Here is a 144,179-nt window from a genome sequence, read left to right on the forward strand (position 1 = left end):
AGGCACAGTGACAAATTGTGTTGCTTTAAAGTTGCACTGATCATTATTCTTATAGCAATAAAGCAAGGAATGTCTGTCGGTCTGTCTGTGTGTCCTTTGCATATCTTGAGAACCGTTCATCCAATTTACTTCACACTTGGTGGGTGTTTTGCTGGGGACCCAATGGAGTGCTGTGTCAAATTTGGTGTAATTTGGATATGGGACACTTCATTAGTAATAAACTATGAATAAAACAAAACGCTCATTGACTGCAGTTGACTTTTGCTGCTGGATGCCGTACGTAGTCATGTTACAATCAAACTCTTCTTCACTTCCCTTGAGTCAACAAGCGTTGAGGGGGTTGCCTCCAAGCAATTAGCCCGCTCCAAATGAATCCTGCACTAGTATTAACAATGTAATAAATTACTATGTATAAAAGGGAAAGTTTTTGGTGATAGAGCCACATATAATTATCACACAACTCTGTAGATCCCCTCGGCTCTACAAAGGTTTAGGTAATTGCTAAATAAGAAAGCTTGAATGTTCACTTTCGCGCCTCTCATCAGCATCATTCCCAGACACTGCAGGCCACTGAAGTCATTGGAAAAGCTCTGGTAATGTATACGTGACCATCACCAAACATCAGACAGACAGTGTACAGTATATGGTAACAACGTACAGAGAATTCTCCAAAAAGGCTCACAGACTCAGCGTCCAACTGTTGAGGGAAATTGACAGGTGTCATTCTGAAGAAGCCTTGAGTAGTTACATATGTGATACTTTTCCAATTTGAAAAATGAAAAGCATCAGGTGTAGTTTTTATTTTTTGTCACGTTGTTCTCATCAGCATTACTCTCTTTATCACCGTTTTTCTCTCTCAGTGAGTCCCCTGTCTCATCAGTTTGATAGTAGTGTATTGAGCAAAGCATTTCCACAGGTGGTCTCCCTGGGCCAGAACCCAACCCCACTGTCCCTGGTCCAATTACAGTAAGAAGGAGAACATTTTTATTGGTGTGTGAGGGGAAATTTCCATGGCAGCCATCATCTCCAGCAGTAGAGTCGTCTAGCGCTCAATTACTCCTCCATCCTGAACTGACAAGGGAGAGGAAACGTCCCCCGCTGAGACCCGGTGAGTCCCAGCGCATTACCAGTACAGAATTTCTGACCTACTTCAAACACAAAAAAAGCCACAACTTATTTTCACTGCCACCTAGAGTATATGATTGAATATGTGACGATTAATATTTTCTTGGATTTTTGGTAGAGAGACCAACAACTCTTTTATAACATATTTTCCATACAAAACATTTTACATTTAAAGAAATTCCAATACCACTTGAGTGCAAAGATGCCAGAAGAATGAATTATGTCCTAAGGTACATTAATAAACATGTGAAAGACAATTTAGTAACAATAATTTATATAATCTGTAAAGCACTTTACACAATGACATAGGCCTACAATGTGCTTTATATTCAAACGAACAAAATGAATGAGTCCATACCAAACTGGAATTCTTTTGTTTGCAAATTATTTGGTTATGTTTTGTCCCTATAGTCCTGGTTCCCAACAGTATGTGTACAGTACTAACACATTCTCACTCACAACTAAAATACCGCTGCAAACTATGGTGCTCTACTCCTCTAGCATCAGATTTGGACGTGTCAGGGACGGTGTGTCGGTTTTCACACGTTACATGCATAGTGTCTTTTCAAAATAAACCTCTGTGCTCCCAGGAAACATACACTTTCTGTTTGTTACATGCATACAGTCTCTTTCAAAATAAACTTCCAACGTAGATTTACTTAGTTGTTAGTTATTTACGCAACACAACTACACGGTTAGGCTACAAAACTATTTGTGTTAAGGTTGTGGTCTTGGGTTTCCGAGCCAAAGTAGAGCCGATCGCTGCGCACCGCTGCAGAGACTGACCCGTTGAGTTTTAAGAGATGTTCGGTTCATTATGAAACTGTGGTTGTACAAAATAGACTTTGGCGGGCCGCCACAGTTAGGTAATTAATGGGAAACACAGATTGACGTCACTGAGGCCTGAAGGATTCATACTGTTAAAAGTCCCAAAACAGGGGTTCATGTTTAAGCTGACACTTCGACAGCTGATCACAGAGCTAGAAACAAAAAAAAGCAGACTCAAGAGACAAGAGCACCCATGGTAAAAAATAGTCCTCACCTTGTTGAGAGGCAGGCTCACGGTTGGCAGCGGGAAGGCTGTCAGGACAAGCAAACAAATCGAAAGGGCTATAACAAGCAAGCAGGTCATAACAACAGGCAGAGGCAAAACATGACTACGGCTCCAATGCCAAGAAAACATACAGAATCTGGCAGAGTACGACCACATATATACACTGTGATTTACCACAGACACACACATAGTTTGCCAAAATATCGAACCCAACCTCATCCTTAAGACTTTATAGAGCGGTATAATGTCACAATACTTCTGCTTTTGCTTCTGATTATAAACATAAACACCAGTGAAATAAAAAAAATGGCCCAATTAAAGAAGAGTGAAGTGTGTCAGTGACTAACCGACTTGAATTTGCCTCTTGATGAAAATGAGCAAGTAATTAGGAATGTGACAGCAAAAATCATTTAGATTTATGGCTATGAAATAACAATTTGCGTCTGTGTTTTCCTCATAGAGTTCGCACTGACATGTAAGCCTGTATTCTCCCAGGATCTGCTGACAGTAAAAAAAAAGGCTGAAGGTAAAGCCTAAAAGGTTTATGTGTGGAGAACTGTATATCCACTAACCTTACCTCTCACACTTAAAATTACAAATCGACAATATCCTCAATGCCGGGTCCCCTCAGTAATGAACACCTGTGAGCAGAAGCAGGAAAAAGAATGCTCTGATAAATGTGAAATAAATTATTTCTACAGATCAGGCTCCTTCGTTTTATTAATCATCTTCTTCTCTTTTCCATCCACCACTGAGCAAGAGTTGCCGCTGCATACTTCTTCCAAATTCATTTTCTCTCCCTGCCTTAATCTTTCTCGCTATTCCTCCCACCCCCCCACCTCCCCTCTCTGCCTCCCTGTGTCACTCTACCTTTTTTCTCTGACAGGATGTTTTATGGAGCGAGTGTCTATGGAGAGTAGGTTTACTAACACAACGATTCCCCTCATCAGATGAAGAAATGCTTGGTTCGCTCCAGTGAGAAACGTTGAGACATATGTCGGAATAATAGTGGACAAGGGCTCATTTTTTTAAAAGAAGAAAGCAGAAAGCTGGCTGTGTGGGGGGGATTTTAAATGGTATTTTTGTACTGCTAGCAGGTGCATATTGATGCTTGTTGGCTACACTGGAAGGAAGAATTGTATTAGCCAGAGGGAGAAAGAGAAAGAAAGAGAACGATAGAATGGGAAAGAAAGACGGAGAGCGAAAAAGCGATATTGGCGAACCCTGCTGTTTAACAGGGCTGCCCAGATCCAAACACAGAGTTGGCCAGTGATTGGTCGGTCGTGGTTATGTCTTGGCATGGGCTGCAGCGACAGCTGTTTGGAAATGATGGAAGCCCCTGAGAAGGGAGACAGGAAAGAGCGGGACCACAAACAACAATCCAGAATTACTGTGAAATTGTGTTGTCCCAATCCATCCTCCCAACACAGCTCACACTGTGTCTGAATGAAAAACAGGAGACCTCAACAAATCAACAAAAGGAAAAAATTAAGATACAAATGGGAGACTTGTGTTGGTGCTGCACGTTGCTGAAAGGAACAATTAGTAATTGGATGCCTTCAATTTGAAGTTCTCCTCTGAGGCATTGGTGCGGGGCCTGTTTCATTTCAAACCTTCATCTCAGTCCAATGGGACAGATCTTAGAGACATTAAGCTCTGAAGACAAAATGAAATTCAAGCCTGAATGTATTAATGCTCCTTACAAAAGGAAATAACAACTATGCACAAACACAAATAACCCGATTTGTTGGTAATCAAGGCATTTGGTGCCAATATAGCTTGACAGCGTAGAAGCACTAATCAATGCGGTAATTACTCTGCAGTTCCCGCTTAATGTGAATCTGGTCACTTAACAAGTGGCGTGCTTTAACCCAACAGAGATCCAGATGGCAGCTTCACTATTCAAAACAGCATTCGCAATAGATTATTACAGAACTATGTGAGTACAAAGGACGCAGTCCAAAGGCAAAAACAAATCACTGCATGGTTTAAAAGGGGAATAACAAACACTCTTATTCCTAAACCATGTTTTCTACATCTCCTCCTCTGTTTTACACTGTTTCTCTACATTCAGCCCCTTTCTCCCCTGCAGATTGTAACTCTGTGGGTCCGTGCACATCTGGCTGTCAAATCCTATGGTGCATAAAGAACGAGCACAGGTGATAGCATCAGCAGCATGTGGCATGGCACAGTGACACAGCAATTAAGGGCTTATTAACCATCTCAACAACTCTGCCTACTGTAGATAACTGCATGCCAACAACCAGGAAGCTGATAACATTGCACTGTGGTTCTCTGAGACGCACGCCGACAATACATAAACCATAGCATGCAAAGAAATCAGGGCGCAGCTACAGCTCTGAGACAAAGTTTTCACAGATATTCATCATCAGGTTCATCTGTCTGTACTCCCCCACAGCACCTCACTGTCTGCCAGCCTATTGAGCCCCTCAGCTGTGTATTGCCGTGAGTAGCATAAGGTTACTTTTCTGTGAAAGGTCAGACTGTGAGCGAGTCAGCCGTGGCAGGTGCGTGGGATTGGCATATACTGTAAATCTCTGGTTAACAATATAATGACTTAAAGAGGAGCTCCTCCACATGGAAGGTAATGTGTTGGAGGAAAACATACTCCACCCAGGCAAAGACCACCTGCCTGCATGGCTCAAGCGCGGTGGAAACACACACTGGCGTACACCCACACTGGCGTACACCCACACAGAAGACAATGAAACACACACAGGCGTGCACCCACACGAGAAGACAATGGATGCCGCTCGGGTTCGCTTTGCGAGCATGTGACGGAAGGATGCTCACATGCTCCATCAGGCTGTCGCTGCCAATGCAACTTTGTTTTGGTGATGGGGAAAGCATCCAAAAAAAGGGCAGGCTGCAAAAAAAAAAATAAAAAAATCCCTGCTTATCACCACAACAACAGGTAAGAAGAGCCGGCTCGTAATAGATACTATGGTGATGGTGGCGCTCTGATGAGGCACTCTGCCTTCTATTAAAAGTGCTGCGCTTGGAGCATGTTTCACTCTCAGCCCTCAAACGCTGGCGGGCGATGTCTAAAAAAGGCACATTCAGTCACCCTCCCTGCACACTCTCTCCAACTCGCACACATACATGCGCAGATGGATACGCTCAGACACATTCACAAGTGAGCTGAAGGCTATACTCGCGTGTCTCCTGACATTGTGGGATAAAATAAAAGGCTGGGATGTAAAGAGGGGTGGGTTAATAAAGCATTCTTCAATTGCTGATGAAGTCTTGATGCAGAAGTGGGCAGTCTTGCTTTAAGACATGTGATCTGACTCTCTCTCAGCTCTCTCAGCTCTCTCTCTCTCTCTCTCTTTCCAGCTGGGCTACATTGTAATACACACACACGCTCACTCACACACTCGCTCTGCCTCCCTGACACAGACTCTCTACTTAGTGCGTTGGAGAGAGGACTGAGGCTCACACTATCAGCACAGCTTCTCAATGGGGGGAGGCAGCCAAGAGCGGACAGAGCAGTCATTCCACTGGAGCCTTCCGCTGCCCGTGTGAGAAGGAGCTGACAAGTGAAAGGAGGTAAATTAGCCCCCTGTCATCACAACAAAAGGAGTTTCTACAGACGCAGAAGAGACACGGACTGGAGGAAGGAGAGGACAGGAGATTTTGCGCGCATTTGGCCGATACAGCAGTGACATGATCAGCCTCCCATCACCTCAAATCCTGGGCAGTTTGTGACACAGACCCCCGGGTGTTTTGCTGTTGGTGACTGTGTTGCCAAGGATTTCAAAAGGAACTGAGCAGCGTGGGGTCCACAGGAGAGAATACTGAGAGAGAGAAAGGGGGGGAGTGGGTTGGAGAAACAGAATATTTGCCCCTTTTGCGCCGCTGTTCCACTTCTCTGGTGCTGGAATTTCAGGAGGGAATCCCTGGCTTCACAATATGGATGGATTTAAGACAGAGGAGTGAGTCTGCTGGGCAGGCAGGCAGTGATTCTGACTGAGCTCCTTTCCTTCTGAACACACTGCTCAGGTAAGGGTGTGGGACTTTCGAGGAATACCTCCGGTGTTTTGGGGCCGGGACGGGTGGGGTGGGGTGCTGAAAACTATCTTAGAGAGACAGAGAAATGTGTCTGAGTTGAGTGAGGATGATACGACTTGATTGGGAGACTGTGTGCATGTAGAAAAATAGGAAAAACAGCTTTTGCTACAAACACCCTGTATGTCATCAAACAGCGTTGTGTTTGATGTTTCATAAGGTTTAAATGTATTTGAAACAAACATGGTGGCAACACTGCATTGCATTTTATAGGATGCAAAAGAAAGTTCAGCTATAAGATGGCAACCACCAGTAATGTTGTGACACCTCGATCATCCCGAGTGGTCGCCTCCTGCTGTATGACGATCAGACACATGCGTTTCTGGGAGTCAGCGCTGAAGTTGTGTGTGAAGTGTGAGCTGCAAGAGACAAAAACAGGTCTAATTTTGTTAAATCAACGTTTCACGCAGGTGCGTCTGTGGGTTGGCGCCTGCAGGTGTGTGTCTGCTGTTTGTGCTCCTCGACCGCATTCACTGTCTCGTGCTGTTTTTTTTTTTTTTACGTGACACTACTAAATTGAGAGTAAAGGAAAACAAGACGGCTGTTTATTTAAAAGCTCTCGTGCTCTGTGGAAACGAGGCTGCAGCAGCGACTAGAGAAGAGTTGGGTTCTGTTTTCTCCACAGCTGCTTTCTCTTCCTCTGAAGTTGCTTTAAAATGATGCCCATGCTTGTTCCTTGTTCCTTGTCATTTAAAGTCTGAAAGTCTTCACCTCCGGTGAAAACGCTGCTGGTAAGAACCACATTTTATTTTCAGCAAGAATGCCTTCCGATAACCGGGGGGGGAGCTCAGAGTCTCTATGCAATATGCAGCTAACCATGAAGGCGCAACGACGCTTATGAATATGAAGCCAGCTCGGTGAACAGAAATACTGTGTGGTTAAAAAAAAAAAAAGAAGAAGAGGAAAACACTTCCATGGGAGCAGTTCACATTTCCTCAAAACCGCGGATTATGGTGGATTTAGGGCAGGGGTGGGGATTTACAATGTGCTGTTCATAATTATATGCTTAATTTTCAAAAAATATTAAGCAGTCTCAATGACACTGAGGGCACAGAGCATTTTAGTAGCCTGATGGCTTTAATCTCTGATGCACATCAAAACACAAAGTGGTCTAGTTGGAGCAAAGCAAGCAAGCAAGCGTGTGGCTTTGGTGCTTTGTGGAAACAACGTAGCGCATCAGGCCCGCTTTCATTCTTCAGACATTTGACACACGTCTGCCTATACAGAGTCCTTATTGAAATGTAAAATTTCCATGGTTTGAAGTTCATATTGAAGAGACTCCCTGGGGCTCAGAGTCTGCTTTATATTCTCCCGTGTATTGAGATATGGCAGAATCAAGCATTAAAGGAGTGTCAGATTCACACTGTCACATTAGAGCATCTGATTCACTCAGAAAGTCACCACCTCAGTGAAAAATGACAAATACGGCCAGTGCCTGTGATATCTCAGTGATACAGCGAGTGACTCGGGTGAAATATATTCAACTCAAAACTGCACTGATCAGTCCAGGGATTACTCAACACGCAAAGCCACATTTTGGTTTCTAAGAGGTGGGATGCCGCTTTCAAATTTCTAAATGGAGATGAGCGCGAACAACACCTGGAAAGGAGGAGAGCCTCGTTATTCAATGAGGGCTAAGGCGTGTCTCCATATGCTGGCCCTCACCAGCCATTAGGCAGTCGCTGAACAAGTCTGCATAGGGGCTGTTTGTGCTTGGAAATGCAATCTTTTATGAACCTTAAGGATATTTAAGGCTTTAATGTTGCTCTTGCTGTTGTTGTTGTTGTTGTTGTTGCTGTTAATGGAACTGTAATGTTAAAGGAGTGACATAGATCATTATGCAACTATTACAGTGTAACAAAGGCTCTTTCCCTTGTTCTGCATTTCATCATATATTTTTGTGTGGTATACTGACAGATATTGACAAGATTAACTTTTACTTTTTTTCTGCAGGTTTTCCTAAAAATTGTTTTTAAAGCCTCTGTCTTCTCTTTTTCTTTTCATTCATAGTGTTATTGTAAGAAAACACCTTTGCACATACCTTTAAATACATCTTACCAGTATTGATATTTGTTTAAACATAACAAACAGGTTATATCAGAAGATCTATCAGCATACTATATTGTTTCTTTTGTTTGGCACATTAAAGTAAACATGATGTGTGTGTGCCTTGTAAATATGTATGTATGGAGACACGCTGTAATACCGTTTTTTCCTGTTTCTCTCCCGCCGTGTGCCGCCATGCAGACTCGGCCTTACCATGTCCTGGTTGTTGGCCATGTGGATTAGCCTCGGCTTGCTGCTGTTGTGCCAGGCCACACTCTACCAGACCATCCAGCAGCACCATGTGGCCCGGCCCGGTCGCACCGACATTCTCACCCTGGGTACGTGCACCTCTTTGTCAGATTTTGGCTTCAGAGCACAGCGCTACAGTGCGAGACGTTGCCCTCTCGATGGGACAGCGTTTCTTCGCTTTGGCTGTTTTAAAAGCGAGAGACTGCTGCAGTATGTCAGAAGGATTTACCACCGTACTGTATCAAGAGGATTCACCCCCATGATTCACCACTAAGTGTGCTTGTAATTGCATGTTACATACATGTATTTAGTCACACTCTACCGATCGACTCGTACACATTTGATCCATTTAAGGAAGAAATATGTAGACTGTCAATACTTTGGTTGTGAGGCTGAGCTGCAAGTTTCTGTTTTAATCTGAACATGGAAACCCTGTAAGACAAAGAGCATCTTCAGACATGCTCAGACAGTTTGTCGGTAGGGAGGTGATTTGTGTTTGCAGCGAAGAATTCTCGACTACTACACCCTGAATCTTGCTGGCAGACTGTTACGAGTAGGACAAGCTATGAGCAAAAATCCCTATTACTGTGCTGGTAGTCAGGGGAGCTTTGATCACTGTGGCTTAGATGGAAATGACAATTATGTTTCCCTCTCTTGCACTAGGAGCGTTTGGCAATTAAGCCCGACGCCTTCTGCACCGTAGGGGCAGAAGAGGAGGGTAGACGCCAAGGCGGATCTAATTCTCTTATTATGGAAAAGCTTACCAGCATTGCTTATGGTGTATGTTGGAGTGTTACGGAGAAGGCAACGGTTTTCTTGAGCAAAGCATAGGCTTTCTTTAAGCTTCTAACAATGAGGGTGACTCCCAAGCTGAACCGTCGTTCAGAGTGGGGATCTCTCCAGAAGCCAAGCGGCTGTTAAACATTGATGCTATCTTCTGCTTGCATCCCTGTTGTGTGTGTGTGTGTGTGTGTGTGTGTGTGTGTGTGTGTGTCGCATTGACAAGCAAAACAGACTGTAATTGAAGCACAGCAAGAGAAAAAGAAACAAAAAAAACTCCAGCATTGAATTCACCATGCCAGTGTTGAACATTGGTGACTTTAAGCAGCATGTCGGAGAATTGGCTTACTTTTGCTTTGGAACCGCTGACACAGTAAAATCCCGGCTATGATAGATAGAAAGTTCTCAAAGTATCCTGGTCCCGATAATTGGAACAAAAGGGTGAGGGATGAGCGACAGAGAGATCCCGATGAATTTTTAAAGGCTGGCTTCCAGTTTTTCAGTTTTTTTTTTTCTTTTTTCTTTTTGACTGGTTGGCAAGTCGAGCTTGGTGCCAAAGATGTACAAGGAAGTGCAAGGTTCAGTAAGTGTCTTTTGAATAATGCAGAGTTCCCAAAGGGAAAGAGAGGGGGGAAAAAAACAAGACCCACCACCCCCGGCGCACATCTAGAAGAGTCATCCAGGCCAAAGATATGGCTGAGGGTTCTCTGGAAGGTGTCCTATCAGACAAATCAACTCACACACTTTCAACTCACAACAGTCATGCACATGCTCACACATTTACACACCATTTTCTCACTGAAGCCGTTATGGTGTGTTGTTTTCATGGGCCCTCTGGGGATACTGGAGCTGTGTTCAGGACACATCATGTCTGAGAAGATGCACGCTGCAGATGGTTGATAAACACACACACTGTTGATTTGATCTTTCAAAGTCTCAGATTTCCTTTACGTTGTTAAGCAACAATAACGTCACCAAGATCTAATCAAAAGACAGATGTAATAAAGCTGAAGGGCCTTTCACACATGCGCACTGAACCCAGCGGCGAGCGCAGCGCAAATTCTGGAGTGCTGTACAAATCAGATTGAACTTTGGGCTCACACTTTGCTCGGAGCAAGGAAATGCCGTCGTGGCACCGTCCAAGCAATTGGAAATAAGGGTTTTCAGAGCGCAGTGGCACCGTTGCTGCTTTCTGTGTGAAAGGCCCCGTGAGACAGATGGTGGGTTAAAGTGTTATTTTAACATGAGTACTCTCCAGAAAACTTATAAAATGATACAAACTGTGATGGATGACAACCATAATTGGTGCTGGCAATCAAAATCTGAGGATATGTTAACATATTTTACTGTCCTAATCAGCAGGCTTCCCAGGGATAATGGTCTATCACAACTGGGCGCTCGAAGAGAACACTGTCTGTCTGTTTATTTTTCTCTCTCTCTCTGCTGCTCAGTAACTGTACAATTCACAGTATATCATGTTTTTTTAAGAGGATTAAGTTGACATCAATCTTACTCAGCCGTGGAGTGGCGTTAACCGATCTAACCAGAACTGCTCTCTCAGAATTGAAATGCTATGATGAATATTTGAATTAGAATTGATTTTATAATTTGAGGAGCTCTCTGGTTTCATTGAGGCCAGAACCCTCAGATATAAATAGATATGGCTATGTAGGACATAGCGGGGGGGGGGGGGGAAGAAAAGAAATCTTGGCTTTCATGCTTTGCTGTTTTTTCATAATCAAATAATGTTTCTGTGTTTCTAAAGGATGATGAAAAAATGTGTGATATACTCTCTGACATACAGAGCATCTAGTTGTAAAATGGTTTTGTTAATGAAGCATGAGAAATACAAGATTCAAAATGTCTGTGCAGATAAACTGATTAATAGAAATAGCGTTTTATCTTAGATTCGCACATGCCTTCCATCTGCTGAGATTATTGAATCATTATCTTTTTATTGCTTGATGAAGATAGGCGAAGCTGTTATTCTGCTTTGCAGCTGCATTGTCTTCTGAACAGTCATCATCCAAGTTTTGAAGTGAAATAGGGGGTCGGTATTTTTTGTAAGAAAACATATATTTGTGTTGAAATTGGCATGAAGCCCTGCTGACTGTCTGAGCGACTGAGTGGTACCAATACTCACAAACCATCCCACATAGACAGAGATACACAGACAAGGGGCTGTGCTGATATATGAGGAGGTGGTGAAGGTCATGTTGAGCTAGTTACACATGTAATTCTCCAGCCTGTTGAAGCTTTGAAAAATGTTTTGATGAATCTGCTCAAATCTGCAACAGTGAGCTGGCGGTGCATACCAAAAAAAAAAAAGCGACTGCTGAGATAAAGTTTCAAGATCGCATTTATTTATTTTTTGCAAACGTTTCCGTGACAAATGGCCATAGTCACCGCCGAGGCGGAGATTGAGTAACGAGTTGCCTGACTGCTTCGTCACCTGCTCAGGAAGCGCCGCCGCTCTCCTTCCCATGAGCCTCTGCATCACACAGCCTCCCCTGCGTCCTGCTGGTGCGGCTGAAGATTGATGGCGGCCTGATTCCGGGCAGCCAATTCTGGTCTCTCAAGAAATAATCCACTACATTGACAGATGAGCTGAATGTGACATGACACCCACGCACACACACACACACACACACACACACACGCACACACACACACACACACACACACACACACACACACACGGTCCGGTTCGGCACTCTCTCCACCTGCCAGCACAGCAAGCAGAAGTGCTCACTGCCAGACTGCCGCTGCACAAACCAGGCCACTGTTGACAGCACATTGTATTGGACTCCATCACCAGTCAGTGGAAGTGTAACCGATTTACATTGTCAGTGCATTGCCGAAGTTGCTGTAGATTCGGCGTTGAAATTGAAAGCGCTCCCTAATGTGTTGTCTACTCAGTGTAGCACAGTGTTATCACACTCAGCAGGTACTGTATTTTGTCTACCCTTGCTCAGCTGCATATAGCCATGTTTATAATGTATCAATACCCTGGAGGGGCAGCCTGAATATAACAACACTTTAGCTGCTGCTTTGTTTCATTATGACTCTGACAGGGTAGTTTAAGAGAGTCTCAGATCTAATGGAAGAACATGATTCCTGTTCCAGGTGCAGCTGTAAAACTAACACTCTCTAAACTGCACTCTCTGACGTTACTCTTTGATAGCAGTCTGTTGCTGACGTTTTGTTTGACCTTTTCTTTTTGGCAGCCATGATGACGAGGCAGTACAGTGTATATGTGCACTATAATCACAGAACTGTACTTCACATACTTAAACTTATTAAGTAAAGCATTCACTGTTCATTGAAAAAAATATATATATATATCATAATCAAATAATCAAAGGCTGAAAGGAAATGATCCAACTGTGAGTGGCAGCCACCGGTGTTTTTGCATGTACATGGAGAGTCATGGAAAAGGCTAAGAACGAGCACAGCGGCGGTGCTGCTGCTATATTTTCAGCCACTGATTTGAAATGACTTGTATAATCTAATCCCAAATGATAAGAAGGCATCTTAATGAGCTCATTGTTCAATGTGCCATAATGCTCCCTCTGTGTAAAAGAAATAAACGCTTTGAGGTGGAAGAAAACTAGTACTGTAATTACTTTGATTAGCCAAGATGCATCATATGGTCAAACAAGAGCTCATCAGCGAGGATGTGTTTGGTAGATTAAGAAATGCATTTTCCACTTTACGAAGAAAACAACCTGTCGAAATACTGTAGTCCTCAACTTCAGCTTTATGCATCTATTTATTTCGATTTTTGAACTTCAGATCTAAGGGTCAAGGTTCTTTAGAAACAGGAAAATCTGACAAGATACAGGGTGTTGAAATAAATCTTGAGCCTGATTTAGGATGGCTGTCTTTCGGTAAATGAGGATGAGGTAGAAATCTGGATGCCATACATACACACAGTATAAATTGATTTATTTTCCCCTTATTTTCATTGCTGAACGGATGGCTGCTTCAGAAGATTGGTGATTTTTCTGGCAGTGTTTGGGAATGTGAAGAAGTTAGCTTCCCGGGCTCACAAACTGAATGCACACAGCGTTTTCATCTCGGAACTCATTTCCATACAGTTCTCCGACTCCTCATAACAAATAGCTCGGCGTTGAAAGTGAACATGCACATCTTTTTACGCAGTCATCTTCAAAGTGCTAATCTCGCTGCTTCGCCTCTTCTGTGGAGGTGTAAGAGCTTTATTGAACGGCACATCCATCCATACTACACCGAGGAACAGCTATAGGCTTTCTGTTTTTTTGTTTGGCCATTAAATCAGCTTTATTCACACCCCCATTAAACTGTGGGGAATAATTACTGTGAGAATTGATGGTGAAAGAAAATTCAATTAAAGTACAGTCACTTGAATGGATGACGACTTAATCCGTTTTTTTTAACACATCCGAGTCATTATGGTCCAGGATTGTGGAATAGCCTTTTATGTGGTTTCACTAGGCGTGTTTTCATCTTTGCTATTTTCTTTGACTAAATATTCACTTGTGCGTATATCATGTAAAACACCTCTTTAAGAGCCTTATCAAACTACTGTGTGATTGAAATCAAAAATTCTATACGACACAGATTTAATTAGAAACATTAATTTCTTGAACATGGACATCTGCAAATCCTGCAAACAAAGGAAGTGAAATCCTATAATCTATCTCCACATGGGATTATAATTGCTTTGAAAACTGTGGGTTTAGGTAGAGAGCTATGTGATCTCACTTTCTATCACACAGCGTGGCCTTTGAGGTAATGAAAGCAACCTTTCTAAATAACTGCCTGATCATTCAGGTGCCGAACTGCTCTTTTTCCTCTCTCCGTGCCTATCCCTCCCCTAGTCCTCCATCGTCTTGCCCCCTCCCACCATCCTCTCCCTCCCTCCATCTCCTCCTCTCTAGCGGCCCCTCAGACGATTTGTCATGGATCAGATGAGACAATTTGTCATGGATTAGTGCACTTAAATGTCTGTGTGATAGTGGAAGCAGTCACTGGAAAAGCTTAGGAATCCTATTACATTGCGTTTTATGGCCGGCGAGAGGGGAGGTAGGAGTGGAGGTTGAATTGGCACTTTCTATGGCCTGCGTGCCGTTTCTTCACTTTTTCCTCCACACATAATCAGATATTCACTTAGAGGTGAGCTCCATTGATGTGTCCTAAACTGGGAAAGTAGAACAGAAGTTATATATCCCTTCCTGAGTCACCACTTGCTCAATATCTTGCCATTTAATTGACTGTTCGCTAAACCCCGCTAAGCCTGTCAAGCCTTCTGTTCTCGCACAGCACATAAGCAGTTTACGGTGATAACAGCGGCAGATGAATCACTCAAGATTCCTGGTGACTTTTGAAACTATGGGTTCTTTATTTCAAACAGAAGTGAACAAAAGTAGGCTAAATATCTAACTATGTTGGATTTTGTCAGCTGAATTGTCGCTAGCTAATTCGATCTAGCTAGTAAGCTAGTTGCCTTTGGAAAGCAATGCTAGGTTACTGATTAGCTAGTGTATGCTAACATTTGCAACTCACGTTAGAGCTCACAAACGCACAATTAAATAAATTCCTTATAAGTTTGCTCTTCTCACTGTCCAAACTGTTTGGATAGAGAGTATGCCTTTCATTAGAGGCTCCAGAGGCGAATGTTTAAATGCCCAACTTCAAAGCAGAAATACACATGTTTACAGCCTGGTATAAGAAATGATTTTAGTCCCTATTGTTAATTTCCACCTTCGTGAATTTTAATACAACTCACAACTCACAAATTATATTAAGGCTTACAATTATGCATAATTAAGGTTACAGCTAATGCAGCCCCACCCTCTCGTCCAAATATGGTCACGTCTGGCTCTACAAAAACAAGAAGTCATTGGCCAAAATTATAAGCTGAAGGCCAAAGCACTTGCAATGATAAGAAGTTACAGCTAATTGATTGTTCCATTGCATCAGTAGCAAAAAGCAGAAAATATAATCCTCTGCCATTTTGGGCTGAAAGCAACTACTCTACAAAGTGCCTTAAAAAAGTAAAACTAAATTCTTTCTCTTCTATTGTCATATATTTAATTCAAACATCACAGAGCCCGCACAAATAGAATACAGTAATCATTCACAGAATTAGTATTTGTCATGTATACAGGGATACGGAGAAGCTGTTTTTTCTGTGCTCACGTAAACATCATATCCAGATTATAATCATAACCGGGATAATCCTAACAAACACGTTATTGATATCCATGTAAACACAGTCACCAGTTCATATTCTGTCTTGGCAAACACATTCCGATTCACATGTGGCATCATTGAATCAATATCATTAGTATTTATTTACTCAGCCGCCTTACTCATCTCAAGCCTTTTACTGGCGTGTACTCTGGTGCATTGTCTTCCTCCTCAAGTGAAATTTGATTGTAGCAGATTAGATCCTATTCTTCTCTAATGCGAGCTAATTGTATCAGACAGAGTGCACAGGTGCTATTTAACACAGGTGGCTCGTTCTCCCAAATATTTACAATAAAAGGAAGAACAGGAAATATACAGAGTGTTTCATCAAGCCATCTGTCTAGCAATACCTTGAGATACACGTCTGTGTGTCACAGGTAGTATTTTCATTCTGTTTTAATTAGTCCTCCATGTGTACTTTTGTTTCGTCTGATTTGATTCATTCCAGCCCCGTGCTTTGCATCTATTTTATTCATACTAAACAAAGCAGCAGAAAGTTACTGCATCACACATTATTACGTATCTTTATTCATACAATATCTTATGCAGCTTCTCTATCACCTCTAGGCCCCTCTAGCAGCGTCTCACATAAGTGGAATGCTTTGCTCATGTTAATGGCGCAAAGAGACACACTGCCAGGTAATTGAGATGCAGCAGAGCTACTTTGTGGCATCATTTAGAACCACTGCAGGGGACAAATGTTACTCATTGAGTGTTTTGTTTGCAGAGGACTCACTTTGCTCCAGCAACTCATTTACCCAGTGGCAGTCAAATTAGGTTGTCTTAACCATACTCCTAATTTACTTTCTTAATCACTTCACTTTGCTGCGTTGCACTCTTTTCTTTAATCAAGAACACTTCCATGTATATTTTATAAATAAAACAGATTACTTTTATCATAGTGTGTTTAGTGTGCGTATTTAAGTTACAATTGAGGAAATATGAACAAACCCGCTGGTTATTAGAGTGCCGTGTTTTTCTCTTCGCCGACTTCACTTCTGACGTGTTGAAACAGATACGGATAAATTATTGATTCTGAATGTGAGCTCATGACTCTAGATTGATCAAATGCTTGTTCGTTGACATTCTAGCCTCTGAAATATGTGTGATTAAAGCCCGTTTTTTGCAAAATCCCTTCATGCAGGTTTTAAGTTTGCATCTTTTACTTTTCACCATCATGTCAACCCTCTAAATGTCCACCCACCTTGCTTACATGCACTCCCAAAATGTGGGAAAACCATTTCATCTTTGCACCGTCTGTGTTTTTAGAAGAGTGTTCACACGCATAATAACATGATATTTGAGCTGCATATTTTCAATTTGTTGCCAAGGTGACTTGCCTTCTCAGTCTGGCCCAGTGAATCATTCATTCCAGCCCTGACAGGGGACAAAAATGGATTATGGGGTTTGGAATTATGGAAACAGAAATCCTCTTGCTTGAATATGTCCCCACTTGTCAAACTAATGATTGAAAGCCCGTCTAAATTCTCCTACCGCGGGTGCTCTGTCAGCATTAGCTGAGGTCTATTTGTCTTGTCTGATGTGTCTGGATGAATCTATGCGGCTGCTGTGCCGAGGCAGCACCGCATTGTCTTATCACAGCTTTATCTGACAGCAGACGCTCTAATAATGGAACTCAGGTTAAGATGTCACAGTTAACTGCTCATCACTGCTATACACGAGATGGACACGGCCCAAAACCTGAATAGATGGACAGGATATCTTATTCTAATCTGCATTAGCCACCATGTTGTGGTTTTCACACTATTGTGTATCTTGTATTGAATGTGCCAGTCACTTGTACTGTAAAAGGCGAGAACGGTGACAGACTGGTGGGAATGTAGGAAGACAATTAGAAGCCACTGTCCCTGCGATGTATCTTCATTTGCAACAGTATCTTCAGCTCATGTCAGGTTCACTGAACATGGCTTAATGCCCTCATACCTTCCTGCTCGGCGCCTGTTAGCCGGGACATTGCGAGAATGAAGGATGAGGTGGCACTTGCATGTGTCTGCCTGTAGCTTAGCCTAATGACCCAGAGGAGCTCTCTCTTTCTCTCACTCACCCACACTCCGTCTCTCTCTTCACTTTCATGCTCTTTGTCCTCGTCATTGTCTGGAAGCCACGTCTGCCCATTAGCTCCGCAGCTCATCTGCCTCAAGTCTTATCCCAATCTTATTTTTTTTTACTCCCAAACTCCTCTAGCTGCCTCTGTGCACTTGCCAAAAAAGACACGTTTAACTTCAATTATTATCTTAGAGAACTGAGCAAAGTTGGCAGTGCGTATTTGCAAGGAAACATTATTCAGGACCTCAGGCAGCCCGGCAAGCTATGTCTCACGTCCCAGAGGTTCAAGTGTGCTACCGAGCTTTTCGAACAAAAAGACCCTTTGACCTGCTCTCTGTAAGTTTTTTGAGTTGAGTTTAAATGAGGATTAATGCCTGCACTAAGGAACTTGTTCAACCTTTCCCCTGAAGGCATCATCTGAAGTATGAGGATGGCATACGTGTGTACGAAATAGGAGTGTGATTGGTACTGAGCTGATAGGACTGAATACCTTTCCACATGCCGCCTTTGATCTTAAAATCTTTTCCTCTTCCTCGTGGATTTAAGCCCTCTCTGAGGCATAAACTGCGAGGCAAACTAGCATGCTAAATAAAGAGTGGAACTGTACTGATCCCTCAACTCATCTTTTATCATAATATCTTTTTTCTCTCTGTCCTTGTGGAGTTGAATCTGTATCAAGGCCTGTGAGCTTAAGCTCCTTCATGGAATACCAACAAAAGAACATCAGTTCTTATAATCTTACCGCTGAGCTTTGACATTTGTAGAATATCTCAGCTAAGTCAGGGTGCAAAAAAATATTTTATCCGTGGCATCCACAAAGGGGAAGCATGAGGAGCTGCAATAGCATGTCTGTGCCCAACATTTGGCCTAAAAATGTGCAGGTTAATGCATACATTCTTTACCACAGCAAATGTTAAAGCAGTCAAATCAATGTAGTGTACATTCATGTTTCATGCTCTAAAATGAGTTCCCTAGACGAGCTAAATGCTGCTTTGCGATACTTTTCTTGTTCCCATTGACGGCCTACGTTCCTGTGTGTGTGTGACTTGATGTATGCGTGTAATGAAAATGTCTGCTCGCAGCTGAGCCAGTGTGCTCCGCTCTCATCAGGATCAAGGGCTTTAGTTTTGCTCTCAGCAGATGCAAAGAAGCACAGTAAGGGTGTGATGTTTTGCTGAAGAGAGGAGAAGTACCTCTGGCTCACTTACTGTATATTAGCTTTTCGTATTACATTCCACCTCTTCCCCTGTTTTGCTGAGTGCAAGTAGAACAGTGCTCACATCTCGACACGGCTCCCCCCTCTTCTCTTCGGTGCAATCAAAGTGCAAGCCTTTGATTTAACCATGAATAAAATACAGAAATGTTTTGTGATACATTCAGAGGAATGAGCAGCACCTCTGTCTAGTTTAAATTTACACTATTTCTCTCTCCTTCTCTTTTTTACAGAATTCATGTCAGACAGTCAGCTGGTAGAAAGAGAAGCTGTCTCAGTCACAGGCACTAGTGTTATCTATTCACTATCTTTGCCACTTTTGTCACATTTCCACACCTGTATCATCTGTCAGATCGTAGGTTGGATATGCTCATATGCTGTTAGCGTGATAGTAATTCTCTATACATGACAGAGCATCACTTTAACATGAAACATGGCCTTTGCAGGAGTTGCTGCTTCTCCCAGTTTCTTGGATTACGGAGGCGGTGCACGCTTCCTGTCAGGGCAGTCACACCACACCGGGCCTCGGTGCAGCGGCATGTTGCTGTAGTGATGTTATTGCAGTTTTGGATGATTCACATGAGAGGGCAGGCAGGCAGACAGCATCACTTTTCTTTTTTGCCTCGGCTCTTCGGTAAATGAGAAATATCACCCACAGATGCAGCCGGAGTGACAACGACTTGTTCCACTGGTGTAATGTAGTTGGAGGTATACACAGGAGTGTGGAGCAATACAGGCTAAGGAGGATTAGGAATGCTTTAGGAGGGCAGAGTGGTGGAGAAGATGGAAACCCCTGAACAAGGCTCATTAAGGGATTTATATGAAGAGATTATCGGTTTCTGACGGCCTCCCCTCTGCTGTGACATTGTGACATCCACCCTACCAAAACATGTGTTGTGTACGTGCATGTCGCTGCTTGTGTGTCACAACATTATATCTTGGGTTGAGATATGCAAATAGAAAAGGTTCAGTTCCACTCAAGCACCCACTGAGGTACAATAGTGTAATAGATTGCGCCTTAGCCTTTTGATAACTGATTCCAGTCCACAAAATACTGTCAGACATCCTCACTTTTGTTGACTTGTCCTCCAGTCGTATAGCAGCATCACTTCTGTTTGTGTCTATTACCAAAATAACGTTACGGTGCATGCCGCATTCTTATCGAACGGCGTGGCATTATTTTTATTTGCTTATCTTAAGTTGCTTTTACAGGACAAACTTTACAATGTCAAATAAATCTAAAAATGAACTGCTCACAAAGACGCCTCAAATAAAGATAAAGGGATGTGGGAATAAAGTTTATGGCAGCATGTTAGAGAAGGGTTATTGCTTGTGGAGGCCGGGTCCTCCTATGAGAGACTGAAAACACATAAACACCAAAGATGTCAGTCGTCACTGTTTGGTGTATAGTTGGGCCAGGATATATGTTTCGTCTCGACCAGTGTTCCTTATTTGACTTACTTACTCACTATAGTAACAAGTTTTATGTTGTTATAAAAGCGTAATTTTGTTCTAATCAAGCTTCAAGTCATTAAATGCTACAGTGGGTTCGGGTCTGGTTAAAACTAAATCTACATTGGTTCTAAATTTGATCAAAATTCTACCTGAAATATTATCTGGTACGATTAGGTTGGCTGATGCATAAACTGATAAGAAATCACATTAAAAACAAACAAACAACCAACCAAATCAAATTAAGGGTTTGTATTTCATCAGAATTGTTTAATTGTTTCAATCGTTTTTCAAGCAAAACTGCTTCTGATGGTTCCAGCTTCTCACGTGTGAGGATTTGGTGCTTTTTCTTTGTCATATACTGTATGATCGTAAACTGATTATCTTTGGGTTTTGGACTGGTGGTCTGATAAATCAGCACATTTGAAGATGTCACCTTGGGCTCTGGGGACTTTATAAGAATAGTGTTCACTGACATTTCAAATCAATAAAATCAGGAAAATAATCAGCAGATAAATTAATAATGAAAGTAAGTATTGGTTGGAGACCACTGCTTTAGCCTTTGTAAGTCTAAAGAATTTCAATCAAAACACATTATCCAAGCATATGACACACTAACCTACTGAGATAGACATTCAATTATGTCTGTGTTCCTAAATGGTGGGAATCATTCCCTCAGTATCACCGCCGGAATAAGATGAAGACGACTGGAATTAACTTGAGTACCACTTTAGAGCTGAATCAATGAGGGGAGATTCTCTGGGAGATAAAAGTTGGAGATGAATGGACCTCTTTTAGCCAGAGGAGCGGTGTGCTAATGTTAGTAATATTGGTGATATTGGAAGGTGAATACGAGCCCCTCGTAAAGGTCTTACAGGCTCTTGTGAACACGCCATGTCATCCTGAGGTGAATTGGATGAGGAGCGAGTACAGATCTCCTAAGTCCCCTTCTAGGAGACACGGCTCTGTCTGCAAGGGCACTTGTAATAGGTGTCTTACACATGGGACCGCAGACATAAAACAGCCTCATATTCCTTTTCATTGCATAGTCTTAAATGAGAAATGTGGCTCTCATACTGTACACGTGAAGGATACAAATCATCACTAGAGGCATAAACTGTAGGTTTAACATTGATGTATAACATTTCAAAAACATATAATTCATTGCTAATCTTTTATTGTCAGCCAGGCAGAATGCCTGTGCCTATGCTTTGTGTGAATAAAGACAATTAGATCCATGTTTTCTGTGGACGTGATCCTGTTCAAGCCTTGCTGCTGTTTGAACAGTGAGACAATTTGGCTGATCAATCTTAAGTCCCCTGTCCAAGGACTAAACTGCCATCGATCAACATTCACACATTAAATCTCTTTCCCAGCAAGTTGCCATCTCGTAACATTTTCATCCGGAAGCGTGCGTGGGAGGGCCTGATGTGTATACAAAAGAATGAGATAGGATGATGTGTATACAAAAGAATGAGATAGGATGTGTCCATCTGAGCGAGCCAATCAGGCGATCCATTTGATCAGGGACATGCAGCAACGGTGGTCCAGGAGCGGCTAAGAGAGGCCGTTATTGGGTCTTCATGAGCAGGCACTACTTCCAGCCTGCCAGGCAATAACAACTTTAACCTTTTTTAAAGCTTGCCTTCTTTTCCCCTACTGCTCCACTGATTTGTTGGCTGATGAGCCTGATCGTTATCAGGACCGTCTCAGAGCTCACAGTGTGAATATTCATCAGTGTTTGCATGTGGACATGCCTGCGTGTCAGTCCACACTTCAAAAGTAATGAATGCTATTTCACCGTTATAATAACCAGCACTCTATGAAACCGAAATCAACGATAAATTAAAAACGACGTCAGTCTATGTGGCAACCTGATGTAAGTTATGGCTCCATGCCACAACATACATCATCACAGCGGCTCTGTGAAGCTGCACTCAGGCACAGCGGTGCTTTGAGCTAAACGTTAGCATCAGAATGCTAACATGCTCACAATGAGTTGCTAACCTTCTATAAATGTGTGTAGGCTTCAATATGTAAATGTCATTCCATCCAATACTTGTCAAAATATTTCACTACAAACAAAAATGTCAACCTCATGGTTGCAAAGTTAAAGGATGACTTAAGTCAGTAGGGTATATCCTCTGCAGACCATGAATGTCTGTACAGATTTGAATGGTAATCCATCCGATATTTTTAAAGATATTTCTGTCCTGACCGAAGTGGTGGATGGACAGACAGACTGAATCCCTGAAGTTACGCCGCTAGCGTGGCTAAAAAATATTAAAAGCGCACACATAATAGCTGTGAGCGGTTGATCACTACAAGGATGATGACCAGTGTATAATATTGCAAAACATCTCTGTGACTGCATTTGCGATTTCTGGAGAGTAGCTCCATGTCGGGCCGGACGTTATTTAGCTGCTCAAAAACCTGGTTTTATGCTTTATCGTGCTGAAAAGAATAAACTGTTCTTAATAGTTCTCGGGTGATAATGGAGTTGTTTGGCATGGGCGTTGTTTGGTTTGGTCTTTTCATTGAATTTGTCGACAATAATAAAATAAAAGCCAGCCTATCCTGTGGGAATCTACTACTGTAATATATGTGATACAATAGGCAGCTTGTGCTTGATTCCCAACCTATTTATATGATTGACAAACACTTTTAAAGAAAACAATTAATATTCCTGTAAAAGTGAGATTCTACTGTATTGGCATCCAAACAAGCTTATTTTCACAAAAAGTGTTTAACGGGAATGGCTTTGTGCTGCGCTCTCAAAACATATTTAATTTTACTTCAACACAGAACATATGCTATGTGCACAGAGTATTAATTTTCCTTGTACACACATTTGATACGAGATGAAAGGCATCACAGTAAGCACAGTGTGTGTAACTGGACTATGAACGCTGTGATTGTCTCCCCTTCTTTTGCTCCCTGCTTCTTGTCAGAGACATTTTCGCGATCACATTCGGCCCTTATCTTGTCACACTTGCAAATCCATTTTTAAAAGGTCAGACATTAATGGCAAGAATCCCCTCCTTCCTCCTCCTCCTCCTCCTCCTCCTCCTCCTCCTCCTCCTCTCCCTCCCACTTCTCAGATACGAGATTACACATTTCACCCTGAGCAACCGACAGAAACTAATCCCCGGTCCATGTGAGATATTAGGCCTATATGCCCGCCGTGTGGCTGACAGCTCTGCTGGGCCGAGTTTTGATATTGGGCATTTAACAGGCCACTGTAAAATAAAATCCAGCTCCAGTTATAGGCGCTAAGCCACACACAGATGCACACGCACACACACTCCCACATATTTGCTTTTGCACCGACCGTGTGCTTAAATGAAGACAGAAAAATACAAAACACATGTTTGCACTTCCACACACACAGACCCGAAGCAGATGTTTCATCCTAGTGTTGATACATAACTACTATGCAGCGTGATTCTGGAGTATAGCAAATGTTAAATAGCAGGACAAGCATTGGGCCTATCAGGGTAAGTGTGATAAGTATCACATTAAGTGCCCAATGGCTTCCACTTTCTCTCTGAATCAGTGAATGGTGAGTGGAGGAATGAATATTTAATGCCTTGGCTAGAGTGCTCCAGACACTTTCTGGGTAATTGCATCAAACTCAGTTTGCAGTAGGTTTGACAGTATCAAACCAATCTTTTGACTCGCCTTTTACAGCAATTGTCTTATTTAAAAAAAATAAAATGATGACCAACTTTCCTCAGTGCTGCCCTCATTTGACATTCATCACAGTTTATTTCGGTTTGCGCACACGTGCCTGCATATATTTACCCGCAGTACGTATAGTATTCACTCTTTTCTATTCGTTATTGAAGTGAGAGGCACGGTGTCACACTTTCATAACGTGGGGACTGTTTGGGCTTCGTTGAAACGAACGCTTAAGTGCCGGCTATTAATGGCGCTACAATCACACGAGTAAAGGGAAGGGCCATGGATGTAAGGAAATGTTACCAGTGAACCAGAGCACAACTATTAAAGCAGGAAGTCATTGTAGTTGTCTTTAATTAACGCATATTCATCAGACTGTGGGCAGTTTTCCCATTAGCTGCTGTAATGTACTGCTTTTACAACACTAACCGTGGCCAACAGTATTTAAATATGAGTAACTAGTGTTCTGTTTCTGTTCCGTTTAAATGAGAGACGGACCAGACTGCAGTTTTAGGAGCCAGGGGGAGTTTTACTCAGTATTCATCATGCATGTCCATTAGCATCTAGCTCTTTAAAAGGGTATCCCACATTTCAGATCTGAAGTGTAACATCAAGATCTCAGCCTTATCAACAAATCACCACCACGTAATGTAGATAAGTCTGAACCAAAATGTCTGTGGTTTAAATAAATGAATGCAGGGTGTTAAAACATAGCACGTCTTCACGTTGGCTCAGGACGTGAGCAGTTGCATGTGGATGTGTGGCTTTTGTGGTAAACCACCCGGCAGGGAGTGGCGTACAAATTTTTCAGCAATGTTTTTAGTTTGAGAAGAAAATGAGGCTTGTTGAAGTAACTCAGGTCTCAAAACAGAAACAGATTAAACTGTGAAATGGAAGCAAGCACCTATTTTTTCCTCTCACTATCTATTCCTTATACGTTGTACTAAAAATTGCATTTCCAAAGCAGCCAAGCTGTTCCTCATTCCTGACCTTCGATTAAAAGCTGGTCACTGGATGTACAAGATCATAATACAGTCTAGCGACATGACTCGTGTTTTGTGGTCTGCGGACGTGTCTCTTTGAGACCCTGTCATTCAGTATCACATTGATGAGATTAAAGTGTCTCATGTCTCTTCAAAGTACAGCACGCTCCCTGCTCAGCCCTGTGTGCAGCATGTAGATGCCAGTTGATAGACAGCCAATGGTCCAGCCGTGAGCTCTGGACCACGTTAATGAGTTGGCCTACTGTAACACGAGCCAACGCCGAGCCGACGCTATTCACCGAGTTGAAAAAGCATGTAGGGAGTGGGGGCTGACCGCTTGTGTGCTTAGACCCTCCATTTACACCAGTTGGCTGGTCTAAATCCAATTCATCAGCCCTTAATGGACTGCTCAAATTGTCTCTCTAGGATCTTAACTCGAGGAGTAGACAGACAAGGCAGGAATAGAGTGGGCGCATATGGCACATAATGTTGCAGAAATAGTCATTAAAGTGTAAAAACTTTAAAGTTTTTTTTACCTAGAAATTCATGATTGTTTTCTTTCTGTTTTTGTTCTGAAAGAACGGACTTCCAGGCAATCTCAGAGAACAATCATTGGCTTAAAAATCAAACATTCACTCAGGAGAAAGTCTTTCATTCACACTGAGCAGCAAAGCTAAACATAACAACAGCAAAACCCCTTGAAGCAAATCTGTGATATCAGGCTGTATAGATTCAATTGACTTGACTCAACTTGACAATAAGCGTTAATTAGTTTCTCAACCTGAGATGTTTTGTCTGCATTGTGCTGCACATTTGAACCCCTGCAATTGTCTCGCGCTCCATTTCAATCGCAGTTCGGAAGAGCGGAACGAATATGTGCGTCACGGCGGTTTGTGTGGCTGAATGTCACTGCTCCCATTTCCAGTGAACATGCACCTGCAACTAAAATTACAGACGACGCGTTTCAGTAGCAATGAGCATCTGTTTGCAGAGCAATGCTCAGTGGCCGGTGGATTCCGCTGTGAGCGGTGCGGTGGAGATCTGAGCGCTATCCCTTTCTCCTCAAACCCATTTGCTCCCTCCATTTCCCTGCATTTGAACATGATCACACAGCTCACAGGGCTCAGCAGCAGCAGCAGCAACAACAACACTAGCAAATTGTCACTCATCTACTCAGGGGCAGCAACACTTACCGGGCACTCTGTCCAACTCCAACAGGCCTTTGATCCCTTTTGTGAATGGAGCGGGTTTATGTGTGTGTGTATGAGGTCATGGAAGGCAACCGCTTTCTTTATGTTGTTTTTTTTCTTTTTTCAATTCTTTGCACATATTTATCAGGATGCTACAAACGTGCATAAAGTGCTGAACAATAACAGTGGGAGAAATAAATACACATAGACAAGGGGTCTGTCCTTCCTCCTGATGTGCTTCAGCCCTCTCTTCATCCAGAGCAAGTCCTCTACATTGTGCCGACCATTTTATTTCTGCTGATATTCCGTATCATAGTAACGTGACAGCCCTATGTACTACAAACCAACACATTTGTTGTATGTCTCAGAAAGAGTCCAGGATTCTCCTGTAAAGGTGCATGATATCAGAGCTTTTAAACAGGAGCCTTTACTGTAGTAGCTCCATTGCAAACACACCGTTAACTCATTTGCCCCCACAGAGTTTCTCAGCTTGGCTTGTCTGCCCTCTCTCCATCTGTCAAATTACCACTCTCCTGACTTGTTTCACTACAATTGATTACTTAGTACAATTTGGGAAGAAGAGAAACACAGGTGGTACACTGTCTCTGCTATCTCTTTTACTCCCCTCTCTGTGTTTTAAGTGGGAAGGAGAGTGGGAGAGAATGAACCTATCTGCACCAAAATGACTGATCAGTCCTTTTTTTCCCCAAGGTTGGTAACACCCCGAACAATGTCGGAGCGCAAACAGTCCCCCAGCCGCTGCTGCTACAACATCACCGGTTGTCAGCAAAAACATGCCGCAAAATCCAGATGGCACCTGTCAACACATGAGCTCAGCAAGGAAGTGTTTTTCTCTGTTGAAAAAACCTCTCAGCTAATACTGGAAAGTGTGAAGTTGAACTTTTTCGGATGATCTATTGTTTTGACCCTATCATTAGGCCTCATCACAATTGTATAGTGGTGTGAACTTGTTCCAGCTGCTGCGTTATGAGAATCAGTCTCGGGTAAGTGAGTTTTTTTTTTTTTTTTTGTCTTAAAGTGGTGGAGCTTTCCCTTCTTTGAATGAGGGACTCACCTCTCCTCTTCTCTGCACTCTTGCATGGGGGCCCTTCTGAGCTTACTACACGCTCTGCTTGGCAGGAACACTTAAAAGACTTCTCTCCATCCATCGCTGTACTCTCTCTCTCCCACACCTCCGCTCTCCCCGGCCCCATGGCATAACGGAGGGGATCCACTCCTCATGATTTTTTTATATCGCCCACATCTTGGGACTCCGTTGCCGAGGTGAGCAGTGTTTCTCAGACTCTACATCTTGTTCTAATCAGGATATCTTCTCCCCACTGGGGTGTCATGAGAGAAGCGTGCCCTGTCCTTTTAACTTTAACTCTGTCACCTTTTGTCTTGCACTTTTTCCCCCTGAGGTGTGAGCATGTTATTTAAGTCTCACCTGTGTGAGGACTGGTAAAGGGTAGAGAAGGTGTACGGTGTGAAAAGAGGGAGAGGTTTGACTCGGGGGGTCAGTTACGTCATGCAGAGTGGAGGGTCAGGCCGGGGATGATGCACAGTGATCCGGCTTTACGGAAGTATAAATCTTCTTTTTAACCCTGTGAATTAATTTGTCACTCTGTTACCCACACTGAAGTAGACTTTGACACTGGTGAACAAAGGCAGTTGGATGCTGAAGTAAAAGATGTGTGAGATTTTAGTTCATGTTCCCACTCTGTTGCTATAACACCTCACATAGAGGTGCAAGGCTGTTGTCATATTAGCTCTGCGCCAACAATTCAGAGGCAAACTTTGCTCCAAGTCATATCATAAGTAATGGTCTCGCAGTTAAATCTTCTTCTCCTCTTTACTGCAATACTAGCTGAGATGTTTAGGGGATTCGCTTTGACTTAAATATTGTCATCTTAGGGATCAAAGTGGAAATTTGTGTACAGTGCATTCTATCAGAGGCTTTTTACCTCTCCGGGTCTCGTAGCGCTCCGGTGTGGGTAAGATGAAAAGCGCTCATCAGATCAGAGGGATGCCAGAGCAGGCCTGAACCCGCGCCGCAAAGGTCACGGTTCGCTCCATTATTCATCAAAAGTCCTCCTTAGTTATTCCAGAAGCTCCAGCTCTCCTGTGGATAAGGAACAAATGATGGAAGCAAAATGATTGAGGGAGAGCATCAGAAAGAGAGAGAGAGAGAGAGAGGCAGAAGAGGGAGAGCGCCTCCCTCTTGTGTGGCCTGACCCGCTACCTCAAACACCCCTGCTCTTGATTTAGCCATCTCTCTTCTGGCTTCTCAAGAAGCTCTTCCCTTCATTTTCCCAAATATGACACCCACAATGCCACCTTGATGTCCGCGGCACCAGAGTTGCCACAGAGAAAATATTCATTTGTTAGGCTCCCCTGAGATTACCGTCACCACCGGCAGCAGTAGCAGCACCCAAAAATCACCTCGTCATCTGGCCCCCTTTCTCAACCTGACAAATGTTCTCTAAAGGATGGAAAAAAAAGCTGAGAACACAAACCCCGAGATGAGGTGAAAGAAAAACACACTCACACTTTCCCTCTGAAATCTAAATAAGTCTGGGGCCCTTGTTGTACATTCTGTTCGGCTATTCTATTCCCCGCGGAGCATACATATGCTGTAGAAGTTTTATTCCATCCCTTTATGCGGTGGCATGGGCTTAGCATTGGCCGTCAGCAAAGCTCTCTCTCTAAACAGTGACCCGCACTGTGCAGCCCCTTAAGAAATCCCACCGTCCTCTCTACCCGGGGGGAATGTTTCAGGAAAAGGAGCACAAGACGTGAGATCTATAACTGAACATGTATCACTTTCCTATCCGCCCCCGCTATCTCCCCTATCCCGTCAACACACACCCATACACGCCACCTCCGCAGAACAATGGGAGGATTCTGTGATCCCCTGTTGTGCAAAAAAAAAAAAAAAAAAAACTCCCCAACTCAACTTTTTTTTTTTAATAGCAGCATACAGTATCAGCAGAATTACTTCGGCTGGGCTCCGAAGCTGCGGCAGCCTTTGCTAGAGTGTGTCAAGCCCAGAGGGGTTTATGGCTTTGATCTAACGCACAATACACAGTGTGTGAGGTGGATACGTGTGCGCACATCCATATGCAAATGAACGTGTGGCTCACCCGCAAATGCTCAAACAAACACACACACACACCCTGGCGCACGCACACACACACACACACACACACACACGCACACACACACGCACACACACACACACACACATCCCCTTTGATATAGTTCCAGGCTTTTAGTGGGTGATTAGGAGAGGCGACCCAGCTAAGGTCTAGAGTGATAGGAGGAAGCAGGAGCCTGCTGCTCTTTAGTTAGAGGAAACCAATACTCTGTCTGTAGATAGAGGAGTAATTATGCCCAAGGGTTGAGGGGAGAACATTTTGGAGTACAAGCCATTGAGGGGAGGAGGATTAGGGTGCGGGTGAGGAAGACTGTGCTGCGGGGTTGATTTCAGATTTCCCACTGTGTCACCCCCACAGACGGCAATTAAAATTCCTCCAGAGGGATTTGAGTGTGTATTTATTGTGTGTGTGTGTGTGTGTGTGTGTATGACGGAGAGGCAGAGCCTAAGCATATGTGTTTTTACATTATGGTGCAGGGTGCGGTTGTGCATGAATCCATCCAGTGCTGCATAAATGCAGTAGAGGCTGCCGCTGCTGCGCACGCACAGATGTGTGTGAGAGTGCACAACACGCCTGTTTACCGAATCCACTCCAACAGTTGTTGGTGGTCTAAGGGCTATGAAATATTAATGCGCCCTCTCTCTTAATGATTCATAAATTGTATTCCGATACTCGCCATTCTGCTTTTCCTCTCTACTTCCCACTCCCTATAATTGGACCATTGGCTTGGTTAAAAGAAGAAAAAGTGTGGAGTGTGGCGCATGAGATGGAAATCAAGTTTTCCTCCACCCTCATGTATTTCAGCATGCCACATGCAAGTGCTGAGGGATCATGATGTCAGTAAATAGTATTCATGAACAAATACTCTTCCAGCGAATGTGTTTTTAGCATTCACACCAGCACTGAACCGAGCTGTGTATTTGGCCGGTAAAAGTGTTGCAGACTGCCAGTGACACCTTACAAAATATCAGCTCCAGCACAAAGGGGGGAAAAAAAGAGGGAATGCTTAATTTACTGGAATAAACCCTCCATTATCAGGAGAAAGTTCATATATTGTTTTTCTCTCTCTCCTCACATTTAGATGTGGCCGAGGCCTCACTCTAATGTGTGCTAATCTAAAAGAAACACATTCACATTACGTTTGCTTTATTTATTTATTACCCGGCATCGATCGGAGCCACAGAATCACCGCTCAGGACCAAATGAAAAGAGAATAAGCCTCTCACTCTCTAGCTCCTTTATCTGCTGTTTCTCTCCGTCCCCCAGCCCTCTCCTTGCTCTCTTTGTGATTCAATAACACTTTATAAGATGGCAACATTAATATTTGGACAGGGGAAAATCTCCAGTGGGATGAGATTGGCTGCTTCCGATGCTCTTTCTCACCGACTTACTCGGTCTTTAACTGTCATACGCACACCTAAACACACACACACACACAGGCTCATCTGCAAGACCAGCTGGGTGTCTGCTCACAATAATGGTGAAGCAATAAACCACAGAGCTCTACTTATTTGCCTGTCTCGGTGTAACTCATTGGCTTGAGATGGTGACATGTCTACACTCAGTGAGAGCATATATTTGTGCTTTAGACAAGCTTTAACCTAATCTCCCTTACTACACACACACATATGTAATTAGGGATAAACTGCTAAGGCTTTTGTAGCAGGTGGGTTGCCATTCTCGCAAAAGTGAAGGAATCAAACAAACATAAATTCAGGCTGAAAGAACAGACGACTGCAGGCCTCCTTTTGGATCACACACAAGGACATACACTAAGTGTCCCAGGTGTAAGTTCGGTCACGCTCACCTTCGTTCAAGGGTTCATCAGGAATTATCAGCGCTGCTGTAATTCCCTCCTATATCGTACTGAGTGTTGCTGATCATCAATCACTTACACTCTAGAGTGATCTAGAGTACACTTCAGAACGGGGTTGCATGTAATTGTTATTTGAAGAGTATAAGGAGCAAGCAACTAAAACAATCAGCACAAAGATTTAGCAAGAAGCAGACAATAAACCAGGACTGAGTGGCTCCTCGATCACGCCGCAAGCCCTACTGACTAGATAATACTGCAAAGGTCAGTTCCTCTGAGAATCTATAGAAACGACCGACCCCGGATGTCTTTGCTAGTGACAGTAGCCTCTTTTTCTTCTTCTGCCTGAACCCACATTGACCAATGACCAATGAAGACTGGTCCTGGATCCTTAAATCCTGCCAGTGTTGTTGTGCAGGCAGAGAGACAAAATGACAAAGTGAGAGGCAGGTGGGAAAAAAGCAAAGAAAGAACAGAAAAGAAGAGCAAGGCAATGTTGGCATGTGGATAGGGCATTTCCATACGTGACTTCTATCATCACACTGAACATGTGTCGGTGCCTCCCACTTGCTCAGTGTCTTCATGATAATGCCACCCACGCACAAGCAAGATAAGTTAGCATGACTGCCAAGGAAAAGGCAGGAGTGTCCACTGTTGGCGAGATTTAGCATAAGACACAATTATTCTCTCGGTGCATTTACCACACAGCTGAATAGGGTAGTTAAGATTCTCTCCGGGTCGGTGGACACAAGCATGCGTTCACAAAGCCATCTTCTTCATTGTCACAGTATTGTCTTTTTTTATTCATTTCATTGAAATTATTTTTAATGAGGCGAAAGAACAGAGTCTGGCAACGAGAGAAAATGGATAGCTAGGAGCAAGAGCTTTTTTTTTTTTGTCGTTGGGACAAAAGTAAAGGTTGGCCGGCCAACAGCGTGATGCAACGCGCTGACATCTTCATCATCCGTCCTTACATAAGCCGTTCCTCAGTACAGTAGGTACAGTGCTCTTATTTCATTGAGACTCACCAAACTCTCACTTCACAACTCTCATACTTTTCTTCCATTTTTCTTTTCTTGCACTGCCACACAGAGAAACACACCCGCGTCGGCGTTCTGAAGCGCACAACGCACAAGTCATTAATTAACTGCCCCCACATTTCCTCTCAAAAGGAGACACAATACGTTCTGAGGCATGCAACCATCTCCCTTTCTATTCCATCTAAGTGATCGTATTCAAGCCAGCAGCGAACACCCCCGTTCATAGTTTCCACCCACTCTGGGCTTGGGGAGGGAGAGAGATGATATGATGGGTGGGGATATGACTCTCAAGGCCCCTGGGCCCTTCCACATCTGGAGCCTGCCACTACCGCTCTGTTCCAGCAGGCTCGCGAGCCGCAGCAATGACCACCACAGGCCGGCCTTCATCCCGTGTCCCTGTCGCTGCCATCTCCTCTGGGTGGGTGGGTTGGTTCGGGAGTTTGGGGGGTGGTGCACCTCTGCCAGCTGACACGGATGTCGTCCATGTTGTTGTATGTGTTGACTCCAATAATGTTCAGTTCATTTATGTGCCAGGCTAGACGGGGGTGGACCACCATAATGCGACCTGTCGTGCACTCTGATTTGCCTGTCTGCTACATTTCCGTACTGCCAACAAAGGGCATCGCCTGAGCATTGTCTGTTTATTCACTCGCCTCAGGGTGTTCCTGCACAGACTGTAAATGCCTTCCCCACCGTTCGTGTCGCCGCTGCCTCCGCCTCCCACCTGCACCCACGTCAATAAGTCACATTTATAGTATGCGTTGCACAGCATAACAGAAAGTGGTAGCTTTTGATTAGGTTGATGTCTCACGGTAATGTAATTTGGTGCGATGTGTAAAGAGGGAATCGAAAAAGACCAGTCTCTCAAGACGTCATTCTCCACAACACACTCAGTCGGGACTGATGTGTGGCCCCATGTTTAAGATAGCAGAGGAGAGGGTGGGCGAGGAAACAGGAGTGGGAGGGAGAGGCCAGGAGCAGAGAGGAGTGGAAACCTAATAGTGAGGGATGGTTCCGTGACGCGGCCCTACAGAGAGAGAGATAGCCCTCCATCTCACTTATCTCCTGTTTGCTCAATTTCCTCTGTGTACGACAGTGCACCTGGGGTCCGGCTGTAGCTTCCCAACGCTCCTCAGCGGCAGCACCCGCGAGATAATAGCCAATCCTGCTCTCCCCACTCCCAAATCATACGGGGCCAAAAGACCTTGTGCTTTGTTTAAGATTTCCAATGAACAAACCCATGTTGTGTGCGGCAAGCCATTACAAAAGCAGACAGACTTATATCAGAGTCTCTTTTTTCGATCAGCTAATAGCACAAAGAGAAAAAAAATAACAGAAGGCTCTTTGGTCTCAGACAGAGGTCGTGTCAGCTAAAAGGGGCTATTTGGCTATTGTGTGCCACTGGATGATTACTACATGGATGATAAAAAAGTATTCCTCTATGATTACCTTCAAGTCAATAATCCACAGAGTCACCTCAAATCACAGCATTACTTACAGTATGATTGGCTGTTAATGGGCGTGGATTGTGTGAGGGGACACGAAGTGCCGATTAGAGTGATAGCAAAGCACTCTGTGTACAAAGTTACAGAGCTGCCGCTAATGCTCTGATGTCTACTACCATTATCCTCCTACGTGGAATCTTGTCTTTGTGTTTTATTGAAAGAGTCAGGTGCAATTATCAGACGGCTCACGCGGCTGTGTCAATCAGTCCCCCTGTCTCCCAGACACCCAACTTCTCTGTTGACTTGGAAGATATATCTGTCATTATCAAAACACATCAGCTACCTTTTATGAAAAGGTTCTCACATTTCCCTCAAATGAATGGGACTTCATAAGACCTCTGTTTGCAAAAGGCCTAAAAAATAGCTGGTAATTGGATATTTCTTTGGCAGCATTTATATCCAGAAACCGTTGTGAACAACACACAGGCATGAATTCAGAATTAGTTTCCTTTCTAGACATGTTCAGCAGCCAGTTTTCATCTGAATTTGAACCAAAACCGCTGGTAGATGTAAAACACTGATGTCCATTTTGCCATTTGGTCGCCCTGTGGAGAACCAGGCTGATACGTTGGGTGGACATTTCTGTTTCCGGATTTTACGGTGTGCGGGAGAGTCTCGGCCTCACTGCAGCAGAGATAGGCCAAACAAATGTAGCATACAGTAACATCCCAAGGGTACACTCTTTTTGGTCAAAGCGGAAAAGAACCGCGGTTGAATAGTTTGGAAATCCAAACCCTCAAAAACCCAAGCGCAAATCAATGAGCAAAGCTGCCTGTGTGGAGCGCGCAAACCAAACAGGCCTTCGACTTCCAGATTGCTGCACTATCAACATTTCATGTTGATGTGACGGGATCAGCGGCACGCTGGGAAAACCACTTGGGCCCTGTCCGTCATGGCGGAGACACCCGAGCTGCTAAGGCCTCTTAGAGATGAAGACGCATATGTTACCTACACACACACACACACACACACACACACACACAGTGGCACCCAAGCACTCACATGTCACGCTCCTTCAGGCATATTATGAGCAACAGAGCTATCAGCGCTTGAAAGCTGCAAATCCATTTGATATGAGAAATCCGAACAGAACAACAGGACAATCAGCAACACCCTGATACGCGGCTCCTCTTTCACTGCTACAATACTTCAACCCCTCCCATTTGCTGCTCAGTCTGCAATAAGCCTCGCTCCGAAGGAATCCAATCTTAATATGTAGCATACTAGTGAGCTTTTAATGTCTCCTGTTCCTGCACTCTAAAATGCCAAATCATTGCTAACCTACTTAACCCGGCACCTCCGGAAAGGGTGAGAGATTACAGAAGACTTCTATCCCTCTAGTAAAAACCACACTTGTCAGGGAGAAGGATCGGGCGGGGTGGTTCTTTTCTTAACAGGCCACTCTCTAACTAAGGCTCTTAAATGATAGATTAAACAGGGAGACTGTTGGTGGTACAGAGGGGCCGGTGGGGAGATCCAAGAGATCCGTGAGTGAAATCCGAAATTCGAGGGAGAGGGAGGGAGACAGGAGCAGGAGTGGGAAACGCAGACTGCTAGAGTTGAGTCTCAAAACAGTCAAGTCATTCAACGCACAAATTCTAAATAATGCAGGTGTAGAAGGCACAACCCCCTCACGATGTTAACTAAGACACTACATTTTTACTAATCAATTACCACTTATGGGATGAACCGACAAGCCAGGTTGGCTATAATTGGAGGCAGTTTAAGCCTTTTTATAGTCTTCCATGGTTTATGGTGTCGATGGATTTAGTTCTTTAAAAGTAAGGCCTTAGTTTCAGAGTCATCCCTGGAGAGCTCCCATTAAGGAGGAAGTGAGAGGAGGTAGTAAGTAAGACACAATCGAACCAGGGATCATAAAGAAACAGATGTTGCTAGGCTGCCTGTTTACACCACTAGTCTTAACTGCTGGGAGATTAAAAACACCCACACTGCTATGCTCACAATCGCTCACATTCGCGTGACTCAGACTTGAATTGGGCAATGTCAAGAGAAAGTCAAGAACGCTCGCTCCTTAATGGAATGTCTGGCGCCATTCTAAAATACAGCGACGTATCAGTGAACGTGTTTTTGTTTCCTGCCATTGCTCAGACTCGGCTCAGAGATGCTGCAGTCACTAGTCTCTTTTACGACAGCCAGGAGGTGTAAGTTAACTTGTCCTGTCCAAGACAGCCACTTAACATTGATGTGTGCCTGCTGACATATTTGCTGGTTCATTAATTTGCGAAGAAGACATGCTGTGCTCTCTCTGTAGTGCGATGCTGCTGTAATTATGTTAAATGTTGTACGTTTCTGCATACTGATGCATGCGTCCTTTGGAACATTTCAGTACGGTACTCTGGCTGCAAACACTTCTCCCAACCCCCTTAAGCTTGCCCTCATTCGGTCGGCAATAGTCTGTTTGTCTGCACCTCCCAGCTCATTAAACGTGCCAGAGTGTTTTGCCTCACAATTTATTTAAAGCATGCGCAAAACACACACGTAATGACTCATCCACATGTAATTATATCAGATTATTGACGCATTACAGCCTCTTTCTCATATGTAATCTATGCAGAGCCGCCATAAGTGTCCTACTGTTTTTGCTTCTAGAAGGCATGGTGTTACATACAATTAAAAATAATTGGCAAAGTTCCATAAAGACTTTCTCCTCTTGTTGAGATACATATCCCTCACAACAATCATACACTACGCCTGTAATGTCACAAATTATTAGTCCAGTAGTCACACTGGCAATCATCAAACTCAGAAATGCACAACTAACTCGTCATTACCCAGAGAGGATACTGTGAATTCTCTGATTCCATTATGTTGAGGGGAGTCCTGTCAGAGATAAGGGAAGCACTTGTGTAATTTGCTTCTTGGATGATATGACATGGGCCAATTATAAGAGTGAGATATGATTGGAGAGACCGGAGTGTGTAGTCTATAAATGTTTCAGAACAACTGAAACTGATATTGATCAAATATTTTCTTATGTCAGATCAAAGTCTGCACTGGATCGGAGTTTAAACATCCTACTTCTCACCGGCCACATTTTCAACATCAACACTATAAACCACCGACATCTAAACTTAACTTGTGCACTGCGTGCAAAAGTATCAACATGTCACCTTTTATACGTCCTCAAAAAAAGGTGTAAAAATACCCTGACTTTGCTCTGCTTTCTTTGTGTAGTCGAGCTCAGTTAAAAATAATACTTTGGCAAACAAAAGTGTGTTAATCCCTACTATGGTTTTTAAAAAAGGACATGTATGCCTCAGAGGGCAGACTGCAGCTCTTGTGATAGTTAACAACTGAAATCTATTTGACAGCCAGGCCTCGGAAGTGCAATTAGGCAGCTACCTGGCAAAATTCTCTCGGATGCCAAAGTTTTCAAAGCCCACCTTGCTTCAAAGCAAAGGACCCCTGAAGAAAGGAATCAATTAATTCATTATTTATTATTTACTGACTATACACAATCTTTTTTAAGCACCTAATGCAACCTCTAAGTGAGGCTCCTCAAGAGAGAAAACAGTGACTGGTTTTAGCCCACCATTTCTGCATCCAGTCTTCTTCTCCATTGTGTTTGCTGCTCGCTGCACTCTTTAAGATAGTGCCGTTACAAACATGTGTGCTGCAAAGAACAGAACATTGTCTGCTATTCGCAACGATATGACTTATTCATAAGAATATGGATGGAAAGCATAAAAGAGGTGGTAACAAATGGCAGCTCTGACTCACCTTTGGATGAGGGCCTTGGTCGACACCAGGTGATACAAATGTTGTGCGACGCATGCAGCACCATTGGCTAATGAGAGCTAAACAGATCGTCCCCTTCACACTCTCGTTGAAGTATGTGTTATTTCATAAGGAAGGCATTCTCATTTCAGCGAGACATGCAGCGTAACACACCACAGCTTGGCAATAAATTAGGTTTTACTGTCTTAATATTCCTAAACCTACCCAGGCATACATGTTACTGTCACTACTTTCTATGTGCAAATAATGAGGTTGTTTAATGTGATTATTGAGGCGTCAACGTGATAAATGTGTTTTTGTTTAGAGTCTAGGAATATCAGATGTTCTACTGGCCATCTTAAATGGTTGTGCTTTTGGAAGGTAACATAATAGAATGGAACAAAATGGGAAATAACAAGACAAATGTAAACCTCAAAACGAAGCAGCAGCAGAGCACTGAGCAAGTCAGTGTCTTTCAAGGTGAAGCGGACTTCGCTTTCTGACTTTGCAATGAGTCAAGTCAAGTGAGGCCTTGACTCAATCGGGCCTTTCTCAGCAACGCATTTCTAAGTCTGTTTGAAGATTCAGCTGATGTAAGTCGCAGCGAGCAAATATGTCAAAGATTAAAGGCACGCGCACATCACTCAGCTTTCGCTGATCACCTCACCTCCAGACAAGATAAAGATACACAGGAGATTAGCACATATGACTGAGTATGTCAGTTGGGATCTCCTTTCCCAAAGGCTAAATGACTTCGCAGAAGATTTAACTTTGGTCGCCCAATACAATTCTTTATCTAGTCTTTTATCTCAGAATGATATCAGCAGAACACCTTTGAGCCACAGAAGCAAGCCTGAACGTATTGTTCTGATAATTGAAGCCGACTTGTAACATTGAATCTAATTTGAAAGGCTAGCTTACATTCTGTACATCTTCTCAATAACACATTCATAATGTGATTTACCAAACGTTAATCCCTTCAACACAGTGGGTTATTTTAAATAATATAAGGTGATGTGGAAATGGCAGTAAAAATGGTGAATGGGTGCGCAAATGAAAAAGAAAATAATAATTGTGAGACACTGCTACAGAGAGTATCAACATGCCTTCACAAACGAATGTTCTAAAGCCAGCTGGATTTGACAAGATTGCTATCAGCTCTCACTGTGGAAGAGCCGCAGCAGCAGACACTGAGGAGTAAATCACTCTGCCGCAGATGATCCACAGATGATAGATTAAGTATTCAACATCTCAGGGAGAGTGCTGTTATTGTAAATAATGACCCTATCAACCTCCCGCGTTATGCACAAAACTTGTTCTTCAAACATTACAGCCCGACAGATGTTGTTACTCAACATCGGCCTCGTTGTCACACAAAGTAAAGCTTCCTCTGACAGCAGCGCCCTCATTGCCCAACGCTTTATTATTAGCTGGCATCGTTTGTCTGCCATCTGATTCCAGCAGCTATTGAGCCATGAATATGTTCAGAAGAGCTTCACTGGGCTTTGAGCAAACGCGGCCCCCGTTACCCCAAAAGAAGTCCTCACCCGATGAATTGCCAAGCTAGAAAGAGAGCAAGGTCCTGTGAAACACGTTAAATACAAACATGTGAGATTAACAATGTATTAATTTGACCCTGTCCTTCAAATTGTCATTGCTCCATCATGAGTTGTTAAGGAAAGTGTGTGTTATAATAGTCGCCCTTAGACACTGAGAACCATGCAGTGCTGCAGATTCGATGCACAAGGGTTGAGGGTTGCCATGGAGACAGATATCTGGACTACCTAAGTTATGATTTATAAAAACACCCTCAGGTGTGTAGCCTGGATACTTCGTGCTCTCAAGAGGGAGGAACTCACAAAGCGTCTGGTCGGTCAGGAAAGGACTGTGAATCCGTCATGAACATGAAGACGTTTTTTAGAGTCGACCTTTGAGACGGGCAATCGACGTCCTGACGGTTGTTGAACTACGCAACTTGTCGGTCGTGTATATTCTGCTAACCTGGCAGAAAGTTATACCAACAGTGGAAAGTGAGAGCCAATGGATAATAACGGGAGCAAAATCATTCACGGCTTTTTGGACTTAGGAATTGACTCGGGGGGGCTGTAACCCAAGTGAACTGGAATCATTACGACCTCCTGGACCCGGCCCCATGGAAATAAAGCTCCGTGCTCGGAGCTGAGGAAAAGGCGAGTCAGGGGCCAAATGGTGGCTGGGGAGCGGGTCAGTGATTACAGTAAGAGGCCCGGTCGCTCATCGATCCCTCGGCTCAGGCTAGAGCGGGTGAACGAGTGGAGCTCTCACAGACACTCAGAGACAAAAAAAAAAATGGAGCTGATGCAAGGAAACGGGAAGGGATGGGGGGGCAAGGAGAGGCCAGGGACACTGAGGAGCAGAGGCACGCACTATGAAGTCTTTCCAAATGGGAGGAGGAAGGGCCGTGTCAGCGAGTGGAGTGTGCAGACAACACGAAATGTGTGAAGTGAACCTGAACTGAGCACCCCTGGAGAAATGAGCTGTTCTTGGTCTAGTGGTACTACAAAAAAAGATCCAGTGTATTCAATTTTATTCTTGGAGCATTTGTGTACAGACACACTCAAAATATAAGCACTACCTTGACGATACTTTTGAGCGCGCCAAAACTTTAATTACTTTCAAACGTGGCTGTGATTATCTCGCTTGCAGCCATTTCTTATTGAGAATCACAGACTAATTTAGTCCAGTAATCACAGTGAGTAGGGCTTATTGAAAAGCTAATTGCCTATTAGGCTCAACTTGTTGCCTTGAATTTTCCTAGCCTGGTTATGAGGCTGAGGACTAAGGGCTTGAGGAAAATACGAGGCGATGCTTTCAAACTTCAGAGAGAAGCTGTCAAGCTGTAATGGAAAATGTCAAGTTCTGCAATGATGGTCTTACACAACTGGAGCAACAGAAAATATTTATAAAGTTCGAGTCACTCCATCATGCTCTGCCCATGTGAAACGACTGAAATAGAACACAAGTACTTTTTTAAAAAAGTGCTTACACTAAAACATCTCCATTGCATAATATGCAACTTAAATACATGGTGATATATATACTGACGGTTGAGAAGAAACTGTTGTATTTTAGTTATTCTTTGCTTTCAAGGGCCTTTCTCATATTGGCTCATTCTGCCAGACAAACAGTTTTTTTACCATCTATATGATGCACTAAAACAAAATAGGTACAGTTCAACTCAGACACACACGCATACACACACACAAAGTGGATGCTCTCGTGAAATTGTCCGTCCACTCCCCCAGCCAGCCCCACTTCTTCTCGGCACTATTATTTTCCTATCCGAGGCCTCTTCATCCCAGTCCCCATGCAGCCCTCACAGTCGTTTTACCCCCACTGAGTAAATCAGAGGTAGAGGCTCCACTGTATGCCTGCAGAGTATACACTACACTCTGCCTAAACGCACAGATGCCGCACAAACGTAGACATACATACGCTGCGCCTGTACTCGTGCAGGTTGCAATCAGGCTGCTTGGCTCTTTGTGAGTCGAAGAGAGGGCTGCATCGGGGAAAGCGATGGGAGACTATGTTGCATTGATAATGGCTATCAGCGGCACATGGTGTTAAAGCGGCCCAGTCAGGCCTCGGCTCCCGACCCCCCCACACCCCACTATCGGACACGTATTATACCCCCCAACCACATCCATCATAAAAATGCAAATTGATGTATTTTGTGCCTCATACACCTCCTTTTTGTTCATTTGACACCCTGAGATATCTCTGCTGTTTGATTCGGTGCCACTTAAAGACAAGCAAGCGATTCCTGAAATTGCAGATTACCATGCCTGTCGAAGAGCTGGTGTTTAAAAACAGCCACTACCAATGTTTCATCCCTGTGCTCAAAGAAAGCATCATGAGTATGAGCCAGAGCCACCCCCAACTGAATGCTCGTGGGTATGCTAAATATAGAAACCATTTTCCATATTTCTTTTCATCAACACTGGGGCCAATGCCCAGCATATCATTTTCTCATCATGTAATTTGGCAGAAAACGGTATCATTTGCGTTGTTCATCTATTTGGCAGAGACAGACTGTTCACTATGTAGAGCAATGTCACAAAACTAACTGGTGGTTTCTGCTTGTTTGTTTGACTTCAGTATATTGCACTGTGGTGGAAACGGAAATATATAAAAGTGAGATAAAAGACTGAAGGAAGTTTGATCTGCTGATGCATATTTATGAACGTCATGGTGCAATGACATGTGGAAGAGAATACCGCTTCTTGAGGCAAAATTATAAATGGAAATAATTTGTCCTGCTGGGTAAAAACTGTCTTTTTGATGAAAATATGAACAAAACTGCAAAAGATCTAACTTGAACACTTATTATAAACCAGTCTGCTGCCCCTCGTTGTGTCTGGATGGGGGATACTCGAACTTGTGTAAATAATTCATGCTTCAGCTACAATAATAAATCCAGAATACTTATATATTCATTTTAGGGAAAAATAAAGACAAACTCCAGCCAAACTGCTAGAGGCAGTAAAAAGTGTTTGCATTGTCTGGCTGCTGATGGGAAAATATAAATAAATAAATAAAAACATATAAATAAAGAAGTAGCTGATGAAAATAGTGCAATAGGGATGAAAACACAACAAAGGGAGGAGAGTGTGTGTTGTGTTGGAAGGATCTGACAGGGCGAGGAGCTTCCCAATGTGTTGCAGGACATTTGTAGGAAAATGCACAGAAAAAATATGTTTTTTGTATGACATCATATGAAGCATAATATGAGGATATTTCGAGTGACGGTACTAAATAATCTCTGTTTCGGTGCTCACTTAAAGCTGCTATGAGTCAAAGCTGTGCGGGGCACAGCGTGGTTACCAATAAAAAGTTTTGACTAGGTTTGTTGATATTGAACATGCAGCTGTGGAAGAAGTATTGAGAACGCTTTCCAATAGTATGAAATTCTTTTTTTTTGCTACTACACAAATTAAACACCACTAACTGATGTCTATGATACATTATAAATCTGATTTTGTTCCCAAAGCTAAATGTCTGTCAACTTGCTGCTAGTTAATTCACAGAAGGACCTAGATGTTTATATGATGATTAGTTATGTCTTTAGTTTGTTGATAGGCTGAACCAGCAGGATGTGGCGAATATTAGATGTAATAACTGTGAATGTGTATATCAGGTGTGTTGTAAGTCAATGACATATTTCAGTAATGTCAACAAGTGGTAAATGTCTTCTTGATTCCTTTTCAACATGAAATCTTAAATCATAACTAAGCATGGACATCACTTATTTGAGCCGATTATTGTATTGATTTCAGATATTTTAGTACTTTATCAGTAGCGTACCCTACGCAGCAGCTTTTTAATATCTAAAGATGTCAACATCATACGCAGTAAAAGCCCTTTGGCCAAGAACTACATTGTATTCTGACTCACGTCTTGGACTATATTGCTATTCACCACTGCAGAACAGACTTTATATATATATATATATAAATGCCTCAGTCTCAAAAAAATGTTGGATCAAAATCTTAAGTTGGATTTCTGTTTTCCCCTGCAAGTACTTTTTTTTTTTTGACATGGGTAAAGTTGGCACAAACATCCAGACTTTCAGTGCTAGAGATTCCAGCGCAGAAAAGAACTAGTGTGTGCTCAAGGGGGAGAAGAAATGTCTCCAAGCATATGTTGCGAGGTGAATAATAAAACGATGCACACAGGAAACGATATAGTTGAATAGCGAGCAGGAATTAGGCTTAGATTCAACCAAAGTTGTATTTTTCTTCCTGCAGTGAGTCCTCGCCGCTCGTCTGACACTTAATCCACAGTGATAGGTGTGTCTTTGAACATATTTCCACGCCTGACAAAGACTTGTGGGTATTGTTTTGCTACGCGACCATAAAGGAGCGCGGCCCTTCCTTCTGCCATGTCTTTCACTCTTAATTACATGTAATAGCTCATCTTCTTTCTCAAAGCATCTATTCACAGCACAACAGCTTGGCACAGACAACAACAGAGATGATGCTCTTACTGCAGGGATGGAGGAGAGAGAGGGAGGAGGAGGAGGAGGAGGAGGAGGAGGAGGAGCGTGTGTGTGTGTGTGTGTGTGTGTGTGGTATGTCAAGTCAAATTGTTTTTACATTTCATCTCGTTGGCTCCTTATCTATTCAACTGTTTATCTGCATCTCTACTGGGGTATGTGGCTCCTGGCGTGTGTCTCCGTGCGTGTTTGTGTGCAGCTACCGCCAAAGTAAGGAGGCAGGCAGCTCGCTGTGTCAAGGGCTGTAGGGGGAATGTTCAAACCCCAGTCAGCGGGGGGGGGCTGGCTATGTGTGAAATACAGATGTTAGAAAGTGCTCCACTGTTTTGCTATTGTTGTCACTGCTCTTCAGCTACGAGAGGAGCAGTCTTGGGTTTTGACTTGACAAGGGAGAAACAGAATGATAAATTGTCCCACCAGCTTTCATCCAACCAACCCGCCCCCACGCTTTCCCACCGCACCGCCCTGCCGTATAGACATAAAAAAAACAATAAAAAAAAAACAAGAGATTACAAAGTTATACACAGACAGCTACACAATGAGCAAAGGAGATAGGAGTCCCCACTCTCTTGTCTCACCAGCTGCCACACAGAAAAACAGGGCATCTGTTAATAAGGCAAAAAACGAGGGTAACAACAGTTTTCTTTTTTGTTAAATGAGTGACTTCAGGGGGCTGGATGGGCACCGACAGTTAGAGACAAAGAAACGTAAGCACAGTTGTGTTTATATTGCTAGTAACGTACATGGGTCGTGATGAAATTGAGACATTCGGGGTGTGCAGAGTGGAGGGCTGTGGGTAAAATAATCATGCATTCAGAGATCCATGCTCCTGATGATAATGATTTTCACAATGCTTATTTTCCACGAGTGTATATGCTAATTGGCCCGAAGAACAAGAGAAGTCATCTCTCTGATCTCTCCCGCTGAATGCTGACGATGGGCAGTTTTTTCCTGCAGAGGTAATTAGGCGAAGACCAGCATTTGAGTTGCTCAACGAAGTAACATGTATCCTCAAAAGAAAGGCAAAGCTAGACACAACACGCATTAAGGTTTGAGAAGCTTCTTTGGCAGACGCACCGCCGTTTGAACCGTTTGCGTAGCCTCTGTGCGGGCTGACACTACATAAAGGAGGATAACAAAACAACAATGTTTGACAGTAAAAATAGCAGAGCGCAGAAGTCCTCGCGGCTAATTAAAGACCCGGTACACAACGAGAACAAAGTTAGGTGCTAGTCTGAAGGTGGGGATGTCTACGCACTAATTAATCCGCAGGGACCATCAACATGGCCGTGGCCATGAACGATGCTAATGAATCTATGCATTTTTAGGGAAACTGACATTAACATATGAAAAAAAAAAAGCTCTTATTGTGTTGCCATACTTTGAATGAAAAATAGAGGTCCATGTGCCATTAACCCTCTTACGATCCTAACCACCGTCCTCCCACACACACGTGAACGCATAACGGTCGACCATCCACCTCCCCACAGGAAAAGTAAAATATCTAAATCCCTCCACCCTGAGCTGCAGGAGCACTCCGGCTGATGTGCAACATTAATTTCTCATGATGTCAGTCAGCTTCCATCAGCGTTAAACTTTAGCGTACCCACAAGATGTCCGTAGACATGGGAAGACACCGGAGGGCTATGTGAGACGATGACTGTCCCCTGTGCTCCGGTCGTGGCATTCCCCCAACCCACTCTGAGCTGCTGTCGCAAACAATTAATAAATAAAAATTTAAAAAATAATTGTGAAACTTATACATTTTAATGTCTTCTGCCTGGGTTCTTTCCCCTAGCTATGTGGTCATGTTTCCCAGAATGCCTTCACTGGCTTTCCAATTACAGTAGAGAACAAAACAGGAGATGGGAACAAAAAGTGTGTATTAGTAACACACAATGCCTGTGTGTGTGTGTGTGTGTGTGTGTGTGTGTGTGTGTGTGTGTGTGTGTGTGTGTGTGTGAGGGTGAATGAGTTGGTGTAGGTGTGTGTCTGGGCTGCGTGGTTGGTTCTATATCTAGGGTTCTTTCGCTGGTGAGCATGTGCAGCATTTGGATAAAGTATTATATAAAACTGTAATGTAAAGCCTTCTATAAATCCTAGCAGTGATAGAAGAGTATGCGCTTCTTTTAAGACATGATCATCTTACAACGTATCGCATGAACAAATGAGAGATGGTTGTAAAAAAAAACGTACATTTTGTCTCTTCCCAGGAGTTTTTTCGGTGTAAAGTTAATCAGGTTTCTGTGAGCGCATCGGGGCTTTTTCCCGCTGCTTCTCACTGTGTGCGAGACACTATACGTCTGAATATTCAACAGATGTGCAGTGAGTGCGATGAAGCAATTATGTGGCGAGAGCACGGTACACTTTTTATTTATTTTTTTTGCCGTGTGCAGATTAAAGAGATGGCGGGAACGGAGCAGAACGCCGTTAATTGGCGGCGATGTGGTGGATGGAACTTCAGATGCTGGATAAGCGGCTTCATCCCCTGGCAGTGTTCAGCATTTTGTGGGCGGAGCCGTGTTTCGATCAATCATGCATCACCTCTCCATGATAGCATATAACTTCCACAGCCCGGCTAGTTTTACATGATGTATTGTGAGCCAAGTGGCCTTATGCAGGCTTGTTGCCACTAAAACAACAGCCAGCGCCTCTCTCACTGGAAGGATTCTTTTTCTTTTTGTCTCACTTTGCCCTTTTTGCATTTCTATGAAGAGGAAGAGGCTTTTAATGTAGCACATGCTGGCGCTACGCAGAAAAAGACCTTCACTTTTCTACTTTATCATTGGTTCAACTAATCCAATTGGCCATGGCGAGACAGGAGCAGAAACACGTCTCTGTGTTATCTTGCAGCACTTTGAGCTCTGAACTTCAATGATTTTTCTTTTCTTTTTGGGGTTGTGTGACGGAGTGCGCTTTCATCTACCACACTGATAGTATGAGTTTATTAAGCGCCTCGAATAATCCTTAAAAAATCATTCCCAAATGCCCTGTCCCCAAAAAAAATGGGTATAAAAAAAAAAAAGAAGTAAAAACTGTTTTTTCTTGCTATTTTTCAGATGTTGGATTTCGCGATACCTTCAGTTCACAGTCGGAAAACCATAAATGAGCAATTCATAGTGGGGAAAGAAAAACTGTTTATTTCAGGCTGCTGTCAAAGGAAGTCTTTGCTGTGGCACAGAGGAAAAGAATCTCACCTCACAGTTTCAATGAATGACTCAGTAAAACGTGGTTAACCACAAGCTGTATAAATATTCAGTCAGCGTGCACTCCCCCATAGGGATCTATGTGGACTATCAATATGATGGATTAGTCTTTGCCTACTGGAGAAAAAGAAATAATTACTCAAAGCAATAATTACACCAGCCCGTGCTGAATTGCACAACGCCCAGTCAGTAGATGTCTTTGTCTAAGTGCTGCAGTGAATAACGTACAACTTGAAGGACAAGCAAAGATCAACAAACTTCACAGGCTATCTGTGCAGACAGTATTTTTCTGCCTCTTTTTATTTAGCAACACAAGACAGCCCCATGCAGCTGATATGGTCCAGGTTAACCCACAATTCCCAAAGTGATTCTAGGGCTGGGTGTTAATTCAATATGATCATTTATCATCTTTAATGGCATCGTATCGTGATTAAATCATATATCGTGATACACAATCTAAATTGATAATGACAAGGGCACACTAACTCAAATGTATTCAAAAATCTTAGTCTGATAGCTGTATTTGTGTGCATGCATGTAAACTGTCAGTGTAAAGCTGGAAATACTACATTTTTTTCTCCATAATTTCGCTTGAAACTGACTTTTCTAATTAAATGAGAAAAATGCTTTTCATTTGTCAAGTATTTAATCCACACAGGAGTAAAGAAAAATAGGTATGTGGTTATTTCATAAAGACTATTTATTTATTGAATATATGTCATTATAGCCTTATCTGATTCCACCTAAAACATCAGTTTCCAGCTCCAAGCGAATCCCAAGACGACTCAGAGCCAGTCACACTCAGCCTATAGCTTCTGGTTCCTCCATCTCCTTGTTGAAGTGGATGATTTTTTTCTTGCCTGGCCATGGCCGAATGTTTACGAGCAGAGATCATCCGTCCAGTAATTGCAGCTGGATCTTTATGGCAACACTTGATTTGATCAAAAAGTGAGTGATTTCTGAATCATTCCAACCTTCTTGCGGTACATTCCTCCAATGAACAGTCGTGCAGTGCATATCAACCTCACATGTGTTTTTATACACAAACACACACTCAGCTTTCTGTACGTTAATCAAATGACTGAAGTCAACAAACAACAACGGCAGATTCAGCAGTTAAATAAGCCCTTTAATGGTAGAGGAAGTGGTTTGATTACGACCTTCCATCTGGGGCTGTGGTGCTACGGACCTCTGTATGAGCCTGTGTTTTCATATATGCAAGTTCATCATATGGTGGAGATAAGCCTGTAGCTAGTGAAGAAACAAGCAGAGCTCCAGTAATTAATTCATCACTGGGTGACAGTTAAGCTGTGGGGCAGAAGGCCGCCTCTTGTTGATAAACAGATAGGACTTAATTTATGTAGAAGTCCAGGGCATATGCGCTTATCTTTGTGTTTCTCTGTCTGCGTGTTTCATTGTGGCAGACGCTCGTGTGTGTTTGCACATAATGCAGCCGCTGCAGCAGCCGCCTCTAGCTACGCTTATATTTGGGTCTTGGAGTCTTCTTAAAGTTGTTCCGTAGTGACAAGATCCATCAAGCAGGAAAAAAACACAGAGGAGCAGAGGTCAATTGAGAGCGCCGTGCACATCAGAGGGAAACAATGGTTGCTGAATTATTGAGTCCTTCCTGTCCCATCAGCCATTTGTCCCAGGCTTAATGGGTTTCTTCTCTAAAAGGCAGAGTGAGAGAAGGGAAGGGAGTTTACGTCACTCTTTCTTTCTGAGGTAAAAAAAAAAAAACACAAACAAAGTGGGCTTTCTTGAGGAGCCTTCTGCCTCCGCTTGTTCAAAAGATGCTGCATTCAAAATAAACTCTTTCACTTTCTCTTTGCTTCAAACTGACTGCATTACTTATTCACAGAGTCAGAGCCTGAACTGGTTTGAAACATTGAGATCACACCACCACGGTGCATGGGGATGAGGGATAGGAGGGAGAGGGCGGTATTTTTAATACGCGCTCACATACACACAGATAGGTATTGGAAAAAGAGGCATTGACTGACCAGCTGTCTGCAGCTGTCAGCCAGCTTCTTCGATTAATCCACACTTCCCCTGGCTGCTTAGCTTTAACTCCCATCATGCTGCCTTCAGTCAATATGAGCTCAGCGCACACAAACATACACACATTGGCACGCACACACCAGAAATGTGTCCAGTGACACAGACAGACAGTTGATAGATACATTGTCTCTCACACACACACACACACACACACACACACACATTCACACCTTTCACACCTTTCCGGAGCATGTGCGCTGCTGTGGGTTTTATTGGGTGGGCCGCCATCCAGCCATGAGTTCAGGAATCTGGTCTGTCAGCTGGCAGTCAGGACTCGGCAGGTGTCTCCTCAGCACAAAAGCGAAGTCAAGGGCCAATAAACAACCACAGCAGGAGAACTCAGGGCCAAGTCAATAGCGAGGCCGTGTGTTCTCCCGGCACCGGCAGCAAGATCTTCCTTAATCACGTGAAAACTCGCCTGCTCCTCCTCGCTCACGGCGGCACATTCGCACGCACCTCCGCCTCAGCGACATGGAAGTGACACGCCGTGGGCTGCAAGTGTCTTCTCTGGAAGCCGCGGCGTCAGTCGGTATACGCTCGCCCCCAAAAAAAACTGCAGCTGTTGTCCCCCTAGTGTCTGTTTGGGCGTGATTGCTGTCAGGTCATTCAAATCAACACATGGAAAAAGCAGCCCTTTTTTTATTTTCCTACGCCCCCCCCCCCCCCTTCATCTAGTTCGCTGAACCAGTAATATTTTATCTGGTTTCATGCAATGTTCTCAAATGGAAAGTGAGCGTTTACGCCGTGCAGGTTGAATGCCGTCTTGCAACATCTGCAATTCTTCCATGGCTGGAAAATGAGTGGAAGAGATGCATGCAAATATGTTGGGGAGTCAGTTGGCTGGATGAAGTTTGACTGAGCTTTGAGTGACTCACAGTAAACTCGGATGCACTCGGGCATGTGGTTACTATAAATAACTCTGCATGTTAACTCTGAGCTCTTATATCAATATCAAGGTCGATTAGACTCGTAGGAGAATGAACCGAGCACCTATGAGGGCAAGATACCAAATAAATCAAACAGTAACAATAGCTTTAAAAAGGGCATTGGAATTGTTACATAACCTCTATTATAGTCGTCGTGCAATTAGGAGGCCAAGGAATGTTTTACTGAACAGTGTGGTTAGAAATGCACAATGAGAATCAGGGTGTAACATGTGGATCCAGCTTACAGGGCTACTCCATTTTTCATGGTCTATTTTTACAGAACCTCAAAGACCTGATTTGTTTCATAAAATAAACATTGCATGAATTCATTAAACTCGCTCTTAACTTAATAGCCAGGATATAACGGCACAATACAATTAGCCTCTTCCTCAGGTCATTGTTGCACCTTGGAAAAATAATTTTACAGCTCTTATTAAGCTTATCTCCCTCCCCACAGCTCTTATATCTCCCACATTAGTAGGTTTTTACAGTGGCTGGAAATGTTCTTCCCCTGGCCTCTTTATTCCCTCTCAAGAGGCGCATATGTTGGTACGGTACGAATGTACACAAACACCCTCAGACTTGAAAGACGCACGCTGTCAGCAGCAATCAGCAGACAAGAAGACCAAGTATAGATGGTTCCCCTGTAGAGTTCAGTGAAAAAGATTACAGGGCCTCGCTGTCGCTGATTGGTGTTACCTCAACCTCCTCAGCAGCTATAGCAGTCAGCAGTCAGACCCAGCACAGTCACTGTTAATGTATTTACAGTATTACTGAGAATTACATAGGCGTTTGTTGTTAGAATATAAATTGAAGCAACAGCGTGTGCCGCCTTGTGTTTTGATCATTTTGATTGATTCTCCTACGCCAATAACATTGTCTTGAGAATAGAATGAAACGAAGGCTGAATTAAACCACGTGTAATTACTAATGATAAGTTTTGTAAGAGGAAGATTACAAATGTTCTTGGGTATCAAAAGACTTGGGCCCGTACAGCGCTGTAGATTACAATGCGCCTCACGAGTTTTATCCAATACCATATTATAGCAACGATTGCATATTTACTGATATCAAGTCTGCCACCATGGATATGAGACGGTATCATTTGCCCATTTAACACAATCAGATACATAGTATTCACAACAAGCAACTAAAATATGATTTGACTTTTCTATTTAGTGGTCTTTGTAGGAAGGAGTCGGGCTTGGATGGGAATTGGTGATGAAGAAAGGCCATGGGAATTTCAAAATGAAGCCGTATCTTAAAGATGGTGATACGTATCGATGTTTTTGCATCGACAGAATTGGAGCGTTGATCATGACATCGATATATATCGATCCAGATCCAACCCTACCTGGTACTAGCCACGATGCTAGGGACATAATGCTAGCACATTTCTTCTCCTTACTTCAGAACACATTTAAATGGTGGACATATAGCGTCCCATTGGTCAAATCTGTAGTGAATCTACCAGAAGAATATCGCAAATTCCTAATGTTCATGGCACATTCTTCCTATTTTGCAGTAAACTTTATTTAAGTATATACAAAATAAAAAGCTCCTTATTCACTCCTCTGCTTTTTTTTTCTGGTGGATGAGACAGAGACCTTAATCAAGACCAGTCTGCTTAACTCACACTCATGTTTCATATCTCAGTTAGTTAACTTCAGCACATCGTGCGCTGGAGTGAGAGACTGAAAATAATGCTCCCTTTTCTATCCATTGAATGGAAAATGAATTTTGAATCAAGAATGCTAAATCAAATCCTGACACCAAGAAAGAGAATCATATTGTGAGATTCTCAAAGATTTCTGTCCCTATGATTAGCCAACGTCCTGATTACCTGAACTCTCAAAGGAAAGAAGCTTACCTGTGACTTGCTATACTGCCAAATATTGTATACGCATTGTTAGGTGCTTGTGTTCAGCTCACTCAGTGGGCCTATGAACATTTAACATTTAGTTGCGTTTTGTTTTTAATACTAGAAATATAGCGTCTACTTTTCAACATCCAGAAAACAGATATTTTACCGTTCATTTTTAAGCAATGGGCAATTTTCTTTACTGTAATGCTTCATAATTTCGTTGTAACAGAATACATTTTACCCAACTTGTTATATTTAATAAATAATCACCACTATTGTCCAATATTATTCATCATTTTAGTCTCTGCGTCAGAGTCTGCCGCCCCCCTGATTAAATTCTCAGTGTCAACTCCACCCTCAAACATTAGGACCGCTTGTTAAAAACTGCTAGCTTTGCACATACCATCACAGAGAGCTTTAGTTTCTGGATTTAAAGCTATGCAGAATACGTATATATATTTCATATTTCATATAGAATATTTATGGGTAAGAAAACACTTTATGGATATGAGCCAAGAACTGAGAGAAGAAGATGGCTCTTCTTAGGACAGAGAGGGAACATCCCCGGTGTGAGAAATGTTATACACACCATTTAACTGAGAAATAGTGTTTCCTCTTCAACACATCTCCGCAGCCATTAGCCCCCGCTTGCAAGAACTTCTGGTAGTCTGGCAGTACAGCGACATGGCTAACGGCCTTTATCACGACTCGGGATCCACCAGGGCCCGAACAATTACAAAAGCCTGTGTTCTTGTGAATATGTGTCACATTAAATTTGCTCTGACAGGAAGGAAGGAGGGAAGTGAGGACAGAAATGCTGCAGGGATTAATGTTGAGCTCGGAAGCCCATTTCTTCAAGGCATTAGCTGCCTGGTGGAGCGCTGAGGGCCTGACAGAGAACTATGACACGGCGTGTTGAGCCATTTGGGAGTGTTACAACTGAGCACACACACACACACACACACTTGTTTTATCTTGAACGTCAAGTGTGTGTGAGTGTAGGCTGCCACACAGATCGCACACCCAACACTTGAGAGAACAGGTACAGTAGCTCCGAAGTACTCTGCTGTGTGTCCATAGACGGGACCGTTTCCAGTGGCATTAGGATGTAGGACGCACCTTCAAAAGTTGAATTTTTTTTAATCCGAATAAATGCGTAGCAAGTTCATAATAATTACAGAGTACGAAATTTGAATAGATGGGAGAGGACACATTGTCAAACTCGACCCCGAGCCGGCAAACATAGATGAAAAATAGAGGTTGATAAATGATGCAGAGACATATAGACCCGCACCCGTCTGTGTTGTATGCAAATAAGTTTAGCCTACAGGTTTGGTCTATTTGAAGGGACGTAGCTCTAAAAAACAGTCCAGAGGATTTCAGATTGGTGTTTTAACACTGTGACCTTTGAGTGAGTCGAACACATGCAGACAGCAGCGTGGAGCCTGATGAATAGCTCGGGTCTTTTCCCAGCTGGGAGAGCAGATGCTGAGAGGAGAAGCAGAACATGCTTTTCTATCTTCCTGCACTCTCTTTTTCTCCCTGCTTCTAATCTTATATTAGAGATGAGGGGAAGGGACGGGTGGTTGGGTGGAGGGGTAGCGGGGGGGGAGCTCAGGAGATGACACACTATTAACTCTCCTGGCGTTAATCTTAATGCCTCATGCTAGACGACTATACACAATCCATTTTAATGCAATTAGCTCTTGCCAGGAAGGATGAGTTATTCAATGGGAGCATAATTGCATCCTCAAGTTTTTACACTGGTTCATTCCAGGGATGTGATTACTTTCATACGTAGTTTAGCACATGGTGCCACTGACACGTACGTTATGTACACACTCCGAAGGCACTCGTGCAGACATACGCAGTCGTATGAAATTAGGTTGACGCGCAATACACCACGCAATTTTACCTGATTATTCTAAGTAGAAAAGTAGAATTGGCCCCGCATCAGGTTCCATCAGCGTTGGCATTCACATAGAATTCCCAAGCAGCGGGGCCCAGACGCACTGGGTCTGGAGATTGATGGGCTGGCTGCGGATGTGTCACCCTGAGGGGGACAACTGTGTCTTCCTGCCGCTGTCCTACAAAGCTAGCTGCTTTGTATTAAAATCAGGATGACACAAGCTCCAAACATAACCCTTTGATATTCCGGAGGAAGATAAAGTAGGATGCACAAAACACGTGCTGGCATGTCTTCAACACGTTCCCCTACTCCCCACCCGGCCCTGCTTCAGTTGTCTGTATGTCTGCATAAAAGTTTGTCACAGTTCATTGATTCGGCTTTTGTTTATGATATCTAGACACAACAAAGACGAAGTTGCTTTATTTTCCAGAGTTGATTCCTCTCTCCCTTAAGGATAATGGACTTTGAAAAAATGAGGACGTTGCAAGATGATGACACCTAGTTGAGAGCTATTGCAAGGATCCAAAGCACAAAGATTTTTTTTTCTCAAGACTTGATAAATTGTCTTGCTGCTCATGGTGAATAGCTTAAGCATTAAGTCCCAGTTCGCTTTCCCTCATATTGTAGTATATTACACAGACGGCAAAGTCGGGCTTACAGCATTGTCCCTGTGAGGCCAGTGCTTAACCACTGATGTCTGTGTAAATAAAGGTTCTGTGTAACGGGGAGGAGAGGGACGGGGGGGACGGTGGGGGACATAAGCCCAATGAGCTGCCGCAAGGGAGAGTGTTCCTCTGCTCTAAGTCTATTAATAATGGAGATGAAAGGGAACTAGGCCTTGAAATGATGTGGAGTGGCCCTGGGCAGCCCATGGGCCTCTATCAGAGCCAAGGGGGAAGCAGGCCCTGTGTCCACCTACAACTCCAGTCCCATGCCTCCAGTTAAATTTGGCAAGACAGCAATGCTCTGCCATTTGCAATGAGGGGGTGATCAATTGTTATGCAACTTTTTCACTTCTCCTACCATGGTGTTTTATTGAGCTAGTACACAGTTTTGGAAAGAGACCAGAATACCTCACTGCGGTTTTAAAAAACTTAATGAATTTTCTTTTTTTTTTCTTTTGGCATCCAGGAACCACATTTGTCCTAAAATCTTAACAATTATGCATGATGTAATTAAATCTTGATACTAGCACTTGAGAAAAACGTTGTTGAAGTTACTCAGACAGCCTTGAAATGGTCATTTCTCTCTCAGGTTCTGAAAAAGGATGTTTGCACTCAAACCCCAATTCTCTGACATGTGGCTGTGAGAAGGTCGGTCCCTCGGTGCTCCTGGGCTGAGATGTGTGCCCCTTCACGGCGCCTCCCTCACATGCCCCCGTTTTTTGCGTTCAGCGGCAGCAGCAGCAGCACGTCCAGATGCATCGACCCCTACTCTGTGTAGCAAAATCGCTGACAAGCCGCTTTTTCAGGCAAACTCAACGCATTGCGTGGTGTTGCTTGAGACCCTTAGAGGGCTTAGAGGATCCAACCCCTGCAGCAAACGTGACCTTGACTGTAGCATAGCTCTCTGGATGTACAGACAGATGTCAGAGTTGTCGCGGCACAACTGCGGCCGGAGGTCACCTATGATGGGGTACGCACACCAAATCCCTGAAGCATGTGAGGCACACCTTTAACCTACAGGTAGCTGGATCTGTCATCCCACGCGCAGACTTGACCCCTCTCCTGCCGTGAAACCACACACACATTTCATCTGGGTGAGCTTTAATGTCTCGGCACTGGAGCATCGGTGTCTGCTGTTGGGTTCGGACTAAAACCCACAACGGACCACACATACAGTATATTCTTTTGTGTTAATCCCATACTCCAGTAAGCTGTGCTAGTCATTATACCGACCTGCTTTCACAGCCTTGCTTCTTGTTTCTCCACTTACTGCCAGGATTATTTAGATGTGTTTCACCTCTAAACTGAACGGATGCCATGCGAGCGCATGCACACGCAGGAAGTGCGAGCTGATATGGGTCTGAGCACAGAAACGTCTTTCCTGCCCATTATTTCTTCGGCTGCCGCAGCATTTCCCACTGAAAATTGGCACGGAGGTCCGGTGCGGGGAGAAACATTTACATGTCTGCTAGTGTGATTCTACATAATAACCCTCACCGTAACCCACTTCACTCGAGAAAAAGTGACGCCCAGCCAGAGCTAGATTGTCTATTATCGTGCTCTCGCCTTGCTCGGGCACGTCTCATGATGCAGACATCCCGCCAACTCATTTATAAATGATCTAAGAGTATGATACAGCCTTAGGAAAAAAACTGGAAAACGTGTAACTGTCCGAGTGAATTTCACTGACATGGTGCTTTATATAGAGCAGACTTCAGAGCGGAGAGCGAATTCCGTTTGGTGTTGAACTTCACTGTTGTACCTTTAGGCTACAGTCTTGGACACACTGTCCCACTGTGACATTCATTTCCTTGACTTGGTGCTGCAGTATTTACCATTCTATTCCAGCTCACTGTGTAAAACACACCTTTTCCAGTTAATGTCTCCGTCGCTAAGCCTCCAACATACAAAGCATCTTCTGAAGAGCATTGTTGGGAGTTAACTTTCCCCATTTCCCCGCTAAATCTTTCATTCTAGTAGCTGTGTTAATTTACAGCAGCACGTGTCTGCGTAATGATGACGCTGTATAAGCACCAGCCCTCTCTGGAGGAACGATCGAGAAGTGGAACGCTCCACTTGTGTTTATCTCTGCATGTCCCAGGGAGGCATGTGGGGACTGTGACAGTTGCATCTCTTGTAAAACTGTTAACCCAGAGCTCCAGCTTTGGCAATAGTATAAATAAACAAGCCGATACACACATTAGCAGATTGACAGTACCAGAATAGAATAGAATGACAAAACGATGAGCATGGGAGTGGAGACAAGGCAAGCTCCGAGTCTCTGATGAAATTATTTCGATGCACCAATGCTGGTTCCAAATACTTTTTTACGTAATAATTGCAAGGGACTAGCATTACTGCTTTTTAATGTTTTAAACTCTTCTATCTTCTATCCATCTCAACAACTCTCCAGTTCTTAAATCTTTTACAATTGAGTTCTCAGTCCTGAATTCTACATGAGAAGCTGCTCTCTTGAGATAATCTCTGGTGAACACTTTCAATTTGTCAATGGCACAATTAGCTCTCGCATCCTCTCAATTAGAGTTAAGTGATGACTGGTCCCTTCTGTCTATCCTGCAAACACGCAGTTGTCCAGCCCCTCCTTAAACCACGGCGCACAGTGACTGTAATGAAATTGTCAGAAACCACAACCAGCCAATATGCTCTGTTGTCTGGACCGCAGTGACAGGAAATAAAACCTGAAGGTCCAGCGGCTGCAGTGCTATTGACCACCTATCAGAAGCAGCAGTTTAGAGCTGCGAATAAGACTTAATACTAATGATCGACTTGATCTTTGTTCTGTGTGTGCCATGCATTGCTCTCATATAAGTCTATGACGACAAAAAAGCTCCCTCTACCTTTACAAATGTTTCGGCCGTTTTTGTGCCTAAGCCTGACCAATCCTTGTTTTTTCATCTATGTTTTTGTCGGAGTAGAACGACTCTACCATGAAATTATCTACAAAGGCATGTTTCAGTGCAAGCATGTCAGCAAAAAAGAGGGAACATGCCCTAACAGCAAAGCCCATTTGAGCCATTTACAAGTAATCAACCATCCGTAAAACAACCATTTACAAAAGCACAGCACAGGTCATAATTAAGGTCATTCTAAATTTGAAAACCTCTCCGCAACCTGCAAGCTCCGAGTCTCAATCAAGCTGTCCTGTGTTCATTTTTGACAAGGCAATGCACCCCAGGGTAAAGCCAAGCACATTAACCTTGCCCATCCTCCTGCAGCATCTGCTGCAGGGCACGCTCTATCAAGGCTGCCCTTCCACCAGAGGAGCGACAGGTCCTCGGTCGCACCTCTGCCTCAACACTCGGTGCTGAAGACGGTTAGGTGTGGGCCCCGGTGAACCACAGTGGGTTCTCTGTCATGGGGCTGCTAGCTGCCAGACCACCAGCTGACCGGGCCGGAGCTGACAGCTATACCTGGCCCAGGCACAGAGTTGTTTTAGGCTGGAGAGAGCCGCCCAGCACTCTTTTGGGACGAGGACCACAAGCCTCACGGCAATTACTCAGCAGGTCTGATTCTGTGTCAAATTAAACCCACCTACAACATCTAACCACAGTGTTAAGAGTTACTTACCCAAGGTAACTCCAAGGTGGTACCCCACTGCCTACTGTTGTCTGCAGGGTAATGAGCTAGCGAGATTGATCAGAGGCTGTCAAGGGACATCAGCCGGAGTCCGGCCAGTAATGCTCTCTAGTCAGCGTGGGACCACCATCAGAAGGCAGCTGTGCTCGGACACAAGCTGCAGGGATGTCCTGCACCACACCGCTCGCTATCAGACCTCCAGAGCAAGAGGATTGAAGAAATCCCACATACTGTTTGTCTTTCTTGTTCAAGGGCCGGCTGTGCTGTGTTCAGAAACGTATGTGTTGGTGTCTATGTTGCGGCAGATGGCAGTGTATTGTGGTGTTGTGTTTTCCATTTTCCTGAATAACCATATGATGTGGTAATTGCATAGAGCCACAGATAATAATAGCTGTGGAGAATGTTAAGAGGACAAACACATTTTTTTGTCGTTTTCTTTTTGTGCCGTTTTGTCTTTTTTTCCCCCCTGTTTTCACACTTTTATTGTGAGTGTGTGTCTCTCAGGAGCCTGTGTTTATAGGCACAGTGAGATTACCTTTAAACGGACTGCCAGTCTCTCTTGGTAGGGGATAGAGTTGCCATTATTCAGGCCCTGGCTTCCTACCAGCCTGCCTGGTCAACCATCCCCAGCCGAGTGACAATGGTTCTGGGCAGCAGAGGAGGCGAATATGACAAGGAGCAGGCGGCTGTGAATATGGATGGAGGTGCTGCTGGGGTGGTGTAGGTGGTGTGGTAGAAGAGGTGGAGGGAAACCAGAGAAGCTGCAGATCCAGGGACCGAAGCTCACCTGTCAGCGAGGTGGCAGAGCGGACAGGCGGCCTCTGGGCTGAGCTCTCCTCGCTTAAGAGCCCGGTAAAGCTTAAATACCACGAAACATCCAAAAACGTTACTGTTGAGTGACTGCTCAGCACAGGACGACACAACCGATATGCTTGGCCCAGTGGTGCAGCACAGTGAAGTGTAACTAATACAAGAGATTATAAATATATGGCCACCATCTGTTTTAAAACTCAAGACAGTGGTTGCCTTTTGTCAGGATTCTGTGATTAAAAAAAAGACTGATCCGTGGTATACAGTTACTGCTACGGCCCATTGTAATTATTCATATTCCTTTTGAAAATTGATAAATCCCATCCTTGGATCCAGTCACATTGATGAAAAAGATTAATGGCCAATGATGTAGGCTTTAACAATGACAGCTGAATTACAATTCATGTCTCACCGGCCCGGTTTCATTTGCAATCTTTGTGGATATTGTGGGAAACTCTTTGTGGCTGTTATTAAAGCGTTGTCTGTGTTGGGCAAATTGAGGATATGCCGTATCTGAGATCTGCAGTTGATCTGAGCTCCCAGGAATCCAACTGGAAACCCCGCAATTATTGCCACAGTGATGTACACCCTTTGAGGGGAAACTCACAAGGAATTGATACTGTATACTGTGTGTGTGTGTGTGTGTGTGTGTGTGTGTGTGTGTGTGTGTGTGCGCGCGTGTGTGTGTGTGTGTGTGTGTGAGTGCATCCATGGGTTCATAGAACGATGTCTTTGCTTTTATTTTTCTCGATATGACGCTTTTCTTTTTAAAGGTTAATTGAATCCGTTGACCCCAAAAAAACACTTTTCTTTTTTCCATTCAGGAAAAAAACATATTACTTTCACTTCCAGCAAATAGCAAAAACAGACAAACTCAAAGCGATACAACAACATTTACTACCAAGTGGCATTTAGCCTTCAGAAGTTAGTAAAATAAGGTATCAATTTGAATCATACACCAAGTTATCCTACTTTCTAATCCTATACTTTGTGGCACAAAAAGAAAACTCCTCCGGTAACTGTGTGTGCTGCAGGTAAAAACATTTCTACGGGAACATTGTGTTTCTCTGAATTATGCTCCACTTCGCTACCATCGATCAACACCTCTGTGTGACGGCAGGAAATCACATCATATTACTAGCCCTTCGCTAATGTCATTAGCGGATATTGTTCTGAGGCGAAGTGTGGACTTGCCCAATGTGATTACGCCCTATGATGAATTTGCCCTGTTGTTTGGAGACCGTTAACTGACTAGAAAGATTGACCTGAACCAGGAGCCTTCTGGGCATTTATTGATGTTCCCCGAGTGTTATTCCTTTAATGACTGCACTCTGATCATTGCCAGCTTCATGGCTTGAGGGAAGCCAAGTTGAGTTAGCAAAGTTAGACTAAATGGAGTTTCAGCAGTTCATGGTCACAGAGCAGGGTTAGCGTGCACACGCGTGGTTTGGCAGCGTGTTTATCCCCTGGACTGCTGTGTTTCGGTGACTGTTTGCGACGACTGTAAGGGCTTTCAGATAGGTAAAGGAGAGCCAAACGCCTGGAGGGCTCAGTTTTTGTACGTCTGAGGATGTTAGACCTCAGTTTTAGCTAAAGCAGCCTGGTCATGGTACTCCGTGAGTCCTCTAGGTTTATTTTCAGCAGCCTCAAGAGGTACAGGAAAGGGGAGAGGTCAGAGGGTTGGGAATTACCCAGAGTTTCACAGACTTTTTGCCAGCAACTGCATTTTCTCCTTACCTCTTTCTACAATATATATCTTCCAGTATAGAACGTGTGTGTGTGTGTGTGTACATGTGTGTGTACGTACACACTCTTGCAATAGCCTATGCCCTACATAGGTTTAAGTGTATGTCTGTCATTCAGTGGGTTATCTGTGCACTCAAGCAGTCCCAAGAGTCAGACCCTTACCTGTTAAATTGACTCCCCCTGGCTATTTTGGCAGAGAGCTGGGGAATGGGAGGAAACATACAGCAGAACCATAACAACCCTGCCGAACAGAAGATGGGTAGCAAGTGTATCACACAATCCCCTGCTCACCTGAGTATTGTCTGCACAGCCAAGGACGGAGCAGCAACATGGCAAAATGAAAGGTTTAACTGGGAAGAAAAAACATGATGCTATTCAGTTACCTATTTGTTGTAAGTCGTACCCACTCTGCCCTCATTTTCTGTTATTTAGCTTCTGTCGTCTCCCCAATACAGTAAAGGCATAAAATGCGCTATAGTAACATTAAACGTTCCTGTTGCCGGTTTTGTCAGGCTTTGAAGGGAGACGTAGCTATTGTTATGTTTTTAGCTGTTTCAAGTTTGCACCGACAACTGCAGTCCAGTGATATTTGAGAGCCAGAGAAGAACTATTCCATCTCCCGTGTTCTTCAGATAATCCAATCCTTGTGCCATATGCGCTCACACGGTGTGTGATAGAGGCCGTACACGTGCCGCGTTTTTTGGGCCTCAAATGAATTGTCATCAAAAGCGAGAGCGACACCATCGCGGTGATAAAGCGCCTATTTTTCAGGGTGCGACAGCTGCGCCTCGAGATAAAAATAGTTATATTTTTTTGAACGCTGCAGCACACATCGCATGTCATGTGACCAATCACTGCTGCCAAAACGTTTATTTTTTCCATACAAATCAGTCTACATTTAATTTATGGTTAATCATCAAGTTCATAATTATAGTGCAAGGCTACCCAGAGTTTGATTGCTTCACTTTCCGCCCCACGACGTCACAACATCCGGTTGAAAAGTCAGTAAAACTGACACTGACAAATAGAGTAGTAAACTGTGAGGGATTTACGGTGCTGGTATCTTTGTATTGACTTTTTTTTTCGTTTACTCAGTGACAACTTCATCATCATAGCCATCGCAGTGCAATCACTTTACATAAAAGGATGAAAGCCTTTTCAGATGGAACCTAACACCGCAGTTTCAGTTTGTATAACACTATCAAAAGTGAATGTATCTTGTAAAATGAATGCTTGGATGACTCACAGTTATATGGTGTGTTTATTTATGTTTAATATTGTCGGATGAGAATTTGTATTATTTGATTTTTTCATCTACGCATTAAACTCAAGTTTTATCCATTCAGTTTGATAATGCAAACTGGAAAAACAAAGAAATGCTGCCAGTGATTTATTGTCTAAAATATACAAATTATCTCTTTATTGCCATACATATTTGTGCATTACACAAAACAGTGTGCGTGGTTGATAACAGCCCTCATGTATCAAGCTGTTGCAGTCTATATACTCCTTTGTGTGAGAACATTGCTCACACACGAGAGTGCGTCCGGCCCATTGGTCGCATGAAAGCCGGCCTATCATTGGCTAGTTAGGCTTTATATTATAGGCATCATGTAGTGTTGTGTAAGCAATACCAGTGAACAACCAACTGCACGGTGAGCTGTGGGGACGGCCCGCAGCCTTTAGATTAAGAGTTGAGCCCAACAAGAGTGCGAAATGAGAGGATTGAATGCAAACCATCAAAGCGCATGGGGATCATTATTTATCGCTTGGATTTTGTGCGTAATGAGCATTAGTAAACACCGTCCGACTCAATACACAGGCTTTTGTTGCAAAAATCATCAACTATGACGTGTCTTGTTAATTCGGGAATATATTACACAAACAAGAAATGCATGTATGCCTGATGATGTCATTTGATTACGCTGCATCACAGATGCTGTCATTTAACTTACATCACATGTTCCGTAAAATCTACATGTTGGAGTTACATGCGGAGTGTTTTTGCATTTTGCTCCGTCGCTTTCAATTGTTGCACACACAGCAGGAATATTATGGCTATTCTAACAATGCCGGCATGGAGAATCCATGAATACTTAATAAGTGTCGGGTAAAAAAAAAAAAAGAGAAAACGATGTAATGGTGATGTAAGCCACTGAAAGACATTAATCAGTCCAGTTAAATCTGAACCTTGTTTTCTGCTTTCATTCACCTTTTGGTAGCGTGCTTCATCAGTCCTCTGTGTGCTTCAATGTTGTCTGTTCATACAACATGGCGAGAGTGTGGTTTAATGTGTGCTTGTCTGTGTTTGTGTCAGCAATACTTAAGTAAATGAATGCACACAGTTTGCTCATTCTATATGATGGACCAGGACGAGGGCATTTGGTATTCACGTTGAACGTCTGCAGCCTTTCAACTGTGGGAATAAAACGCCATAGATCCCTCGCACAGCAGCCCTGAGCTCTGCCATATGTTTGCATACTAGGATCTGAGCCTTAGTGGGGCTGACAATATCACTTCATGACTAACTGTACGCACAGTGGCAATCCTTTGATCCCCATCCCTTTGAGTTTTGGATGTGAGATACACACACAGAGACAATGGGAGGCGTTTGGCCCCCAGCACGGGGGACGCTGATGTACTGGAAAAGAAGTGGTTGAAAGTAACTATTTCCATTTTCTGTTGCTTTTTAGTTCCGCTCCACTACAGTTGAGAGGAAAATATTGCACTCATATTACTGCACTGCATGTATTGGATAACTTTAGTTGTCATTTTGCAGATTTAGATTTACAATACAGAATGTACCAAACAAATATATGATCGTGTATTATCGTGTAAGAAAGGAGTTATTGATAGTGGGGGAGAAATTCACAAGCTACGCCGCAGTATGTAAAATAGTTTAAATTAGTCCAACTTTACCAGCTGCAACATAAAAGTGATGTACTCATGAATACATCAATAAATACATTCCAATACAATAATATAGATTTTTAAATTCTGCATAATGAGCACTTTTACTTTTGGTACTTTGGGGTTGCATCAACAAGGTTAACTTTAATCTACAATTAGTTCTAATCGGAGTTTAGCAAAACTAGGTTTAAAACGAGTAAATCCAGATTTAGAATTAAGCAGAACTCTGTTGCACAATTTAAAACTATACTTTGCTCAGTAAATCAATGTTTTATCAATATGGTGTTTGCTTTGTCAAATTCAAATAAATAAATAAATAAATGTGCATGCTGTCAGAACCTAATAAGTAGGCTATAAAAAAGGGGGAAACCTTTCAGATGGTCTGCATTCCTTAATTAAACCCACATTGTTAGCTATACATCGAGCGTAAGAGCTAGTTCGCCTAACGTTACTGATGCTGGCTGAGCAGAGAAGGTCTGATCTCTGTCCCTGTGAGAAAAACTAGTTGGACGAATTAATGGAGCAATATGGCCAAATAATAGAAGATAAAAAGGGACAACAAACCTTTTTTCCCCCTGAAGAAAAAAAAAGACTGTTGGTGTAATCTTCCTTTCCAGCCCGATAACCGATTCCTTGCTGAATGGGCATCTTGAGAGAAATTCATCAGCAGCATCATAAAACTGAATGGGGTTGAGTCTGTCCCTTAAGTTTCTTCAAGGCACTTGATGATTTTGCTCATTCCATCTTAAAAAGGCAGCCATTTTAATAGTTAAACCTCCTCAAGTGTACATTTTGAGTTGTAGATTTTAAATTGGATCTGTATTTATATATCTGTATTTTAGAAAAATGAATACCTGTCAGTGCGACCCATCCTAAGTATATTTCGATGCTTTGAATGCAGGACTTTTACTTGCAACAGAGTATTTCCACACTGTGGTATTTCTACTTTTCCTTCAGCAAAAGATCTGAGTACTTTTTTTTTTTTCCATCAGTGCTCAATGGAGCCAATTAGACCTGGAAGCATTTAGTGATTCATGCAACATTTGATCTCTCTCTCTCTCTCTCTCTCTCTCTCTCTCTCTCTCTCTCAAAATCAGTCTCTGTGTATGCGCATGTCTCTTACAGGCAGATGAGAAGGAGACTCCTCCATCCTGTTCAACTCCATTAAGCAGCTAGTGTGCCTCAGTTCACCACAAATCATAATCTGCTCATGGTGAGAGGAAGTATTCAGCATGAATGGGACTTGACACCAAAGAGTCACTTTGAGTTTAAGTGAGGGAGTGGGAGTGTGTGTGTGTGTGTGTGTGTGTGTGTGTGTGTGTGTGTGAGTGAGAGAGAGAGTCAAACTGAATTATTTGCATGTCACACCTAACACACTTCATACCTACACCAGTGTACCAAACATGCATCACTATCTCGCTGCTGATATGACATTTCTACGGATGACTGCTTTTTCAATCTCCTCCACTCCTGACTCCTTACTCCTAGTGGGCCAGGGCTTACTTCTCACCTCAGCATGAGATTGTGTGTGTGTGTGTCTGTGTGTGTGTGGGGGGTCATATAAAGACCTCCTGTGCAGACCTCGCAATGGGACACAGGAGGACTTGTCAGCCACCACTGCAGCACATGTGATATTGATAAATCTCACCCGAATTCAGAAACGACAGCCCGGCGTGTCACTGCAGCAAAACACTATTCCCCACATCTCCCAAGTCAGTAAGACGGATCTATTGCTGTGCCGCTTTAGTCAAAGGTGTTCATGTTATTTCTCTGTTTTTGGGAAGCTTGCCGCAGAATTTCTGATGCTGGTAACAAGAATTGAACGTGACTGGCGGAAAGGGTAGAAATACACGGAAGAAAGAGAAATTCAGAAGCTAAAAGAATTGACGATATTGTCGCTGACTGTTGTCTCTGCCTCTTCCCCTAGGTCTGAGGCCGTTATTTGCGTGCGCGAGTCTTCCGTTTCTCAGCGCTCTTGGGGAGGCTCTCACCGGTCCGGTTCATATTTAGTCTCCTGAATGAAACATTCATAGCTCAGGTATGCGGTCTTAAAAAGTGCCGCTGCTTTCAGAAAGGCCTGCATCAATCACACGCCTGAAGAAGCCGAGCATGAGATAAAACAAGCGACCTTGTCAAGGCGGTTGGTTGGGGCTCAACTCGGGGGTAGCCGCGGGGGTCGCAGGTACTCGGGTTCCGCAGTGGGATCCACAGGAACTATCAACATCATTTGAATATTTCCAGGACCACCCACGTCTCAGTGGGATTATTATTTTTGCCTTTCAGCTGGTTTATCTCTTAAATACACAGAGCCAATACAGTAGTGCAGCCTCATGTTAGCTCTGGCTGGTTTATTTTCAGACTTCAGCTTCCCTCAGTTGTGTAACCCACCTCTCAGTCCCCACTATTTTTCTAAACACATTAGTGGTGAATTATGCGTATGCATCATGTAAGTATTAAAGAAATGCCCAGAGAGGAGGCTCCCCCAAGAGACTCAACTGTTGTTATTGTTGTTATTATTCTCATCGTCAGTGCTATCAGCTTGTCTGCAGAATAAATAGCCCGGCTCTCAATTGTAGGACAACCGCTGATTAATCAAGTACAAACAAGGCCTTAGAATGTCTGCCTCAAGAACGAGCACAAAGAGTTCCTCTGCTCAGCAACTCCGTCTTTCTCGTACCACATCGGCCCCTCTCTGCACCGTCTTCTGCAGGGCTGTTACATCTCTAATTAAACCACTAACATGAGTAAAAAGGGAGCACCCTGGGATGCTGTGACCACCCGGCGGTAAACCTCAATGGGGAACTAACAAGAACCCACCCACCCCCTTCTCCATCTTCTTCCCTGCTTCTATCACTTGCAGTACAGCTTTTTGCTTTGATATTATTAAATAGTGCATTTCAGTTTGCAGTCCAGCTGACCCTGTCAGACCCCCTACCTCTTTAAATTTCAACCCCCTGCGTGTTTCCTTGCATGAGTAGACAAACACAGGAAAAACACTGTTTGGATGTCTAGTGAACGTAGAATCCTCCGGGGCTTCCAGTATAGAGGTGAGCAGTAGCCTACAACTCCCTGCATGCCTTTCCTCTCATCATTGCTCCCTTTCTTTCAGTTTACAAATATCAGAGACAGCTGCCGTACAATTTAGCATGCGATCCAGGTGCTGTTTGTTCGTCTCAAGGCTCCCTCGTGCAATGTGATCTCACAGAAATACGTGAAAACGCCGCGACTTCTTAACAGTGCATTGCAAGGTGGCGGCACGTAATGCCTTAAAATTACTTTCCGACACCACGGACACAATTTAGGTAAGGCCAACAAAAAAAGAAAACGGTCGTTTGAAATGTCAACATTTTCGGTTTCACTCGGGACACGAACGGCGGTGTCCTGAGTGAGAGTCCTGTTTTTGTCTGTCTACTCCAATCTGCTCCCGACACAGACTTTGATTAAAACGTATTTCTGTTGAACGTGGAAATGTGTGTGTCCGCCACGTCAAAGCATCCCAATTGACTTTCCGTTTCTATTTCTGTGAGATCAGGCTGCCCTGGGAGAAGGCACAGCCTCACGGTCTCCTCGGCCAATGAAGAGGGGGAACAGGTGAAAACAGGAAAAGGAAATTAGTAACAGTGTGCTCAGTCACACACACACACACACACATTGGCAATTGCCGTGTCCCAGAAGAACACACACATTCTGCAAATTGTTTTGGCTTAAAAACACAAAACACAATTTTGAACGGGGGTGATATTGTACATACTTGAAAGTGTTTGGTAAAGTGCCAGCTGTTGTATCCAGCAGAGCTCTTCTTCCAATAAACATGTGTTCCAAATGAGAGCTGGTGCACAGCTTCAATCAGAACTGAGGGTGAGGACGATGTATTAATAGTGTTGGCAGTCAGAAACATTCACTGATATATGTGCTTTGGATATTTTTCAAGTCTGTCTTCGTGCCAAATGTACTATATGTTGAAGTTGTTGTTGGTTATCATGCATCCTGTCTATATTGGCCATGCAGTGATCCCTCCCGATAGAACCAGTGGGCACAGAATATCCTTTTTTCTTACTGCCAGATTTTACAGAGGGTGTTACATTAACAGTTTTTTGGGTCACTTAAGAGCAGTGGACATATTTCGAAATATTTACAGCGTAGTTGCGCAAGGAAGGGATCACTCCATGACCAGTGTGGAGGAGGAATGATTACAGCGACCAGAACCTTTTCAACGCACATATTTCAATAGGAGAGAATTGTATTCAGACTTTAAAATATCCAAACCTGTCCTTTAAGGCTGATAAATAACAAAGGGACTGCCATGTGTTTTTTTCTCCCAACAGCATCATTAATATGCATGTTTGAATACATACTGCATATGTCATGAATAAATACACCCACCCTGTGTTGGTCGGCTATTTTCAGAGCCTGAATATACAAAATCTTAGTCAGCATCGTTGACCGTTGCTATTTTCCTGTTTCCGCGCAGGTTGCCTTCGTGATGCAGGCGGATGTCACCTTAGAAAGCACGTAGGTGTACGAGCGTAGGTGTTTTTGAAAGAGGAGAGAGAGCGAGAGATGCACACTGGGTCCAGCTGTGACAAAAGTGAGTCAGCCAATGGAAACAGGGTTGGTTGCTGCCTTCCTTCCTCCTCCTCCTCCTCCTGACTCTGTGGGGATTTAGTTATTGTGTACTTGTTTGGCAGGTATTCTTGCCTGATAAATGAGCAGCATTTGAATAGAACAAACATCGGAGGAAATTGCATTCAACAGTAAAAAAAAGAAAAAAAGAAAAAGAAAGTTTCCTTATCCTTTTCTTCTTTCCGTCCTCACTCATTTCCCTTTTTTTGTTGCTTGTCCTTCTTTGTTGGTGACAGCTGAGCAGGATAATTGCCAGTGTATGTTTATGCTACTAGAGCTGGAAAAAGAGTGTAGGGGGGCATCTTTATGTCTGGCAAAATGGAAATGTTGAGAACTGGCACTCGCATACTACCTCTTCTCTGTAGCAGAAAGCTGTAGAGGGCCCAGTCCCTACCGACGTCAGAAACAGGCTCATTTTCTCATTGAAATAAAGCAAAAAAAGAAATGTCTTTCAACCTGCATCCGCTGCTCTATGCTGAGAACAAGGGAAGCTTTCAGTTGAAGTGGAGTATTCTGGCAAAGGAGCCAGCGAGAGAGAAACAGACAGGGAGGAAGAGGGAAAGTGAACGAGGCAGTGAGGTTGGTTTCGGGAGCCATTTCATCACTCATTGTGTTGTGAGACTGTCCCACTGTTTGGCTCAGTGATGCCAACTGCTCGCAGGAAAGCCTCCCGCTGAGTGCTGTCTATTGGCTGCCACTCTGAGAAGATTTGAGGAAACATAAAATGGGCAATTTTGCATAATGCTAATTCTATGCCACAGGAGAAATTTTATAAACTTCTCGGCGCTATATTGAAGTCAAAACCCTCATGAAAAAATACCACATTCGGCCTCTGGACATTAATGTTTCTGCTAACGTGGTCCAGCGCCTAAACTGAGCTACAGTTACAGGCCCATTGTCTAACCTGCCACTGAGCGTTTCAATTCAAGCCACTTTATTTCACTTAAATTAAAACATTATAATTGAATTGCATTTTTCACAACTGCAGGTGACATCCCGTCGTGAAACTGTGTCGTGGCCCTGTTTCTTTTAAACTGTGTTGCCATTCCCGGCTGCACCTTTGGTTTTCTTTCGCTCACCACTCAAGTTTTCTGCAGGGAGGAGTCACATAAAAACAGGTATTAGTGTTTCTCTAAAAAGCGTGCTTGTGTTCGAACATGTATTTGTGTGCAACTGTGTGTGTGTGTGTGTGTGTGTGTGCGTGCGTGTGTGTGTGCTAATTGCCGCGGTTAAAGACAGATTTCTCTGCAGCCAGGAGCTCATCCCTGCAACATGACCCCCAAGTCAGAACTAAAAAGGGTCACCCAACAAGAGACCTTCATTATACCACAGCCCCATGCAAATCAACCACACTGACGAACTCCGGTGTTTCAAAAAAAGAAAAACCCATTTTTGAAAAGGTTAAAGGGGCCCCGTCCGCCCGTCTGCGAGTCGTCCTTTTCCAAGGTGAGCTCCCCAGCGCCATCATAATTGAAAATTAAGTATTTGCCGCAGTATAATTAAATGGTGACTTTTGAACTCAAACGAGACCTCAGACGCATATTAAGAGATTAGGGGGTTCGGATCTCTTCACACGCACATGCTCATACACATCCATGACAGCTTCTTAATTATCACCATGCCTAAGTCGTTAAAGCACAGCCTCCTACCTCACCTTTCGATTTCTGCAGCCCATAAATTAATGGAAGATCTCGTTTATTTTTAATTAATTATCAGATCGCACCATAAAGGTGCTGGTAATGCCAAAGTAGAGGGCTTAGACGGCCCTTCACGGCCTAATTTGGAGGGAATTAGCCCTGAAACTTTGAGTTTAGGGGTGAGGTGGAATGAAAAAAAGTTGTTCCTCTTATGAAAGTGATATCTATTTGAAACTCTCTTCTTGGTAGCACCTGACCAAACGGTTAAAACTACACCATGGATGTTTTCACAAGCTTGTATCTTGTTGACATGAGTAGAAAAGGTAAGAAGGGTCCCTGCTTCGCAGCTTAATTGAAACAGAGTAGTCAGAGTAAAGCTTCTGCACCTTCTTTTGAAAGTGCTCACCGAGTAACATTATTTTCATTTACTGACCACTTGCTTCCCTAATGTCTCAGTTCCAATTACCTCACTCTGCAGAAAACTGTGAAAAACTATTAATACTTTCACTATTATAGAATCCTAATGACTCATAAATTAAAGTGGAGGATATTTTGATATGTGGATCGGAGAGAAAAATGCCGAGAGCGTTCTCCCATTTCAACAAATGGAATCATCGATGGAGTTTGGTTAGTATTCATCTTTTAGTGATGTTCATATAAATATGATTAACGATTATGGATGTAGCCATTTTTATTATCCATTAGTCTGATAGGTCTCACTTAAATTCACTACGCTTCCCTTCTATTCCTTTTCAAATCTTGATTGCAAAGTTTTGCAAAGATCCCTTCAATGTATACAAAATCAATACTCAAGTAAAGTAAGTGTCAGTTAACAGGGTGAGGATACCAAATCATCTATGAAGTGATAATTATTCTCACTGCTGTGTACCATTTGCTCTGCTATTTATGTATTATTTCAAGTGTTGTCGGTCAAAAGGCAGAAGAACTTGAGTCTAGTAATAGCCTCCCTTAAGCGGGATCAGCACAATACCACAACACTCGCATCAATCCCTTTACACAAACTGGGAGGGGATTGGTATGCGTGATGCTTTGAGCTCGGCAGCGGTTTAAATTGATTAGCATGCAGTGTCCCCTACTTAGCCAGAGAGGAGGCCTGCATTTAAACAAATCACAACAGCTCTTAATCTTGGCCCCGAACGAGGGCAGAGCAAAGGCAATCAATAGCGTTAGAATGTAGTTATACTCCCACTTATCTTGGTCTCATTCTGTAATATAAGGAGTCGGGAGAACAGGAGTCCTGCAAAGGGCTTAGTGCATAATTCAAGCCGAGCAAGCTATACGGTGATGTCAGGGTATATGGTTTGGCCCGCAGCAGCTCAGAGGGCGCTTAGCGCAGCACAAGACCAGCCGCTCAAGCGAGTATCCCAATCGGCTGCTTCAGAGATTGAGTTAAATCTTTTGCTACCGACTGGATTTTGGACTTGTGTTTTTCCTGCGGCTCAACCTTGTTCACTGAGTCTATGGGAAATATTTCAATGACATATTACACTTCATTTTGTATCTCTCGCCTCTGTCCGCCGCTGTATATAGCCGCCTGCACAACAGGGATAAATCACTTCCCAGCCAGCTTATTACATGAAATGAAGGAATTCATCATGGTGACAGTCGGCCATTGCGAGGTGTTCACTTTGATTTATCTGGGAGAAATTGATTGATTCATTAAAACTGAGTGAACAGTGCTTTGCTGTGGGGGGGGGGGCAGCGCGGTGCACCTTTGCCGCACGCCACAGAACATGTTAATGAAACACGTCTCCAGTGCGGAGGTTTAAGCTGGGGCGTCCCCTGTAGCAGCATCGCAGGGGCTCCTATGTGTTCAGCTCAGCTCATCACCTGGCCAGTCCAGCCAGTGGCCCAGAGCTGGGAGTCGGCACTTTGTGGCAAAGAACAGAGCGTTCCCAATTAGCTCATCCATATAACTTCCAACATAATGGAGAATAACTTATAATACGACAAGGCGTTCTGATTGAACTGAGCTTTTGCTCAGAGACGCTGCAAATTAAAGTGCACGGGGCTGAATTACATCTGGTAGAACGGCTGATGCAAAGGCCTACACTGAGTCAGATACGTCAGTTAGGAAGCCCTTTACAGCGCGGAATATGCAACGATCAATAGTTTGAAACTTTGCTTGAGTGAGTTGAGAAATGTGTTCAACTTTCTACATGCGTGCAGTTTCACGGGAAAACATTTGTGTCATTTCCAAGGCTGCCGTGTTCTTAAATGCATGACAGGAGTGATGTGTTTAACAGGGCTTAAGGAGAGATTTGACAGCTGATTTTATGATGGCTGACGTTAAGAGTTAATCAGGCCTCCCTGTTGTCTCTCTCTTCCTCTTTGAATGTCTGTTGAGTCAATATTGCCTTAAGTCCCTCCGTCTGTTTAATTGCATTAGCGAGAAAAATCTAATGGTTTTGATCTGAGGCAGTGCTTTTAAATGAAGAGTTTTTTTCAGCGAGGCTTCTTCACAGCCAGATTGTGCATCAATAGCTTTGTGATTGAAAGTCTTCAGGTATTCCAGAAGGGCTGACCCGTATTCACCGACCTGTTTATCTCCCAAAACAGGAGCACAAAAATGCAATGGGAAAGTTTTGTTGTGTACTTGAAGAAAAGTTTTAGTTACATGTTGTGACAAGGTCAGTGAGAGACCTTGTCTTGATGAAGAAAGGAGAAAAACAGGGATGTGCCTTGTGATGATGAAATATACAAGGAGACAACATTATGGCAAGCTTGCTGGCTGGCAACCTGTTCCATCTGTCTTTTTGTCCGACTTCCTGTTCCTCCGTCTCTCTTCATCCTTTTCATCTGCAGCTCTCATAGGGCTGCAATAGAGGATTACTTTCATCTGTTGATTATTTTTAGGATGAATTAATAGGCCACTTAATTGATTAAATGTTAAGTCAAAAAAAAAAAAAAGATGCCAGAATACAAAATATTCTGAAATTCCATATTCTTCTTACTCGTTGAACAATGACTTTTTCTTCAAACTCAGCCGTACTTTGTTTCTAGTGCTAATTAGCATGGACTGTGTGGGCATCTCCGAGCGTGTTTTGGTTCATGTGTGTGCAAAGTGCATAAGGGCGGGGTGAACCGGAGGGTGTGATGATTCATAAATACACTCTCAGCCAGGTCTCATCGCTCTGAGACAGCAGTGCCAATCACAGGCAAGCATGACAACGATACCTCAGCAAATGAAGACACGCTTCTTCAGGGAGTCATATATGTGTCCGGAACATCACAATAATGTTTAACTTGCGCTATTATTTAGTGCCATATATATTGAGGTAGCCAACAGTTGTATCAACATCTGTATGTAGTCAACAAGTGACTGTAAAATCAAATAAAGAAAGTTCAATTGAATAATATCTCAACAATATTTATTGTCAGATTTCAAATTAAACATGGTGAATGATAAATAAAGCATACTCTATTAATAAAGAAATGTGGTTGATTAAACAATAAAATACACAAGCTTGTGACTCTTAAAATAAAGTACTTTCTTTTGCCCTGCAGCTTTAAATTCATTTCATTCAGGTGTGAAGTGATGTCAATCATAAATGCTACAATATCCATATTCTACTCAAAGGAGAAAATTGTGTGCAGGGACTTTATCTGTGGTTATAGAAACCACTTGTTTCAGCTCTATTCCCCTCTTTGTTATCATCATTATTGGGCCGTTAATTAATCTGTTAGAATTCTGATCACATTGGGCTCTTAGGTGTATTTTTCTGTGCCTTCATATCGGATGTGAGTGGATACGTTTTCTCAAAAGATTTGTGCTTTGTCTCGAAGTGGCGCTACACATTACTTAATTATTAATCTCCACGGTCTCTGAACATGAGACGTACTAGTTTTGAAGTGCCCACTGGATCAATTAACATTTAAAAATCCATTCTTGGTTTTAAGCTGTCCACATTTCTCTTTTTGGAGGACGCCATATGAAATAACTTCTCTGACTTACGTACTTCTCCGACTATTCGGTCTCTCCTCGTCCCTCCCTTGTCTGCGTGTATCTACTGGAGTTTGTTTACAGATGTGATTGGCTGAGTAGCATCACGTGATATGATTTACAACGCATGCAATTGATCGGTGTGTTTCCTGGACCGCTGAACGAGTGCCGTAAAGGCGAAAAAAGCTGTGCCGGTTAAAATAGAAGCGCTCCATCAAAATTGTATGATTCTCAATTATCTAGCGGTTATAGATCCAGGTCCGGATAGAACGCCGTCTGGTTCCGGACTCGGACCGCGGTTTGCCTATTAGTGACCCCTTGCTTTAGATACTACTTTTCCTAGAACAATGTAAAGGAGGCAATGACACAGGACTTATGAGCTGCTGAAATCCGACGTCTTAGTTTTAATGGACCGGTCTGATGTGTTTGGGTGCTTACTTTGTAGCAGCCTGGTGTCATTTGCATGTGATCTGTCAACGCCTGTGTGTAATGGAACATTTCTATTGGCTATGGTGGCAGTGCATCGCGCAAAATAAATGCCAAGATATGAGAACACAGTGGCATCATCACAACAAAGTAAGACAGGGACAGAATCACAATAAAAATCAAAAACTACTAAAAATTATTAAAACCAGATTAAGTGATTAATATTGATATTTGTCAGCTTGTTCCGTTCTCCTATTGGTTCCGAAGTAATATATGCTGCTGTGCTGCAATGCAATGAGAGTAGAAAGTGTAGATTCTGAGAGACTCTCGTTTTCCTCAGGTATCAAACTAAATCCAAGAATATACCACAATCTGTGTCTCACTCTGTCCCTCCGTCTTATCGGAGCCTACAGAGGCCAGAGAGACCATTCTCAGAGGGCCACATGCCAAATGTGAAGGTGATTAATTAAATTCCAAAGAGAACAGGCGGTTCCGAAGACATTTCTATTTTGAATGGAGCTGGCATCTGCCTCGGCCACAGCAACTCTGATAATGAAAGATAGGAGTCACATTTAAACACGCTGCCATTGTGTGCAGCCGAATGAGTCTGCCTGGATCTAGAAAACACAGCAGTTTGCCGTTACAAAATGCCATCAGCTGTGAAAATGGATAAATAATGGGGCTCTTCCAGAGGAGTCTGTGGAGATAAACATAGGAGTGACATAGTACAGTAACTACTGGGCATTTTCTCTCCCCTTGTTGCGATCAACCATCTGTTGCAGAGTCTTGAGAGCGGCACTCTAATTTGATTTGTGCGCGAGAAACAGCTGGCAAATATTGTTATTGCATTTTCCTCCGTTTAGAGTGCATATATGTGTAGACAGATCAGAGAAATAATGTGAAATGAATGTACAAATTACCCCACGATGAAATTAATTAAAAACATACTTCTTTGTTGCAGTGTGAAGCAAACGACTTCCAGTGCAATTCCATTCGTTTCCATTTAGGAACATTTACGTGCGCCGTGCTGAATGCCTCCTTTGTATGACAGACTTAATTGCAATAATTGTATATAACCATAACAATAACAATAAGTAGTTTTGGTCCTCTCTCTGCCTGTGCTCCTTTTTGCCATGCATGCCTCACCTGTGTATTTTTAGTGCAAAGGTGACTTTGTTATTGCAACAGCTGCCGGCCACTGTGGGCCACTAACCTCTGGTCAATGAGCTGGGGTAATGAGAGCCCTTGCATGGTGCGATCTGCCCTCTTGAACATGTCACAGTTCAATCCGGTCAGATGCCGTACCTCCCTCCACTGTTGGAGATGTCTCTAATGAGGGAGAGACCTGAGACATGAGAAGGGAAGGCAGGCAGTGAGAAAATGGAGACATTCTAAGACAAGTAATAGAGTGAAAGATAGCATTGCAGTTTGTGTGCGTGAGTGCGTGAGTGTGTGAGTGTGTGTGTGCAAGTGTGTGTTAGACACAGAGAGGAGTTGATGAGTCTCTAACAAGCGGCTTCATCAGAGTGAGGAATGAGCTGCCAAGCAGGATCTTTCTTTTGACCTACCTTGGAGAGCGATGGATAGACAGACGGACAGAGGGGTGGATGAATGGATGGAGGAAGACGTAACGGAGAGAAATAGCGTGAGCATCTCCTGAAGTGCTGTGCAGAGGCAGCTCTTCTGTCTGCCAGGAGACAATCACTTATCTCCTAGCTCTGATCCCACAGTCACGACTTGGAGCACCACCAGTACACAGGCAATGACCAAGGAAATGATGCAGCGGATATGATGGATAAAGAGGATACACACGGCGACTGCCGCTTTTGGCAGCGCACCAGTCATATGTCTTGCCGGGTTGATGTGTAAAGGAGGGGCAGAGGCATTTTTGAAAGTACAATTTATGGATGAAAGGTAGATACCATCATGGAAAAGTAGTTAAGCCCTTTTATGTACCAGAAAATTGTGTTTAACCTTATTTTTCCCCCGGATGAAATATTCACTAAATGTCAACATTATTCAGTTTTTTTCAATATATTTATTTTTCTTTGAAGGGAGATTTTCTGTGGTTCATGCTCTCTCTCTCTCTCCCTCTCCCTCCTCGTCTCACTCTGTCTCTCCATCACAGAGCTCGGTACACGCATCGCTCTGGCATTAGTATGCACACTGAGTCCAGTCACACTTTGATGTGCAGCCACATGATTTCACAGTCCACCCTGGTGGCACAGATACAATTTACAGGTATGTAGCGGCAAGACCGATGACGGGATTCAGGCTTTCATTTCATCTCAACTTACTGGTTTCACAGTTACCAGACAATATAATGCCAGAGGTACACGCATTGTTTGTGAATATCGCTCATACAAGTCTCCATAACTTCTCCTTCTCCTCTCCTAATGAGGCAACGGGGAAATTATTTTAAAAAATGCAACGTTTCTTTTTTTAAGTCCTCTTCTTATAGAGAAAGACCTTGAGAATCAGCGTGGGCACAAGTTCAAAACAAAGTCACGATTCTAATCTTGATAATTAATGGGTACAAGAGCCGGTGTCATTCATTACGACTGATATTTAATCTCGCAGATAGAGGGATAGTTTCTGTGACTGAATCATGGCATATTTCAATCCATGATTGATTCCTTTCTGCAGAGGATTGCTATGGAAGATGAAGTAATCACTCTCAGTCAAAGAAGAAAAGAGTGAAAGTTAGGGCTTTTCTTTTCTTTTCTTTTCACAGAGCTCCAGCATTCAGCAAAGTCTATTCAGCACATTCCCAATGTTACAAAGTCTGATAAGGAGCCACAGGGAGCCTTAAACGGTTTGATTGCAATATATTTGCTCTGTACACAGGGAAAACATGCAATTTGTATGAAAACACTCCCGATAAAGACTTCCAGAATATAAAAGTATCGGTTCAAAGAGATGTCAGGAGTGGGGAAAGTTTGTAGTTGTCTTCATCTCTGCAGGGATGCGAGATAGAGGCCCGTTAATGATAAACTCGTCAATCACGTTCGCAATGAATCATCTCACTCAGTGCTCTGGCATGCGGTTCATTTTTCCCTGTTGTGGCCCTCAACAATAGAAACAGATGAGACTGAGACTCTTCTCCCACTTGTGTTAGCACATCAAGATGTTATCTCCAGCTTAAAAGCTTATCAAGGCGACAGTAATGATATTGAGTGACTGAATTGTGTGTTTTGATGGATATCGCTGTGAGTAATCTGATGCCAAATTGTGTTCCAGTTCTCATATTGTTCCGATTTTGGATCCTGCAAATAACTGCACTCCCCTTCCCCTCTCATTTCGCCCCCCCCCCCCCCCCCCCCCCGCCCCCGCCCCCGCCCCCCTCGTCGTCTCTCGTCTCGCTTACAGTCATTTGTCATAGCTGTGAATTTCTTTCCCACAGGTAGATAAATAGGTTGAAAACCCATTTTAGTGCTCTGTGACAAAAATAGATTGTCATTGTCCGCTGTCTATTTGGCCCCAAGTTAATCTGTTGCACATTGTGTACTGTGCTGGATTGTCAATGGTCTCCATTCTGCTCTTTGATAGGATTGACAACCGGTCTCTAAAGGTATCTGCAATGCTTTATGAGGAGGATAATTAGGTTCTACAGTAAAGAAACAGCACTGAGGATGGTGAGGATTAACAGTGAAGACTCCTCTCGTCAAATCATTTTCCACACAATCGCTGGTTACGATTACATTTAATCATGTGTTGGGAATGTATGAAAAGGATCCCTTCTTTGTGATGCCTCTACTTAAGGCCGGGTTGTGCTGGAAAAATAACTAGTTTGTACGACGTGCGGTCCGACCACTTTGAAAGCCAAAAATGTATTTTATACTTTCCAAATTTTCCAAATGGCCACACTTGAAGATGGGAAGACGTTACACTACTTTCATTTTGAAAAGTTACTCACAAATTCATGAGAAAAAGATGAACGTTGTTTTCTTCTGAATAGGCCCAATTCGCTGCTATGTCTCTTCAAAGTCCAGAAAATCTGTATGTCCTTTTTGCTGAATCCAATTGCATAGTATAATTTGATTAGGTCATCCACAGCAGGTCTATGGTGTGATGAGGTTCATCCAACCTGGCGAAGTGAAGCAGTTCTTTGATAAAACAAAACATTTTATTTTTTTCTCATAAATCAGAGCGTTTCTCTGAATCTAATCCCCCTTTGGTTAATCCTGCAACTTAAATACCTGACGAATCAAGATATTCACATTGATGCTACAAACAAACATTGCCATAAAACAGTCCTGTAACATTTCCCATAATGACCTTATACAACCACATATATTAAAGGGATGGCTATCTTGTTATAAACAATATGGCAAAATATCTGCTGGTTGACACATTTAGACAATCTCCCAGTATAAATCTTCATGTTGTCACCGCTAGTTAAAAGTTTATACTGTATATCAGGGGTCACTAATAGGCGGACCGCAGTCTGGATCCGGACCCAGACGCAGTTGTATCCGGACCCTGGACCTATAACCGATAGATAATTGAGAATTATAAAATTTTGACTGAGCACTTTTATTTTAACCGCCGCAGCTTTTCTAGCCTTCACGGCACTCGTTCAGCAGTCCAGAAAAAACACCGACCAATTACATGCGTTGTAAATCACATCACGTGATGCTACTCAGCCAATCAAATACGTGTAGGAGAATTACGTGAGTCAGAGAAGTTATTTCATAAAGCATTCTCCAAAAAGAGAAAAGTGGTCAGAAAGACCACAGAGACCAAAGTCTTTAACCAAGAATGAAATAACTCTTAAATGTTCAGTCTTCGCATGGGCAGTTCATAACCAGTATATCTCATATGTTCAGAGACCGTGGCATAATCAAAAGCGGTCATGTGAAGCGCCACTAGGAGAAAAAGCACAAATCTTTTTAGCAAACGTAGCCACTGAAATCCAAAATGAAGTCAGATAATAAACAATCTAAGAGCCCAATATGATCAGAATCCTAACACATTAATTCACTGTCCGACAATGATGTAAACAGAGGGGAATAGAGCTGAAACAAGTGGTTTTAATAACCACAGATAAAATCCCTGCACATAAATTTCTCTTATTAGAAGATGACAAGAATATAATATCATGTTTTCTTGGTTGACATCACATCACCCTGAATTAACTGAATTTAAAAGCTACAGGGCAATTCAGTGAAATTCATTTTTCTAAATTTAAGTACTTTATTTTAAGATGCACATTTTTCAAAAGCTTTCTGTTTTGTAATCTTTAATCCAGTCCTTATTTTACTTGAAACATTTATTTATTATTAGATTATGTATTATTTAGAATTCATCCAGTTCAATTTGAAATCCGACAGTAAATACACGTTAATACAACTGTTGGCTACTTAAATGTATGTATATGGGACTAAATCATAGCGCAAGTTAAAGATCATTGTGATGTTCTGGACCTTTGCATGGAGAAATTATTTCTAAATGGACCTCACTGAACTTTAATTGAAGACCCCTGGTATATGATATAGCACAGATTGCTATAGGATAGTGTCCACAGAATAGTGTCCACCAATGAAATTAGTGGAAGCCAATTACAAATGGTGGTTACCTTAGTGAAATAAATAACCCTTGTCCCCTTTACTTGATCCATGGATTAATCTTATGATGAAAAAAAAGTGATTCAAGTGATTTTCTTTAGTGTATGACATATCATCTAATATGCAGGATTAAAAACATGGCTGGTACATGATGGAATTAAATAAAATGTCTTCAGTCATGATGAATTATAGCTCTTCATGACAGCTTCATGATCCTTTCTTGTCCACAACACACTCTTGTCCTTGTCGCTACCGAGAGCAAGGTTGGCCGCTTAATGCGGCATCTGACATCGTTATTCTGCGTTGTCAAACCGGAGCGGAGTGCTTAGCACATTGATTTCCCTCCCTTTTGCTCTCGCTTAGATTGATCATCGCGTGGAAGTGGGTCTTTGGGAAAGTGATCAATGCTCTGCCGTACAATTATCATCTCTCGCATGCATCATTTAAAAGCAAATATCCGTTTCAATGCTGAGTGGGGAAACTCTTTGTCATGCACACATCAGGAACATGACGCTGGACGTATAGGTAGACTGCAGGCAGTGAATCATAGAACATGTGCAAGAGCTGTAAGTCAATAAATCTTCAAGTTTTGGCACACGTGTGGAATACGTAGTTAGCGAGACGTGGCACACTGTACATGCTGGAGACCAGACTGCTTTGGCTCAGACGGGCCTCAACCAGCTGCTGCTTGGCAAAGCAGAGTCACTTCTCACAGCTTTCTAGCCACAGTTGCACAAACAGCCTAGAGTTATGTGTTTGTACAGCGCGCCCCTGCTAGCGCTTAAGATGCCGTTTGTTCCTGCAAGTGTTTACAATGATATAAATAAATAAACTAATAAATAACAAAGAACAATAATGGACACACAGTGAGCTGTAGCCGACTGCCTTAATGCTAAAAGGCAGCATTAAAAGCCATGAGCTTGTTAACATTTATTGCATACGGGGCCCAGTTATGCAAAAACATGCAACTCCCTGATTGCCTTGCTTTGCAGAAAGTGGGCAGATTATTTGCACTGGAAAGTGCCCTTTCTCTACATACACTACTCGAGGTATTTTTGCACGCATCCATAATTTGATGTTAAGTGCCTGCTGATGCATTATGCATATTAGATAATGCATTGTGTGTAATCCAGGCAGACCTCGGCTGAACCCAGAGCGACATATCGTTCCAGACCCCAGATGCAGAAGCCCCGGTTTAGGGCGTGATCGCTGGCTGAGACAGCCATGTTCTTTGCACCACAGAGTCGTTCTGTGTCACACACTATTTAAAAAGGACCTTCGACCAGACAGAAGCTCTGACATATCGTACTCAATGACCCTTCAAATCGGTTTATAACGTTATTACTGGCCATTTTCAGAACTTTTTCCTTTCTTTTTCGAAGAGGTGAACTGAAACTCATGGTCTGCATTCAAGCCATTTTCCAGGGCTCACAGCATCCAATTGTTTCTTACCAGGGAATGTCCCTTTTTGAAGGCTGCTCTATGGTGCCGTTCAAAAAGACAGTTTGGAGACTTTGAATGGACAATTTAGTTTCTCATTTCACCATCCGACTCTCATTTATAGAGAGCAGTGACCTGTGTCATACGGACATTGGATGGAGGTCAGGCACCGCCAACTGTACTGCAGGGTGCAGTAAAACACAAAGAGTTGCAGCCACACCTGCCAGGCTGGAGCCGATGGTTTGTGTTCAGACACACGCCGGTAGAGAGGAATAAAGTAAGAAACAAGACGTGATGAATTGGAGTTTGCTGACTTTGGCTAATATGCCTCTTTATGTGACTGTGACAGCGCATAGTAAATTCTGTACAATAGTGTTACTGGCACAGCACAACACTATTTCTGGCTTCACCCACATGTCATGGAAATATGATAAGTGGGATGTAAGAGCAGGGACACAAGCCGCCGCCGCCGCCGCCGCCGCCGCCCCCCCTTACTGCAGGTTTTTATTTTGATACCACATTTAAAATGCAACAAAGCCCATCTCCATACAAAATCTGCCATGCTTATAAATGAGTATCCAACAAAGTTATCCTTACACCTAAAAGAGCACAGAAATAGGTTACATCCTGCATATATTTACCATAATCACCCAGTTTTTCCCCCCTTCATCTTTCAGGTAACTTCTTAGAACTTTTAATGCGTTTTTCTCCAAAGCAGTGCTTTCTTTTTTTTTTGTTTTTGAACCTGCCAGCTATTAGTTTTCATTGCTCTTTTGAACAACCACGTGGGTAATAAAAGCTTGAATTGACATTTAAGCTATAACAGCTGTCAGCAGCCCCTGCGGTGCCCCTCCCCTCACTGGGTTTGAGCTTGGCAGTGGGTCTTCTCGCGGCGGGCTGAGTCCATGACACGGCGAGTTATATATGCCAGGGCATTACAGAGCCCTTCTTAATCCGGTTTGTCACGCTGCTCCCTCTGGACTGGGGTAATTTCATGGTGCTGAACTGGTATTGATAGAGCCTTGGTAAATGAGGCACGCAGCAATCGTTAACTTTAATAACCATAAAGATGTGAGCATTGGAGTCATACAGGCCCACGAGAGGAAACCCATACAGGTGATTAAGAATCGACCAGGGCAGAGGCCAGTAGCACCTCGCATCCCTTATTTGCACTAATGGAATTACCTGTTAAAGATGTTAAGAGTATTACCACCAATGGTGCAATTGCTGCACTATACTTTACCTATTCAGTAAACTGGAGCCTATTTCAATATCTCCATGCACGAGGAACATTTTCCTTTTTTGTGTGCGTGTGTTTTTTTTCTGGCTCTCTCCTCAGGTTTGAAACCCATTCACGGTAGGTTTCTGCAAGTTGGAGCCACTGTAGCAGTATTTAGTATTCTGTAACACTATAGCTAGATTCAGAGGTGAACCATACCGGCAGAGAAAAAAAAATAAAAGAAACATTGATTCGTGTGTCTCCGGTATAGCTGGGTCAGTGGTTCCTGTCAGTCAGCTTGAGCTCTGGAACATCTTCCTCCCCTCTCCCCCTCCCTCCCTTAGGTTTGTGGTAGCTCCAAGTGCTACTATAGCTGCTATGTCCACTTGTTTGTCTACTCCCATTACTGTGGGTGATGCTACCTCAGGAGTCACGTGAAATCCAGGCCACTGAGGGGTCAGTGCGAAACCATCCTGAAGCCGTCACACTGGCTGAGGTCAGAGAAACCATACGGATCACTGCAACAGGGTGCGGATGGGCACTTGATGAATGGTGAATCCACTCCGGCTCCTGATGCATCGGTGACACGATAGAGACAAACGTTTTTTTAGTTTGGAGAAACAACGGTTAACAAGGCCTGAGATTAATTTGTTTGTTACTTTGGGAGACAGTCTGCACTGTAAAACCTCCCACAGATGGCTTTCCTCCCATTTCGTCCTCAGAGGTGTTTTGGTGGTGAATTGTGCAAGCTCCTCCGGTAGCCTTCCTCCTTGAGGCTACCTTTTATGATTCATTGGTGGAAGTCAGCCCTCTGGGAAAGAGGCTTCAGAGCGAGAACAAGTGGCTGGGGCTCAAGCCTTAGTGGACGATTTACTCTCAAGGGCCAGGAGAACTTCAAAACTATACTTCCATGTCCAAACCATAAGAGTAATGTTGTCTCTTCATGTTTTCCCTGACAAAGGGCTCTTTCTTATGTGGGACACACTCAGTCTGCGTCTCTGGAAACACCTCCTGTGAGTGACACGCAAACCGCACAGCTCTAATGTGGTACACGCACAGAAAGACCTATGCATGCAGTCTCTCTCCGCCTTTCTCTTATTCTTGCTACTTCACACATCTCCTCCGTGCTCCGCGAGGTGTGATTCAGAGAGCATTAGCACCACGGACGTGATGTACTCCATCATGAAAATGTAGCAGTGAGGTCTAATTCTGCACCTCCCAGGGATTTCTCTTCACACTCTATTCATTTGAACTCATCCTGCTACAGAAGCAGAGGAATCTGAGCAGTGAATGACGGTCGGGTAATTTGTGTTAAAATATATAAACTGTATCAGTTGCCAAGAGGAAGGACATGAAAAGTTGTTCCCTGGCACTGCCTCTAAGGCCTCCATTTGGAACCCACTCAACGGCACTTTGTAGCGTGTTTAAACATTATCCTAAGTAATCAGGGGGAGTGTTCATGAAGTTCTAACTTGATGTTTAAGTAATGAAATGCTAAACTCTGATGAGCATCATTAAACATATATGCATTGGGAGAGCTGCCCAACAGCCACTTTGATGCCTGTGCTTCTTGAAACAGATCATTAATATTCTGCTTTTTTGTTTTTTCTTCCCTCAATTCTGAAAAACTAAATCGAGACAAACAGAATAGAGCTTTTTTTCATTGTGGACATATCTGACAGCTTTTCAATCAGATGCATTTCATTATGTCTAAAACTCAGCATCACAAGTCGTAAAAAAAGGGTCATTCTCCATTATGCATGATTTCACAGAGAGAAAAGTTGACTCCATAAACAATCTGCTGCTTAATAAAACTTTACGGAGGTTTGAATGGACTTTTCTGGCGCACCATACAAAGTAACTTTGCTCACTTGGTAAAATGGCTTTTGGCGACAGTGAGAGTCTCAATTTATCTTTCAAATGCGCATCATTTTCAGCAATGATTTGAAATGCGGCTCTCACTCTTCTTCTCGAATAACAACTCTGTTGAATTTACATTTGTTAGCTCGACACATGTTTATATTTATTTACTGACAACGAAAGCCATAATTTATGTTGCCACCTGAGATGTAAATTGCCAATTAGAAGTGCTACTGTAGCACAGGAGCACAACAACAACAACAACAACAACAACGGAAAAGGAAGAATCGTGAAGAAAGATGGACTGTGGTTGATGCAGCAGCGGCGTGTATGGCAAAACAAAACCGGCTCTTCAGCATGCAGGCGGAAACGGCTAATTTTCACCTGAGTCTGCACTGATTAAGTTGTTACGACGAGTTGTTGAGAGGCTTAAGTTTTTTCTGCTGTGTTCCTTCCCTCGGCCATATGTCATTACTTAATAACTGTAGCAGTGTGAGAGAGAGCTAAAGAGAGAGGAGGAGGTGACAGAAAATGATTACTGCTCTTGGCCACTCTGCATAGATTATAGTTGTTGACGCTGAAGCTGAGCCATGATGTAGTGGGAAAATGTTGTTTGTTTTGGGGGAAGGAGGGGGGAGGGGGGGGGGTTTGTGGCGACATTGTCACAAGCACCTGCATTTATCTCTGTGCTTAAAAATTGCCGGTTGCAGTGAGATCAGAAGGCAGTAGAGTGTGTTATTTGTCGCTCAGAGGATAAAAAGCAAAACTGTCGCTTTTTATTTCTGAGAGCCGTGGAGTCTTTGTGTGACTAAACCGTCGCCGGTTTGTGACTGTGACCTTGAGTTTATGCGCAGAATGTACCCCATTGTGGGCGGTGCATTGTGGCTGTTGATGGTAATCGGCATGGGTGCCAAGCATCTAAGGTTTATCATATTGGCCCAAATAAAACAACACTGATTATGAGACACCTGTTTTTCTTTTCCTCCAAAAATCAGTCATTGGAAAAACAGTGCTTGATGTTACAACACACTATTTCTGTGGGAAAAGTTTCCCTGAGGTGCCATTAATCCAAGGAGAATAGGGTCATCATCCTTGAAAGTGTTTCTCTAGTAAATGTGAAACATGACATAATACTTCTGAAGCATGAATTTGTGTAACCAAGTCTATCCGCCCACATACTGCAGACTTTCTCTCCTGTCAGGCTCTTGGAAGCAGTCAAAATTATTTTTTTCCCGGCAGATTTTTTTTCTTTTTGAGCTCCTCATCGGCTGTGACTGCTCTAATTCTCAGCTGCCTGACGAATGACTTGGGCCATGGTCCGTTTCTGCAGTAAAGACGCCTGGAGACGCTTTGAACTCGTTTTTTTAGTAGACGATCGATCCGTTGCCGATAGAACCCGGACGGTTTTCAGCAGATGGCCATGGGCCGTGACCAGCTGGTTCAGCGTGAGGGAAGAAAACATAAAGCCCACAATTTGGTCCAACTGCAAGTCCAAAATCAGCCATGGAAGAACAACCTTAAAAACATTTGTAAGAACTAACTTAATCAGTCACTTCTTATATTGTAGTGTAATAATAATCGCAGTGACCAGCTGATCTGCCGACAGCACAGGGTCTCTCTCCAGCAAAGCCCTGCTTACAATGGAGCTAACAGCTTAGATCAATGGAGGTTATGATGCGTTCAAGCTGTAGTCAGTAAAAATTGGTATTAAGCGAAGGTAAATTATGAAGCTATCATGATGTGTTCAAGTGAAATCTAGTAAAATGTAGTTTTTAGCGAAAAAATTGAATAACAGCAGTACTCTCTTTATTCAAAACGAATAGCTGATGATATGACGTATCACGTAGCTGACTAGTCCTAGAAGACACCCTCATTTTTTTCAAAATATGTCATCTCATATTCGGGCCATTAAGGTACATTTAAGTGTGAAAAATGTATATGTGCATTTCTGTTTGTAAATTGTCCCAGTCTACACATCTCAATCTGTCCATGCTCTGCAGGAAATATTCTAATAATAAGTACGGCTGGCTTTTTATCCTGAGCCCCTATTCCTTCTCCCGCAATTTATCTCCACATTGTACAACCATACCTCATTAACAGCTCTTAATTGGCTGTTGGGCTAAGCTGGAAACAATGAAGCATTGATTTCCCTCAACATAATCACCTCATCCAGTCATTTAATGGCTGCTGTCACTGTGGGCCGCCAAGAGAAAAATTACCAGTTAGTGGTCCCATCGATGCCCTTCACCTCCCCTCATCAAAGGGTAGAGTGCACAGCCACCCACTCCATCTTAGCAGGTTGGTTTAACCCCTTTAGCTGCCTGACAGGCTCCAAGCACTGCATCCATCACAACCTGCAGTCGTGTCTCAAGTTGTTGTGATCCCGTATCACAACATAATGCACACACAGCTACTATTGTTCACTTGAGCGTGTCAGCAGAAGATATACATTATGGAATGCCACAAACTATCGTATGCGTAAATACACATACAAACAAACACAGAAGCGCACACACACACACACACACAAAGCCACGGATAATGGATGGTCATTTACCTCAACCCGAGCTCACAGCTACTAAAATTAAATGATGTCTCGTAGAGTGGCCATTTGTCGTCAAAGTGGCTCTGGTGACTGGCCCGGCAGAGTCATTGTGGAGCCATTTACACTGCTTCCTCTTCCACGTACCAGATGGTTTGTAGCAACCGCGCCTAATGTCCACCTGGTTGATGGCTGGACCTCGACTCATGGCTGATACCCACGCAAGCATTTGCGTATGCAAGTGTGAGTGTGTATTAGGGATACTAATCTGATGGCAATAATTATAATAATCATCATAATGATCATAGTTCTGTCCAAATTACTTGTATTCAGTCAATGTCCAAAAGTGAAATCACTTTTGTCATTTGTATAAGCTTAACCCCCATAAACCTTGTATACTCTACTATATAACTGATGATCATTTTTGCAAATTGTAGTACATTTGTGTAGAGCAGATTGTTGAATGTGCCGGAAGGCCAACCATCAGTTTTGATTTCTTTCAGTAAACGTTGAAAATCAACAAGTATATCAAGCAACTCAATACTTGCTGGTGGTTATCATTGATCTGTTTTTTTTTTGCTTCGAGTTGTTATTATTATTATTATAACCTTTTTTCTAATTCTGTGTGGGAATATGTGTACCTCATGCTGAATCCTCCCGCCTTCCCTTTGTGGTGGGCTTCCTTCAAAACTACAGCAAGTCTATAACCACGAACCTGCCTTATGATTCATTTAATCCTCAGTCTTCTCTGCAAAAGTTTTACACTACTTCCTGTACAACTTTTGGAATGGAACAAGGCTGTCGTGCAGAAGAGGAAGTTGCACTCAAATCAGTTGATTGACTATTTGTTTGTGTGTCATTGGTTCATTGGTCCTCCGTCTGTTCTGCTATCAGCTGTCTAGTGACATCCAATCTTATTCATATAAGTTTACCTTCATAAACTGTCAGTTTCCAATATAACTCGTATAATATCCTCAGTTTCTTTGAGAGCTCTCTCAAAAAGAACTGAGTTGTTGGCCAAATCTTACTGTGTAATGAATGGTCAATTTGTGGACTGAAGTGCCTCTGACTAAAATGGTGAAGACACACAACTTTAAAGGTACTCAAACTTGGTTCTGTAGCTTAAGTCCCTTTTGAGGAAACAAATCCAAAAGTCACCCATCAGAACGCATTACATCATTAGTGATACTAATGATATTTATGAAAGGGGTTTCCCTTTGCTGTCCCTTGTTTGTTAAACCTCTGTTGTCCAAAATCAGGCTTTGAAGCTAGCTGAGGGGATTCAACCCAATTTAGTATTCTGTGTTGCAACGTAAAGTCCTCACTTATTCAGAGATCTGCTTTGACTTGAAAGCAAGTCTGCAGGTCAGGAAGCTGTCGGTGAAATATTGAACAAGCCAACACATTGTGGGGTTTGGGGTTTTAGGTTTTAGCACACTCGGGGGATTTTTCGCCCAACATTTATAGTCTGTGTTCTGCCTCCTCCTGCCCAGAAATATCTGACAACAAGCGCTGAGAGAGTGACATTAATACTGCACGACGGCACGGTCCAGCAGGACTGCAAATGTTTGCCTTTTAATCCAGGACTCGGCGGCCTTTGGTCTGGCCACAGCAGACATTGATGGGAATGGGAGAAGAAAACTATTGCCAAACTTATCTCAGCTACTGGGAGCTCAGCTCCGTAATTCATGACCTGAGCCAATTCAAACATTTGCACAACCACCCCAGCTAGAGAAACACACACACTGGTTGTTGTCATGCCAGCGGAAGCAAATGCGTCTTCTCGACGCAAAAGGATGTCCTCTTTAAAACTTGGTACGGCCGATTGAAATGAGGCACAAACAAGATGGAATTTGGCATTTGGTTGTCTCCCCCTTCTTCTTGCACTCTATCCCCTATATATTCTGTAGATTGGAGAGGTTGAGTCCAACCCTCCTCCCCTCCTCTCATCTCCTCTTCTGTGTCCGGGGATGAGCTCTAGTTTAATTGTTGGACGCTGGTGTCTGTTGCAGTAGCTGTCAGAGAAAGATAAAGAGTTTTTCCTGGGGCGCAAGAAAAAGGGGAGAGCGGTGATGGAGGGCCTCTCTCCTGCAGCTCCGCTGGCTGCATTAGCCCCACGCTTTATAATTGTGTGAAGGGGGCACTTCCAGTGGCTCCCTCATTACTCACTGGCATGGCCAGTCCCTGGCAGCCAGACACACCTTGTCCTCTGGCTCTGGCTCTCTCTGCCTCTCTCTCTCTCTCTCTCTGCCTGTCTCGCTCATTTCAAGATGTCCCTCCGCTCCATCACCGCCCCCCTCCCTCCCATGGGCAATCCTCCCTATTGTTATTTTGACCCAGTACCGCCAACGGCGCCTTTCCCCTTCTCTTTTCACAGAATTTTTTTGACATCCCCCTTTGTCACACTGGGACCTATTGTACAGCATTTGCTCTGACTGATGTCACCCATGCTTTGGAGTTAATGCTTTAGTGTATTATAGCCTAAGCCTGCATTGCCTCTGTCATGGCACTCAAAAGGTGGCTAAGTCAATGACTGAGGCCTATGACTGCCAGGTCTTCCCTGGCGAAGCGTAGACAAAAGTTTCATCCTCTTTCAATCATACTGACGACATATGAAATACATCAAGGGTGCAAAGGCAGCCATATTAATACATAGCAAGTGCATGAGGTGATCTTTGTCGTAGGCTGATTGGTATGGAGTGAGAACAGCCAGCAGTGAGTGAGAGGCAATTAGATGACATAATTGAGATGCCTCGAGGGCCAATTTGTTACACATACTTACAGCGAAAGAGCCCAATGACTGTACTGCAGCGTGCCTCATGATGTGATGTGAGGCAGTCGAGTTCCTCTAAGCCCATGCTTCATTCACACTATTGTTGCTTATTTGGATTTTTGATGTACAGTCCGTTAATGAAAAGCTGCAGGAACATTGTGGTTGCATCAGTTCCTTTTCAGGGATATGTTTAGTCTCGCATTAATCTCTCACATGTACTGACCGTGTACCACTGTGTCTGTCTATCTGTCCGCAGAGGGAGGTACATGTGAGGTGATCGCCGCCCACCGATGCTGTAACAAGAATCGCATTGAGGAGCGCTCTCAGACAGTCAAGTGCTCCTGTTTACCGGGGAAAGTGGCCGGGACGACACGGAACAAACCCTCCTGTGTGGATGGTGAGGAAGTCTTGTTTGTTTTAACATTGTACCCAGTATGCTTACTAGGAATGATGTACACATTACGACCATTAGCCGACTAGGCGATTAGCCCGTTTGATTCTTATGCAAGAGGCCAGAGTTTAATCAGGATTCACATTTTTATTTACTGTAACCATTACCTGATTATTCGCCAGTACTACAGTCTTTCCCTAACCCTAACCGTACCTTGGCTACCATGCACAGATATAGTAGAAATTTTAAAGATATTGGCACTAGATGTAAATAGAAAAGTGTAGTTTATAGGGAAGGGTCACCCTATCAACAATACATATTTAACTCGTACCATTTATCAATCTAGATTGTTTTGCCGTGAGTTGCCGAGTGTTGGAAGATATCAGCAGAAGAGATGTCTTCTTCTCTAGAAAATAAAGGGACTATATGGCACTTGGATTGTGGTGTTTAAAGTACAAAAAAAATACATTTCAAAAACTCAACACAATGTTTCTTCCCAGAAATCATGACCCTGTTACTCAAGATAGTCCCATATTTACGAGAAGGCAGACTCTCTACTGTCGATATCTCCAAAACTAGGCCACTCACACAAACACAATCTACAGTATATTGATAAATAGCACTACAGGTAAGAGGGAAAATATGTATTTTTGATTTGAGGGTGAACGGTCCTTTTAAGGTAATTCAGAGTATTGCAGGATCATTCAATATTAAAGGTTATTTTTTTCAGATTTATCGAGTAGTTAGTAACTCTACAGTGCATACATTTCTTTAATGAACACTTTGCATAATCTTTGTATGAAAACAATTGTATTCATGTGAAATGAATACTTGCAATGAATTAATGAAAACAATAAATAGGACACTGTTATGAACTCAAATTAGGTTATTACTTAATTGGTGTTAACAAAGTTTTATTGAAAAGAAGACCATCTAAATAATTGTTACCTAATGTGTAATAAAATACGAATGAGAATATAGTAAGACATCCTTGACTTCTATATGAGACTAAGGAAAAGAAACCCGAGAGAGTTTCCATGTAAGCAAACTGGAGTTCACTGTATATACTATATATATATATATATATATATATATATATATATATATATATATATATAGTTTCATTATAGTATTACTATGATTATCAATGCATTATTGAACAATTACATAGAATATTACTCATTCTGCCAAACTGCAGCCGTCTACATGACATGTGCGTATATATAGATGTACAGATGTTACATGTCAGATACAGAAGAAGACTCCAAGGTGAGAATAGCATCAGGTTTGAATGAATTATGCTTGAATTAACACCTCAGACAACGACCTACAGCATATTCCAAAGTACCTTCCTCTGCTGTCTCAGTGATTTTTCGAATAAAAAAAAAAATACATTCAACCTGAACCCAGTGCTGTGCTGCTGGGCATCATGGGAGTTTAAGGATGAAGGCAGTTGGGCTGTTGAACACCTGAGCAGGGAACACATTGCAGATCACATCACCGAAGGCAGTTCAGGCTGATGGAAATGAATAACTAATAAACACAAGTCAGGGAAGCTTCAGGCTAGTGCACCTGAATTACTTCAGCTGAGGAAAAACAATCAGGCAGAGGCGTCTCCATGGGAGGAAAAAAAAGCCAATAGGAAGTCACAAATCTACTGAGACAGAACTGCGATGCTCCCTTCACACCAGGAAGCTCATTTATTGCTCCTCAGTCTCGATCTTTACACCACCACCTTCAGCAGAGATCAAAGTCATCTCTCCGACTGCCCTCTCGCCATGAAGTGACACTAAAATATCTTCATTAGGGGGGGATGTTACATGAACGGCCAGACAGGTCTGCTCAGTGGGCTTCACAGGGTTGGTTAGGCACAGCTGATACTCAAGAGAATCCTACAATATAAATTGGATATGTGCAGAGGATGACACACATGAAAAAAAAACATTCTCCCTGTTTGATGAAAAATAACCATAAACCCTACAAAACTTCAGCGGTGAACAGTAACATTTTTAGTCCTTGAGACATTTTGTACGAAAAAAGAATGCGTTTGCCCTGTGGTTGGACACATGAATGAAACATTTACAGAGCTCTGGCCTTGAGATGCAGATATGTTAGCAGACTGTGTTGTCCTTGTGCAGACAACCAGACACTCATCCACAGCACCTTACAGACAAGGGACTTTTAAAGCGTCCACATTCACTCAGATTTCAGTAACCATTGCTGAAGACAAACTTAAAAAATAAAAACCCTGAAAACCTTCACATCAAATTGAGACATTTTCTTGCCCACAACTAGAAATTGCACCTCAGCCATTAAAGGAATACATCACCCTCTTGAAGGCGCACTACTTATCCATGCAAGTACCGTTTATGTAGATGTGTTTTCAATAGTACGATTTTAGCAAAAATGCATGTATTCGGAAAGTAGTGAGCATAATGCAAGAGTTGTGTGAAAGCTTATAAATGGATGTTTTTATATAGTTTTGCTTTTGTTAAACGTGGCCCCCATTTACTGTTATTCATCAAGAATCCCCCCCCTCCGTTTTTGGATTCGTCGGCCACCAGAAAGGCATGCAAGAATTCAAGGTGAGACGGTGTGAGTGATACATATACAAATAATAATTTTGGGGCTGATGTATTCCTTTAAGATGAAAAGCAACAGTAAAAGTTACCAGTATAAGTAGGACAAAGATATAGCAATGAAAAACACCATTTGAGGAATGGAGGTGGAGAAGTAGGAGTATGTGGTTAACACTTCATGCCTTTATGCTTCAGGCCCTCGCAGTGAGAGAGTCCTTGCTGTGTATTGATTAACAAGCACTTATAGAGGGAATGGTGATACAAATGGAAATGACAAGTCACTGAGCAGCAAGCTACAGTATTGAGCACCATGATGCCACACTGAAAGAGCTAAGAGGACCTGACCTCTTAATGATTTTATTTCCTTTAGTTGGGGGCTTCGCATCGTCTCTTGGATCATTTTCACCTGCTTGGAAGTGAATCAGGCTGTTATTTATTTAACGATGAAACCACCACGGGATAAGGGCTGAAGGGCAGACGGCATAATAATGTTATTATTCATAAGAGCTCATCTGTAGTCGGAGGTGTCGCGCTTTGCAAACATGCCATTTAATTAAAAGATCTTTTTTTAGCAAGTGTGGAAATAAATGGACACAGGAGGAGGGGACCACTCAGTTCGAGAGGTTTTGATTGTCTAGGAAAGGTGCACCAGAAAGCTGGACGTGTTTATCAACTGGGCCCCGCGGGCCGCCGTTGCACCATGTGACGGATCATAGACTTGTGGAGTCAGTGGTCTGTCCCCTCAGCGGCACACCAGCCTGGCCCAGATGGAGCTTTCTCCCCAGGTCCCGGCGTTATTAATGTACCGTCCAGATGAGGAACGATGCTGCAGCCCAGCTCATCTCGCCGCACCCCTGGGGGACACCTGTCGCCCCCTGCACCATACACAGGTTATGTTCCCACAAACAAACACAAAACAAAAAAAAGAATTGCCAGTGCTCCGATATCAAAAGCGTGTCTTCAGAGGTCATTTGATTTGGACACACATACAGAGCCTGCAGGAATGAACACTCCTTTATCTTTGGCCAAATTTGTAGAAACAGGCAGTCTCCCTGATGTGCCGTATTATCGTTCATTAGCATCAAACTGCAACTTCAAAGCACACAGCGAGGAGCGAGCCCATTGTCGAGTGTTTACTACCTCGAGATTACGGGCCTCGTGGGGTTGTTGCAGTTGCTATTGGTAACTGTTTGGGCTGTTATTAATACATGAGGATGCGACGACAGCTTGCGTTGGGCGGTGGGGGTCTGCTGTCAGATTATCCCTCTAGTGGGAATTGATTATTAGCTTTGACAAGGAGAACTATGTCCCAGATATGTCAGGGCCAACGAGGCTCTTGGTGAAGAACATCACTTTTAACAAGTCAAACACTCATATCTCTCCAGCCTCGCCGGGCCGATCACATGCACTTGGATTAGGCGCTCGTCACTGCACCACTGCCTTTATCCTAGTGTATGAGACATGCAAGCCCTCCGCCGCAGTGTGGACCAACACACACAAAGACACACACTCACACACAAACTCATTTACCCAACGCACACTTGCAGATGCCCTAATACACGCACATGCTACCACTTTGTGTTGTCATGTAGCTGCTGTAGCAGTAAACTCTTTCGACAAGAGATGCACGCAAATGCCCGCTCGCTGCTGATCACTGATGGGGAATGAACCCTTCTGTTTGGCTGCGGGCACGTATAGCCAAGCATGACAGGTTGTCATGGTACATTTGAGATACGTCCGAGGGGGGGGGGGGAGGAAACACATGGACGCCACTTGAGGGGAGAAACCAGAGGTGCTGCGGTTCTTCCACATATATACTGGTCAAGCAGATGCTGTCAGAATATCATAAGCATGCAAGAGTTAATGTGCACAGACTGACACAGTCTTTAAAACATGTTTTTTTACATTACAAGGCCACCATTATTATTAGGGGGGAATGTAGTTCATCAAACGAAACCTTGTCGTTACATGCGTTCTGTGCATAAATACATATCTGATCTGCAAGAGTTTATTCATCACGGTACGTGCTTGCATGGACAGCCGAGTCTAAACTGATGGCACCCAAGCACAGTCAAGCAAACATCTCATCCTCCTGTTATAAAAACCCTGCCCCCCGACAGTTTACCTTTCATATTGGTCTACAGTCCCCCTGCTACTATATGTGGCTGGCTGACAAAACCTTCTGCAGTTACTGCCTGAGGGGATGGACAGAAAGAGCACATTATACTGTACAATAGAAAATAATTGCTCGTTTCTCTTACAGACAAACACATGCAGGCATAAGGAGAGACTGAAAAAGAGTGAAATCCTCCTGGGTCACAAAAGATGTTTGTGTCTTCGGAGAAAGTCCGAGATAATGATTGTGAAGCAGGATTTCTCCTCCATTTTTTTCACGTCCCACTGAGCTCTCACAGACAATGTGATTAGACTCTCAACCTTTGACCTGCCAGGAGAAGATCTGACCCTCAGCTGGAGTCAAAGGTCTCCTTAATGTTGTTTTTTTTCTCTCCTTATTTCTGTCTCTATTTTTTATTTTTTTTTGAAGCAACATCACATTTCCTTTCTGCTGTCACCACTCGAGTAGCCCGTCTACAGTTGTGCTGAGAGAGAAGTAAAGAAACACAAGGCAGATATATGTCAGCTGTGTGGGAGATACACTTTTATAAATGGCTTTTAAAGGAAAGGAAATAACCACCCAACAAAAGGACTCATTGTTCAACCATTAATAGACACGCACCTACACGCCAACGTCCACAGGCTCATGGCTGCTCAAAATGCACACAGACACACTGAGACACACTCGTAAAGGAATCATTGGATACTTTTGATACTCTACAGTTTTCAATACAACAATATTAATAGCAAACGCCACATGTACGTTTTAGCAATTTTAAGAATTACTCCACATGCTGTCTTTGCCTCACGACTGACAGTATTTTCGGCATTATCTGTCTGTATGTGTAACTGTACATTCCAGATTTACCGAAATTAATCTGAGGACATTTCTAAGACTTCATTTGAATTAACAAACAAAAAACATGCTGAAAACAATGAAATGATTCTTAAAGCCTGCAGGTGTCCATTACATATTCAGAAAAGCAGTGTGATTAGAAAGCCAAATGGTAATTCCTGAACAGCTAATCAAACCTCTGCTCTCTGGTCTCTGAGAGGGTCGAGGATTGATGCAGAATAATGACTCTCTGAAGCTGACCTCGGATTCAGGGGTTCAAGTCTCAGTCCCACTCTAATTACACACTTGCTCCATTTGCTTCACGCTCCTGTGACCCTTTCAATACTTCACCGTTCTTGCACTCATACCCCTGTCTCATTAGGATGGAATTGTGTTTTCTATTCTCATCAAGCGGTTCACTGTAACTCCTCTTGCCTACTTGCTTGATTATGTGACTGAGGGATTGATTGATGGGCTTTGTTTGGTTAATAACTGGGTGATACATCGGTGCACTGATGCAGAGCGATCAGGTAAAGGGTAGAGAGACAAAAGGACTTTCTGGTAGTAGAGACAGATGACCTGAATGAGTCAGTGGATGAGAAGACGTGAAGCTGGTTGTTAAATGTGACCTTCCGGGAAGCACTGACCGTGCGAACTTTAAATTTAACCAAACAAAATGGCATGAGAATTCAGAGTCCCGTTGCTTTCTGCTCCAGATCTTGGCTGACTTAAGTGACTCGCCAAAAGATAGACACTAAGGCTGACATCATTGGAATATCCATCATTTCACTATGATTAATTTAAGTCCAGTGAGCACAGTGCAGGCCGCTCCAAGTTAAAAAGCATTAACTATTCATTCAGTCCACAGATTCACAATTTTGACACAGACAGAAATGAATTCACCTCCTCATCAGTCAAGGTGTTCCAACATTCTGCTACCTGGCAGCGACGTGTCAGCGAGTTCAATCCATCACAGTGCGCGCTCACCTGTGATCTGACAGATGCACTTGTAAAAAGGTCCATTGCTTCATGTTTTTCAATCAATTCAAGTCCCACTCTCGGGTTGTTTGTCCATCAAAGCCCAAGACTCCAGCCTGCTACATGGCTAACATCTTGAATAAAACACTCTCTCCGTCCTTGTTTTTGGATTATTTCAGAGCCCATCTGTCATCTTTGACAGAATACAGCAGCTACTCTATGGCAACGCGTGGGGATCGTGTTAATTGGTGTTGGTGCTTTAAATCACACCAAAGGCTTTCAGCTTGTAAACAGATCGATCTGAAAATTAATAGTCGATCCAACGGGGTTAGTTGGGACAATTGCCCCCCTCTCATGCACTGACCAGCAGACACAAAGGAGGAGTCAAGTTTGCTGATGTTGGAACAAAGGTTGCACCCTGTGTGCTGACGGTGGCACTGGGAGTAGTTAAAGCAAAATGACTGTTGGAGGTCAGTGGTCACCAGAGAGCGATGCATGGATCTCGGCCCGGAAATGGCTCATCTCCAGTGGTCAAGGTCAGAGCCAGATGTCCTGGCCCGGGTACAGCCACGGACATGAAGCATGTGTGTTCACATTAGGCTCTTCTCCCTGATTCAACAATATCGAACAAGACTTTAATATCGGTCATCATAGAAATAAATAATGAACATAGGAAATGACACTATGAGAACCTATCCAGGCCCGTGTAATGCAGATGTTTCCTAGACTCTCCTTGTATAAATGATCTATGCTTCATGCACACACATTACAGGGAACATAGGGTGAGAGGTGAATTCACTTCTGTGAAGTAAATATCATTCAGCTTTCATGCAAAGCGGCTCTCATGTTTCCGCAACTCCTGTGAGGCACCTCCTGCTCTTGCTTCCTCTTCTTCTCCCTTTTTTCTCTCTGGCTCCATTTGAAGGGATTGATTTTTTGCTTTGCAGGTATCACTTTACCAATTTCAATTTCAAGTGGATTCTGCATTCACATTGTTGAATATTAAGCCTCCTCAGTGGGTGATATAATGAAAAACATCTTTTCCACCCCCCTCCTGCTCTGCAGCGAGAAGAAGGCGCGTAACAGAGTGGCGGTGTCGCGGCACGGCATCCTGTAAACCTGTAAACATGATTAACGGTGTGAAATGCATATTTAGCCAATGAATGGGAGGGAGAGGGGGGAAAAAAGCAAGAAAGAGGGAGCAGAGTGGAGGATGGACCAACGTGTGGTAATTAGTGGATAAGGTAAACAGCCGTGGGGGGAGCCAAAGGGCGCGTTCGCAGCTTTTTAGTGGATGTTCTCATTGTGGCGCTGAGTATCCTCGGGCTCATGGAGGGAAAAGCGAGGCAGGAAATCAGGAAATGCATCAAGTTCACTGAGCAGCAGTGGGGTGTTGTTGTGTGTCTGGTATACGTGTGTGTGTGTGTGTGTGTGTGTGTGTCTGTTCACACAGAACCACAGCATGCTCTGTGCTGTGAGGGACTGCACTTTAACAGCCTTCTTTCATCAGTTGGAGACGGCATGTCGCTCGTACTCACAATTAATTGGTGGTTGGCCTGTAACCTTGGCAACACAGGCTGGAGGGGAAATGATAGTTTTTGAGTTGGTTCAAAAAAATGGGTTTGGAAAATGAAATGACACTGCTTTAAGTAATTGCATTTACCCATTCATTTCACCTACATATCCTCCTTATGTTAACAGGACATGTTCAGAAAATGCCCCATGGCGGGGGGGTGAAGATGAGCTTTGAATTTTTCTCATTTGCTGTCAGAAACCGCATACGGACGGGCGTGAAAAACAAAAAAAGGTTCTCCACACATGAAAAAATAAATCAGACCTTGACTTTCCAAAATGGTTTAGATTTGAGCATTCTGACATAATTCAAAGAGATGTTCCCACTGCAAGACAGCTGGATTTAACAAAAAGAATAAAACATGAAAAAAATATATGAATTCATTTAGAATACATCACAACTATACGCATGTGGAAGAACAGGGAAGCACTTTTCCTCATTGATGAGTTGAACATATGGACTTGCGTATCCTGAAAGGTGTTGTTTAGCTATAATCTAAGACCTGTACTTATTTTATAAACACACACACACACACACACACATACATACATACTACACCCAGAGACATAAGTGGAGAAAGAAGAGAGGAGGGAGGGAGATCTTGAAGAGAACATATTTGTTTTTGTCAGATAGCTGGAGGAAGATTTCAGTTAAAGTTAATGAGCAATTAGTTTTGATTAAAAATGAGATTGCTCCCCTACATGCAATGTAGCTATATCAAAACAAAATAATGATTCATTTCTGTTGGTATAAGACATTATTGTCGACAGCAAAAGTACCCATGCAGCAACGATACAATTGCTCTGAGGCCGAAGAAGAAGGAAAAGATCCATTTAGAGACTCATGATATAGTGAGTGGGTGTTTGTATATGTGTGCACGTATACAAGTGTGTCTGTGTAAAATATGTAGGGTAACAGTTTTGAGTTTGTGTGGGAGGTTTCTGCATGTGTTCAACTTTTTGTGATGATTCTTTAAACTCTGGTTACTGTGTTTTTAATTGTACGTTATTATCACAGTTTATTTTCCTTTTAATGCTTATTTAAGGTTATTTTGTAATTATACCCCTTAACTTTGCTTTTTTATCTTTTTCTACCAAATTCACTAGCTTTCTTCTTCCACTCTTTGTTTGTTATATTATAGTATTATCATTATTTGTATCTGTGTGTGCATACATACAGGAATGTGTTCGCACACGTGTATCTGTGTGATAAACTAACCTGCTTTGTTGTCTGTGCTCACCTCCCACAGCGTCCATTGTGATTGGGAAATGGTGGTGTGAGATGGAGCCATGTCTGGAGGGAGAAGAGTGTAAGACTCTGCCCGACAACTCTGGATGGATGTGCTCCACTGGGAACAAAATCAAGACCACAAGAGTGAGACCTCACACACACTTACAAATGCATTTAAATGCACGCACAGACATCCACTCCCAATGCACATGTACATGTGAAACACACGCACATGGCGGTTCTGTATGCACATTTATCCCAGGCACACACTAGGGCTGCAACTAACAACTATATTGATAATCCAACTAATCTGTCAATTGTTACTTTGATTACCCTATTAATTATTATGCAATGCTCTATTACTACACATTGGAGATGCATCCATTCACCGAGAGAAATGTATCTGCACATGCATCATTCATATATATATATATATATATATATATATATATATATATATATATCTCATTATTTCACTTAAAATATATTATTATTATTATATATATTAAAATATATTATTTCACATATTTTAGCATCTCGCATATGTTAGCATCGAATGCCTTGATAAGCACTTTCAGCTTTGAAAAGTGCTTTATAAATTGTTCTTATTATGTTTATCATTATTATTATATTTGATCAGATATTGCTCAGTTTCAGTTTCAGATTTAGACCATCTCTGACTGACGGTATGAAATATTCCAAATACTCCATAACTTTGTAGACCGCTTCAACAGAATTACTTTGCTCGGCAACAGCTTGGGTCCATGTTTACTTCCTGTCAGCTGATGTCTGACCGGGCAGCTGGATACCTTGATCCATCACAAACAGACGGAAGTTATTTCTGTCCGTTGTTTCTGTCCATTACGTTTGTTCTTAAATTAGAACATGTAAATGTGCTTTGCCTTTTCCCCGCGTTATCAGTCTCTCCTTCCGACTCTTTTCAAATGCTTACTACAGAGACAGAGGAGAGCAGAGGAAGACGGCGTCATGTCCTGTAATTGGCTGGTTTACCGCCCCTATGGAGACGTTGCCACAGCGCACGTCGTGCATCATGACATGGACCCAACGAATCGATGATCAAATCTGTTTGCCAACTTTTTTTTTTTATAATTCAATCGATTAGTTGTTGCAGCCCTAATGCACACACTTGCATACATGTCCACATGCACACAGCAGCACATATTTTCACACAGTATTTGCCCAAATGCCAGAAAGACTTCCCTTCACTAGTCAACCTCCCTTGAACTGAGGAAATCACTAGAGATAACAAGAGTTTAAATACTTTGATTAAATGCTTTAGCAAAGCTTTTCTGCCAACTGCCTTCTTAATTTTTAATTAAGCTTCTGCCATTTAACAATCAAACATGCACAGAGCCAAACGTGTGGGTAAAAAAAAAAAAAAAAAAGGTGTCACACTGCATAGAGAATACTCAGAGAGTCTGTATAACAAGGTGGACTCTGTTGGGTGTAAGCAACCTATCTAAGGGCCCATAGTAGTAAAGAACAAACATAAAGCAGGCAGTAAACAAACAGGTGGGCTCTGCCTGAGGCCACACTCCTCTCAGAGATAAAGTTAACTGCCACTCTGCTTCTCCACTGCCTCCCGGCTCTGTAAACTGACTCCGAATGCGGCATGCAAAAATAATGAAGGGAGTTAAGTCCTCGAAGGAAGCAGTCCAGCACTCTGTGACAGGTTGATTACCCGATTTGTATTCATATAATTGATCCCACCACCACCCACCTGCTCGCGATCAGCAAACCCCCGTCTTCTCTTAGTGCATGGTGACAATGACTGAGAATAGAAGCGGAGGCTTAAGTGATGGTAGGGAACGTGTAAACAGCCAGTGAAGGTTAGACCACACGGGGCGTCCCAAGGCTGTTCTGCAGATTTATGTGTCCGCAGATAGACATAAAGCTTTCACTGGACCCCTTCACAGCCACCACAGGCCCAAAGTGTTCAGAGAGAAGTTGATCGAAAGGGCTCTTGCCATCCTGTGAAGGTAAGGCGCGTAGTACTTGGTTAACTCTAAAGAATGCATCTCTAATTCTCAAGTCAGTCCTTTGCACAATTTGAAATAAGTAAACTGGAAATAATGATTGCCTTTATGAAACAGATTACTATACATTGACCAAGGTTGTACATTTCTGCACACGAATGGAGGAGGAGCATTGCTACATATGAGTAAAATGGGTTTGGTCTGATATTATCAAAACCTTAAGAGGGCGAAAAAGTTCAGGCCGGAAGCTGCTTTTCTACCCAATACACACGTGTCCTTTTTTCTTGACCCTCTCTTTGCAGAATACCCAGCCATACTCCCCTTTTTAGCTTCCGGAAGCAAAATGCAGAGGATGGGTCAACAGAAATTGAGCTGCATTCTTGCTTCTGTAAAGGTTAGTCTTTTTCTCAAGCTATTCTTTGTTTTTATTTTGTTTTTTCCCGTCTCTCTCACATCACTTGTATAATGCACTTGAGTGTTGGGGCAGCAGGAGTGGGACCAACTCATGTTCAATGACTTCTCATTAACCCAAATACTCAGTGCGAAATAATCAAGTGTGTGTTTACATGCTGTGCATGATTACGCAGGCGTGACACAAATACTGAACGCACCGCCGCCCACTGTAAATATTTATCATCCGGCACAAGCATAAATAAAAAAGGAAGTTGCTGCATGTTCATACAAAACGGTGGCCCGTTTGATAAAATACATCAGCCAGTACGTAGACGGGTAAACATGCATATGCTGCAGCAGCACACTCATGGAGTACTGTAGCAACACACGCACACACACGCACACGCACACACACACACACACACACACACACACACACACACACACACACACGTCCACCGCTCAGCAGAACCCTGCTGTCTGTGAACAGTGTAATGGCAGGATCAGTCGCTCCTCCTTTCATTGCCTCCTTTGTTCCATGTCCTGTTTTCGCTATCGGCCGCTGTGTGGGCTTGATTACAGTGACTTGCTCCGTTCTGCCAATCCCATTAAGCACTAATCTGTGACATGCTACTTGCTCTTCTCTGTGTGTGTGTGGTTGTACTTATGTATGAACACATGTGTTTGATATGTCTCTTTGTTTGTTTGCGTGTACGCTCCCACATGTGCGCGACACCCCCGGGCAGGCCCTCATCCCTTTTTTTGCCGTGTGGCTCCTTATCAGAGGCCACTTGATATCCCGATCCCCCTCTGGGGGTCTTGTTGAGGCAGCTATCAGCACACAGCAAAGCTACCAATGCTACATGAAAGGCCTTTTATCCTGCACTCTGCTCCCTTTTTCAAGTCAACATTCCTCATTGACCTGCCTCTCGAGCCAAATTGCCTTATATGTGTTAGTTACGACAAAAGCCAGCAAGCACACAACACAGCATTGTTTATTTGTGTTTGTAATTCTCCGCCATTTCATATCACCTGCAGGTTTTCATTTTGCTCTAAAAAAAAGTGTCAGTGAAGCACAAAGAGGCGGGCATACACAGACATGTTTAACAGCAAACATATTTCACGACATCTTTAATAAAACATGTTTTTTTTTAATGGCGTAAGAAGCCAAGCAAAGCCAGTGCCTGACACCCGTGTTTCTTCTTTTCTTTCTCTATGTCTTTCAGAGAGGGAGCCCTTCATTGCCTGTTCTGTAGCAGCAGACAAGGCAGGCCCTTTTGTTTGTGGAAGTCACAGTGAGAGCGAGACTGGGGGAGCAACCTTCCAAAAAAAAAAAAAAACACTCGCCCACCATAGATCTGCATTACCCGCTCCGCTCGCTAAATAGATCAAACCACTCCTGCTCCCTCCAAACAATTACACTCCTTAAGAGAGACAGGCAGAACGAGTGGGCTGGGAATGAAAGCATCGTTTTTCCCCTGCTTTTGATGACAGTGAGAAGAATATTGTCCATGTGATAACCTCACTGTTAAGTGTGCTCGAGTGAATTTGAATTTGTCATCAAGGCGGGGATGTCGTAACACAGCCCACATCAGACGTTCAATGTGGCTTTTCTTTAGCTTTTTCACACTGCAACATAACTCATGTACAGTAGTTGTTTTAAGCATTTCTACTATGGAATATGTAATTGTTCAGATTAGTGAGTGCAAAGCGTTGGACTCAAGTGGATACTTCCACGCTTCACAGTGGGTCCCATTCAACTTGTCCAACATCATTTACTTGCTGTTCAGAGACCCACGTGTCCCCCATAAAAAAGGAGTGCAGGGCACTTTTTTAAGCAGAATAGCACACTGACAGGATGTAGCCCATCTGTGAGACAGTTTCAGAGCATAAGTGACCCACCAGCAGACGCATCGCCATCTAATTTGTCAAAATCGGGAGACGACACTCTGCAGTTGATCAAAATGAACTCCAAGCAGCCGTGCCACACACCGTTCAACTTCACAGAGAAATCATCTGCTCCATCACTGTGCTTGACAACACCTCTCCTCCTCCTGCAGTCCTGTACAATGTCATCGCCATGATAAAGCACACACAAATGGTCGACAGCAGTGCGTCTGGATACTTTTTTTTGAAGTCGGAGCTCCCGGGAATGGCCAGATTGACCTACTTTTGACTTGTTGTACAGGTTTAGGGGGAGAAGGAGTGCTACTCATTAATCTATCGCTATTTCTTTCTCATTGTCAATGTCACATTAAATGGATCTTGATGTATTTTGTTGTCTTGAGTCTTCTGTTTTTTTAGAGGGTGCTCTTTAGTGCTGTTTTAAGAAGGGTTTCTTAGCTGGCATGATTGATTTGTTCAGCACCAAACAAGAAAGGGGGAAAGGGGAGACCATGTTTGCACTAAATTATTTTGCTACGGCAGTTGTCCTTGGCTCCTTTTACTAACTGAAGTCTGAGTAAATTGCAATTTAATGCGGCCGGAAATTAGAATGCAGCCGGCTTAGTTGCCAGCAAAGACGGGATCGGCAGCAAATCTTTGAGCAATCCGCCGCTACCTGCTGCACTGTTCATTTTGAAGAGACAGAGGACAAAAAAGAGGGCACTTAATGTCTCACACACACACACACACACACACACACACACACACACACACACACACACGTGGGTTGAAATGACAGCATTTGCATACAACCCCTCTTCTCCCACTAACAAACCTCTGGTGGATTGGGTGTGAGATAGAGAGTGAGCCGTAATGTCTAACCTGTTGCTGCTCTTGTTCTGACAGAGGTCATTCTCTGCTCCAAAGTTTTGATATGTCGTCCTAAAGTAGATGATACAGATGAGCCCAGGGGGATTAATGTGTTTAAGGATCGGGGGGAGGAACAAATCTGCTCAGAGAAAAATGCTGGTACGAGAGCTGGAGGTGAAATCCACATGTTCAATCTGAGACTGTGAAGTTATTTAGAGCATACAAAGGAACAGCTGCTGCAACTTCCTAAATAGGCAAGATAGTCAGCAAGGGAGACTGTGTCAGTACAGCTAAGTGTTTCCTTAACATGGGGCTGCGAGACAGCTCATTTTGACATCCGTCTTAACAAGTCACTTGATCTTCAAAAAAGATTTTTCTGAAAAAAGAAACCGTAAAAAAGAAACCTGCCAGAGGTGTTCCACTTATTTCTCGTGATGCTTCCCTTGTTTCATTTACTGTCTAGCGTCCGTGTCCTCAAACAAGATACACAAAGTACTCAGCACATTCACACCTGTGCAATCCTGTAAATGTGTTATTTTAGAAACAGAAATCGTTCTAAAACATCAAAATACATAATGTAATGGTATATTAGAGAACTCTGGTCAACAGTTGTTTTTAGAATGTGCTTATTAAATACATTTGGATTGGATTTAGGGGACACGTTTTTTATTTAAGTAAAGTGCAGAAGTGGATGTGAAAATAGTGAAACATTCCTGGATCTGCACCAGAAATAATACCTGTACCTTGACCTATGACCTAACTGCACTCCTTTTACAAAGACATAAAATGTCTTGGAGGTATTGACTAACGGCCCTGATAAAACATGCTCACCTTCAAGAAGGAGAAAAGGCAGAGCTGAAAGTGTCACTTCCTTATTGGTTTTCATGAACAACTGTTGAAACAAGTGCAATCCTTTGGCAAAGAAACAGATTTATGATCTAAATGGCTTGCTTGAATTAAGACTTGTTGTAATGTCTCAAATGATTCTGTCAAATCAAAGACAGTCTCACAACAATACAACAACTGCACTGCCTTATGTTTTCAGACATGCTCGATGCTGACGCTAAATTAAACCCAAATTAAAATGCTAGCGAGTCTCATGCTTTCAAGATTGTTCTCTAAATAGTCTCAAAATAACACACCAAACACAGTAGGCAAATACAGGTGCACATAATTCTACCCAGAGAAAATGGTCGCCAACATCATTTGACTCCCTTGCCAGCATGTCCAACATATTGGAGCTCTGAGATTATTTATGTGCTGCAGCTCACAGAGTCCCGAGCAGCCCCCTCCACGACCAAATCCACACACCTGGCTGCCACCTGCCAAGCCTGCAGGAAATATCACCGCTGTATTTCTAAATTGAACAGGATTATGGGATTTCTAATTGGCCCGACGGTGTTCAGGGAACTTCAGACTTCTTCACTGTCAAATACTAAAGCGGCAACATAACGGGCAAATGTGTTGAAAAGTGAGGCGAAGGAGTATTCTGTAATAGCTTTTGCTGCCGAGACGGCCACGAGAGTGCAAGGGACTCCACTGTTGTAGACATTGTGCGCATCATTTTTAGTCAGGTTGAGCAGGAAGCTGAAAAGCAGGACATTCAGTAGCAGTCTCATGGTTGAATAAGAGTCCCAGAACCAGAGTCACAGACAAAAAGCTCAGACGCCACAGTGGGAACCCTGATCCCATTCAGCAAAGCCAAAGTCATTTTATTATGTTGGAGGAAATCCTCAGCTATGATTGGCTGGCTCAGTTTGAAGGTGCAAATGAGGGTGTGTGTGTGTGTGTGTGTGTGTGTGTGTGTGTGTGTGTGTGTGTGTGTGTGTGTGTGTGTGTGTGTGTGTGTGTGGGGGGGGGGGGGCATGTGGAGGGGATGTGACTAAAATGGTCTGAGATGCAGTCAAAAATATAAATTTGTGACTCAGACATACACAGCATGGAAACACACCAGGGTGTTTTTTGAACAAAGAGCTTCCCTGAAACAGCCCGGTATATATAAATGCCAAACACACCTCCATTGTATGTGCCGTTCACACTCGTGTAAGCGGTCTGTTTTTAGCGGCAGTGTAAACCAGGAGGTGAGACGCGGCTGTACAAAGCCCCCGCGGTTCAAAAGACTCCCCTCGTTTTTTTTTTTTGAAACACGCGAACGGTGCAATTCCTCTGGGTGTAATCCTCGCTCTCTTGTGTGCCTTTGTTCTATCTAAGTGCACGTGTGTTTTTTCTCTCCTCTCCTCTTCCCCCTCTGTGCTGCAGATTCATCCCAGGACCTAACAGAGGGCTCCCGTTGCAGGGCTGCGTGCCAGGCTCTTCCCTTCATCTACCCTTACTCTCTTCCCACCGAACGGACTAAAACTATTACATCCACGTCTACTGACTGGATTACCTGGGACCACAGAAAGGATATCCACCCAGATAAAACAGCTTTGCTCGCGTGGTGCCAAGGATTTGGAACCAGACTAATTCCCTGTTTGATCAATGAGCCCCATGTTGGTGACTCTCCTCTTCTCCGACCCTCTCTCTCTCTCTCTCTCCCTCTCTCTCTGTTTCCCTCCCTCTTTACCCCGCTGAAAAACTGAAACAGCTTAACAGGGGTTATTTAGAGGTTGTTAAAACATTATTTGAAGAAATTCGCACTGCCTGAAGGTAAACTGGTTTTAGGAGCTTACATGGACCAGAACATATGGGATCCACAGAACTGAGGGCAAACGGAGGGGGGGGAAGGATTACCTTGATTTCCTTTTATTTCTGTGCGGAAGGCATTCGTGTTGGACTCGCTGCCTGCAGCTGGACGGCCTTGCTGTGTCGACACTGAGGTTGAAAAACACTGGATTGTCAGTGACAGAGACCACTAGTAGCCTATCACGACTTGATGAAGGATCTTTGAGTGGCTCTGGGGTCCTCGCGGCCTCGCCTACAGCCTTGGCAACGGACGTTTTGACTTTTATTCGTGGGCATGCCCGATGTAAATTCATGAGCACTTCTTTTCTTTGTGTGTAAGATAATTTGTGTATAAAAACATATATAAATACATCATATATAAGATGACAGATCCAAGAAGCTGAAAAATATATTGAAGACTCGCTTGAGGCCCGTGGAGGAGTATTGATCAGCCACTGAATATACTGATCCAGAGGATGTTGTTGTCCCGGTGCGGTGTGTATAGGACTGCTTTGCAGTATACGCTTGCTTTGGAAAAAAAAAGCAGAGTCATAAAAATAAGTATTGGTCACTTTCGTCAGTCAGCAGATGTCCTTGGTTAATGCCAGACAATGCTTGTAGTTTCTGTAAAGATGAGGAAAACACTGTATAGAACTGCCTCACAAAAGAAAGCTGCACTAACAACAAGCCCTGAGCCTCCCACGCAGACACAGCAGGGACATAAAACAGCAGCAGGAAAACTTGGGGCGTAATCAGACACTTAATGTCTATTTCGGCTGTTTGTCGTGTCGATCTCCCCTCTCATGCGCCAGAGAGAGATGATGTATTTTTAAAACGACAGTGAGAAAGTATAGTCACTATTGAGAAATATACGATTATCCCCCAGTAGATATAAGTACATTACAGGACAGCCTTATGAGAAATAAAAATGGTTTTCTATACTGATATGCTGTCTCTCATTCCTTCATGTTGTTACTAATCTTTTGAAAAATACTCCTCTTATGACAATTTGATATGTTGTAATATGCGGGTGCAAGATCTTGTCAGGGTTTCACTTATATGATATGTTAACACAGAGTCTTTGCTTGAGTAAACAAGCAATCAACAACAGCACAAGGCGAGTGTGAAAATGACTTACGGGCAGACAAACACACACACACACACACACACACACACACACACACGCGCAGTGAGCACACACGCAAATCTGTGGTGCGTCATTTATACAATTCCCTTTGTGGCACAGAGGATTTATCAGAACAGCACATTCAATTCATTCATGCAATTAGAATAAAGTTTTCCAATATCGTGGCAGGCAAAATTCCAAATGATTTTCAATATCAACCTCCTGTCTCGGCTGATATGAGATTCGTCTCCTCTCCCAGCGGACGCACTAGTGTACATTCATCATTTAGGAATTTGGCTAGTTTCGTGGAGCCCTGCGCCTCGATGAGCAGTCACAGAAGGTATGAAAAAGACAGACACATCAATCTCCCGGCGGTCTTGCCAGAGTTGTGAAGGAATATGCAAAGGGATGAGGGAGCAATGGCGTGTTTTTTTCCTCCTCAATGAGCCGTTCCCGTCTTTGTTTTCTCATATCTAATAGGATTCACTGTCCTGCAGTCTTATTGAGCTGGTGTGAAAGAAAATGAGTCAGGGATTGAGTTTTTGTGTGTGTGTGTGTGTGTGTGTGTGTGTGTGTGTGTGCAAAAGTGTCTCTGGGTGCGTTTTTTGTCTCTGTAAATGAATGCATGCGAGTGTATGTGTATTTGTCAGTTTTACCATGCTTGTAAATGTATTTTTAGTGTACCCAGAGTCTGTGCGACACTGCTGTGAAGATTATCCTCAAATTCAGTGCCTGTGTAGAAAATCAAGGGATTTCTCCCTTCCTGCTTATGCAAGCTCTAAGTGGATTTTTGCTTAAAAAGGTGCTCGGGGGATCACAAATGGAAGAGATGATTTTTTTTTCGTATTCTCTTTTATGCACTCCTTTAGCTCTATCCAGATATGATGGAGTCGTGCTGTGGAGGGAGGTCCTGCTCCATTTTAGGCAGAGCAGAAAGGAACACAGCGTGAATAGATAACAGGGACCAGGTCCTCCTCCCTCTCAGCGGTGCCCTGCAATCTCAAAAAGAGAGACATCCATCAAGTCCTGCCGACCTCCCACCGAGACACAGAGACAGCCGTGTCCACATCACGCCGGAAGGCTAATCAACGCCTGACAGCAAGGACAACCTTTTTCACACAGCCAAGACGTGTGCAGGAGATGCCGGGCCGTGTTGTTTAGAAAACTTGCATCTGTAACTTCCAAGGGTATCTCAAGTGAAACACAAACGTTTGCCCTTGCGCATAGAAGTGAAATGCCTGGTTACTTTTTGGGAGCTTTTAGTAAAAGCCTGCGCTCCTCTTTGTCACCGCATCCTCATCTTTGCACTTTATCACATTCATAAACTTTAATCATTTTAAATAGCAAACTATAATCTGTGGAAAGGGCACACTGCTTTACTGCGGGGGCTTAGCGGTGTATAATTATAGTCATTATGGGCATGAGTCACTGTAAATGTCGCCTTTATAATTAACATCTACTGGAACTGGACAACTGAGAGCACCTCAAAATCATTATGACACTCAAACTTGGTCTCAGAGACAGCTGCTCAGCGAATTCGGGCATCACTGCCAAAGGCTCATTTCCCGTAAAAAAAAATGGCTGAGTACATTCTTGATTGATCACTTTAAATCATTGGACATAAGAAAAGGGAAAATGACATGTCAACAAACACAGTTACAGCTAACAAACTAACTAGCAAGTGATAAATATCAGCCTGCTGCTGCACTTTCTCTAAAGTCTGTGACTAAGCAGCAAACAACACATAGTGAAACACACCAGTGCCCTGCTGCTACGCGCCAGTGTTTGTTTGCAACAAATGAACAGACACACTGATGGGTATACGATACATCACTGTCACAGGCCCGAGACAGTGCGCCATGACCGGCAACCACCAATGCAGTCGTCAGCTGAAAATGACTTGGCCGTCTGATTGCAGCTATAATGACAATTTACTTCTCTGCAGCTTTAGCGTTTTCCTCACCTCGCCAAAGTGTAGCAACTGGGCCCCGACCAGCGACACCAATGTCGTCACGGACCAGCCTCACTGGGAGATCTCAGACTTAACACCTTCCTGTTGTTTCCACACAGCTGGATCGACGTCAACACACAGGCTCTCAGTTGTTTGCCACTTGTTGCAAATTATTATTTATTTATTTTATTTTTTTTGTTTTAATATAAAGGCATCAGGAAGAGAAAGTAGCTAATATAAAATTGCCATCAGCCTGAGGGGAGTATACAAGCATACTGTGTATATTTTTAGAAGTCACGTAGATTCAGTCTCATTTCACCCTCCAACTATACGGATCACGCATTAAATAAATCTGTAGGAACACGTGCTTTCAGTCATTTGTTTTCATGACCTTTACATGGTGGCACATGGGGGATGTAGAGTGAGCAGTCTGCTGCTGTCAGAATGGGACCATCACACAAAAGGATGAGGAGACACGGCACACCTTGCAGGCTTAAAAAGCACTTGCGTGAAATGTGAAAATCAAGAAGTGCATGTGTTGTTTTTTTTCACATGTACTGACCCCAGTGCAATGCAATCCAATGTGTCCTGGTATAGCATTGCATTACATTGTGGTTAATCATTGAGTTGTTTTTTCTGGTCACTCTGTATCAAGAGTATATATATATGGGTATATACTACATATACGTCAATTTGATAATGTTCTTTCAAATTATGTTTCGAATATCCTCTTACTGCGTGAATCATTTTAATTTTCTCCTATTAGTATATTTGTTATGTGCACAGGTCTGATAATAATAACCAGGCACAGATTGTACTAGCATCTTTTTTAGTGGAGGTCAGATGAAAGTTTTTTTTATGGAGAGTTCACAACAGCAGCCTGGCCTTCAGAGACAAAGACTGTTGCCGTCAGTCCATACCTGCCCACACACAGTATGATGCAGTGGACTTATCGAAAGTTCGGTCCATGGAAAGGAAAACTAGGGCATTTGTTTTACCTACACACTGATTGAAAAGTTTTTGCCATGCCACTGGGTTCATGCAATAACTCTCTTTCACTCTCTGTCAGGCCTGTGTAACCTGTGTTTCTTAATCCATAAATATTACTCTGAAATGTGAGCACATTTTTAACCAATAGTGCTTTTTTAATAACGCTCTCGAGTCATATCACAATATGTTTACAATTGGTTTGTCGCAGTATAGCGATAGTTCACATTTGTATTTCATGTGACTCACACGTGATTGCCAGTTAAAGCACGTTCGGTAAAAAAAAACAAAAAAATGGAGTATAGGAAGTGATCAATCAATCAGCGTGGCATATAAGTCTACAATATGCATGCATTGTTAAAATATAGTGTAACACATGGTATACATTTGTTAGGCAGACAAACAACACAATAAACGCCCCCAGAGACAGAGAGAGCTTGGTGTCAGCGCACCAGTAGAAAACAGCTTATACGCAAAATGCCCAAATGCGCACTGATAACTACATACAACGAGCATTTGGTGACGGCCCACCAGGATAAAGACACACAGAGAGAAATCGTGGTGTCAGCACACCAGCAGAGAACAGCTTACGCACTGCTACAAAACGTGCAAAGGTGCACCTAGCGAGCACTTAGAAATCGGACAATACACACAAAGCCGATACACGGTTTAAAAAAAGGAAATAGACATATTTAATTCATTAGGGCTGTATCGAATGTCATGTTTTACATTACAAAATTGTATTGAGGCTTTCGAATAAACCTTAAAATGTCATATTTTATGATGTCATCAGCCTAAACAATGGGATAAATATGATTTTGTGTTATTGTGGTTGCTTAAATGTCTTTGTGTGCAGCAAGCTGGAGAGCAGACAGCTTTAAACCACAGTGAAAATGTTATCTTTAAAGCGCTAAATGCCAACAAATATTCACAACGAATACTTAAATAAAAACATGGAATTGGAAAATGATTACATCTGTCTTTTTTAAATAAATGTTGTCTTTTGGACTGTGGCTCACTGTGTATGTTTCTCTAGGTTATCATTAATAGTCATATGAATGTCAACGTTATGAATGAAGCTCACACTGTGGTACAGTCCTATAATATATATATATATATATGTATGTATTTATTTATTGTAAAGGAGGCACTTACTTTATTTGCTGACGAAGGCCATGGCATGGGCCTTTGGACAAAGATGTCACTCACGTTGTTATAGAAGTCCTCTTTGTTAGGTGTATTCCTCATAAGTCTGCCCTTTGCAGTGGAGATATGAGCCAAGTACCAAAGCCTGTTCTGTTTTCATTCTGTTGCGGCATATGCATATGACATATAAGACATATGTCTTTATCCATATACGGTATACGGTCTTTGTGCGCGTTAACACTGAAAAGTGGTGGTGGTGGTAAAAGGCATAGTTAAGACCAGTTTTAATAGCGTTGTGGCCTCGGACACAATCCCCTGCACATCATTTGTCCGTAAAGAAAGCGAGTAGCTGTACAGGTGTCATTCCTTTGACTGTTAGAGAACAGTACAGTTGAGGAGATTAACTGTGAGGCTAACTCGTCTATTTTCTGCGAACACATGCAACAGTTCAACATAATTTCCAGGACTGGCAGAGCTGACGTTACTTTAGTCATTTCCCAGAAAGGCTCGCTCTTGCTTGGCAAGGCAATAGATCACATCGAGGAGGCATTTTAATATTTCCGTGTTTTCCTTCATCTGCGCTGCTCTCGTCCAGGTTCCTGTCAATGAGACACCTGCCGAAGGTTTTCAGGGCAATTTAGGAGTGGCAATGGGTTTCATGCTTCAGCAGAGCTGTGGGTAGATTGTTCATGTCACAGTGTCCCCCTTTGAATCCACACGCTGTCACTGCTGGAGAAGCGTTGGCATGGAGAACAAAAAAAGTTTGCTAGTCTCGCGGCCACAGCCAGGCCAGTCTTACGACTCTGTTTGACTCCGCGTTGTGTTTTGCACCCTCCGTTGGGTGTCACGTGACATGCTGCAGGGTCAGGTAGCAGCAGGGGCAAGGAACCAATATCAAAGGTTCATTACATCACTGAACATTTAGTGCCAAGCCGGTGGTATTCTACATGAATTTGATTACAAATAACTAACCAACTGTTAAATCGTTAATGATATTTATCTCTCTCTCTGTAATTGTCAGGAGGTGGCGCTAATCGGCAAATTTGATATGCCTTCATGAAAGTGCTTTTATCCCAGTACTTGTTCCTTTGTTCGTTAATGAACTTAATTAGCATTTGCACTTTGTTTAGCTATTATCAAGCAATATCTCTGCTGAGACGTTCCAACATTAATTTGGAGATGTTGGTAAGAAATACTCCTTGTGAAGGTGTAAAAGAAACACAGGGAGCTGTGGAATGTAACTTCCTCTAGTTTAATCGTTGTTATAACATCACAAATGTTTATCACTGAGGCAAACTATAAAGCATAAGCACATTATCAAGTCTCTGACAGATTAAGTCCAAACAGTTTGAATCATAGCCATTAATAAATTGTTTTAATTGCAGTCTGGTCAGTGATAATAGTCTGGTTGTGTATCATGATGTAAATATCTGACAGAGCCAGAGGACCAGAGTATGAGGACCAATAACAAGGAAAACAATCACGCACATTTAGATAAGAACACCAAAGTCAACATCACACAATGTGATTATATTTTTTTATTTTGTTGAAGCATTTTTAAGTCTGATGTGAATTAACACAGATATGATGTTTTACAGTGGGACTTGCCATGTCCGCCCTAATAGTTTCAATAGAGCAACAACGTTTTGCACTGATGCAAACTAGCATGCTGTCACCATTTTTCCTTGGGCCGGGTGTAGCGTGAGAACCGACGGCCCAAGTCTACGTAAACGTTGGCCTTGAACTTCCTGTATTAAGGAACAGGATTCTAAGAGCAAGTGCAAAAGAAGCATACTATACTATTCTGACTAGTTTACTGAAGTATGTGTAATCCTGAGACAAATTATGAATAATGAACAAAAACAATTAAACAACAAAATAAATATAATCATAAAAGTATAACATTATGAATTTTAAGAAATGATAAAAAAGACTACTATGATGTAATCTTAACATTTATTTTTAGCTTTGGTGAGGCACCGCACATTCATTTGTCAGGACTCTTTGACCTACTTAAATAAGTAAAAATCTATCGAGCTGACATAATTCCACAAAGAGTCACCTTTTTCACACAAATTGATTTGAAAAATTAAATGAGGTGATACCAGTTGAGAGGGTTCAGCTACATCAACATTGATCATTTATAATTTGACACTGTTACCGACATTGTAGTGTTTACTGCCCTATGTGTGTGTTGTATTTACTCACATTCATGGCATATTACAACGCTGATGCAATAGAGTTGGAAACAGCTCTCTGCAGAGTGTTTAGTCAGGGTTAATGGGAAAGGTGATTGTTTAATGGTTGCAGGATGGAACCGCTTCTCCCAATTCCATCCTCAGCCAATGAGCTGCTCTGTTCTCTGGTATGCAAATGAGAGGCACAAGGGCAAGCAAGCATGGCTAGTGAAGGACACACTCTTTGGACCAGGAGGACACGGAGCTACCCTGGAGGGCCAAGCATGCCTCATTAAGATTCAACACTATCATTTCACTTGGGCAGGTGAAATCTGAGTGCCATGCATGCCGTCCATACAGTGCCAAGAACACAAGCAGGCGTTTGCTTGCATAAGCAATAGAGACAATTGTGTGTGACCTGTAGTTGTTTCGCAATACAGTTGAGGCTATCAAACCAGGATTCAATGTGAATTACCATAATGTCCTATCCAGGCCCTAACTGCATATAACTCACAGCAGCAAATCACTGTTTAGCGAATCACCATAACCCAGCAACAAGCATACAGACACACAAGCACGCAAAAGGGCAGCGCTCCTTCCTGTAAGTAGCCAGTATAGAAAACCTTGCCGCTAGAATGGAATGTTAACATGAGCATTGTGAAGAAATCAATTTCGATGTTATTCCCACGACAGTGTCTGGGTATGACCGTCCAGGGTATTTCTATTTTGTATTACCTTCCCCATCTTGTTTTTCCCCAAGCTATCATCCCAAATAGAATGGTGTCTGTGTCTCAAGACGATGGCCATTGATCCACATTGGAGGTGAGATACTACTGCCCGCGCCATCAGCACACTGCATTTTGTTTGTCGTGCCACATTGATGAGTGCAACCAGACAGACGGACCATATAAAAAGGCCTGCTGGCTTTTTTTAAAACCAACTGCTGTTGGAATGTTGTCCTAAGGATAGCAAATAGCCATGTCATTGAATTATATTGCAGCACCTGTTCCTTCTTACTATACGTTTACACATATATGGCTTCAATTAGAATGGTAAGAAGCCCTAGTAGTAGTATTTGTAAGCACATGGATGCATAAGAATCGATGTGAAACACACAGAATGCTAAACAAAGAGGGCCTTGTTCACTCTTTGTCCCTCATGGATCTATTAGGGAGAAATGGTTGACAGCCCTCTGGATGGATGCAGTCCAGTAGGAGGTCTCATCATTATCTCATAAAGTTTCATATTCCAAGTATACTTGTAGCACTTTCACAGTCACAACTTGTTACACTCGCCCAAATGCAAGAGAATATCCAATGTCCCCACAGTCCTTTACATCAGACCTGCCAAGAACATCTTCAAATACTCTGCAAAGCTAACATGAGAGGTTGAAAGTTGGCCGACTTTGACAACCAGGTGACTTATGAAGCATTTCAGTATTAGCACTTCTGTTAGCTGTCACAGTGTTAACTATCCTACCTTTCACCAAACTCACAAACTCAATGGAGGCACTGAAATATAATGCCGAGTTATCTTTAACACTGGTTCATCAAGAGGCACTCAACTTTCCCTGTCTCCACTCATCTTAAGCAATGCCCGCTTGACCAGTGTTGCGTTCCACTTTGAAACTTCTGTGACTAATGTACAGGGAGTGTGAAATAAGAAATAACATTTTGTTTGCAATCATTTCACTTAATGGTCCAATATTCATTCAAGAATGCTCCAAAGTAGGATGATACATCAAAAGTAGAAGTGATTGCTCTTTGTGTTTAGTCTTGTGTTCAAGATGATGCTCCAGGTGTTGAATATATTTGTTTCATCTCCAAAGCCTCAAACATCCATGGCGTACTGCTGAGTCAAAGACCCTTTTATACACTTCTAAAATGTGCCCTATAATGCCCCATGTCATTGAGATCCAGTGATGGCCACTGTGGTGCACCTTTCAACTGACCAGCTTGATCTTGAGCTGCTCCATTAAACAACCCCTGGCATGAAAGCTACTGATTGCCTGTTAGACTGTGCATCATGATAATCTAAAATGCACTTACAGCAATGCTTCGATGAAGCCACCGAGCACATATGACAGCAGTCCTGTGTGCTGAAGTCATTTATAATATAGCGAAGCTTTAATATGAAAAGTTCAGCTGGAGTGGAACTGTGATCTCCAGACACAGTGGGCTACGCTGCAGGCCGGTACGGGGATGTCCCCTGCCACCACTCTCATTTCATATAACACCGGCAGTGCATTTTCCTGAGCTGCTCAGAGCGAAAACTATTTAAACTCACTCCCCAAATGAACAACTTAGTAAATGAATGCCTGGACTGTGTCATCGATTAAACAGCAGAGTCCTTCTCTTATGATTCATAGGCAGGGTGTGTGCACTCGGCCACATAATCTCTCTTTTTCATTTCAGCGCCTCCAGAATTGCGTTCTAAACACAAATAATGACAGTGGCAGCAAAGCTCTGCGAGCCTATCCACGAGCTCATATGAAATGTGTTGATCATTTGGCTGATTCATAATTTTTCTCTACCCAGAAGCACAGGTCTGTGCCATTGCGGTCATACAATGCTATTAGCCAGTGTACATGTGAGAGACAATGCAATTGCATCCTTTAAGGATGCCGTGGTACTTTCAAGTATTTTGTCACTGTGTGGAGACACTAACACATAACATAAAGTCTAAAGCAGATCATCTTTGCCTTTTTTTTAAATATCTAGCAAATCAACCTATTGTTCAAATTTTAAAGACACTACAAAAGTTAAGGTTACAATCATCAATTCCCAGCACTGACTCAAACATGGCTATTTCAGCCATGGCGTGTAACATGGAGTGTATTTTCCAAAGCTATCCCAGACTTTCTGCTGCAAATGAAACAAGTGAAATCCTTCCGCCTGATCCGACCCCCTCTTTATTACATTAATCACACTCACCTATAAATGAAATCCATTTAAATACCCCTAGTTGCACAAATAATTTGTGTAGCCAGGTTGAAAGAGTTGGGAGTCAAAGGCGGCATAATTAGACGGGACGATTCTGAAACCTAATACAAGATCTAATTAAGGAAATTAATAAGGTGCCAGCCCCCTTTCACTGGGTGCTCCGCCTGATGATTAATCACAGCCTGGGCTAATTTGATTTGTGACAAGGAAAGGGATGACTTGGTGAGTCAGTTAGGAGAGCCCAGTTCGACAGCATATGACATTAATAAAACATGAAAAGTGGGCGCTCAGAGAGGAACGAGAATCCTCTCGCGATCCACATGAAGCGATCAGACTAAAGAGGACTTTGGATAGATAGCCTTGTGACAAAGTCACTGACAGGGGATTGACTGGAAGTTAATCAATGTCTCTAATGTCACATTATTTTCATCACTGAGTAATTGGACCAAACACCTTCATAAATAAACAAGTGTTGACCACAGTATTCTCTTATTGAGGTGAAGACGGGGTAAAACACGCATGGGGATTAAGGTGTGTGACGGAAGGGTTGGGCCTGTGCTGTCGTTGTAATATGACACGGTTCAGCTCCTGCTCTGAATAAAAAAACCTAAGTGGAAGCCAACAAAATTCAAATGTGTTTAACTTACATCTGGGCAGGTGTATATGTTTGTTATTGTGTTCACAGCTCTAGAGGGTAGACATAGTAACAGGAACACCTGTGTAATAAGACGTAATCCTGATTCCTCGTATTAAATTATGTCTTTGAAGAGCACATGATGTTTGATTTTGAGCTTCAAACCATCATGTTTTACAAATGTTGAATCATTATTATCTCTCTATCACAGGTGATTTTGACAAATAGAGACCGTACAGTACGTGGTGGTGCTTCTGTGTAGATGTTCCTGTTATTGCATTCCCTGCATATGCTCTAGGAAATGCATGCAGGAGCAGCTACATTTGCATGCAATGCAATGTTAAATGTAGGCGTATAAACACACACACACACACACGCACACACACGTACAAACCCCAAACACATGATTACACTCTCTCTCAGGAGCCAGAATATTCCCATTGTTGCCAAACCACTAGTCCCCCTCCTGTTTAATCTCCCAGGTGGGTAGGCTTGACAGTGTCATGGCCTAACCAGCGAGTGTGTACGTGGGGGAATCAACCCTCTGAGGACTGCAGTGAGACCAGCCGCAGAATGAGAAATAGTCAACAGCCAGTAGAACCGAGTCCCTGTAGACTCTTGTGACTTGGGGAGTTCGTCATACACACTTACTGCAGTGATCCAAAGCAGATGCTGCCAATTAAGATTTCATAAGTAGAGAGCATTAAGCAAGGCAATGCCAGCTCCTTATCCATTTCATATATAGGATGTCATGCATGTGCTGAGACATGCCTACGGTGTGTTGTAGATGCATATTCATGGGTGTTTATAGAAGGGACATTTATCAAGGTTGAATCAAATCCTTCTCTGATCAAGAGAGGAAGTGTGTCGATTGAATTATAGATAAAGAACTCTTTTACAAAACAAGTGAAAAATCTTTTTAAAAAAAAGAAAATAATACAAAAATGAGTTAAATGAAAATGAATAAAAAATGATGTAGCTGGCCACTGTAAGAAAATGTTTACTTAAAAGTGCATACATTCATATTCATATATTCATGAAGAAAACTACATATATACAGTAGCTTAAAGAGAGAAAACAATTCCTCTGTATTAAAAAAGATTTGCTATAGTTAAACATTATCTCTTAACCTCACCATGGTTAGTTTCTTTATAGTTAAAATAAAAAAAGGAGTAGATCAACCTCTTCAAAAACTGGTTCTTATTATTAGTGGTTTTTGTTCCCTTAGTAATAAGACCATTTTAGTCACCTGGTTAATTGAGAAATAAGTTTTGAGTTTACATGAGTTGTACACACACATTCACTGTTAAAATGTGTCGACATGTAACTTTACATATGTTAACAGTTGAGCTACGAAAAGAAAATGTTACCGTAAGTACGAATGTTGTGGAGTCACTTAAACAGACCATTTTATGAATTCAGTTTGCTCATACCTATAAGAATTGAGTTTGGAAAACATCCACCAAATGGTTGATTTAGCCGAGTCAGATATCTCCTTCATCATTCAGCAAACTGTTGGGAGTGTTTAGATAGTGACAAACCTCACTGCCTTTGGATCTCTAAAGCTTCAGGTACATCTAGTGAAAGTTTTGTAGATGTAAAATTAAACCTGATTCTGCAACTGCATAGCCCGTTTCCTGTCTCAGTGTATTCATTAACTGAGTCTGGTGGCCATGTAGTGATTTGACAGTGGTGCTAGAGCCCCAAAGCATGTATTTACAGCTTAACATTGGATGCAAAGCCTAATGAAAGCCTATCTCACCCCAAACGCATGTAGGAATGGTTCGTGCAGATGCGTTGTGTAAAAGCGGAAAGTATCACTCATGTGTTATACAACCCATTTCAAATGATATCTGTCTTGAGCTGATTCGTCTCTGGCCTTGGCAGACCTCAGTGACAGAGGCAGAAGTGTGGGCTGGCTTTGACAAGGCCAGAAAGACTGGCAGGAACTGTGGAAAATAAGGGTGACGCTCTGAGACAATGATGGACACAATTAACTGTATAGACCAGGCCTGATGATACATACTGTAAGTCTGTACACATATTTTCTCCAAGAAATGGATGAAACTGGAGGTGGAACAGGTCTAGCTGTCAGAAAATACAGCATGCAGGAAGTGAGTGGGTGTAGATACATAGCAGTCAGGCTATCTGGCTGAGATGTGTCGTGCCCTGCCAGTTGTAATCGAGATGTGAATGTCCCGCTGACAGTACCTGGCCAAGGTTGCTGATGGGGGGAATATTTGCTTTAGTTTTGAGGGAGATAGAAAGCATAGTCATAGCTGTAACATTTATCCTGTGCAAACAGAGAGACATGTCCTACGAATGAAAGTCAATATACCCGTCTGATAGACAGACGGAGTGGCTCACACAGCCGGATCTATCACTGACTCAGTCCGCTGCCTCCAACGGCTTCCTGCTGTGATGCACAACATGTGCTGTGAGAAACTAAAAGGTCAATATAAGTAATGACTTCCACTCATTTCAGTACAGTGAAGCGCACCGGTGCTTTAAATAAGGATGTAAGGAAGAGAAAATTAACTCAACTTAAGGCTCAGTGTGCTTCACCTCAGACTCCCTCTGCAGCAGAGAGGCCTCGTGATTACAGGGGGCCATAATTCAAAAAGACAGCACCGGTTTGAGCCCCTCTGACAGTAAGCCGCTGCTGTATTTCTACATTCACTGACTATCTGTAGTCTGTGAGTGTGTACAGGGCTGAATGCCTCTGCCTGTGCTGTCTATCCCCCCCCCCCCCCCTCTCCCAGATGTCGGACGCCAGGGCTGCCGCTTGGCAGTGGATGCAGATGCTGCCATTGACTCTTTGGTCACTGCCGCCAGCTGAAGCCCTTCACCAGCACAGTGATCTTCCTGGCAGCGGTTGCAGGTGTTGCCCTTACTGACGCTTACAAAAGTTCTTTCTCCTGCCAGCCTGTGCATCATTACACTGGTGTTGTTGTTCAGGAGAATGTTGTGCTGTGACCTCGTCAGAGACTCTGACTATTTATTTTTGTTCTTCTCCATTTTCTGACCTGCTGCACTGTCATTTCGTATCATTCTTTCGCTATTTTGTTATATTCTTCACTCTTTATTTTTAATGTAGAACGGTTTCCCTTATTTCGTTTTCATGCCCAAGGGGTCTTCAGGTTATTTTGGATGTTTTTCTTGCCCTCGTGAAGAGGTTGAGATATTGTTTCCATGTCGAATGCCTGTCTGTAAAATCCTTTGAGACAGTAACTGTGATGGAAACAAACTTGAAAACTGATTGAAACACTGAATCCAGCTATGTGCACAGCCAGGACCGAAGGAGAAAGGCCCTCCTACACAGAAAACTGTATATGTCTTAAGAATTTATATGATGACCTGCATTCAGCTCAGTAAATCCATGTTCAATAAATTTACATAATTTGTCTTTTTATTACCAAAACGTTGTTTTGGTTTTGAGTGAAGCCTCTAAGCATCTTGAACTGTCTTTGCGTAAAATCATTATTCACAGTAATGTTGCATTCTTCATTCCTCATGTGTTGTTGCGACAGCTGTGGAAAAACTCTTTTTGAAAATATGTGAACAGCAACGTGTTTGGCATTTCTTGAAAGCAATGGGTAATAAATTTAGTTTGACATTTGTGTTATATATTTAGTCTTACATATAGTAAACAACCAGTCAGGTCTATGTGACTAACAACATCTCAAGCTGGGGTAGAAATGGTCTATTTGTGATGTTTATACAGTTAATACCACATACTGCAGCATATATGTGCAAATTGAAAATTGAAATCTTTGAAATATAGTCCCTATATTATTGACTTAACCTCTATAACTCTGCTGTGACCCTTGTTGTTGGGAATGTTGTTTTTTTCCCATTCTTGTTATATGTGCTGGTTTGTTTTAGACATTGATGTGTTTTCCTCTTGAATGTTAAATGTGAAACTACACCACCATTGGCGATCACACAAGCAAACATGTCAAGTTTCTCGAATAAAGCCTCAAACTCTCTCAAGGACGCCTCCTTTCCTACAGCTTACATCATAGGTTGCCACATATCCCCCAGCCCGCTGGAGGTTTACCCAAGGACAATCGTTCACATGGTGACATCTGTCAAGGCGGCCGAGAACAGGGCAGACAGTCTGATCTCGTGGGCTTTTCGCGCATTTAGGGCTGCTACCGACTACACCGTTTCACACGTGCAAAGGTGTGTCGAGGTAATGATGAGGAGATGGTTTATGGCTTTCCCCGCGGACATATTGCTATTACGATATCTAATGAGCATGTTATTGTTCCCTTGATCATGGCCCAGGGTTTCTTGTGCATTACCTGCCAGGTATACAACAATCAATTAAAAAGGACCCTTCTCTCATGGGTTTAAATTACCAGCAAGACGGATACTGCAGAGTGGAATGGTAGGATTCATACAAAAATGACAAAAATGACACTGATAATTTGTGGTGTCTATTATACGATTTATCTTCGCCACTTCAAATAGAGACATCAAGAGGGCTTCTGGTCATGCTGTTATGTTGGCTTTAAAATCTTCTCTGGGATAGCTGGTTAAAGATTGTGATTCCTGAACGAATACACATGGACTTGGCATTAAATCCACAGATGAACTTTTATTCCAAAAACATTACTGTTTTTTATATAATAAAACCACTTAACTTTGAACTAAAGTAGGCGGAACTGAAAACTGTTTGCTGCACTGGCATTTGGTCTCCTCACCTGATGGACTGTTACTTTACTTGCCAATTAAGCTGAACAGCGGGACTCTGACCATTTTCTATGCTATTCAGATCACACGCTTCATAGCTCTTACATTTATACAATGAATACAAAAATGAACTGATGGGCCGATTCAGTCTGAAAAGATAAGTTACATAATACCCCAGTATCAATGTACAATCATTATTCTAAGTAATGATCTCAGAATCTTTTGGTGTTTACTTATTTCATCTTATTTCAATGCATACACATATTACAATAAATACTTTTAAGGCACAACCTGTAAACCAATGTAAACATAACCTCATCAACCAACAATTCAAAATAAAGGAGTGCAGCCTACTCACTCCACACAATACTCGTTGTATTTGCCATTGTTTCAATCCTCTTTTGTTCTCCACAAGCTCTCTCTCTCTTTACTGTGCTGCAGTCCACTGATATGTGCATGTACAAGTTTGGCCAATCAGGACAAACCCACCACAGCCCCACCCGGTACCAGCTGTGTAAACATCTGTGCACCTACAGATGGGATCATCTTTTTCAGATGAAAAAGCAACACAACAGCTAAGATGACTTACCTGCAGTGACCTTGTCTCCTGCCCAAGTCCTGCATGACATCCACTTTGCCGGCGCTGTGGCGCCTCCAGAGTGTTGAACTGATAAGCGCTTCCCTCTGTTCGGCTGGGACCTGTCTGACAAGGTTCTCCGATGGGTGTGTACAATCGTTGATGCTCTCGTTCCAGAATTTGCCAGCCCCACTGTCCCCATCATGTCCTTGTCTATAATCAGAGGGCAGAATTGTGAAGGTTTAGAACTAATTTAAATTATTTAAAAAGTTTAATTTCATGGGAACACATCTCCTGCACCAAAAGAACATTAACAGGAAAAAATGTTTTATCCTTACATGATAATACTTAACTTATCCTTATGTCAGTCACTTTCACTACAACTAACCCCGCAGAGAATGTGACAAGCCTCTCCAATTGTGTTTTCTTGCTAGCAACTAAGCTAACAGGTACATGTTGTATAGGCTAGCTAAGAAAACAACCTTAATTATTTTAATGGAAACAATTGTTTTATCATAAAAGCCATTGTGTAAAAGCCTGGACAAGAAAAACACTAAAAGCCTTCTCACCTGTCTTACTTGACCGTGGACTTGACCTCTGACCCCAATTCTGAAAATGTCAGGACCAACAAAAGCCCTCTAGAAAGCAAGACTCTTGATGTTAGACATCTGTAACAACAGCCCCTATCCTTCCCCACACTTTGCTCACGTTTTCTAGCTCTGTTGTCTCTCATTACAAAATTGCTGATTGTATCAACTCAGTAATAAGCTATTAGCTGATGATTGTGTTCTCCACACTCCTTTTGTTACAATCAGTGTATTAATTATTTCAGATGTAATTATCAGCCCATTGTTCCTCTATAATTAGGCTGTCACTAATTCATTTTAAGAACCTCGCCCCGTCAAAAGCTAATTGATTCCTCTGACTCTCACCAACCTCTTTAACTGAAAACAAAAACGTTGCCATTGCTGTGGCCGTAAACAGTCTCCCTTCCCCATCCGTTCTGCGGCTCCACAGTGACGACAGCCTCCATTTTGCTATGAGCTCAGCTCTCACTTTCAGTGACCCAGAAATATTTCCAGGCAGCTCAGCAGCCTGATAGGCAGCTTTGTTTAAGCTGGCCTTGCACCACCATCACCACAGAGGTTAATGAAGGATGTTAGCACTCATTGGAAGCACACGTCAGCAGCAACGTCTGGATCGTCGGTCGCTTTGATGTCACGAAGGCTCCCTTAAAATTAACGTCATTGGTTGTCACTAATCTGCTGCCATAGTGTGATTTCTCTATGAGATTCTCATTCTGATTCTGTGACTCTGCAAATGGAGTTGAGCTGTGATGCAGACTTTATAGTCTGCTACGTGCAGACTATACTGGCACTAGACTTAACTGGCAGTGTGCATGTTTCTATGAGGACGATAGCTTCGATGGAGCCTCTCTGTATGAGCACAGTTCTTGTTAATGAGTCTGGCTATGGCCAGTTAGGGAAATGAAGCAGATGCTTAATTTTCTCTTTCTCCTCTCCTCGGTGGATTGGCTGACTTTGGGATATTACACCCAAATTAGCGCTGTGAAGTGACAGTTTTTTCTCTCATTAGCACAGTGTCAAGTGTGAATCAAAGCCTCTACAAAATCCCCTCTCAGTTTTACCCAGATACACCCATCCTTACACATGGTCTCCTTAATCCAAAAGTCATTTGACCTTTGGCAGGAGGTGTGATTTATTCTGTAGCTACTTAATGCACATTCCTACTACCAAGCTAACCTCTGTGTGTACTGAGCCAGCAGCTCTAGCGGCCCTAAAGGGCCGTGGCTCAGATATCCTTGTCATGTAACACCTAAAGACAGTCAAAGGTCAGGTACTGAAGGAACAGAAGGGCCACAGATGGAACTGCACCAACTGGCCCTGCTCTGCCTCTGTGCTGTCACATCACACCTAGCCCCGACCACCCCACCATCTCACTCTCACCCCCCTGGGGGGCCGGACCAGCTTCCTCTCACACACCAACACACACACACACACACGCACACACACACACACAGGACCATACATGCACTGCTGGCTACACGGTGGCACATGTACGTAAGTGCACATATTGCCACACACACATCCTGAGAGGATTAATGAGGGGGAACATGCTTTTCAGTCAGATACTGAGGAGTTTAAGTGGAGGTCTGCTGAGGGTGTCCACAATGACCCCCAGACAGGATGGAGGGCAAGGAGGTAGAGCAGGTGGTCAGAGGTCTGGATAGCATTATAGCATGGCATCGCTCTCTCTCTCTCTCTCTCTCTCTCTCTCTCTCTCTCTCTCTCTCTCTTTCTCTCTCCCTCTCTCTTTCTCTTTCTCTCTGTGTCTACTACTCTCTCATACATATATTTCCCTCTTTGCTAATGTCAAGCCCATGGCTTTCTACCAATATGAAATGCGGTCCATAAGTACGCTTGTCTCGAGGACATTTATGTGGGACCAAGGGAAAAATATTATTTATTACAATTTAAACCAACAAGCTTTTGCTTCCACACTGGACAAGTACTGTTCACAGAGTAAAAACATTGTATCTGTAACAAACATAACAAAAAATGCAACAGCTGTGAAACACTCATTATAGCTGGATCATTTAGAACAGATCCCTCACTAAGTTTTAGGTTTTCTGCAGTTTGCATAATTCCATAGCGATTAGTCAGCTGTCCAAACTGTGGTCAGTCCAAAACATCTCTGAGGACACGGGTCTCTGTGCACGAGTTCCCGGATGTAAATCAATGATAGATTACCGCTGGCTGACTAACTGACATGGAGCTTGTCCCACACTCTCTTTTTGAAGTGGAGTCTGGACTACATGTGTCAAGTGCATTTATCATAGCAGAGGGCTTAAGCTATAAACAGGCAACATTACCAAGTCTAATTACATTTGGGTTCAAGGTCTCACTGCAGACAGACACAGGCACTCACACAAGGGCACTCTAACAAACACATACACACAGTTGTCCAGTGAAAGAAACCTTGACTACACTAAGACAATGGACAAAAGGGTACACTTCTAAACTGGCTGTTAGAGAATTGCAAACTGCAGATGAAGCGAAAGTATTGCTACAAATATGAACTTTTCTTCCCCTATGAGTGCTGATCACAACCGTATAGTGCAAGTAGAAATATTATTTGAAGTCAACTGTTGCAGACGGGAGTCAACATGTGTATCAAAATGTTTGGAGTAAATTGGTAGGAAGTAGGAAGTCAGTCAGTGTAACTGCGGAGCACCTCAGTGTGATGCTCTCACATCCCAGCAGCAGACCCCCTTGGTAGGAACTACGATTTACAGCTATAACAGGTGACACCGACAGAACCGGGGGCATGGTTCGACAGGACACCACGTTGTATTACACCTCGGACTTCATCAGAGCGGAAGGTCTGGATAATGATCTGTTGCACACCGATCAGGATCAGCGGCTCCGTGATTAGCACTGACAGCCTGATGACAAGAGTGCTGTGGAGGCAAAAGCTGTGGTGAGAGACTCTGTGAAAGAGAGACAGAGGGTGAGTTAGGTAGCCACAGAGAGAAAGAGTGAAGAGAAAGGAGAGGATAAAGTTTGTAACAAGAATAGCTCCCATAACAAAGTCTGACATGGAAACATCTTAATCAATGAGAAAAAGTTCGACAAAGGGTGATTGGGAGAGATGTAACGTGGCAAACACAAACGTCCATTACAGCAGAACACATAATCAATTTGCCCTTTATAGCGCCAGCTTGCAAACAGTGAGACATTCCCTGGTGCTTGATAATGCCACCAAAATAATTTTCCCCCTCCATCTCCCTTGTTTTTTTTATCTCCAGTCCCTCTCCCGCTTTTCCCATCTCATACACCCTTGCCACGACAATATGTCATGCAATGGATATAATTGCAATAATGCAATTTGGTTCGGAGGCGGATTGAGAGAATAATTGGACTCAACCCCAACGAAGTGACAGGCTAATGATTTAGCATGGCCGCTGGCTATTGTGAGAAGCGAGCGCTTTCAACGCTACTGAGCTAATTTCCTCTGATGATGGTCTTAGCGCGTTGTCTTTGTGTCGGCACAGAGGAGCGTATGGCCATGAGGCGGACAGCTAGATGATGTAACCCACCCACCCAGTGCCAAACAAACACATGTCTCTTGTCTGGGAGAAGCCACCCACTGTGCTCAGTTACTTCATGCAAAAAAACGGGCCTCATTTGAACTAAAGATAAAGCAAATCCCGGAGCAAGACAAAGTCCAGAAAAAGGGCCTCATCTCCATTCATTTTCCCCAGACACACAAGCTCTGTAGGAAGCCAAAGAGAGTTGCCAAGAGGAGGGAAAGCATTAGCATAGCCATCGTAGATAATAAGTCTCACGGTAAGGCAAAACTAGGACTTCAAATTACTTCTGCAACTGCACTTAGTTGGGTATGTAGAAATATGTGAATGTGCATGACTTTGAAGTAGAAATTATTCTGATGTCGTACTGTACAATATGCAAGTGGAATGTTTATTTATTGATTTATTCTGATAAAAAACAAAAAAAAACAGGCAATATACAGTCTCAGCACCTCACGGTGTAGCTGTACGACTTTGTTCAAAGAGACATTTGCATCTGAATGGAGCGAGCGCCCATCACTTACACAGCACTAACAAGGCAGCAGCATTTGCAGTGACCAGTGTCGAGAAGTGTCACATCATGTATACCTCTTCTGTTTGATGAGACCAGAATAAAGACTTCAAGACATTTTCTCCTGCTTCTGCAAAGTGCAACTCAATTGAAACAACCACTAGATAATCGTGTTTCTCAGTTTGCGGACATGGCGCGAATGCAAAGTGGGCAAAGTCAAAAGAGCCTGCGAAACAGTGCGTGCTTGTGTGCATGTGTGTATCTGCACACAAGCACACATGTTTGTTGGCAGACTAAGGCTTGAAACCAGGCTGGTGAATTTATTTATATCAGCTCGTTTTATGAGCCCTGCAGCTGGTGAGATGAAAGGGTTACCACAGCATAGGCAACGTGTGTGTATGTGTTTGTGTGTGTGTGAGGGCGGATTATTAATGACTTTAATCTAGGTAAATTGGGGAAATCTCACACACTTAAATTAGTTGTTTTCTGACATTCTGTGCCAGGGGCAGACAGAATGAAATGTTTTGCTGTGACAGTGTTCCTCTCTCTACCCTTTCACCGGCACACTATCTCTCGCTATCCCCTTCCCTGTTTGTTTCCCTCTTCTTCTTCTTGCGTGGTTTCTCCTTCCTCTCTCCCTTTCTATCATTTTTGTCACTTTTATTTCTCTCTCTTGCTCTTTGCGGCCATCTGCTCTTTTGTTCCTCTCTGGCTATGTTGTTGTCATGCTGGCATGATGGCTTACCCACTATTTCACACAGAAAAACATGACAAAGCGGGAGCATAGAGAGAGGCTGAAAAGGAACGGAAGCAGATAGGAAAAACTATACCTGGCACGCATAGAATCACCACGGCTGGGCGAGGTGAGGGCTCAAGAAAAAGAGAGAAGCATTTATAAAGGTTAGCACCAGGAAAGCCTTTCTCTCTCCCCCTCCGCTCACTCCGCCTCAGCCAGAATCAATGCTCCAAAATCCCCCAAAGCCAGATCCTCTTACATCCTATCAATTATTCAACCTGCCTCTTTTGTACAACCACTCCTGTTTACAAGGACTGCCTGGCCAATTGTAAATGTTTGCGTGCCCACTGAGCCCCCATCACCTCCCTAACCACACACATTGATTACACAGTGATTTAGCTCTATTCTGCCACCCCCAACAGCCCTCACATCTGCTATGACGGGGCATCTGTCAGGCTGGCACAGAGGCAGCCGTAGAGGCGGATAGCCCTCAGCTCTGAGGGCGAACAGGGTAGAGCGGGATGCGAGACGCCAGTCACCGCCTGCGTAGCTTGTCGTCTGGGCTGAGGTCTGGCTAAGGGCACGGCATCTGGCTGCCAGTCCCGGCAGGTGTGCAGCCACGCTCTGAAAATATGTGTCTGAATGTCAGCCTGCTCGATAGCACCAGCGGGGTAGCTGGCGGACAGAAACTACAAGTGTAATTTCTCAATGCATGCCTTCGATATGTAAGGAGACATGGTTCCAGCTCCTGGAATCTTTCTCATCAGTCTTTCAGAAAAGTTTAAACATGTTGCTCAGGTCTTCTAAATGAGTATCTACGGAATAGTTAACTTCGAGCAGCCATTTTAATCCAAAGTTTGCCTATTCTGTTGTTTGCAACGTATTCCAATAAACTGGTGGCACACTGCAGAAACCTTAGCTTAGGCTAATTTATGGTCAGGAAAAGCAAAGATATACAATTGGGGTTCGGGATAAAGTGTAAATTAAGGGCGACAGGGAAGCCGACTTCGACACAAAGACAGGTTTGACTTTGGCTCTCTGTTGGAGCTGTAGTTGTTGAAAGCTAACTACAAGACGAGGAAAAGCATTAACATAACCACCGCAGCATGACAATCACAACATGTTTCTGATTTAAAAATGACAAGGCACTCAAGTTTCACGACAGCAGCAGATGTCCATTTAGCTGAGAATGTGGATGGAGAACCACAGGAACATATTTCAGCTTTGCATAAACATGAATGAAAGAAAAAAATGCTGTTGGGAACAGAAGCTAGCTCGTCGAGGGGACAGGAGTATGGCTCTCAATACTACAACCATATTTTAAAACTTGTAATGATTTTAAATCTGAAGCAGCCGGCCCAATGGAGACAATGGAACTAATGCCTTCTGTGTGTTAGATCCTCCCTTGTTGTGTCTCTTCACTCTCTCCATACCTCACCTAACAGGAACATGTATCGGGCTGTTGTGTCTTCAGCCAACGCACCAGACAGGAGACATCTCTCAGGAAAACAAACCATTCATTTGGTAAATAAGGAAGGAGCAGCACATAATAATTAACTATGAATAATGCATGCTCACTTAGCTGTTGTTGTCATTGACGCAAACCCTTGTTTGTCTGACAGTAAAATTCATATTACGTCTCATCTTCATGTGAATTCTCTCTGTTGCGTGTGTTCTCACATGTCAGGGAGCTCGCTACATGTTTGACAGTAATACAGTGTGACAGTAAAGTAAAGTAAATATCTTCAAATTAGAAACAGGCTTTAAATAGCACTGTTATCATACAATATTCACCAGTACCACAGGCCACGCACCACACTATGGTGTCTATAGTCCTATCAGTGGCAGCATGCAATGCATTCCCCAGAAACTCATCATGTTGTCATGTGTATATGTCTGTAATCTCATAGCTTCAGTGGCCAAAATTACATCTGTCACTTCTGTCGGCGTGTGCAGCACATACCTTATAATACAATGGAGGGATTGTGTATTGAAATGTATGTGGCTGGTGTCTGCCGTCTACATTATCAGTGTTACTGTACATTCAGTTCTTGATTTTTTTTTTGCATGTTGTAGCATAAAGGTCAACAAAATTTCCCAGATATGGATTGCTGACATCGGCCATTTAGTTATTCACACCCTCTTGTGCGAACAGTACTACAGCAAACACACACACACACACATACATACTGTATCATACACAAATACATGAAGAGTATATATACTGCAAGTGCTCAATACAAACGACACAATGGTCGCTGACAGTTAATATTCATGTATGTAGCGCCTGCACTGTTCCAAACACACACATGCACGTGCACACCGCGGGGCTCCTCTGTTATCAGGGCTGCTCACATTGGCAGAGACACATGCATTGCCAAGACTGCCAGGCTACGGCCATGGTAATGCAGCCCGTTAGTCTAACAAAGGCTCAGGTCAACGGAGCCTCCAGTGGCTAATTGCTTCAGAGAGATAAGTGAGTTTGACGACGCAGCAAGGAACGGCTCAGCGAGAGGAAAAAGTGAGGGAGGAGGAGATGTTAATGAATCCCCCCCCCCCCCGTTCACTCCACCGTCAATATCGGCCCGTCGCAGCCTGCCGCAAACTGAATATTAAACACAGTTTTGATTGTCTGCTGTTTTTTTTTGTTTGTTTGCTTGATTTCATTGAATTTAAATGGGCTGTGTTGTGGTGTTTTTGTCACATATGCTATGCTGAGTAAGAGAGTGGAGCTAATGCAATTAATCCTCAGACCATCACCTGACGGCTAACCAGCTATGGTAGCCAATAAATACACGTGACCGTGTTGCACTAATCTAACGTGCTGCACCAGAATACTGAGTGAACGGGACTGACTGCATGATAACATGTCTTAATGCTTAGATGGAGGTTTAATAATGTATTTGTTTTTTAGCTTTTAGAGCTTTTGTGCACACATTTGAGTAATTACATGTCACGGGTAGATTTGATCTATTGAAGGAAACATTTTGGCTTGAGTTGATTTGTTCTCTCTGAAGTGACAGTGACAAGACCAGTGACATGCCATCCGGCACTGATTACACTGATCTTCCTCATCAGCTAATCTGCCTCTGACTTATATTAAATCAATGTCAGTTTCAGACAGCAGGAGGTGGTGCCCATTTCCCCTACAATGGCAAAAAGCTCTCTTTTCCTAGAGCTGACTCAAGTTGTCACACATCTCTGTACCTCTGACTGACTCACTTTATCTGAAGATTACCATTCTCACTCAAAATGAATTCTGAACCCATATTTCCTGGATATGGCTGGAGGCTAATACAAATTGGACTTGACAAAAGATGATGCATAAGCCAAGACAATGGTGTTTCATCCCTTTATTTCTCCCTCTCTAGATACCGATTGTGTGAATTGCCGACAAGTGTGATGATGGACTATTGGAGGCGTTTGGTTTGACGATGCAAGTGGCCTCTCGGGAGCCACCCAGGCTTAGCGCATAAACAAAGACGTACATAAAATACTCTTCACACGCACCCCCCCTCTCTCAAACACCACAGCTATACCTCTCTATCTCTGTTTTTTTCTTTTAAGGCAGCTCATCGTTCCTCTGTTTTCCATTCTCTCTCAAACTGCATATCGTCTCTCATTAGCATTTTCTTCTGCAGGCATGTCCTCCATGCTGTGTGTTTGTCTCTGTAGGTCTTGCCCTCTGGGTTCCACCAGTTGCTAATCCGTGGATATGAATGCAACCAGTCTCCATGGGACGTTTGGGAGGTTAGACTCCCAGCGACACATTACAGACACATCCCACATCAAGATTTATTTTTTTAACACCAGAGAATGTGTCTCTAAGCACAAGTCACACAGTGTATTCTATTATATTTGAAGGCAGCTGGTAACAAGGATGTTAGAAGTGTTTTTACACAAAGAACAGACAATGTATAGACCTGTGAATATGCACTGATGCTTGCTAAATCTGCATGCTATGTAACATCTCATTAAAGGTGAATATGGTAATACGAAATCCCTCCAAGATACCTTGAGGCCTCTCAGCAAGTTCAGCCATCTTCTCATAATAAATTGGCAAAGGCGGAGGAGTGTGTGTCTGCTTTGCTGCAGGGCTGGCCAGCCCGCACAGCACTCGCAAATACACGTACGATGGTGCACTTTGCAGATTTTCTTGTTAAATAGTGGTGACCTGAGACGAGCTGTGAATCTGTCCCTGGCAGGAATTGTCTGTCTGTCTAAGCCTTGTTGGAACTGAGGGTGGAGCTGCAGCGTCAAACCCCAGCCACCAGGGAGCATCGCAGTGCAAATTGTCCTCAAATATTGATTCTGCTGCAGAGAGCAATGTAGGACGGAGGGAGCAAGGCGCCAGGCTCATCTACAGAACACGAAACCTCTAGGGGAGAGACAGAGAGAGATGGAAAGAGAGGGAAGAAAGAGGGGAGGAGAGAGGGCAGGAAAGCAAACAAAGCCCTTACATTCACATTCTCTGCTGATTCCTGTTGTCCCACATTAGTATGTTTGTGGGTGGGAGGCTTGCAACGTTTGTGTTTGAATGTAGGTGTATTTGCTTGTGTGCGCATGCGTCTGCAGAACGTCATCGTATCCCTGCTCTAAATGGACCATTGTTGCTGAGATGCTGCTGAAGGAAAGAGGGCATTGTGGTGTGACTGGCCTAACTGCAGTGCTGCACCGTAGGCCTAAAAATATTCCATGTCAGTGGTCCCGAGAGAAGCCCAGTGCTATCCAGGCCTCTCAGTAATGAGAGAGTGGAGCTGCCTGCCACTGGTAGCCCTGCTGCCCCCCAGCTCCCTCTGGCTCAGAGCTCAGCACTGGTGCTGGAGAGGCAGCAGCTCAGCTCCCACAGATTTATCATAGCTCACAAAGCAGCATGTCTGAAAGCAGAGGCTCTCATTCGCAGAGGAGCAGCCCCCGGCGGGCTAACCCCTGGGCACACTGACCCAACACATTCACATATCAGAGAGGCAGACAGATGCAGTTCGAGAAAGACTTGCACTTCGATCTGTGTCTACAAGAGGAAAAAATGGATTTGGATAGCATGAGAGCAAAAAGGCAGCACATTGGTACAAACGGCTGAGGGATAAAGATAATGTGGTGTGTGAAAACTACTTTAACTGTGCCATCTATTGTATTGTATGCGATGTGGCAGAAAACAGAGAGATGGGCACAAGAGAGGGACAGAAAGGTTCAAAGAAGAGGCGAGTGTGAGAGGGAGAACGGACAGAGATAATTGAGAGATTTAAGGTGGTTGTTTGGGGCGCTACGCTATTGTACTCAGCGCAGTAATGATCGAGCCCTGTGGGGAAAAAAAACATGTTTGCAAAGGGAAGGTTGAACTGTCATTATCGAAGGCAATTATTTCAGTATATCTCACTGAAGCATTGAGGTGGAGGGGAGCTTCTGGAGGCAATCAATGGGCAATGTGCCAACAAAAACATACTGCATCTCTGAACAAAGGTAGCTAAAAAGAAGCCTATTCATAGAATTGTTTTGTGTTTACAGTGCCTTTGAAAATTACGAATCTGAAAATGAAGAGAGAGAAAGCGGAGAGTATTCCCAATAAAACGAAATAACAACATAAAGACAACTAGTCCTTGTTTGAACATTTTATGGGCCTCCTTTTAACAGTTAACATAAGAGATTGAATATAATAGATCAAAGATATATAACTTTGAAGGCTGAGCTTGAAAATGTTTCTGGGCAAAAATGAGACAAATGAATCACACTTTGCTAGTTCATATTGTGCCAAGCTGTACGTAAGTGAGGCTCAATAGTCAGAGCCATTTTTAATTAATTACTACTCAGGAATAATGGGGCGTGATATATATTTATATATATTCATCTACTTCAAGTGTTTGACATTTTACAAAATGCTCACCTCATCTTCATGTGACATCCACGGCAAAAGATGGGAGTTATCTAGAAAAACAAAAACATTCCCAAACGGTTTCAACTAGTGCAAATATATTACATGAATTTTTAATATGTTGTTATGATCCTACACTGAAATTCCTAATTAGAACTGCAAAATGACTCCCGCAAAACAGTCTTGATGATAGTGACTTGACCCACAAGAGCAATTTGATGCTAATTTGCTATTTGCTAGTTATGAGCTGCTATCGCTTTCATTTCTCCCAAATCATCTCCACTGTCTCCAAGCTCTACATATGGACAACTAGAAGCATTCAAAGCACAGCTTTTAGTTCACATCTCACACTCATCCACGAATGCTTTGTTGAAATATATACTTTGAAATGTGTAATCCCTCTTTGAAATCAACCATTACTTTTCATCAGTCCACATTTTGTCCATTATCGGAAAACAAGAGTCCATTCGTGTCCAGATTTACCCTGGGTTTCCATGATTGTAGTCCATTGGTCTCAACAACCAGCATACTGTGTGTGCTGTATGTGGGGCTCCATGTAGCCAAGTGTACGTAGTTTGTGATGAGTACATTTTGTCCCATTGGTTTGTGATGGATGGCCTTACGGTGGTCCTTTCTTTGATAATTCCCCCCATCGTACAGTAAATATGTGTGAGTCATCCATCCTTTCCACATGGAGAGTTTCAGGTTTCCTCGTGGCTCACTGTCTCTCTTGCTATCGTGTGACCTAAAAAAGAAACAATATCACAGATAAGACAAGAGGATCAGTGTCACAGAGACATGTAATTACACAGAGTTTTCCCGCTTCACTGTCGCTGAATGAATGTTCCCATTTGAAAGAGTCAATCAGAGGTCAGGGGAGAATATTTCAAATCAAACCATTTCCTCTCTATTTGAGACTCCGGTTGAAAATGTTTGTTTGCAGTCTGGCCGGCTGACTGTTTGCAGGGACCAACAGTGTCTCGACTGCTAAAGCTGGATTTCACATGTCTCGGAGCTGTAATGGTTTGTTTACACTTAGTGTGGAAAGGCATATAATTGGAGATGTACTGTATAGAGGTTGTTTTCCCTCAACAAACCCTGTCCAATGTGCATTTATAAAAAGGAGACGTGGTCATATATTGCAAAAATCCTGTTTTAGTCCTGAGAACCCCTTAAACCACAAAGCCACAGATAAGAAATGGGACTTGTGAGGATACAGTATGTGTCGGATGTCTTTGCTGTTCCTTGTTTTACAGTGTTCTGGTTCCTCTGTCAGACATCTTTCTACACCACACCTACGCTGTGTGGGAGTTAAAGAGAAGGACAGATAGAGATCATCATGGTGAATGGGATGCTGAGAAGGTGAAAGGAGGTCATGGGTAGAAAGAGAGACGCAGGATAAAGAAGAGAGACTCAGAGAGGGCAGGAGAGCAGGGCCGTGCATGCAGTTGCCAGGGAATCGTTGTCTCATTGCAACCATCTTCAGTGACATCTGCCACCAAGTCTCCAAGTAACTGCTCCCCGGTCCCAAAGCACCTTGCAAATGCACAATTAATGTCCACTGATGCAGTCAGCCATTGGCTCCTCATTCCTCTCTCAGCTGAGCGGCTAGTCAGAAAGGGTGGGAGACAAAACAAGGGAGAGAAGAAGAAGAAGAAGAAGAAGAAGAAGAAGAAGAAGAAGAAGAAGAAGAAGAGAGATGGCACCATGCAACAGAATGAGGATAATTGCACCTACCAGTCCCAGAGTTGGTGTTAGGCCCAGGGTCATTAATTCCACTGCCTGCGACTGAGCCCAGCAGTGCCTCTGTTCCTCAGTCTATCCCACTCACCAATTTAATTATGACTCTTAATTGTAAAGCCTCTGTGGAAGGCACCAGCCATAATGCATTCTAATGAATGCGACAGATGTTGTGCTGTTATGCCACCACCCGAGCAATTACTCTTATGGCGCCTGCGCGCCCTTCCCTCACAAATGTTTCTTTTTTTTAATATTTCACCTGTAAATAAACTGCACCTGCTCCATCCCACGACAAGCACTCTGGCACGTACATGCACACACCCCAGCAGTCAGTCCCGCAAATTAACTTTCACACTTCAACAGCTTACAAAGGGCCATGAAGGACTCTCATTTAAATCAATTTATCTCATGTGAATAGCGTCAGTTTACATGGCATCACACAGTGGTTGTCTGGGGTACAGAGTGTAAACAGGTCCTGTGTTTTCTCCATCAGTTTATTGTCACCCTCGCCAGAGGAGATACAGTTACAGCAGATTAGCAAATAAGGCTCACTGGGGGGCTTGCTTGTTGATTAGCTCTGTATCTGTTTTTTCGTCCTTTGTTATTGATGTGTGAAATTAGTGCTTAAATTGGATTACATTCATTTGTGGGCATCTTGAAGATGATCTCTAATTTGCTTGGTAAGCACTTCTGAGTTCTTTCTTTTCCTATACAGTTAGATACAGAATTAAAAACACCAATAAGAGTCATCTAGTCAAAAGTTTGTTCACCAAACACTAATTGATGTGAGATGTTTCACAGGTAAAAAAAAATCAATTTGATTGAAGATCAAGGGTCAATTCTTGCTACATTAAATATTAATCAAGATGGAAGATGCTCAGTCATATATTTATTAATTCTTTCTGAACATCATTATGTTTCTCAAGAAGCTTTTTGATGTGAACGCTTGATGTGAACACAGGTTATATGCTTTATTGTTGCTTACAAATTAGAAGTTGTCAAAGACTCTGAAGCGATTAGAGTCGGCTAGATAAACATGTAGGTGACACTGTGCTAGCACATAAAACAGAACGGGCAAAAATGAAAGGAAAGGAGCAGCATGTGTGAGATGACATGTGCATCAAATGCACATATAATGGATCAGTGTCAGAAATTACACAACTATACAAACCCACACAGTCATTCTTCTCACCTTGGTGGTTTTGACTTTGTTGCCAGTGCTGCAGGACCAGCCAGTCAGGTCAGGCAGGACCTTACACTCCTCTCCATCCATGCACGGATGCATCTGGCACCACCACTTCTGGACTACGATGGAGGCTGGAGCAGTAAATGGAGGTTCAGATGCAAAGAAAGACAGCAGGTTACTGAATAGATCATATGATATGATGAAGAGCACTGCGTTAATGGCAAACAAAAGCAAGAATAAGGTGGTATTTACAACACAAACACACAAGCCATTACCTACACAATAACTCAGTAATACTGTACAGTAATGATTTAGTTGGTATCTACAGCCAACATGTACTGTTATTGTCCATAATAAGGGTAGAGCATATAGCATATTTTTACAATGTAAATGCCCTGAGCGCTGTCCGTGGTGCTGATCCTACTGCTGGGACTGCAGCAGGATCAGCACCATGGATAGCACTTGTGACAAAACACTGTGGTTGTGTTCAAACCACCAGTATCTCTGAGCAGTCGTGCGCTTTATCATCTGTAATATGATTAGTGTGAGGAGCTAAACTGTATAGCAGTTTAAATCAGGTTAATGTCATCCCTCAACATGGGATCTTAAAGCCTGTGCGGAATGGGTGAGTCTGGCACCCGCAGGAGACAAAAATGAAAGAAGGTAGAAGAGGGGAAATATGATACATATGTCATACCTAGGCTGCAATGACTAATACAAGTCCTTAAACTATCCTGGAGAAATCCAATCAGATGTGGCCAGCCTGTTGTGCTGCTGATGTTTTAACAGAGCATTCAGAGGTCTTTGAATACGATTCAAAGGTGAATTTCTCTGTATTTTGTCATTTGTGCAGATGTATAATCTATCATTTAAATTAAATGACTGCTTATTGCCGAACTTCCCTTTTGTTTTCGAGCATAATCAGCTAAACACAAGGCACATTTAGACAATGAGCCAATATTCCAATTGTGTAATGCAGAGAGCAAGAACGGGATTATGATGAAGCAATGCTACCAATTATAAAACAGCCTTCTCTTGAGTGTTTGAAGCAAAAGAGACTAATATTTGAGATCTATTGTATAATTTTTGCAGGCATAAAAGCCCTTCTTGGAAACTCATCTCTCTTGCAAAATACAAAAAAAGAAATACAAAATATGGAAAGGACCTTCTGGAGTTTGATTCTTTCTTTTTATTGATTTAAAACAAATTTCCCTATTTGTATCTATTTCCTAAAATTAAGTGATGATTTGGTGTACATAATACAACACAGCTTCAGAGTGAGATCTACAGTTAATCCAGTGGTAAAACCCAAAGTTTTCTCATGTCTTCACAGCTGACACTCATATCTTCCAGATCACCTGACCCACTGTCTAGACAGAAGACAGCCCGACAGCTGAGAATAAGTCCCTCTCTCCTAACTCATCATCCATCCATCCTCCTGTCTCAAATGTGAATGCAGGGTGGGATAAAAGAGTGCACCCGTTTCCCCAACTTTATTTAACTGGTGGATTGATGGATTGATATTGTGATCTCTAGTGACTATTGTTTCCGACAAAGGGAGAATTTGAGGTGATATTGGCAGGAAAATGGGCTTTCAATTGCATAACGCCAAAGAACATGGACAAATCCTCTCAAGCCTCAGGTAAGAAGAAAAACACTGTGACTGTGAGAAAGAGAGGGAGGAAGACAAGGCTAAAGAATAGGTGTTCACCAAGAAAACACATCTTTGTCTTGTGGAGATGAGCAGCGCGAGGAACTGCGAGAGGCGGAGAGTGAAGGGTGGAGGGGAAAAAGGCTGTTTGAGGACGACCATCACCGAGTTCAGGGGCCGATTAAACAAACAGAACAGAGGGAAGGAGAGTAACGAACTGAAGCAGAGTGGAAAATAGGTGGCACAAATGCAACAGCAGAGACAGGAAGACATGTAGGGAGAAGCAGGAAGTCAACACAAAAGAACTCACAGCTATCACGGGGCGTAATGTTGAACACACTCTTATGATGCATGAGCTCAGTGGCAGTAAACAGTTCTAAAAACCAATGGCTGTGTAATGCTCGTTAATGTGGCCATTATGGTGTTGACGACGGTGCTTTGCACTGCAAGAGCGTTAATGGGCATGGCCTGTGAGTGCTATTATGGAGTTAGCGTTCCCTGCAGCTTATCTCATGCTACACTGGGAGGAGGGTGCTGGGCGAGCACGAAACATAAGCACCTGCCTGTCAAGTCAGAAAATGAACATGTGCCGGTTCAAGGCCTGTGATGTCATGGATAGTTCAGATGTTTGGGCAGCACTCACAGACAGGTTCTCAACAGGTCAATGGTAAAAAGATTACAGAGGTGCTTAGAGTGTGCTGTGGTTAATTCTGAGGATCATGTTTTTCTCTGAGTAGCTGTGCAGAGACTGGTGGTGGGGGCTAGTTGGATTCACCCCTGTGGTGCCTTCAAGGTTAGCTACTGTACAGATGGACTGCAAAAGTCTCTTTTTTTGCACGATTGTTTCTGAGAGCAAAGCATTTGGTATCTTGAATTCTACTTTAAAGGAAAAGTTCAACATTTTGGAAAAAATACGCTTATTTGCTTCCTTGCCAACGTTAAGATGAGAAGATCAGTTCCACTCTGTACGGTAAATATAAAGCTACCACCAGCAGCCGGTTGACAAAGGATAACAAAGTCCACCCACCAGCACCTCTAAAGCTCACCAATCAAGACGTCACATCTAGTTTGAATAATTCACACAAAAACGAAGTGTAAAATTGATATAACGTGGCTTACGGGGGGGGGTAGTTATGTGTGAAACCACAACGTCTCATTTTTACACTTCAGTCTTTGTGATGAAGAAACTAGACATAATGTGTTAAATGGTGCGGCTTAGAGGTGCAGTTCGGGGGGTTTTGTTACATTTGAACAAAGCAGTTTCCCAGTGCTCCCACTCTTTATGCTAATCTACGCTTGCTTTATATTTATTTTACAGTCATGACTGTTCTTAGATCTTCTTCTAATCTAACTCTCAAGATGTTGAAATATTAATTCAATCAATTTACTGCTTCGTCTCACCAACACTGTCACGACTCATACGCACAAGTTGTTAATTATCCACAGTCACACTGGCCGACTCTTGAAGAGCAGATAAATACTTGAAAAGCATTATTAACTCAATTGCTTTAAAATGATTGACATTGATGGCTTTACACTAAAATACTCAGCAAGTATGTGTGAAAATGAATCGTTGCTTTAAGTTCTTGAAAGAGGACACATATTCTCCAGATAGAAATGTGTGTAACTACCTCACAGCCTATCCGCTCTAATTGCCTCCTTCTCATTAAGAATCTACATTTAAATTCACAAAAGGTGCATATACTAATTAAACAGGTTTACAGCTCAGGCATACATTTCATCACAGTTGCTATCGGCTCATTACAACGGAATCTGCTCTCCAAACGGTTCTCTTTTAAGTTCTCTCTCAAACTTTCAGAGCGGGATCATCTGAGAGCAAACCTCTAGACAGAGCTTTGCTTAAGGTGCAGGTGATTAGGCAACACCAGGGACTGAGGCTAATCTATTCCCCAGGTTCCCACCTAGTCTCTGGGGTTCTCTAAATAAGGTTTCATGCTACGAGGATGCCGAGGGCTCTGCCTCTCCTCCTGCTGATCACGTCAATCTCCCGCAACATCCGATGAACGTCACTCATACCTTCTGACCGTCGTGGTTACAGCTTTTCATTTTTGTTGGCCGGGATGAGCATTCATCCAAACACAGCCTCTGTTGTTCATGTCTCCCTGCAATGCCGCCTGAATTGTCATTGTAATGTTTGTGACATCAAGTGGACAAAGTTGAAATTGCAGGTCTCTGCAGCCACATGTTTAGTCTTCGACTGTCAAATATAAAACACATAAATGGCGTAATCTTAAGACCCCTGTGACCAAAGATAAGCCTGCCTGCTAAACTATTGTGACACTTGTGTGTATGCAATGCCTTGTTACTTACCAATCAACACCTTGAGAATGCCTGACGTGTTCCACCTCTGCAGGTGCCCCCCCCATGACAAAAACGTTAAACATGATAAATAACATCACTTTGGGTGGAAAAAAAGGTGCAAAACAAATCAATCCGTTATATCTAACACTTGTAATATTTCATCCGTGAACATACATAGTCAACACACTAAGGCAAGAACTGTGGCATTAGATCAGCTCACTTACTCTACCATCTCATGTGATGTAATTGATTACTCCACCAACTATGAGTTCATGTTCAAAGAGACCTCCTTCACCTGGAACCCTTTCATGTAAAGTCACATGATGAAGAATAATAGATTAGCCCAAGAAGAATACGAATTCACTGGCTACATATCCCATTGTTTGATGTAAGGCAGGCCATACTAATACAATAACTGCACTCAGACTTGTGTCTTTTAGAGTGCCCATTAATACTTCACGAAGGCACCGCCTGAACTCACTCTATGGAGCAACACAAGCTGCAACAGGGAGTTTACTTTTACTTTGCATGTGCGCACGTGCCTGTTGTGCACATATGGAACGCCTTTGTGTGTTTTGTGTATGTACATGTATGTAGTCCCCACTGGGCAGTAAGTGGCAGGCGTAAAAGCACAATCACAAGCAGCCCCGTGCCCTTGCTCCCAGGTCATTACTATTTAAAGGGAATATGATGTACACACACACACACACACACACACACACACACACACACAAGAAGTTGGGGATGGACCCGGAGGTATGGATACCCTCAGGCATTGTAACTGTTCCACTCAGTGATCCTGGAGTGCAAAAGCAGTTGGAGAGAGGCATCCATCTCGTTCTAAAATGATTTACTAACACACTGTATCTCTGTTGCTCACACAGCCATGCCAGCACACCCAGGTATGCATGACGAGAAAACACAAGCGGAAAAAAATGGTGTGGGAAAACTGTCAGAAAAGGATGCACAGGGAACAGTTACAGACCGCCCGAACAGACTGGCAAAATGACAAAGCGTGATATTATAGAGCAGCTATTACAGTGAACAACAGCAGGTTGATGTGTGCTAAAGCACTAAACTAGATTTCTTTGCCAGTTATTGAAACCTAGTTTGTCTGTCGCAGAGCTCAGCACATGAGTAAATCCACTCATCCATTGTTTTTATCAGGTCGCTGTGCTCCATCTATCTCCACCAACACATTTAAATGATTTAAAGTCCTCTTTCAACTGATGCTCAGAAAACTCTCGGACACACATAAATGTATGTTGTTCTTAGTCAAGGACTGTCTGGTAGTTGACTTGAGTATATCAATTAAGTGCAACTTTCCCCTTTTACTCAACATTCGGAGCATATTGTTGCAGTTACTACTTTGCAGACAAAAGTATAGCTGTTCATTTAATGTGACGCATTGTTAAAGGTTAAAGTACCAAGCAGTATATAAAGAGCTTCCATTTAGCCCCGCATGTATCAGCTACAACACTTACACGTAAATGCGTTGATAATAATAAGTAGCGTTACATGAGTAGCATTACATTTGAATGTAGGTCTCCTTATAGATCATTTTATACATTGTTGTACTGTTATTAATGACATTTAGTACAGAATATGAGTATTTCTTTCTCAGCCAGTGCACAATATTGTGCAGCAACTGAGCAAGGGGTAACAACCTGCATACTTTATATGAGGATAGTTTTCTTTTGGGACTTGGCACAGACTTACATTCATTCCCTAGATGTGCACACAAGCCCCAAACAACACAGTCCTAACCAGCAGTGTGAGCTTAACTCAATTTGGCAGAACCCCAATTGAGACAAAAACATTTTCTTTATCCTGAATGCTACTGCAGCGAAAAACAAAGACAAACAGTGGACACACATTTTGTCTGCACTCGGACAATCTGTTTCTCCTAATGGGAAATCTATGAGACTTAGACACACAAGCGGACACAATGCCTTTCTCTTGTAGAATATCCCTAAAACAGATCAACCATTTATCTATTATCAATTCTTCCTCTAAAAACTCATTACACTCCGATTAAGACTTTTCCAAATCACCTCACGATTGACAGCACTAACTTTTCCCGCCTTCCACTGATTCTAATAGAAAATTTAAAATGTTGTTTATGGGCGTGGCCATGATTAAAAATCATGGAAAAGAATATTGTGAGGAATAAAGTTCGCTTGAAAAAGTTAGTCTCACAGTAATGGGCCCCACCGTGAGGCAGCCAGTAATGGGACCTGCTGCCATTTACTCCTCTTTCAGCCGGCATCAATAATGTAACTCCATTTACACGGTAGCGTTTCTACAAAGGTGGCTTCTCAGAGAGGTTTGTCTCATTCCAACAGCGCTCAAGCCTACAAGGTGAGAGTAGCATGCGTGGACGTGTGTGTGTGTGTGTGTGTGTGTGTGTGTGTGTGTCTGTGTGTGTGTGTGTGTGTGTTGGATGAGGTGAGAATTTTTGTAACTGTGAACTCAGAGGTCAAGCATGACTCATGAGATAAGTGCTGCTGAGCACTGGATTTTGGAAGTGAGAGGCGGTGTGACTCGGAGGGGAGATCCAAATAGGAAATTAGAAAAACCTCATGACTAGTGTGATGGAAGAACGAAGCTGTTTTGCTTGTGAGATAATGTGAGGGGTGAAAGAAGGAAACGTGACTGAGACCATCAGAAATAGTCCATCGTTGAACGACTTTCATTAACACAGCAATAACGTAGTAATAAGTGTATTAGCTTCTCATCAGTGTCCTTCCATCCTCTTAGCAAACTATATCAAGTCTTTAAGCAAACAAAAGCAAAGCACCAAGGCAAAGCCTTTTCTGAGAGGTTAGCAAAGCTTCACATGATTCCTTATTTATCCCAAGTTTCATTACAGAGCCAATCATCTTTGCTATGGTTGCCCGATTTTATCATTATCAAGCAATTGTTCTCAGCTAGGAACTCATCAACGAGGTTAAACAACAAATCTACTTCTTTATCGGGTGAGAATAGTGCTGAAATGATGTAGCAGCTATAGACTTAGGTTTGTGACCGAGTCATTTGAATGGGAAAAGCACCGTCTACTGGCCACAGGCAAGAATAGCAACACACTGGATGGGGGCGGCTATGTGGAT

The 144,179-nt window shown here is 42.9% G+C and overlaps 2 protein-coding genes across 7 annotated transcripts in view; one reads left to right on the forward strand and one right to left on the reverse strand.

Moving 5' to 3' along the window:
* Positions 1–5,563: 5,563 nt before the first annotated feature.
* Positions 5,564–107,650, forward strand: tafa1b (TAFA chemokine like family member 1b). 6 transcript variants are annotated; one of them, XR_004213035.1, is made up of 6 exons: positions 5,567–6,202; positions 8,516–8,652; positions 89,453–89,593; positions 98,917–99,041; positions 101,197–101,288; positions 106,301–107,650. XR_004213035.1 is itself a non-coding variant. In XM_031855047.1 (5 exons), exons 2-5 carry the CDS (start codon positions 8,529–8,531, stop codon positions 99,972–99,974), a joined length of 510 nt encoding a protein of 169 aa, XP_031710907.1. In that variant the 5' UTR covers positions 5,564–6,202; positions 8,516–8,528; the 3' UTR covers positions 99,975–101,282. The 6 variants fall into 6 exon arrangements, 4 of the variants coding, with proteins under 4 accessions (XP_031710907.1, XP_031710898.1, XP_031710915.1 ...); XR_004213036.1 differs by lacking the exon at positions 106,301–107,650 and adding an exon at positions 102,514–103,993; XM_031855047.1 differs by lacking the exon at positions 106,301–107,650 and having other exon boundaries at positions 5,564–6,202; positions 99,855–101,282.
* Positions 107,651–132,160: 24,510 nt separating this feature from the next.
* The window catches only part of tafa4b (TAFA chemokine like family member 4b), a 35,757-nt gene continuing 23,738 nt past the window's right edge, over positions 132,161–144,179 (reverse strand). Inside the window, exons 5-6 of the mRNA XM_031843076.1 lie at positions 137,103–137,227; positions 132,161–134,915 (exon numbers count right to left, since the gene is read on the reverse strand). Of these exons, the coding sequence (XP_031698936.1) occupies positions 134,904–134,915; positions 137,103–137,227 (137 nt within the window). The 3' untranslated portion in view covers positions 132,161–134,903. The remainder of the gene's footprint in view (positions 134,916–137,102; positions 137,228–144,179) is intronic.

The sequence above is a fragment of the Anarrhichthys ocellatus genome, unplaced genomic scaffold (genome assembly GCF_004355925.1).
Source record: "Anarrhichthys ocellatus isolate YVR2014 unplaced genomic scaffold, GSC_Weel_1.0 scaffold1, whole genome shotgun sequence".
Taxonomy (NCBI): domain Eukaryota; kingdom Metazoa; phylum Chordata; class Actinopteri; order Perciformes; family Anarhichadidae; genus Anarrhichthys; species Anarrhichthys ocellatus.

Coding starts and splice junctions, on each gene's coding strand:
- tafa1b (XM_031855038.1), top strand. CDS start 8,529: ATGTCCTGGTTGTTGGCCATGTGGATTAGCCTCGGCTTGCTGCTGTTG. Junction 8,653..89,452: donor CACCGACATTCTCACCCTGG/GTACGTGCACCT, acceptor ATCTGTCCGCAG/AGGGAGGTACATGTGAGGTG. Junction 89,594..98,916: donor CAAACCCTCCTGTGTGGATG/GTGAGGAAGTCT, acceptor CACCTCCCACAG/CGTCCATTGTGATTGGGAAA.